Here is a 144,179-nt window from a genome sequence, read left to right on the forward strand (position 1 = left end):
ACCAGGATAGCGAACATATACACCAGGATGGGGAACATATATAACAGGATGGGGAACATGTATAACAGGAAGGAGGACATACCAGGAGGGAGGACATAAATATAAATATATATATATATATATATATATATATATATATATATATATATATATATATAGTATATCCTGCGCCCTGAAATTATTTTTATTATGTTGCTTTAAGGCAAAACCTAGACTGATTCTGATCTATGACAAGTTCTACTGCTTATGTCTATTTCTTTTCATTAATATGTCTGAAATGAATCAGCATATCTATGTCTCACATTTACTTTATGGGGAATTGCCTATGAATGTCGCATATCTCTCAGTATATTAGATTATTATGTGGTCATAAAATATAATGTGTGCATGAGTTACAGAAGCAGTGACCACAAGGTGGCTCCAGCTGCACAGGCTCATTCACTTTATCATATTTAGAACTATGTCGATAACATATAAAATAGTCTAAACTGAATACACCAATAATATTGTAGAAAGAGAGACTGCTGTAGCACTTCTTCCAGGAAAGGAAACATTGTGCCTTCTTACAGAACATCGACCTTTATTTCCTTTACACCATAATTTATGCTAAACTTTAAATATTTTTTCCAAAACTTGGTAAGACTAATCAATTTTGTAAAAATAGATATCCCCGATTCAAGATTACTGCGCTGAGTCCTGACGGAATATTGTAATATACGTATTTTTCAGGTTATAAGACGCACTTTTTTTCCCAAACGTTTTTGGGGAAAATGGGGCTGCGTCTTATAATGCGGATATACCTTACCAGTACCGTTGCTGCAGGCTCCAGACTGGGATGAGGGGGTGCCCGGCGGTGCTGTGGGTGTCCGGTGCTGCAGAGGTGCCCGGCGGTGCTGCGTGGGTGTCCGCTGCTGCTGCCGGTGTTTCCGGTGCTGGGGGTGGCTCTGTCGACATTTTGTGAAAGGCCAGAGCCCCCGCAGTTCCATGGTTTCCTGTGCGGTGGACTCGCATGCGCAGATGGAGATCTCGGCACCAAAATCTCAGGAGCACCCTCGCAGCAGCGGACACCTGCAGAAGCATCGGACACCCGCAGCCTGTAGCATCACCCCACTCCTGCCTCCTCCAGCAGCAACCCTAGGACCCCGCTCCACCCCATTTTTAATCACTTGATTTCATAGACCTAATGGAAAACAGAAGAATTAGCTGTGTAGAAGAGCAAAATGAGCAATTATAAGTACACAGTGCCATATAATGTGATGATGCCAATATATTAACAGGATACAATTTTGATGGGAGGAGGAAGAGTGCTTTTTTGATGACCATGGCAAGGGATAGATGGAGTAGTAGGCCACCCTGAGGCTGCTTTCCATATTCAGAGCACAATGCATGGACCAGCCATCAATCTCCTGATACAAACCAACAGCCCAATATACAGTGGGTACGGAAAGTATTCAGACCCTTTTAAATTTTTCACTCTTTGTTTTATTGCAGTCACTGAAATATCACAGGGTCATAAGTATTCAGACCCTTTGCTCAGACACTCATATTTAAGTCACATGCTGTCCATTTCCTTGTGATCCTCATTGAGATGGTTCTACTCCTTCATTGGAGTCCAGCTGTGTTTAATTAAACTGATAGGACTTGATTTGGAAAGGCACACACCTGTAACACCCCAGGTAACCGGTTGTTACAGTGATGTTGCCTTCCTATCGGGGAGGGTAATGTCATGCTTGGGGTCAAGGGAAGTTTCCTTTACCAGGTAAGGCACCCACACACAACACATTCCAAATCCAGGCCAGAAGGGAGAGCTCTGAACCCGGATTCAGTGGAGCTTCCATCAGATAGCTATATCCTGGTCTGGAGGAGAAGTTAGGCAGTTTGTGAGAGACACTGAGGAGTGAAGAGCAGACGGCGGAGCCGTGCAGCCAGGCTTTGAGCTGCAGCTCTGGGATAGGGGGAGAACCCGAGGGGTTGAAAGTGTGGAGCCAAAGAGGGAAGGAGCACCAGTGGAGAAAGCAAGGGGCTCAGAGGGGAACTGTGACCGGGCACCCTCAGAGCTGAAGTGCAGAAACCGGGCACCAGGAGCCCGAGGCTTTGTTGTACTCTAGGACATATAGCAGAACCGGAGGGCATTAGACTGTAGGTTACTTGCCCACACCAAGTCGGATGAAGCAGTATCTTAAGAGCCCGGGTCGTGATAGAGACCCTGTAAAACGGCTCACACTGCCCACCGTGCAGGCACCTGTCCCAGGCTTACAGAACTCACCTGGGAGAGGGATCTACCATTGCCTCTAGGCCAGCCGGACCACATCACCACCTGTGCCTGGTACGCTGGACTGCGGACTGCTACCACCAGTAAACCAGGTAAAGACTTTACAACTCTGTGTCCTCCACTTATTTTCCGGCATACACCATCCTTGCCATATACCTTGGGAGCTCTGGGGAATCTGCTTCACCTGTGGGAAGCTTCACCATCTTGCTGCAACAACATCACCCCAGAGGACCCCTTTAAGCAGCGTTGGTCCTTCTGACCAAGAGCCACAGGTGGCATCACGAATAGACTTTATTACCAAATTCCCTTTAAAGACTTTTCCCCTTTTAAGTGAGCTCCCAGGGCCACGGACCGGGTCGCAGCCACCGTGACATCCCCTTTAAGAGCAACCGGACCAGGTACCAAGTATCCCCATTGCCCTGGTGGGCGACTCACACCTGTCTATATAAGACCTCACAGCTCACAGTGAATGTCAGACCAAAGGAAAATCATGAGGTCAAAGGAACTGGCCAAGGAGCTCAGAGACAGAATTGTGGCAAGGCACACATCAGGCCAAGGTTACAACACAATTTCTGCAGTACTCAAGGTTCCTAAGAGCACATGCAGCGCCCCAGAGTCCTGGTCATTGCAGTAATGTCGCTCTGCCACTAAGGGGGGCGATGTTAAGTCTGATTGCACTAAAGGAGTTCACCTGACCAGGTATCACAGTCACACATTACACTTCACACTCCGGCCACCAGGGGGAGCAAAGGGTTCTATGTATTAGGCCACTCCTCACAATCTGGTAAAACTGGGGGTTGGATAGGAAGTTAGAGAGAAGCTGACTGGGTTTTGCCCAGGCAACATCTAGTGAGAGGAGAGCGTTACTTGGGACGATTCAGGGGGGTCCCTGTCAGGGGTGGCATCCTGACAGAGGCCTAGCGAAAGGACAGATTGTTACGGAGCCGTGCCTGCACCTCATTGAGGCGGCATCTTAAGAAAGGACACGAAGTGAAGGATATTGTGGAGAAGTGAGAAATGAGATCACAGCACAAAGGCGATAGAACCAGTAGGAGTCGTGCCCCGAGATCGGCAACATCCTACTGAGGCGCGTAGCCGGTGGTCGGAACGCCAAGAAAGTAACAGACTCTACGCATTACTTCAAACCAACGGCAGGACAGTTAACTTTAGGTTGGCTGTCTCACCTTTTTCACCTAATGAAGACAACGGAGGCACTTGTGGGAGAGGGGCGTCTCTAGGGTCACTATAAAATAACTCCAGGCCTATCCCGTCATACGGGTGCGTCCTATCCATATCATCTGGGGGACGGAGAGACAAAGAACAGAAACATACACGACAGTTGTGAGGACTATCCCGTGGTGCTCAGCAGGGAAGTACTACAACACCCAGGCGCTAGTAGGTAGGCTACTGATTTCCACCTGCAAAGGGAACTCTGGATGTGCCTTCGGACCGGCTGGTCTCAGCCAGCCCTGTTAGCAGTGCTCTGGATTGCGGATGCCGAAGCCTTCAGTAAAGAGGTAAAGAGACTGCAACCCTGTGTCCTCGTTATTCCTTGCGACCTGCACCACGCACCATCATCACATCTTTCATTGGACGCCCCTTAGCAGGGTCACCCTGTGTCCTCGTTATTTACTGCGACCTACACCATCACCTACATCTTTAGGGTATGTGCACACGATGCAGATTTAGTGCAGAATTGGTGCAGAACTGCAGCAGATTTTTCTGCTGCAGAAACGCTGCAGAACTGCACTGTGATTTACAGTACAATGTAAATCAATGGGAAAAAAAAAAGCTGTGCACATGGTGCAGAAAAATCTGCGCAGAAACGCTGCAGATTTCAAAGAAGTGCACGTCGCTTCTTTTGTGCAGTTCTGCAGCGTTTCTGCTGCAGATTTTTCTGCACCATGTGCACAGCTTTTTTTTTTCCCCATTGATTTACATTGTACTGCACAGAAACTGCATAGAAACTGCATAGAAACTGCACAGAAACTGCATAGAATCTGCGCAGAAACTGCATAGAATCTGCATAGAATCTGCATAGAAACTGCACAGAAACTGCATAGAATCTGCGCAGAAACTGCACAGAAACTGCATAGAATCTGCGCAGAAACTGCATAGAAACTGCACAGAAACTGCATCAAATCTGCAGATGCAGATTTAGTGCAGAAAATTCTGCACCACATTTCCTACGTGTGCACATAGCCTTAATTGGGCGCCCCTTAGCAGGGCCACGGACCGGGTCAGGCCACCGTGACATCCCCAGAACCGAGCGAGACCCGGTACCGAGTACCCCGCTGCCCTGCGTTTGGAGGCCGCTCCACACAGTGGCCTCGATAATCCTTAAATGGAAGAAGTTTGGGACCACCAGAAGTCTTCCTAGACCTGGCCATCCAGCCAAACTGAGCAATCGTGGGAGAAGAGCTTTGGTGAGAGAGGTAAAGAAGAACCCCAAGATCACTGTGGCTGAGCTCCAGAGATGCAGTAGGGAGATGGGTGAAAGTTTTACAAAGTCAACTATCACTGCAACCCTCCACCAGTCTGGCCTTTATGGCAGAGTGGCCTGACGGAAGCCTCTCCTCAGTGCAAGACATATGAAAGCCCACACAGAGTTTGCTAAAAAAAAAAACACATGAAGGACTCCCAGACTATGAGAAATAAGATTCTCTGGTTTGATGAGACGAAGATAGACCTTTTTGGTGATAATTCTAAGCGGTATGTGTGGAGAAAACCAGGCACTGCTCATAACCTGCCCAATACAATCCCAACAGTGAAACATGGTGGTGGCAGCATCATGCTATTGGGGTGTTTTTCAGCTGCAGGGACAGGAGTACTGGTTGTTATTGAAGGAAACATGAATGTGGCCAAGTAAAGAGATATCCTGGATGAAAAAATCTTCCAGAGTGCTCTGGACCTCAGACTTGGCTGAAGGTTCACCTTCCAACAAGACAATGACCCTAACCACACAGCTAAAATAACAAAGGAGTGGCTTCAGAACAACTCTGTGACCACTCTTGACTGGCCCAGTCAGAGCCCTGATCTAAACCCAATGGAGCATCTCTGGAGAGACCTGAAAATGGCTGTCCACCAATGATCCCCATCGAACCTGACGGAACTGGAGAGGATCTGCAAGGAAGAATGACAGAGGATCTCCAAATCCAGGTGTGAAAAATGTGTTTCATTATTCCTAAGAAGACTCATGGCTGTACTAGCTCAAAAGGGTGCTTCTACGCAATACTGAGCAAAGGGTCTGAATACTTACTGTATGACCATGTGATAGTACAGTTTTTCTTTTTTAATAAATTTTAAAAAATTACTACATTTCTGTTTTTTTCAGTCAAGATGGGGTGCAGAGTGTACATTAATGAGGAAAAAAAAGAACTTTTTTGAAAAAAAATGGCTGCAAAGAGAAACAGAGTGAAAAACTTAAAGAGGTCTGAATACTTTCCGTACCCATTGTATGTCTATGAAGCTGATAGAGTCAGAAGACCCACAACTGGTCCCTGCATTAGGGTCCGCATACAAAGCATGCAGTATGCTCATCTGATCGGCCTAAGACTTGTAGGCATGTCCCTCTCCTGATCGGTTCAGTTCGGTAACTATTCTCTATACCATTATTCCATCATGTTGGTATTATAATCTTATAATATGGCATGTCCATCCTGCTTATTAATATAATATACCAACTTCCAAAAAAACATAGTGAAACCATAGTAAACACCTGACCTTGTGGGCTAAAAAGAAACATTTGTGGGTTTGATTGAACATACCAGCAGAATTACAGGTTACCATACATTCCTGAAAAGTTTATTTTGTTTTGCAATAATGACCCCCACACCAGAAAAAAAATATCTATAAGTAAACACAACATAACAAATAAATTTGGCTTTGGCTCTGATTTTTCATTTACTAATATATGGCCAATATTATATGTACGGTGGAAATCCTGCTGATATGTGCTTTTATACCATTACATTGCCTTTAATGAATATGGACACCTTTGGACAATTTTTTTGTAGGAAATGCATTTATTATTGGGTAAAAAAAATGCAATTATGTTTCAATAAAAATGTTGCAATGTTTGCCTTCTATTGACTGTTGCACTGTCTAATGCTAGAATGAATCATCTGAGAATGCATCAGTGAGCTTGTTCTGATTGGAGAGTTTGTCATGTTCCACGATTTGGGACAATATTGTATTATCATTGTGTTGCTATATTGTGCTGTTTTGCTGCTATGTAATAAGGTTTGCCCTCTTATTACTGAGTGCCGGCCGTAAGGTGAAAGCAGAGCACAGCGGTGACGTCACCGCAGTGCTCTGCTTTTACTTTCCGGCCGGCAGTCAGTCAGTGCGGGAAGCAGACGGCTAAGGACCTGACGGACACCGGAATGTGAGTACGTACGTTTTTTGTTTTTTTTTACATTTACGATGGTAACCAGGGTAAACATCGGGTTACTAAGCGCGGCCCTGCGCTTAGTAACCCGATGTTTACCCTGGTTACAAGCGAACCCATCGCTGGATCGGTGTCACACACACCGATCCAGCGATGACAGCGGGAGATCCAGCGACGAAATAAAGTTCCAAACGATCTGCTATGACGTACGATTCTCAGCAGGGTCCCTGATCGCTGCTGCGTGTCAGACACAGCGATATCGTATGGATATCGCTGGAACGTCACGGATCGTACCGTCGTAGCGACAAAAGTGCCACTGTGAGACGGTACCCTTAGCTCCGGTAAGTGGATTTATCATTACGTAAACGTTGATGTAAACTCAGTGTTTACAAATCTGTAGGGAGGATCTCAGAAGAAAAAAGATAATAGTTAGGATTCATTCAGACATCCGTTATTTTTTCATGTACAAAAAATATGTCTGGGTGTCAGTGTTTCAGTTTTTTTTCCATCAGAGTTTTATCAGTGATTTCCACATATAAAAAAGTACAAATCTTCTCCTATACATTATAATTAGTGTTGAGCATTCCGATACCGCAAGTATCGGGTATCGGCCGATACTTGCGGGTATCGGAATTCCGATACCGAGATCCGATACTTTTGTGGTATCGGGTATCGGTATCGAAACAACATTAATGTGTAAAATAAAGAATTAAAATAAAAAATATTGCTATACTCACCTCTCCGACGCAGCCTGGACCTCACCGAGGGAACCGGCAGCGTTGTTTGCTTAAAATCCGCGCGTTTCCTGCCTCCCGCGACGTCACGGCTTCTGATTGGTCGCGTGCCGCCCATGTGGCCGCAACGCGACCAATCACAGCAAGCCGTGACATAATTTTAAGGTCCTGGATGCCTAATTCTAGGCATTCAGGATTTTAAAATTACGTTCCGGCTTGTGATTGGTCGCGTCACGGTCACATGGGCAACGCGACCAATCACAAGCCGTGACGTCACGGGAGGCAGGACACGCGCGCATTTTAAAATTACGTCACGGCTTGTGATTGGTTGCGTGCCGCCCATGTGGCCGCGACGCGACCAATCACAGCAAGCCGTGACGTAATTTCCGGTCCTGAATGCAGAAATAGGCATTCAGGACCTGAAATTACGTCACGGCTTGCTGTGATTGGTCGCCACATGGGCGGCACGCAACCAATCACAAGCCGTGACGTAATTTTAAAAATGCGCGTGTGTCCTGCCTCCCGTGACGTCACGGCTTGTGATTGGTCGCGTCGCCCATGTGACCGCGACGCGACCAATCACAAGCCGGAACGTAATTTTAAAATCCTGAATGCCTAGAATTAGGCATCGAGGACCTTAAAATTACGTCACGGCTTGCTGTGATTGGTCGCGTCCCGGCCACATGGGCGGCACGCGACCAATCAGAAGCCGTGACGTCGCGGGAAGCAGGAAACGCGCGCATTTTAAGCAAACAACGCTGCCGGTTCCCTCGGTGAGGTCCAGGCTGCGTCGGAGAGGTGAGTATAGCAATATTTTTTATTTTAATTCTTTATTTTACACATTAACCCTAGAATGCGTGACAATAGAAATCTACACTATTACGTACCTGGGGCCTTTGAGGCCTGTTTTCAAATAACATGGAATAACTCAAAAAAAAATTTTTTTCAAAGTTATTTGAAAGTAAGCATGCATTCCCACTAGCTCTGGGGTCCACCTGGATGGGATTTCGTAATGGATCTGACCTCCTGGTGACCCCGGCTAAGGCTGGTAGAACGCGTACCTGGGGCCTCGCAGGCCTGTCAGGTTACTTTTTTATTATTTTCTGTAAAACTACTTTAGTTACAATTTTGAAACTCTAGGTATTCCTCAGCTATATAGTTGTTAGTAATTTCCAGTTGTTCGTATATTTTTATGTTATAGGCATTTCGTATAGCAACGCTTTTTTTGTGACTACCCCATATTCACGTACCTGGGGCCTTTTAGGCCTGTGTGCAAATAACATGGAATAACTCAAATAAAAATACTTTTCAAAGTTTATTTTAAATTTGCAAAGTAAGGATGCATTCCCACTAGCGCTGGGGTCCACCAGGAGGGGATCCGTAATGGATCTGACCTCCTGGTGACCTCAGCTAAGGCTGGTGGAATCCCGGCATTCCATCAGCCTTAGCTGGAGTTACCAGGAGGTCAGATCCATTATGGATCCCATTCTGGTGAACCCCAGCGCTACTTGGAGCATAGCCTAAGATGTGTATAATTCCCCCAAAAAATTATGTACATAAAACAACAAAAATGTAACTAAACGGGCACGCCCAATATATTCACTCAGTACAATTTTTTATGATGGATACATTAGCTGGTGGAATATACTCTTCATCCGACAAAGAAATGTCACTGTCTTCATCACTATTGAAAATAATCGCCTCAATTTCTTGGACAGTCAATCCCCTTGATGTAGACTGTGCCATTGAAATCTTAGATGTGAGTAAACTAAAATGAAAAGTAAAAAATGAAGATTACAATCAGGCTTGTGCACTATACACTGTGTGTGCTAAGACTTTGTTAGTGTTTGTGTGCTTAGGGTAAAGTACAGCCCCCCTACTCTTACCTTCAACAGATCACTTTCTTGTAAGTGCAGTAGAAGCCTCTGGTTTTGGAGCTCAGAAAGGTTCTTTGTTACAGACCAAAGAAAGTTGACTTCTTCCTCCAAAGTCTCTCCAGCAACTAGGATTTAGGACTAAGGGTATGTGCACACGTTGCGGATTTCTTGCAGAAAATTCCTGAAGAAAACCTGAAATTTTCTGCAAGAAATCCGCATTTTTTTTTTGCGTTTTTTTTGCGTTTTTTTCGCGTTTTTTTAGCATTCTGCAAGCGTAATTAGCTTGCAGAATGCTAAAGTTTTCCAAGCGATCTGTAGCATCGCTTGGAAAACTGACTGACAGGTTGGTCACACTTGTCAAACATAGCGTTTGACAAGTGTGACCAACTTTTTACTATAGATGCAGCTTATGCAGCATCTATAGTAAAAGATAGAATGTTAAAAATAATAAAAAAAATAAAAAAATGCCTATACTCACCCAGACATCTCCTCAGCGGCCGTCCGGTTCCTCTTCCTATAGCTGGTCTGTGCGCACAGGACCTCCCGTGACGTCACGGTCACGTGAGCGGTCACATGACCGCTCACGACCAATCACAGGACAGTGACGTCATTCGGCGAGGTCCTTCAGCGCACACCAGCTACAGGAACCGAACGACAGCGTGCGAGGAGGCGGGAATACATCCAGGGTGAGTATAGGACTGTTTATTATTTTATTTCTTATTTTTTGACCACTTATATGGTGCCCAGTGCGTGGAGGAGAGTCTCCTCTCCTCCACCCTGGGTACCAACCGCATATAATCTGCTTACTTCCCGCATGGTGTGCACAGCCCCGTGCGGGAAGCAAGCAGATCAATGGACCCCTAGGTGTGCGGAATCCCTGCAATTCCGCATTTTTAATGAACATGTTGCTTTTTTTTCCGCTATGCGATTTTTTCGCGGAAAAAATCGCAACATTTGCACAAAAAATGCGGAATACCCTGTAAATAATAGGAGGCTTATGTAAGCGTTTTTTTCGCGTTTTTATCACGTTTTTATAGCGAAAAAAACGCGAAAAAAACGCTAACAATCCTGAACGTGTGCACATGGCCTAAAGGACCAGTACTGACATCATAATCACGTTACTTTGTGAGGGGAAACTCCCTTCCAGGATCACATTACCATGTCAGGCAGAATCCACACTCTTCCCAGCAACAGCCATCGACCAATAGTCATAAAGACTGAGTCCTAAGTTCTTCCCCAACAACAGTACAGACAAAAAGACTGAGGAGTACATGTAAACCAAAGCAGGCCTCAAAGGCCCCAGGTACGTGAATCTGGGGTAGTCACAAAAAAAGCGTTGCTATACGAGATGCCTATAACATAAAAATATATGAACAACTGGATATTACTAACAACTATATACCTGAGGATTACCTTGAGTTTCAAAATTCTAACTAATGTAGTTTTACAGATAATAGAAAACAAGTAACCTAGCAGGCCTGCGAGGCCCCAGGTACGCGTTCTAGGGTTAATATGGATCCCAGGGCCTGAAGGAGAGTTTCCTCTCCTTCAGACCCTGGGAACCATCAGGAATACCGTCCGATACTTGAGTCCCATTGACTTGTATTGGTATCGGGTATCGGTATCGGATTAGATCCGATACTTTGCCGGTATCGGCCGATACTTTCCGATACCGATACTTTCAAGTATCGGACGGTATCGCTCAACACTAATTATAATGTTAATCATGGACAGCACATCAACTGCACCCTGACGTCAACCATGTTGTTAGGTGTCGAGTTCCAGCCTCTGCACAGGGGGAACCTTGAACCATCTCCACTGCGGTGTCCCATTCTTCTCCAGCCGCCGTGGAGTCTGCTCGGCGGAGGTCCCAGCGTCTGTCTCAGTCTGATACTGGACCACTGGTTAATACTGCCCTTTCAGGCTCTGTTCTTGTAGCCAGCAATGTTCAGCAGTGAGCAGGTCTTTCTGGGACTAAGTCCTGATTTTCACATACTGAGCATGCCCAGGGTAAGATCTCTCGTTGGAGATCAAGGGTCACATGCTTAGATACTGCAGCAAATCCCATTGGTCCTCTAGGAAGGTCCTGAAGGTGCTCAACTTCTGTGGCAGCCTCCCATTGGTCCTTCTGCGGAGGTCCTGTACTTGCTGCAGCTATAAAAGGTTCGCATGACGGCACGGCCATGCGCTAGTGTATACTTGAAATTGTGTGTGTGTTGATGTGTGAAAGTCACTCATTAATCATCCCCTCCCTTGTGTATGACTGCTCATGTAAGGTGGATGTTTGCTATCTAGCGCCTGACAGAGCCATCAGTACTAAACACACGATACAGTTTCAATTGCTGTGACCGCCATTGCGGCGCCGTGCGCTATTAGAGCGTTTTCCTATCCCAAGTCTGGGTGGTTAGTGGCGTCCGCCAAAGCGGCACAGCACGCAATCTTGTGCATTTAAATTATTATTTTCAGTTACTCTGACACCCCAGTTGCGGTGTCGAGCGCAAGTGGTCTGAAAGTACTCTAATCCAGTGCCTTGGGATAGAGTCCTGAGACTCCTTGCTTGCGCTCTTGGTGCGGTACCGCGGCCCTGTGACGCAACAGGGTTTGCTTCCTTCACACAGGGTGAAGTTAAACCGTGTGTGCATCCACATTGTACCACCATATAGTCCATCATTACTCAGCAGCAGGTTCCATCTCTGCACGGTGGACCCCGGGCTGCGAACGCACCTTATACCATCTCTCTTATAATTTGGTGCGTTCCGCTAGCCCTAACACATGTGCTGTCTGTGATTTTCACTGACCCTTCGACTTGTATGGTTAATTTTGATCTGAGATGTGGATCAAAAAATGGAAATTAATCTGTGTTTTTTACATGGTCTGCAAAAAATATGACCATATGAACAGCCCTATAGGTTAAAGTGGGTACTTTCAAACCACAGATAGAACTCTCACATGAAAAATGGATATCTGAATCAGGCCTAAATGTGTGATAGCTGGGGTGTCACCCATAAATTCCCTCTGTGTGTCGTAAATGTCTAATAAAAGAAAACTTCTGTGAACAGTAATATGTTAATTGGAAGCAGGCATGGACTGGCCCACAGGGGAAGAGGTGAATCACCAGGTGGGCCCCTGTGACAGTATAAGCCAAATACCCCCCAACATAAGCAGTAGTTAGTATAATTCACTTGTTTCACTATTTTCAGATGAAGGAAGCATCTCATCACTAATTCAGCTAACTACCGGCATCTAATATATAAAGCTGAATGTGTGTGTGTATGTGTATGTATGTGTGTGTGTATGTGTGTGTGTGTATGTGTGTGTATGTGTGTGTGTATGTCCGGGATTGGCGTCTTCACCGTCGCAGCTACAGCCACAAAATTTTGCACAGTCACACTTCTGGACCCTGAGAGCGTCATAGGCTATGTTGTGAGGCAAAATTTTAACCCCGCGCGTTCCAATTCACCAAACAATTTTTCCCCTATCTACATAATGGGGAAAAAATGAAAGGAAAAGTGTTGGAGGCAAATTGACAGCTGCCAGATGTAAACAAGGGGGACTTAAAGAATGAGAGCGATGGCGCCAAAGAGTATATACCGTACAGTTGCTAAGGTGGGGCCCAGACATGGGATACTCACCACACACGGGGATATGAACACACACAAAATGCGCAACACACTACCACGTGCTTGAACACATATATCACCCTCAGCACACATTTCAACACACATACACCAACCTCGCCACATAAAAGTCAAAACGCAAAAGTCGCCGCTCAAAACTCGCCACGCGCAAAACTCGCCTCATGCAAAACTAGGCTCACGCAAAACTCGCCACACGTGCAAAACTCACCTCATGGAAAACTCGCCACCCGCAAAACTTGCACACGCGGAAAAATTGCCACATGCACAAAAGTTGCAACACATGCAAAAGTTGCCTCACACAAAACTTGCACATACTTAAAACGCACCACACATAAAACTTGCCATGCGCAAAACTCGCTGCACACAACTTTCTACACTAACCTGTCACATGCAACTCGACACACAAAAAGTTGCTACACGCATGTCGCCACACAAAACTCATCTCACAAAAGTCGCTACATGCATGTCGCCACACGCAACTCAACACACACAACTTGACACATGAAACTCACCCTAAAACACACACAAGTCTGGTATTATCCTTCAAAAATAAAAATCTGATTAATAAGCAAACTACAAGAGCAACAAATGCACCATATAGGAAATCCGGCAGCTGTCAGTCACATGACCTGTCTATTATGTGTATGTGTGAGCTAATATATACTGCCAGGGGGGAGGGCTTCCTGTTGGCTGGGGATTTATCAGGCTGCCAATTTAGCTTACAAATACTGAGGTAAAAATACTGTCATGTCGGCCGCTGTTCACACTAGGGCGTCCGACAGACAGCGGTAATTCCTCATTCGTCCACTATATGCTTTGTGGCGCCGGCTAGATTGATCCAGATTGCCAGGGGTTAATCTGGCTGGTACTCGGGTTGGAGGCTTAGTCATGCCCATTGCCTTTAAATAGTTTTGCTGGGCTTTGGGCGTCGCCGATTATAGCTTGTGTCTTGTGCCTGGTGATCTCGGTCTGGAGTGGTGGTCTAGGAGAGGAAATATCGTATCTGGTGATGTATTATCCTTCGTTATATTTCTCCTTCCTATATTTCTATTGTTTTGCCCTGTGCACATTATAGTGTTTTCCTGTGTGTCTGCGGCGTGGTGCGTTTTTAGTTTTCCCTGTCTGTGCTTTCTGTAGGGGTTGGTGTGAGGTCTTATCACTGGGTGGCGGGTGGAGGTTTCAGCTTAGTACTGAAACAGGACTCAGGGTCAGGCCTGGCGGCCCAGACAAGCACACCTTCAGTGTAAACTCTGGGAGAGGGACAGACAGGATTTTCCCTAGTTTGAGGGATATTGCAGGGGCCCGGGTAATCAGCTGTAGTCTACCCATTACCCCCGTGACAAATACTGAGCAAATAACATGTGAACGAGGTCTAATACAGGAGGAGATGACACACAGATATATACTATATACAGGAGGAGATGACACACACATATATACTATATACAGGTGAGATGACACACAGGTATATACTATATACAGGAGGAGATGACATACAGGTATGTACTATATACAGGAGATAACACACACATATATACTATATACAGGGAAGTTGACACACAGGTATATACTATATACAGGAGGAGATGACACACTGGTATATACTATATACAGGGGAGATGACATACAGGTACATACTATATACAGGGGAGATGACACACAGGTATATACTATATACAGGGGAGATGACACACAGGTATATAGTATATACAGGGGAGATGACACACAGGTATATACTATATACAGGGGAGATGACACAGGTATATACTATATACAGGAGGAGATGACACACAGGTATATACTATATACAGGAGGAGATGACATACAGGTACATACTATATATGGGAGGAGATGACATACAGGTACATACTATATACAGGGGAGATGACACACAGATATATACTATATACAGGAGGAGATGACACACTGGTATATACTATATACAGGTGAGATGACACACAGGTATATTCTATATACAGGGGAGATGACACAGGAATATACTATATACAGGAGAGAAGACACACATATATACTATATACAGGAGGAGATGACACACACATATATACTATATACAGGGGAGATGACACACAGGTATATACTATATACAGGAGGAGATGACACACTGGTATATACTATATACAGGGGAGATGACATACAGGTATATTCTATATACAAGGGAGATGACACACACATATATACTATATACAGGGGAGATGACACACAGGTATATTCTATATACAGGGGAGATGACACACAGGTATATTCTATATACAGGGGAGATGACACACAGGTATATACTATATACAGGGGAGATGACACACAAGTTTATACTATATACAGGGGAGATGACACACAGGTATATACTATATACAGGGGAGATGACACACAGGTATATACTATATACAGGGGAGATGACACACAAGTATATACTATATACAGGAGGAGATGACACACAGGTATATACTATATACAGGAGGAGATGACATACAGGAACATACTATATACAGGAGGAGATGACATACAGGTACATACTATATACAGGGGAGATGACACACAGATATATACTATATACAGGAGGAGATGACACACAGGTATATACTATATACAGGAGGAGATGACACACAGGTATATACTATATACAGGGGAGATGACACACGTTTATACTATAAACAGGAGGAGATGACAGACAGATATATACTATATACAGGAGCAGATGAGCAGGTATATACTATATACAGGAGGAGATGACACACAGGTATATACTATATACAGGAGGAGATGACATACAGGTACATACTATATACAGGAGGAGATGACACACAGGTATATACTATATACAGGAGCAGATGACACACACGTATATGCTATATACAGGAGGAGATAACATACAGGTATATACTATATAAAAGAGGAGATGACACATAGGTATATAGAGGAGATGACATACAGCAGGTACTGTATATACTATATACAGGGGAGATGACATACAGGTATATACTATATACAGGAGATGACATACAGGTATATACAATATGTAGGAGAAGATGACATACAGGTATATAGTATATACAGAAGAAATAACATACAGGTATATACTATATACAGGAGGAGATGACACATAGGTATATACAATATACAGGAGGAGATGACATACAGCAGGTATATACTATTTACAGGGGAGATGACATACAGGTATATACTATATACAGGAGATGACATACAGGTGTATACTATATATAAGGGAGATGACAAACGTCTATACTGAGGGGAAAATGAGAGGTGTGAGGTGAAAATGAGGGGTGTGAGGTGAAAATGAAAAGGTGTGAGTGCAAAATGAGAGGAGTGAGGGAAAATAGTGGAGTGATCGGAAAATGACAGATGTAAGGTCGAAATGACAAGTGTTAGGGGGGAATGAGAGGAGTGAGGGGGAAAATGAGAGGTGTATGGGAGAAAATGAGAGATGTGAGGGGGAAAATGAGAAGCGTGATGGGAAAATAAGATAAGTGAGGTGCTATAACTAACCACAGATATTTACAATGCCCAGGCAACGCCGGGCTCTTCAGCTAGTATTATTATATAGAAGAATTGATATATTTGTGAATGAGGGTAATGTAATATTTTCATGTAGCTGAACAGTGAACCCCCGCAGTCAATGTTACCAGTAGGTCCAGAGGCGTAGCTAGGGTTTCAACTTAGGGGGGGCGAAACATCTGAGTGGGCCCCTAACCAGCTAACCCTGATTACAGCTACGGTTGCGCACTCTAATTGTGAATATAGTGGAACCTCAGAATATGACAGCTCTGTTATTGAAAATAAATCTATATACAAAAACGAACATTGATTTTACCGCCATATTGTGACCATATACAACTTTGATGGTCACTATACTCTGAGTGCCCCTATAACAACGATGCTTAAGTGCCCACTTAACATTTAATAATGTCCACTAAGTTCCCCCATGTACTGCTCCATTATACACATTATGGTGAGCTTAAAGCTTCCCTATACACAGTCTAAGGCCCCCACAGCTCCCCTATACACAGTATGATTATTCTATAACTCCACTATACACCGTATGATGTTCCCACTGCTCCCCTATAGATAGTATGAGCCCAATGCTCCCCTATACACAGTATAATGCTGACAGAACTCCACTATAGAAAGTATAATGCCCCCCAGAGCTCCCCTATATACAGTGTAATGGGCCAACAGCTCCCATATGCACAATATGCCTTCACAGTTCCCTATACACAGTATGATGGGCCTGCAGCTCCTGTCAAACAGTATGATGTCCCCCACAGTTCCCTATACACAGTATGATGGGCCCACAGCTTCCTTATACACAGTATGATGGGCCTGCAGCTCCCTTATACACAGTATGATGGGCCCGCAGCTCCCTTATACACAGTATGATGGGCCCACAGCTCCCTTATACACAGTATGATGGGCCCACAGCTCCTCTATACACAGTATGATGGGCCCACAGCTCCCTTATACACAGTATGATGAGCCCGCAGCTCCCTTATACACAGTATGATGGGCCCGCAGCTCCCGTATACACAGTATGATGAGCCTGCAGCTCCCATATACACAGTATGTGTGCACATCTTCCTTATACACAGTATGATGGACCGGCAGCTCCCTTATACACACTATGATGGGCCCGCAGCTCCCGTATACACAGTATGATGAGCCTGCAGCTCCCATATACACAGTATGATGAGCCTGCAGCTCCCATATACACAGTATGATGAGCCTGCAGCTCCCATATACACAGTATGTGTGCACAGCTCCCTTATACACAGTATGATGGGCCCGCAGCTCCCTTATACACAGTATGATGTGTGCACAGCTCCCTTATACACAGTGTGATGGACCCGCAGCTCCCTTATACACAGTATGTGTGCACAGCTCCCTTATACACAGTGTGATGGACCCGCAGCTCCCTTATACACAGTATGATGGGCCCGCAGGTCCCTTATACACAGTATGATGGGCCCGCAGCTCCCTTATACACAGTATGATGTGTGCACAGCTCCCTTATACACAGTGTGATGGACCCGCAGCTCCCTTATAAACAGTATGATGGGCCCGCAGCTCCCTTATACACAGTATGATTGGCCTGCAGCTCCCTTATACACAGTATGATGGGCCCACAGCTCCCTTATACACAGTATGATGGGCCCGCAGCTCCCTTATACACAGTATGATGGGCCCGCAGCTCCCTTATACACAGTGTGATGGACCCGCAGCTCCCTTATACGCAGTATGATGGGCCCGCAGCTCCCTTATACACAGTATGATGGACCCGCAGCTCCCTTATATATAGTATGATTGGCCCGCAGCTCCCTTATACACACTATGATGTGTGCACAGCTTCCTTATACACAGTATGATGGGCACGCAGCTCCCATATACACAGTGTAATGGACTCACAGCTCCCTGTCATGATTTGGATGGCCCGGTCATTTACTCATGCTCCGGCGTAATCACTATTTTGTGGCACTGCTGCAGTGCCGCTGCTCAAACTTATGAGCGCAGCTTCTGACTGGCCAGAAGTTAGAAGCTATGTCACAAGCGCTCAATGTAAGACTATGAGGCTATGTGCACTTGTTGCGGATTCGTATGCAGGAATAACCGTGGATTTCCTGTGTTTTTTGTGCAGATTTCACATGCATTTTTACACCTGCAGAATCCTATACAGGAGCAGGTGTAAAATGCTGCGGAATCCGCAAAAAGAATTGACATGCTGCGTTGTATTTTCCGTAGCATTTCCACGCGATATTTTCCGCACCATATGCACTGCGGATTTGGTTTTCCGTAGGTTTATATGGCACTGTAAACTAGACGGAAAACTGCTGCGAATCCACAGCAGCCAATCCGCACCGTGTGCACATAGCCTGAGAGTGAGAAGGAGGCCAGAACGAGGCTCCCACAGACTCACACTGATTAGTGACCTCTGCGCTGCTCCATGAAACACTGGAGCCTCGGACAGGTCACAAACCACAGGAGACGGAGCCGAGCGGAGACAAAAACAGATGAAAACGCCAGAAGGTGAGTATCAGACAGGAGGCAGGGGACGTGGATTTTCAGCACCGCTCCAGCAATGAAATAAAAAATACTGCTGGAGTGGTGCAGTAAATGTGATGCAGCTCTTGGTTACTGTATGCGGGCTCCTTATACTAATACTCATAAAAGACCCAGGTGGTACGTATCAAAAGCCCCCTACCCCCCCATCTCCAGCCTCCCCAGACAGCAAATATTACATGTGATGGAGTACATATAATATCATAACAAAACATAATATTCAGTGCCCTGTCCCACTTCAGCCCCAATACCCCCATCATCTCACATCCAACCCTCAGTGCCCTGTCCCACCTCACCCACCTTCTGCCCTCACAACCCCCAAATGGTCTCACATTCACCCCCTCAGTGCCCTGTCCCACCTCACCCACCTTCTGCCCCCACAATACCCCATCGTCTCACATTCACCCCCCAGTACCCTGTCCCCCCTCACCCACTTTCCGCCCCCACAATACCCCAACGGTCTCACACTGACATACCTGAATTTAATAAATCTAGTAAGTTCCATCCCCAGCACTTGCTGATAAAGTTTGCACTGCAGGCAGGACCAGGAAGTAAGTGAAATGCAGGCGGGCACTAGGACCCAGCGTGCCTGAGCCAATCCCAGCGTGCACAGAGTGAAGAAAACTGCAGCCAGGAAAAGCTCCATCATCAGGTCAGAGGGGCGAAACCATTCACTGCAGGGGGGAGACTGCAGTCGGCCACTGTGCTTAGGGTGCTAGCAGCGTGCAGACAAGAAGGGAGCAGACATTATACTGCTCTGCTCCTATGCTGTATTCTGCCTTGTCACAGAAGTGGCCCTGGCTCCCGGTGGGCCCCTTCATGTGACAGGGCCCGGGGCGATGGCCCCCTCTGCCCCCCCAGTAGCTACGCTACTGAGTAGGTCCCTGCAACTCCAGTCCGACACTCATTGGAAGTACCGTGCTAATACCGGTCAGTATTGTTTTATTTTCTCTATCACAAGCACCAGTAATGCACTTATAAAGAAAATCACAATGGCAGAAAAACCAAGTAATAGACACAACTCTACTTTGTTTCTTCCAACTTTGTCCTGACAAGTACCTGGGTGAACTCTGTTTTCCAAAGCCTTATAAAAGAGCAATAGTTACTTGCCTCTTTGCCCTGAGGTATGGGAGTTTTTTTTAACATTCACATTGTTATATCTGATTACAATATTGATTACTCTTTTTACAGATTAGAGATGTATAAATCGAATTTTCGTCGAATTTTTCAAAAATTTGATGAAGCCCGGCAAAATTTGAACAATTTGCAATTTGCTCGAATTGCCTAAAATGTCCACCAGTATTTCACACATTGCAGACAATTCATCAGCCAAAAAACAATCACATGACCTTTGGTGTAACAGGGCAAATTTTCTCATAATGCCTTTCTGCCATCGCATTACATGGTACGCACTTCCAATCAGGAGGCAATATTATAGCCTGTATAAAAGCAGAAGCAGGAAATGCAACAGACATTTTGTCATGATTCTGGATATTGAGCGGAAGTCAAGGTTCAGAGATTAGCCATGAATAAAGGAAGGGAAAGCCCCAAAACACTGAAGAAACTGTTCAATTAGTGTGTGACAACACAGCAGTAAAGAAGATTAGTGTGTGAGGAAAAGAGAATGAAATAGATTTACCCCTTGGGCTGGTCTTTCTGTTGGTCTTTAGCACCAGAATGATTGCACACAATATGAGATGTTTGGACATCTGCACAGGGCTCTATGTTTATGGTCACCCAAACCACTCACTATGTTAATGCCGCACAGTTAAATAACAGGTGGCCTACACCTAAGGCTGGTTTCACATTTGCAGTTGTGTCCGCAGCGTTTGTACCGCATATATCCGCATGCGTTGTGTATTCCTATATTTAACATTAGGGACGCATGCGTTTCTGTTTGGTCGCGTTTTGCCGCATTTGACGACGCATGCGTCGTTTCATCGTTTGCGGCTTGGCGCGGAAATGCAACATGTAGTAATTTTTAGAGGCGTCAATTTGCTGCCTGGAAACGCATGCTGTCGATTGCGCAAGGATTGCGACAAAAAAACGCATTGCTGTCTATGTGAACGCATGCGTTTACAAGCACATGCGTTTGGTTGCGTTCATGAACGCATGCGTTCCACAATAGAAAAACATGTCTAGACTCTGATAAGCCACCACCCAACCTACAAGGTGATAAAGGGAGGGTGTGGACAGTTGCAGGTCACTTCTCAGCAGACAGCCAAGCAGAGCAGACGGACCACAGCGGACAGCCAAGCAGAGCATGCAGACAACAGCACCTTTGAGAAAACAAGCCTCTGAACAATGTGAGTATATCCTATCCAATGCCTTTATTTTCTAATTTCTTTCTCTACATGTCCTAATTTCTTGCATTTGTTTCTTTCTACATGCATCAGAATGCCTTGTTCTTCTTCTGGTGAGGAGTTTCGTCCTGGGCCATCGGAAGTCGAGCATGTCAGTGAGGTGAGTATTTGCCTCGTCAGATTGGTAAGTATTCACTTTCACATCTACACATGTGACAATTTGAATTTTTCTTTTTTTTAGAGCTCTTCTACTGCGGCAGAGACAGGGCAGGAGCAGCGGAGTCAAGGTCCGGTGGAAAGACGGCAGCGGGTTCGTATACAAGGCTGACTGTTTACTGTATCCTCAGTGTAATATTCTTGAATCTTCCTTTCCATTTGTATTCCTTTACTTTTTTCTTCTGGAATCCTTTTGTATGTTGACTTTCCTATTCATGCCATTTCTCAGCATCTTTTTTCTATCTTTTCCTTATGGTAATTGAACAAACTTTAATGACTTTATTTAATTTTTAGGTTTCACAACAGGAGGATGATCTTATTGAGAATGACCTCCTCATCTCCCTGGTCCAGGAGCGAGTCCCGTTGTGGGACACGCGGGATCCACTGCACTCAAACAACATCACGATCCGGTGCTTATGGAATGAGGTGGCCAAAGAGATGTGGGATGGCTGGGACAATGCCCCGACACGGGTCCGAAGTGCATTTGGTAAGTATTGCACTGCAGTGTGAAGCAGCAGAGACCTGGGCCATGCTCACTCGACTGTGTGTGATGAAAGAAACTCTCAGGAGTTTCTGTCATCACACACAGTTGTGTGAGCACGGCCAAAAGTCCTTTTTACCCTTCGCCACGACAGCACCCCACATGAGAGAGAGGGATCCACCCCATAGGAACAGGAAACCTACAGAATAAAAGGAGGCGGTTCCCTCTCCTCCTCAGTTTAGGTTTCCTGTTCCTATAGGGATCCCGGCTTACCTGCAGATGAAGAGGATCCCTGGGCCATGCACCCGCCTGTGCCGGTGTCCGAGGGAACGGCAGGGGCTGCAGTTCCAGAAGCAGTGGCGGGGGAGCCCCTGCTTGCAGCCTCCCCCCTCATCTGGCCAAACATCCATGGTCCGGGTCCGGTCACCATGGGTCCGCCCGGCACCATGAGGACGTGCGCGCTGCGGCAGCCGGCTTAATACTTCTGGCCACCGCATGGTGAGTGAGAGCGGCGCGTCTAACCCGGAAGTCGCTGGAGCACTTCCGGGTCGGTCCGGGGAGGCAGTAGAATTCGGCGGCAGATTTAAAAAAGCAGCGCTGGCGTCGGACCGGTGTGTCTAAGATGGCTTCACCGGCCGACGAAGCGCACCTGCCCGCAGAACAGCATTCTCCCAGCAAGGAGAGAAGCGCTAGGAGCAGCACAAAGAGTGGTGGTCGACCTCCAGAGAAGGGATCTACCACCAAACGAAATCCGCCTCCAGAACCGGTACCTGTCAGCTTTACTGGGTGAGTTTTTAAAAGAATCTCTTCCTATATGCTGATATATGTTCCTCCTGTATCCCTTCCTCTAGACTAAGAAAAGGACACACAAGTCCAAGCACAAGGAATGTGCTTTATGTACGCAGCCCCTCCCAGATGATTATGCTAAAAAATTATGTTCAGAATGTATCATACAAACCTTGCGGCAGGAGAATATAATGACTCCATCAGATGTCAGAGCCATAATCCGGGAAGAAATGCAGGGTTTGGCGCAGACAAGTAGCACCAGTACCCGTCGGCCTAGCAGGTCCCGATCTCTAGTTAGTTCAGAGTCAGAGGATGTACATATATCATCGGACGAATCAGGATCTCAGCCGAGCTCATCCGAAACTGAAGGGGGACTTTGTCTTCCCAATAGCAGTGTGGATCATTTAGTGAAATCTGTCAGGAGCACGATGGGGTGCTCAGACGAGAAGGAGAAAAAATCAGCTCAAGACATAATGTTTGCGGGGTTAGGACAGAAAAAACGTAGATCCTTCCCCGTCATACCAACTATTAAAGAAATTATTTAAAAAGAAAGGGAGAAGCAAAACACAAGAGGTTTCCTACCATCATCCTCTAAAAGACGCTATCCCTTCAGCGACGAGGAGCTGAACTCCTGGCCAAAGGTGCCGAAGGTTGATGCCGCAGTAGCCTCTACAACCAAGCAGTCGGTCTTACTAGTGGAGGATTCCGGGGTCCTGACAGACCCGCTGGACCGTAAAGCAGAAGCTTTACTAAAAAAATCGTGGGAAGCTAACACGGGGGCGTTTAAGCCCACCATATCTAGTACCTGCACTGCAAGGTCGCTACTAGTGTGGATGGAGCAACTGGAGGAACAGATTAGAGGTAGAACTTCGAGAGAGTCAATCCTGCCGAAATTGCCTCTAAAGAAGCAGTAGCATTCCTAGCTGATGCCTCCGTGGATTCGCTACGCCTAGCAGCCAGGTCAGCCGGCCTAGTGAACACAGCCCGGCGAGCACTCTGGTTAAAAAACTGGAAAGGGGACGCACAGGCCAAAGCAAAACTTTGTGCAATCCCCTACCAGGGTGAGTTCCTTTTTGGAAAGACGCTGGATGAACTCCTGAATAAAGCAGGAGAAAGGAAGAAAGGCTTCCCTAACCAATATCTTCCGTCTTACAGGAGAGCTGTTGTGAATTCCGCTCTTGGGCTCCCTCCGGTGGTTGTAAGTGGCATTTTTGCGAGTTCTGCTCTTGTGCTCCCTCCGGTGGTTTTGAGTGGTACTGCTGCTCCTTGGATTTAGTAGTCAGCAGCTGCTTCCACTGATTGTCTTTCTGGCTTGACTATTTAGCCTGGTTCTATCCTTCAGCCTGTGCCAGTTGTCAATGGTTCCTGGTTGATTCACATCTCTGCTTGGATTTCCCTGATATTCTGACCAGTTTAGCAAAGATAAGTCCTTGCTTTGTTCTTTTGCAGTCCACTTGTTGTGGACTTAATATTTCTGCACTTTCTATGTTTTTTCTAGTCCAGCTTGTCAGTATGGATTTATTCAGTTAAGCTGGAAGCTCTGGGAAGCAGATTTACCCTCCACACCTTTAGTCAGGTGTGGAGATTTTTGTATACTCTGTGGTGGATTTTTCTAGTTTTTAATACTGACCGCACAGTATTCTTTCCTGTTCTTTTTATCTAGTTAGACTGGCCTCCTTTGCTACATCCTGGTTTCATTCTGCGTATGTCATTTCCCTCTCCACTCACAGTCAATATTTGTGGGGGCTGTCCTATCCTTTGGGGATTTTCTCTGAGGCAAGATAGCTTTCCTGTTTCTATCTTTAGGGGTAGTTAGCCCTCCGGCTTTGACGAGGTGTCTAGGGAGTGACAGGAACATCCCACGGCTAATTCTAGTGTTGTGTTAAGCTCAGGAACTGCGGTCAGTACAGGTACCACCTCCTCCAGAGCACGTCCCATGTTGCTCCTAAACCACCAGCTCATAACAGTACAACTGGCCAGAAATGAATTAAATGCATCTCAAAAGAAGGAAAAGGAAGTTCTGAGCCATTTTTTTTTCTGCAGTCTGTTTTGTCTTTTTTTTCTCTTAATCTCTGGGTGGTTCAGGATTTTGGCACTGGCATGGATGTTCAGGGTTTGTTTTCTCGTGTGGATCAACTTGCTGCAAGAGTACAGAGTGTTATGACCCCAATGGCAGAGGGTCTCAGAAATACTTTCTAAGTCTGCAAACACAAAAACCAGCTCATAGGGCAGTGGTAACTGATCTGACCATATATCTAATCCTAGCACCACAAATAACAGCAGCCGGGGAACGTGCCTACGTTGATTCTAGACGTCTCGCGCCAGCCGGAGAACTAACTAACCCTAGAAGGGAAAAGAAAGACCTTTCTTGCCTCCAGAGAAAAGACCCCAAAAGTTGGATACAAGCCCCCAACAAATAATAACGGTGAGGTAAGAGGAAAAGACAAACGTAAGGATGAGCTAGGTATTTAGCAAAGAGAGGCCCACTAGCTAATAGCAGAATATAGTAAGATAACTTATATGGTCAGCAAAAACCCTATCAAAAATATCCACGCTGGATATTCAAGAACCCCCGAACCGTCTAACGGCCCGGGGGGAGAACACCAGCCCCCTAGAGCTTCCAGCAAGGTAAGGAATCACATTTAGTACAAGCTGGACAAAAATGAGAGCAAGCAAATAACCCAAAAAACAAAGAAGCAGGACTTAGCTTAATTTTGCACGAACCAGGACCAGCAGATAGGAGCAAACAAAAAGGATCTGATTACAACGATGCCAGGCACTGAACTAAGGATCCAGGAGGTTTATATAGCAACACCCCTGGACTAACGACCCAGGTGGGTGCAAACTGAGGAAAGAGAATCCCAGAGTCATATCACTAATAACCACCAGAGGGAGCCAAGAAGTCTAATTCACAACAACAGAGTATCCAAGATTATGTTTCCAGACTCCGGCTTTAGAGCCTAGAATTCCAACCCCTGATTTGTTTTTTGGGGACAGATCCAAGTTTTTGAACTTTAAAAATAACTGCAAATTGCTTTTTGCCTTGAAACCCCGTTCCTCTGGTGATTCCATTCAGCAGGTTAAAATTGTCATCTCTCTGCTGTGTGGTGACCCTCAAGACTGGGCATTCTCCCTTGAATCAGGGGATCCGGCATTGCTTAATGTAGACGCATTTTTTCAAGCGCTTGGATTATTGTATGACGAACCTAATTCTGTGGATCATGCAGAAAAGACCTTGTTGGCCCTGTGTCAGGGTCAGGAAGCGGCAGAAGTATACTGCCAGAAATTTAGAAAATGGTCTGTGCTCACTAAATGGAATGAGGAGGCTCTGGCAGCAATTTTCAGAAAGGGTCTTTCTGAAGCCCTTAAAGATGTTATGGTGGGGTTCCCCACGCCTGCTGGTTTGAGCGAATCTATGTCTCTAGCCATTCAGATTGATCGGCGCCTGCGCGAGCGCAAAGTTGTGCACCATATGGCAGTGTCCTCTGAGCAGAGTCCTGAGCCTATGCAATATGATAGGATTTTGACTAGAGCAGAACGGCAGGGATTCAGACGCCAGAATAGGCTGTGTTTTTACTGTGGTGATTCTGCTCATGTTATTTCTGATTGCCCTAAGTGTACTAAGAGGGTCGCTAGGTCTGTTACCATCAGTACTGTACAGCCTAAATTTCTCTTATCTGTGACCTTGATTTGCTCATTATCATCCTTTTCTGTCATGGCATTTGTGGATTTAGGCGCTGCCCTGAACTTGATGGACTTGGGAATTCGCCAGGCGCTGTGGTTTTTCCTTGCAGCCTTTGCAGAGCTCTATTCCTTTGAGGGGCATTGATGCTACGCCGTTGGCCAAGGATAAACCTCAGTATTGGACTCAGCTGACCATGTGCATGGCTCCAGCACATCAGGAAGATTGCCGTTTTCTGGTGTTGCATAATTTGCATGATGTTGTTGTACTGGGTTTTCCATGATTACAGGGACATAATCCTGTGCTGGATTGGAAATCTATGTCTGTGACTAGTTGGGGTTGTCAAGGGGTACATAGTGACGTTCCTTTGATGTCAATTTCCTCTTCCCCCTCTTCTGAAGTTCCTGAGTTTTTGTCGGATTTCCAGGATGTATTTGATGAGCCCAAGTCCAGTTCCCTTCCTCCACATAGGGACTGTGATTGTGCTATTAACTTGATTCCTGGCTGTAAGTTCCCTAAGGGCCGACTTTTCAATCTGTCTGTGCCAGAGCATGCCGCTATGCGGAGTTATGTTAAGGAGTCTTTAGAGAAGGGGCATATTCGGCCGTCTTCGTCACCATTGGGAGCGGGATTCTTTTTTGTTGCCAAGAAGGATGGCTCCTTGAGACCCTGTATTGATTATCGCCTTCTTAATAAGATCACGGTCAAATTCCAATACCCTTTACCTTTGCTTTCTGATTTGTTTGCTCGGATCAAGGGGGCTAGTTGGTTTACTAAGATTGACCTTCGAGGGGCATATAATCTTGTTCGTATTAAACAGGGTGACGAATGGAAAACTGCATTTAATACGCCCGAAGGCCATTTTGAATACCTTGTGATGCCTTTCGGGCTCTCTAATGCTCCTTCTGTATTTCAGTCCTTCATGCATGATATTTTCCGCAATTATCTTGATAAATTCATGATTGTGTATTTGGATGATATTTTGATTTTTTCCGATGATTGGGAGTCTCATGTGAAGCAGGTCAGGATGGTATTCCAGATCCTTCGTGATAATGCTTTATTTGTGAAGGGTTCTAAGTGCCTATTTGGCGTTCAGAAGGTCTCTTTTTTGGGTTTTATTTTTTCTCCCTCGTCTATAGAAATGGATCCTGTTAAAGGGAACCTGTCACCACGTTTTTGGAAGATGGGATAAAAATAGCGTTAAATAGGGGCAGAGGTGGGCGTTACATTAGTGTGTGTGTTATGCGTTTATTACCCACCTAAGTTGCCGAAATAACTTTGCAAAGTCTCCGTTTTCGCCTGTCAATCAGGCTGGTCAGGTCACATGGGCGTGGTGTCTTCACCCAGATTTGGCGTAGTTTTCCGTTGGTGGCGTAGTGGTGTGCGCATGCCCAAAGTCCGGAATCCTCTTCCAGGGGATTTAAAATAGCGCGGTGTTCGTTATTGCATTGGTGATCGGTGGGCGCGGCCATCTTCCTTTGGCCGCGCGTGCGCAGAAGCGGCGCTCTGCTGGCCGCGGCTTCAGGAAAATGGCCGCGGGATGCCGCGCGTGCGCAGATGGATATCGCGGCGGCCATTTTCCTGAAGCCGCGGCCAGCAGAGCGCCGCTTCTGCGCACGCGCGGCCAAAGGAAGATGGCCGCGCCCACCGATCACCAATGCAATAACGAACACCGCGCTATTTTAAATCCCCTGGAAGAGGATTCAGGACTTTGGGCATGCGCACACCACTACGCCACCAACGGAAAACTACGCCAAATCTGGGGGAAGACAACGCCCATGCGACCTGACCAGCCTGATTGACAGGCGAAAACGGAGACTTTGCAAAGTTATTTCGGCAACTTAGGTGGGTAATAAACGCATAACACACACACTAATGTAACGCCCACCTCTGCCCCTATTTAACGCTATTTTTATCCCATCTTCCAAAAACGTGGTGACAGGTTCCCTTTAAGGTCCAAGCCATTCATGACTGGATTCAACCCACATCTGTGAAGAGTCTTCAGAAATTTTTATCGCCGTTTCATTGCCAACTTTTCCAGTGTGGTTAAGCCCCTGACCGATTTGACGAAGAAAGGCGCTGATGTGATGAATTGGTCCTCTGCGGCTGTTGAGGCCTTTCAGGAGCTTAAACGCCAATTTACTTCTGCCCCTGTGTTGCGTCAGCCGGATGTTTCTCTTCCTTTTCAGGTTGAGGTTGACGCTTCTGAGATTGGGGCAGGGGCCGTTTTGTCTCAGAGGAGTTCTGATGGTTCTTTGATGAAACCGTGTGCCTTTTTTTCCAGAAAGTTTTCGCCTGCGGAGCGCAATTATGATGTTGGCAATCGGGAGTTGTTGGCCATGAAGTGGGCATTTGAGGAGTGGCGACATTGGCTTGAGGGAGCCAAGCACCGCGTTGTGGTCTTGACCGATCATAAGAATCTGATTTACCTCGAGTCGGCCAAGCGGCTGAACCCTAGACAGGCTCGATGGTCCCTGTTTTTCTCCCGTTTTGATTTTGTGGTCTCGTATCTTCTGGGATCTAAGAATGTTAAGGCTGATGCCCTCTCTAGGAGTTTTTTGCCTGATTCTCCTGGAGTCCTTGAGCCGGTTGGCATTCTTAAGGAAGGGGTGATTCTTTCTGCCATCTCCCCTGATTTACGGCGGGTGCTTCAGGAATTTCAGGCTGATAAACCTGACCGCTGTCCTGTGGGGAAGCTGTTTGTTCCTGATAGATGGACAAGTAAGGTAATTTCTGAGGTTCATTGTTCGGTGTTGGCTGGTCATCCTGGGATTTTTGGTACCAGAGATTTGGTTGCTAGGTCCTTTTGGTGGCCTTCGTTGTCGCGGGATGTGCGTTCTTTTGTGCAGTCCTGTGGGACTTGTGCCTGGGCCAAGCCTTGCTGTTCCTGCGCTAGTGGGTTGCTTTTGCCTTTGCCGGTCCCTGAGAGGCCCTGGACGCATATTTCCATGGATTTTATTTCGGATCTTCCTGTTTCCCAGAAGATGTCTGTTATCTGGGTGGTTTGTGACCGGTTCTCTAAAATGGTCCATTTGGTACCTTTGCCTAAATTGCCTTCCTCCTCTGACTTGGTTCCATTGTTTTTTTCTGCATGTGGTTCGTTTGCATGGCATTCTGGAGAATATTGTGTCTGACAGAGGTTCCCAGTTTGTTTCTAGGTTGTTGGCGGGCCTTTTGTGCTAGGATGGGCATTAATTTGTCTTTTTCTTCGGCATTTCATCCTCAGACAAATGGCCAAACTGAGCGAACTAATTAGACCTTGGAAACCTATTTGAGATGCTTTGTATCTGCTGACCAGGATGATTGGGTGGCTTTCTTGCCGTTGGCTGAGTTTGCCCTTAATAATCGGGCTAGTTCGGCTACTTTAGTTTCGCCTTTCTTTTGTAATTTTGGTTTTCATCCTCGTTTTTCTTCGGGGCAAGTTGAGCCGTCTGATTGTCCTGGTGTGGATTCTGTAATGGACAGGTTACAGCAGATTTGGACTCATGTGGTAGACAATTTGACGTTGTCTCAGGAAAAGGCTCAACGTTTTGCTAACCGCCGTCGGTGTGTTGGTCCTCGGCTTCGGGTGGGGGATTTAGTCTGGTTATCTTCTCGTCATGTTCCTATGAAGGTTTCTTCCCCTAAGTTCAAGCCTCGGTTTATTGGTCCTTATAAGATTTCTGAGATTATCAATCCGGTATCTTTTCGTTTGGCCCTTCCAGCCTCTTTTGCCATCCATAATGTTTTCCATAGATCTTTGTTGCGGAGATATGTGGTGCCCGTTGTTCCCTCTGTTGATCCTCCTGCCCCGGTGTTGGTTGATGGGGAGTTGGAATATGTGGTGGAGAAAATTTTGGATTCTCGTTTTTCGAGGCGGAGGCTTCAGTATCTTGTCAAGTGGAAGGGTTATGGCCAGGAGGATAATTCTTGGGTTGTTGCCTCCGATGTCCATGCCACCGATTTGGTTCGTGCTTTTCACTTGGCTTGTCCTGATCAGCCTGGGGGCTCTGGTGAGGGTTCGGTGACCCCTCCTCAAGGGGGGGGTACTGTTGTGAATTCTGCTCTTGGGCTCCCTCCGGTGGTTGTAAGTGGCATTTTTGCGAGTTCTGCTCTTGGGCTCCCTCCGGTGGTTTTGAGTGGTACTGCTGCTCCTTGGATTTAGTAGTCAGCAGCTGCTTCCACTGATTGTCTTTCTGGCTCGACTATTTAGCCTGGTTCTATCCTTCAGCTTGTGCCAGTTGTCAATGGTTCCTGGTTGGATTCACATCTCTGCTTGGATTTCCCTGATATTCTGACCAGTTCAGCAAAGATAAGTCCTTGCTTTGTTCTTTTGCAGTCCACTTGTTGTGGACTTAATCTTTCTGCACTTTCTATGTTTTTTCAAGTCCAGCTTGTCAGTATGGATTTATTCAGTTAAGCTGGAAGCTCTGGGAAGCAGATTTACCCTCCACACCTTTAGTCAGGTGTGGAGATTTTTGTATACTCTGTGGTGGATTTTTCTAGTTTTTAATACTGACCGCACAGTATTCTTTCCTGTTCTTTTTATCTAGTTAGACTGGCCTCCTTTGCTACATCCTGGTTTCATTCTGCGTATGTCATTTCCCCATCCACTCACAGTCAATATTTGTGGGGGGCTGTCCTATCCTTTGGGGATTTTCTCTGAGGCAAGATAGCTTTCCTGTTTCTATCTTTAGGGGTAGTTAGCCCTCCGGCTGTGACGAGGTGTCTAGGGAGTGACAGGAACATCCCACGGCTACTTCTAGTGTTGTGTTAAGCTCAGGAACTGCGGTCAGTACAGGTACCACCTCCTCCAGAGCACGTCCCATGTTGCTCCTAAACCACCAGCTCATAACAGAGAGCCTTTAGAAGACGCCCCTTTACCAGGAACAAACCGTTCAAGCAAAGGGAGCAATGGGAGACGAAAGACCCAAAGCAAAAAGGTCCTTTTTTTAGCGGATCCCATAATCCAAAACGCAAATACCGCTAACCAGAAAGTGGGCGGCAGATTAAAATTCTTCCTTCCCAAATGGGAACAAATAACATCTAGCCAATGGATTCTGGACATTGTGCAATACGGCCTAAAATTGGAGTTTGATCGAATCCCTTGGGATTCTTTTATAGTAACATCACCAAAAGGACGAGATCAACAAAGGGCTCTGGAATCAGAGATCCTATCTCTTCTATCTAAAAAAGTCCTGATAGAAGTTCCCCAGGATCAAGAAGGGAAAGGGTTCTATTCCCCTTTATTCTTGATCAATAAGCCAGATGGTTCGTTCAGAACCATCATAAATCTCAAAAAATTAAATTCCTTCCTACGTAATCATACCTTCAAAATGGAATCCATTAGTTCTACCATAAAACTCTTATTCCCTAGGTGTGTCATGGCCGGAATAGACTTAAAAGATGCCTATTATCATCTTCCTATACATGCCGAGCATCAGCAGTACCTAAGGGTAGCAGTCATCCTGGAGGGACAGGTTCGTCACTTTCAGTATGTAGCAATGCCTTTTGGGCTTTCTATGGCTCCCCGCATCTTCACTAAGGTGATATTAGAAGTGATGGCTCACCTACGCCAACGGGACACCTTGATAATACCCTACCTAGATGATTTTTTAGTAGTAATAAACTCTATACTTCAGTGTAAAGCTCGTTTATCTAATACGATCTCGTCCCTACAGGAGTTAGGTTGGATCGTCAACTTCGAAAAGTCCCGGCTGAATCCAGAAACCGTTCAAACATTTCTAGGAATCCAGCTAGACTCCGTAAGTCAGAAATGCTTCCTTCCTCAGTCAAAAAGACTGACTATACAATCGAGGGTATCAGAAGCAATAAACAACCCCTACATGGCACTAAGAAAAGCCATGTCCTTACTGGGAGCATTATCCTCATGTATCCCAGCTGTACCATGGGCACAATTTCATACCCGTCAATTACAGTATGAAGTATTGTCAGCTCAGGGAAAAGATGGAAAGTAAAATAACTCTTTCCAAAGATGTCTTAGAATCTCTATCCTGGTGGCTAGATATGGAACACCTTTCAGGGGGTGTACCATGGATAATAGACCCGTCTAAGATAATTACCATCGACGCCAGCCCGATTGGATGGGGTGCGCATATGGAAGATAGTCTGGCCCAAGATACTTGGGACCAGGCAGAATTGGCGTGTTCCTCCAATTGGAAAGAGTTAAAAGCAGTAGAATATGCCTTAAATCATTTTCTTCCGCAGATTCAAGGAGCAAATGTAAGAAATTACTCAGACAATTCCACCACAGTGGCATATGTGAACCGTCAGGGTGGTACAAGGTCAGGAAGTCTAATGACCATAGCAGCAGACATCTTCCAGCTGGCAGAGACTCATCTCGCATCCCTAACAGCCCTGCACATCAGAGGTGTAGAGAACATCAGGGCAGACTACCTCAGCCGGAACGAGTTACGTCAAGGGGAATGGACCTTCACCCCTTCCCGACATCGGACGTACTATACCGTCCGATGTCGGGTCCCCTGCTTTGATGTGCGCTCCGGCGGTGAGCGCACATCAAAGTCGCGACATGTCAGCTGTTTTTTACAGCTGACATGTGCGCGCAATAGCGGCGGGTGAAATCGCGATCACCCGCCGCTATTAACTAGTTAAATGCCGCTGTCAAACGCAGACAGCGGCATTTAACTACCGCATCCGGCCAGGCGGCCGGAAATGAGCGCATCGCCGACCCCCGTCACATGATCGGGGGTCGGCGATGCTTGTATATTGTAACCATAGAGGTCCTTGAGACCTCTATGGTTACTGATCGCCGGTGGCTGTGAGCGCCACCCTGTGGTCGGCGCTCACAGCACACCTGCATTTTAGCTACATAACAGCGATCTGATGATCGCTGTTATGTAGCAGAACCGATCGGGCTGTGCCTGCTTCTAGCCTCCCATGGAGGCTATAGAAGCATGGTAAAAGTTAAAAAAAAAAGTAAAAAAAAATGTGAAAAAAATAAAAAAAATATAAAAGTTTAAATCACCCCCCTTTCGCCCCAATCAAAATAAATCAATAAAAAAATAATCAAACCTACACATATTTGGTATCGCCGCGTTCCGAATCGCCCGATCTATCAATAAAAAAAAAGCATTAACCTGATCGCAAAACGGCGTAACGAGAAAAAAAATCGAAACGCCAGAATTAAGTTTTTTTGGTCGCCGCGATTTGCATTAAAATGCAATAACGGGCGATCAAAAGAACGCATCTGCACTGAATTGGTATCATTAAAAACGCCGTCTCGGCACGCAAAAAATAAGCCCTCAACCGACCCCAGATCATGAAAAATGGAGACGCTACGAGTATCGGAAAATGGCACAATTTTTTTTTTTTTTTTTGCAAAGTTTGGAATTTTTTTTCAACACTTGAAAAATAACCTAGTCATGTTAGGTGTCTATGAACTCGTACTGACCTGGAGAATCATAATGGCAGGTCAGTTTTAGCATTTAGTGAACCTAGCAAAAAAACCAAACAAAAAACAAGTGTGGGATTGCACTTTTTTTGCAATTTCACTGTACTTGGAATTTTTTTCCCGTTTTCTAGTACATGCCATGGTAAAACCAATGGTGTCATTCAAAAGTACAACTCGTCCCGCAAAAAATAAGCCCTCACATGGCCAAATTGACGGAAAAATAAAAAAGTTATGGCTCTGGGAAGGAGGGGAGTGAAAAACGAAAACGGAAAAACGAACAATCCCACGGTCATGAAGGGGTTAAACAAATCCATATTCAGAATGATAACAGAATCATGGGGGATACCACAAATAGACCTATTTGCCACAAGAGACAATCGGCAAGTAAAAAGGTTCGCTTCCCTGAACTTCATGGATCACCCAGATATATTGGACTCTCTCCACCATCCTTGGAGGTTCAAACTGGCATACGCTTTTCCTCCGATGTCTCTGATTCCACTAGTGATCAGAAAAATCAGGAGGGAACAAGCAAGAGTGATCTTCATTGCACCGTTCTGGCCGAAAAGACCATGGTTCTCTTGTCTCCAGACCATGTGCCTATGCGACCCATGGATTCTCCCATCAGTCAAGGAGCTGCTGTCCCAGGGCCCCTTTTTCCACCCGCAAGTGAAAGGTCTTCACTTGACGGCGTGGAATTTGAGAGGCAACTATTAAGTTCAAGAGGGTTCTCAGTAGAACTAGTAAACACCCTCTTACTGAGCAGAAAAAGATCTACCACCCTAATATATAGTAGGGTATAGAATAAATTTTTAGATTTTTACACAGTACCGTTCACTAAGCAAGTTCCGATCACACCTATTCTAGAGTTCTTGCAAAAAGGCCGAGAATTAGGCCTATCTGTAAATACCTTAAGAGTTCAGGTCTCGGCATTAGGAGCCCTATATGGAGGCAATATAGCAGCTAATAGGTGGATCTCCAGATTCATAAAATCTTGTGAACGTAGTAAACTGGTCCATATTCCCCGTCTACCTCCGTGGGATTTAAATCTAGTACTAGAGGCCTTAACCAGCTCCCCATTTGAGCCACTAGATTCCATACCTTTAAATGTCCTGACATATAAAGTAGCCCTATTGGTAGCTCTAACCTCAGCTAGAAGGGTTAGGCTAGGGTCACATTGCGTTATGTGACCGCGTTTAACGGACTACGTTACACCGCGGCATAACGCGGTGTTAACGTAGTCCGTTAACGCCGCCATAGCCTGTAATGGTGAGCGCGTCGCTAGCGCCCGCCCACATTGGGCGGGCGCTAGCGATGTCGCGTCATTTGAGTGACGGACCTCGGACGCTGCTTGCAGCGTCCCCGGCGCGCCCGAGGTCCGTTCCTCGCTAGTGCAGATCGGGGATCTGCGCTAGCGGGGACACCGAACGCGGACCCTAGGGAAGCATTGCGTTAGCGCAACCCGCTAGCGCTATGCGCTTAACGGATTGCCCTAACGCAATGTGACCCTAGCCTTAGCGACATCCAGGCCCTATCAGTAGACCCACCCTTCTTACTGATATTTCATGATCGGATAGTCCTAAAACCAGACCCCTCATACCTCCCTAAGGTAGCATCCACCTACCACAGATCGCAAGAGATATTTCTCCCTTCCTTTTTTGATTCACCTATAACTCCAGAACAACATAAATTCCACACTTTAGATGTCAGAAGAGCCATCCTGACTTATATAGAAAGGTCTCAGACATGGAGGGAGAGTAGGGCTCTGTTTATCTCCTTTCAGGGCAACAAGAAAGGACATGGGGTCACAAGAGCTACCATATCTCGATGGATCAGAGTTGATATCTGCTTGGCCTATACGTCAAAAGGCGAGATTCCTCAAGTTGGTATAAAAGCGCACTCAACACGAGCCATGGCTTCCTCCTGGGCGGAACAAGCAGATGTACCGATCCATTTAATATGTAAGGCCGCAACTTGGTCTACACCTTCTACCTTTTACAACCATTATAGACTCGATCTATCTACATCTTCTGATCTGACCTTTGGTAGAGCTGTCCTTAGTACAGTAATCCCACCCAAATAAATGACTCTCTGAAAATCTCTCATGTGGGGTGCTGTCGTGGCGAAGGGTAAAAAGCCGGATTACTTACCGGTAATGCTCTGTTAATGAGTCCACGACAGCACCCATTTACTACCCTCCCTAAGTTATGCACAGCTCTTTCTTTTAAATTCACAAATAATGGTTGTATAGAGTTTAAGATATTTTATGTGGCTGAATAAGAATACTAAAACTTTTGCGGTTCCCTTTTTGTACTCTGTAAACTAAACTGAGGAGGAGAGGGGACCGCCTCCTTTTATTCTGTAGGTTTCCTGTTCCTATGGGGCGGATCCCTCTCTCTCATGTGGGGTGCTGTCGTGGACTCATTAAAAGAGCATTACCGGTAAGTAATCCGGCTTTTTCTGACCACAATTTGTTTGTTTTTTAACAGTGGCCAAAGTCAAAACACGTTGGCGTTCGATGAAGGACCGCTTCAACAAGGACCTGCGTCAAGAGAGCCGTTTTCCCAGTGGTTCAGGAGCAAGGATCAGAAAGTACAAATACCATCCAGTTCTGGCATTTTTAAGACTGGTCCTTGCCCAGAGAATGTAAGTATTTATCACGTGCATTAGATTGTATTGTATTGCCATAATCTGTATTTCTATATTCCACAGGACTTTGCGTCTGGTTAATATTTCGTATTAATTTTCTTTTTCCTTTTTTCACAGCACATACAGCACTACTGTTGGCCCAGGTTCTGGAGCGGTCCTTCATCCGACAGCCACGGACCCGTCCCAGCCATCCAGCAGCGCAGCAGCAAGTGGGCCTTCCACACTAACTGGAGACCAGGGAGCTGGTCCATCAGGTCTTCCCCTTTCGCAGTCCTCTTCCACTGCCCCTTTTTTTTGGGGCTCCTCCCGGCAGCGGCAGAGGGCTTCGGACAGGTCACTCATGCCCGAGTTTTTGCACTTGAGCTCGGTTTTACACGAAGCAATCAAGGCTTTGGGTGACCGAATGGATGTTTCACATAGCCTCTTGAATGCACGTATCCATGAGGTCAGCAAAAGCCTTGATCAAGTGAAAGCCAACCTCCAGAGGCCAGCACATCATTTTTTTAACCAAATTGAGCAGGGCATGTCGGAACACCTTACTCCTGATCTCCAGCTGAGTGTCATGCAGGCCTGCAATGCTGCTTACATGCAGGCTATGCAGCAGAGTCGGTATTTCCAGCAGACAGTGGCGGCATATCCACCTGTGCCTTCACTGTCACGATTGACCTCAATGCCGACCTCTGCTGCATCCCACTGCACGGCCACCTCAATTCCTTCCACAGCCAGACACCAATACAGCACCACCACCATGCGAATGCAGTTGGACATCCCACCGCCACCACCATGACAACCGCTGCTCCTGCTTGGACCTCCTCCGCCACCACCACGATGCAGCAGGACCCTGGCATGGCCTTCCGTACTGCCACCACCACGATGCAGCAGGACCCTGGCATGGCATTCCGTACCGCCACCACCACGATGCAGCAGGACCCTGGCATGGCATTCCGTACCGCCACCACCACGATGCAGCAGGACCCTGGCATGGCATTCCGTACCGCCACCACCACGATGCAGCAGGACCCTGGCATGGCCTTCCGTACCGCCACGACCACGATGCAGCAGGGCCCTGGCATGGCCTTCCGCTCTACAAGCTTTATGGACTCTGGCATGGCTGCACGCTCTACGAGCACTATGGACTCTGGCATGGCTGCACGCTCTACGAGCACTATGAACTCTGGCATGGCTGCACGATCTACGAGCACTATGGACTCTGGTATGGCTGCACGCTCTACGAGCACTATGGACTCTGGCATGGCTGCACGATCTACGAGCACTATGGACTCTGGCATGGCTGCACGCTCTACGAGCACTATGGACTCTGACACAGTGCAGCCCGACCCTGACAGGTCAACCACCACCACGCCACGCCATATGAGCCCACCAAGACCTCCCACAACCAGGCAAACAAAAAAAACCACAAAAAAAACAAAACAGAGGACTCTTAGCATTCCTCCCCCTTCACCTCCCAATGTGTCTGTAATGTTAGGTTTGTCTCACCCTTCCAGTGCGTCTCAAGCCTCTCATGTGTCAAGCCCCATCCCCGAACTTCCAGACCCTACTAGTTTCATTGCCCCTTCTCCTGCCACCTCTGCGTTGTCCACGGTTAGCCAGGCCTCAGTGCTTCACACCCCCCGTTTACATCACTCTACCCCAATCCGGCGCAGTTAAATACATTTTTTGGTTGTTAAAAAATAAAAAACCTCTGATTTGCCCCAATTATGTTTGGTTTATTGTGTCTTCCGCCGCCTGCAACACACACCGTGCGCCAAATAAGAAACTTCGCCACACACTTTATTTTTTGGCCACATCATATCTCCAGTAGTTATACAAAAAAAAAAAGACTGCAGTTTTGTGTGTCTTTAGTATAGAGATATGAGGTGGGCCAAAAAATGTATACAGAGATTATCTCCATAATCTCTTCTTTCTGCTTTGTCTATGACTAGTGTTGCAGTCATAAGAGAAGATGGCGGACATACAGTGCAGAACTCAACTGAACAGATCAGGTGTAAAAAAAAAAAAAAGTTAGGACACCTGACCTGGTGAGTAGAGAACTGCCTTGTATAACCTCCATTTTCTCTTCTGTGTACATAATCTATTACACACAAATTGAGGGGACGATGGTGATCACACACGGCATATCTATGTTCACCTGCACAGGTGTCAGAAATAGTGAATTCATGAAGCTGCTATATGTGCATCATGAATTCATTATTTCTGACACCTGACTTGATGAGTATCGATAGTTTGACAGTCATTGTCTCTTCAGTCTGTGTCCAATGGATACAGCAGAACATAATCAGGACGCAATGACTTCAACAAGCTTACCAATAAAGCAACATGGCTGCCATAACACTAGCAGTATGTGGCCAGTGTTTTATATCAGTATTTGTAAGCCAAAACAAGGAGTGGAACAATTAGAGGTAAACTATGATATTAACATAATAACTAGCACCTCTGCCTTTATCACCCACTCCTGGTTTTGGATACAAATACTGATATTAAATACAAACCAAATAATGCTAGTTTTAGGACAGCCTTGGTTTGTAGAGGAAAAACATAGGAGACACGGTCAACACAACCAAAACTAAAGTTTATTAATGAGAAATATTATTATCATTGCAGCAAATTAAAGGGAAAAGATCGAATTACAACAGGACATTTACACAACGTTGTCCTGCCATGACACACGTCCAATATCTGAATCAAAAAAGGCAGCAAATTGGTCCCGCATGTGACCAACTGCCGCTGTTGACCGCAGCGGGTGATGCTGGAAATCGGGCAGTGGGTGTGCAACTGGTTCATCCAGTTCAATGTTGGGTTGCTCCTTAGCCATTATATAATTGTGCAGAACCACACAGGCTTTGACCACCTCGTCGACTGTTTCCACTTTTAGATTTATGACTGTTGCAAGAATGCGCCATTTAACGACCAGAATGCCAAAGGTACACTCTACTGTTCTTCGGGCCCTGGTCAGTCTGTAGTTAAAGATCCTTCTAGTGTGGTTCAAGTCCCGACTGGAATAGGGCTTCAGTAGGTTTTCACACATCTGAAAGGCCTCATCCCCAACCATAACAAATGGCATCGGTGAACCTTGAGTGTTGGGGAGAGGTTGTGGCGGGGGAAAATTGAAATTTTTGCCATACACACGGCGGCCCATATCAGAGTTCTTAAAAGTCTGGGAATCGTTGCCACGGCCAAAAGCTCCAATGTCCACGGCGATGAAGCGACAGTTCGCATCAGCTATTGCCATGAGCACAACAGAAAAATATTTTTTATAGTTAAAGTACTCGGATCCTGTTCTGGCAGGTTTGATTATGTGGATGTGCTTTCCATCCACCGCTCCCAAACAGTTGGGGAAATCACACACACACTCCAAAATTGTTCCGCAATTTCAAGCCACATGTCCAAGGTGGGTAGGGGTATAAACTCATCCCGGAGTACATTCCACAAAGCCCGACAGGTGTCCGCAACTATTCCAGACAGGGTGGATATTCCAAGCCGGTATTGGAAGTGGAGGGATGATAAACTCTCTCCGGTTGCCAGAAATCTGTAAGAAAAACAAACCCCCCAAAAATTACAATCTATTCTATTTATGGTGTGGTTAAGCTAAAGAAAGAAAGGAAAATAACCAAAACATACATGTCAGAAAACACAAAATTTGGACTGTCATTGGTTAAAAACGCCTACGTTGTCTCCTTCTCCATCTTTCGCGATTTCTGTCTTGCTCCCAAGCAAAAGCACAGGCAAGAAATAGCTTGATGCTTAAATCCAGGTTGAAATAAAAGCTCTCCATGCGAAGATCCATCATGACACAGGATACAGGAGCAAAATCTGAAGATTACAGCTGTTCAGGGGTCTATATAAAGAAATACCATAATACACGCCCTCTGTAGTCCCATTGGCGGTGTCTGTTTGTCTAGATTTTTCTCTTGTGAAATTTCACATCATGCGCACCAAAAACGCAAACGCAGGAAAAACCGCATATAAACGCGTACAAACGCAGCATTTTTTAAACCGCATGCGTTACCGCATGCGTCTAAAAAACACCGCGTTTGTTCGCGTTTACATGCGTTTTTTCAACCACTTGCGGATGCATTTTAAACGCTGCAGATTTAAACGCAAATGTGAAACTAGCCTAAGACCACCAAGCTGTGGAAAGCTGCATTCACTGTAAACAGATTTCAAGGATGGGACTCAGGAGTCCCGTCATATTGCTTTCAAGAAGCAGCAATTCACTGGAAATAGAACTACTAGATTTTAGGGACGGGCCACTACTTGTGGGCCACTTTGTATACTTGTGCTTTTATGACATCCTAATCTAAATTCATAGGCATTAACATAAAAGTGTCAGCAATTGCAGAAAAATGGCTGCTCTAGACTAATGAGTCCTAATTTTAAATATTTGGCTGTAACATAAGGCAGTTTGCCACGGTTGGGCTGGGAGATCGGCACTACCCAAATACAGCTCACTTATAGTTTAACCCAGAAAAAATCTTGCCCGACGCGTTTCTTTCTCAATAGTGAGATGTCATCAGATGAGTGAACTCGCAAAGGGGAAAAAAGACAAGTAAGGTGAGGCATTTAATAGCTCACAAATCCATACAGCATAAAGTGCCTCAGTTTCTATAAAGTGCAAAGTGTCAAAAGTAAATATATAAAAGGATAAGCATCCCACAGTGGTGGGTGTTCTTTGAGGTACAGAGTGCTGGCACCTCACGTGTCTTCCAGGCGTAACAAGAGCAGAACTTCCATCTTACACTCGAACAGAACAGTTTACAAATATAATTGCTCAAAATCTCTTGGTATACCGAAGTATTAAGATTTCACTAACAAACGTGAACATAGCACTACAATTGGACCCAATTCACATGAAAGATGTCCAATTTGCCTTTTTCTCCATTTTTTGTGTTCCAATACATACAAAGGAAATAAACATGTGTATAACAAAACATGCGTAATTGCAATAATTTTCTTGGAGAAATACTTCTTTTTCTAGAATAATTTCAAGAGTGTCAACACTTTCGGCCATGACTGTATGGGCCTTTAATTTAAATCTATTGGCTCTTTTATGTCTACTATCAGTTGCTGCATTCCCAAGAAATTAGCATATTTATTCATATGCAAAATAAATATTAAAGTCTTCACCTTTAGAGCTTGTTTCTGGCCCATAAAAAAAAATTGGTTTGAGTACCAGAACAGTGCCCAAACTAGGACCCAATTCATATGAATGGGGGCCCGATCATCCAGTGTTCGCCATGCTGTCATGTGCATGACTTACAGCAAACACTGCCTCTGATCGGCAGTAAGATCATTACCACTGATCAGAGCATTGTGGCTCCCTCAATGTCAGATGACAGCATGAGCCCGTAGCTGTGACCATAGGTAAAAAGTTTACCTCCGGTCCCAGGCGTCAGATAATTAGACTACTACTTCCATCAGCCTGTCACTAACTATAGCAAGAGCAGGTGCCGCTGAGAAGAGTATTCATCAGAAAGCGCCTGCACAATAATTATTAAATTATGACGTGATTTCCCCTGTATTTTGATAACCAGCCAGGCAAAACTGACAGCTGCGGGCTACAACCCTCAAGAATAGAGGTGTCCCCATACCATTTTTTAAAATTATTTAAATAAATAATTTTAAAAACGGCTTGGGGTCCCCCCCCATTTTTGAGAACCAGCCAAGATAAAGCAGACAGCTGGAGGCTGGTATTTTCAGGCTGGTAAGGGGCCATGGATATTGGCCTCCCTAGCCTAAAATTAGCAGCCGCAGCCACACCAGAAAAGGCACATCTATTAGATGTACCAATTCTGTCGCTTTGCCGGGCTCTTCCCACTTGCCCTGTGGTGGTTAATAGTTGTCGGGTTGATGTCACCTTTGTATAGTCCAGTGACATGAAGCCAATTGGTTAGTAATGGAGAGGCGTCTATAAGTAATCCTATAGTTATATTGTAAATAAACATACAGCCATAATAAAGTCCTTTATTTGAAATAAAAAAACGTTATTTTTTATTTCAAAATAGCCAACACAGTTATACCCACCTAACGTCCATTCTAGAGCTGAGCGACTTTTACTTTTTTAGGATCGAGTCGGGTTTCGCGAAACCCGACTTTGTCAAAAGTCGGGTCGGGTGAAATCGGACGATTATTGCGAAAAGTCGGGGCCAGCTGAAACACGAAACCCAATGTAAGTCAATGGGGAATCAAAGTCGGCAGTGAGTGGAGGACAGGAAAACACCTACAGTGCCCATTTTCATGCCAAAAACATCAATTCTTGTTACTTAAGCTTGTCAATCTTAATTTACCTTATAATAATAGTCATTGAAAATAGGGGGTCATTTGGCTAAAGTTGTGGGGGGGTAGGGCTGGTTCAAGTTTTTCGTGGGCCCAGGAAACGCGGACTACGTCACGGCAGTGGAGCAGGGAGAGGTAAGTATTTCAACTTTGCAAGTGCTGTGATCCTGAGTAAGCGGGGGGCCCACTCATTCGCATTGGTACTTGCACAGGGCCCCTCAAAGTACGGCATTGTGTTTGATGGAGGGGGCACCTCCCACCGGCGGAGACACTTTTGCATACTATGAGGGGCCCTGTGCCAGTGACGTTGCCAACGGGTATCCCCCCTCACCTGATGAAGGAACCTGCACTTTCATCTGCACCTTCCTCTTTGTCCCCGTGTAAGGTGGTATAGTATGCGGGAAGGGGAACCTGACTTTCAGCAGGGTCAGATTCTGGCTGTGTAGAGTGCAAGGGGAATGTAGTGTTCTGGGTCAATGTACCAGCAGACTCATCTAGCAGTGGCTGGGCAATGGGCAGGATGAGGAGTAAACACAGATATAGGCCCAAATAATTAAGTGGGCTAAATGCAGTTCAAAATTGGTAACATGACTAAACAGACGGCATTACTTTGTTCAGTGGAGGACAACTGTAATGAGTGGCAGACATACTTAGTAGGCCCAAATAATAAAGTAGCCTAAATGCAGTTTAAAATTGGTAACAGGAGTACACTGGCAACATAGCTTTGTTCAGCTGAGAACAATTGTAAGGAGTGGCAGACACAGTTAGTAGGCCCAAAAAAGTAAGTAGGCTAAATGCAGTTCAAAATTGGTAACAGGACTAACCAGGCGGCATTGCTTTGTTCAGCGGAGGACAACTGTAAGGAGTGGCAGACACAGTTAGTAGGACCAAGTAATAAAGTGGGCCAAATACAGTTCAAAATTGGTAACAGGAGTAAACAGGCGGCTCAGCTTTGTTCAGTGGAGGAGAAAAGCAAGGAGCGGCAGACACCGTTAGTAGGCCCAACCAAACAAGTAGGCCAAATGCAGTTTAATATATGATATAGGCTGAAAATTGAAGCTCAGCTTTGTTCAATGGAGAACAACAAGCAGCGGCAGACACCGTTAGTAGGCCCAACCAAACAAGTAGGCCAAATGCAGTTTAGTATGTGATATAGGCTGAAAATTGAAGCTCAGCTTTGTTCAGTGAAGGAGAAAAGCAAGGAGCGGCAGACACCATTAGTAGGCCCAACCAAACAAGTAGGCCAAATGCAGTTTAATATGTGATATAGGCTGAAAATTGAAGCTCAGCTTTGTTCAGTGGAGGAGAAAAGCAAGGAGCGGCAGACACCGTTAGTAGGCCCAACCAAACTAGTAGGCCAAATGTAGTTTAATATGTGATATAGGCTGAAAATTGAAGCTCAGCTTTGTGCAGTGGAGGAGAAAAGCAAGGAGTGGCAGACACCGTTAGTAGGCCCAACCAAACAAGTAGGCCAAATGCAGTTTAATATGTGATATAGGCTGAAAATTGAAGCTCAGCTTTGTACAGTGGAGGAGAAAAGCAAGGAGCGACAGACACCGTTAGTATGCCCAACCAAACAAGTAGGCCAAATGCAGTTTAATATGTGATATAGGCTGAAAATGGAAGCTCAGCTTTGTTCAGTGGAGGAGAACAACAAGCAGCGGCAGACAACGTTAGTAGGCCCAACCAAACAAGTAGGCCAAATGCAGTTTAATATGTGATATAGGCTGAAAATTGAAGCTCAGCTTTGTACAGTGGAGGAGAAAAGCAAGGAACGGCAGACACCATTAGTAGGTCCAACCAGACTAGTAGGCCAAATGCAGTTTAATATGTGATATAGGCTGAAAATTGAAGCTCAGCTTTGTTCAGTGGAGGAGAACAACAAGCAGCAGCAGACACCATTAGTAGACCCAACCAAACAAGTAGGCCAAATGCAGTTTAAAATTGGTTACAGGGGTACACAGGTGGCATAGCGTTGTTCGGAGGAGGACTATTGTAAGGAGTGGTGCAGACAGACACAAGTAGTAGGCCTAAAATATAAAAGTAGGCTCAATGCAGTTTAAAATTGGTTACAGGGGTACACAGGCAGCATAGCGTTGTTCAGCGGAGGACGATTGTAATGAGTGGCGCAGACAGACTTAGTATGCCTTAAATAAAAAAGAAGGCTCAATGCAGTTTAAAATTGGTTACAGGGGTACACAGGCGGCATAGCGTTGTTCGGCGGAGGACTATTGTAAGGAGTGGCGCAGACAGACACAGGTAGTAGGCCTAAAATAAAAAAGTAGGCTCAATCCAGTTTAAAATTGGTTACAGGGGTACACAGGCGGAATAGCGTTGTTCAGCGGAGGATGATTGTAATGAGTGGTGCAGACAGATGTAGTAGGCCTAAAATAAAAAAGTAGGCTCAATGCAGTTCAAAACGGGTTACAGGAGTGAATTGGCGGCATAGCGTTGTTCAGCGGAGGACAATTGTAAGGAGTGGCAGACACAGTTAGTAGGCCCAAAAAAGTAAGTAGGCTAAATGCAGTTGAAAATTGGTAACAGCAGTAAACTGGCGGCATAGCTTTGCTCAGTGGAGGACAACTGTAAGGAGTGGCTGACACAGTTAGTAGGCCAAAATAATAAAGTGAGGTAAATGTCTGCCCAAAAATTTTTCAAAAATAAACAGGTGGCATAGCTACGTACAGGGGTGGGCTCCTCTGCTGAGTATCAGACAGTGGTAGTTGGCGCAAAGTATTAAATGGTCTAAATGGAGGCCAGGGCCCCTGTATATTTTAACTATCATCTATCATTTCAACAAATTTGTATTGGCAGTGCCATTGAAGGATTTATCGGCACAGACTACACTGTGGTGGAGCAGGGAGAGGTAAGTATTGCAAGTGGTAGAGCACTGTTCGACCAGGGGGGAACACTCTCTCGTGGGCGGCGGTACTGGCACAGGGCCCCTCATATTACAACGGTGTGTCTGACGTTGGTTGTGCACCACCACCGTCAGAGACACTTCATTGTACTATGTGGGACCCTGTTCCAGCGCCGTTGCCCAAGAGTGGGCACACCCACGTGTCCAGGCAAACGGCACTCGCACAGGTGCTTGTGCTAGGTGGTGACCACGACCCTGTGGGGGGAGTCAGCCCATTTAGGGAGGTAAAAAAATGGCCTGTGGTGGACATTCAGCAGCTGTAAATGGAGGAATTGGAGCAGTCATTAACAGGAGGCCAAAAGCAAGACATTTTTCAGGCAAGCTACGTGTTAGCAGGGGAAGGTGGGGCAAAATAATTAGAAATCCATGATTGGTTCATTTTAATGAAGGTTAGATCATCAATATTTTGGGTAGCCAGACGAGTCCTTTTTTCGGTCAGTATTGAACCAGCAGCACTGAAGACTCTTTCTGATAGCATACTAGCAGCTGGGCAAGCGAGCTCCTGTAATGCATATGGAGCGCCCCCACTGCCGCAGGGCCGAGGGGCACCCGGTACCGGGCCTTTGCGTCTCGGTTCTGGGGTTGTCACGGTGGCTAGGCCCGGTCCGTGACCCTGCTGAGGGGCGTCCAGTGAAAGTTGAGAATGTGATGATGTTGTGGTGCGGTGCAGGTCACGGTGAATAACGAGGACACCAGGTTGCAGTCTCTTTACCTCTTTACTGAAGGTCTCGAGGTGTCCAATTCAGGGCACTGTTAACCGGGCTGTCTGAGACCGGCCGGTCCAAAGGCACATCAGGAGTCCCCTTAACAGGTGGGAATCAGCGTCTACCTTCTAGCGCCTGTGTGTTGTAGTCCTTCCCTGCTGAGCACCCCGGGATAGTCCTCACAACTGATTCTGTCTGTCTCTTATGCTCGTTCTCTCCGTCCCCCAGATGATATGGTTAGGACGCACCCATATGACGGGGTAGGCCTGGAGTTCTTCCGGGACCCTAGAGTCGCCCCTCTCCCACAGCTGCCTCCGTTGTCTGCTTAGGTGTTTTGGGTGAGACAGCCAGCCTGTAATTGGCTATCCTGCCGTGGTTTGCAGTAATGCTTAGAGTCTCTTACTTGCTCGGTGTTCCAGCCACCGACTGTTTGCGCCTCAGAAGGATGTTGCCTCAATCTTACAGCACGACTCCTTCTGGTCCTATCGCCTCTTTGCTGTATTCCCGTTTTCTCACTTTTTGTCCTTTCTTAGGAATCTGTCAGGATCCCATCCCTGACAGGTCCTCTCTCTAGCTCTTACCAGCTACTTCTCCCTGTCTTCCTGTCCAACCCCCAGTTTTTACCAGAGTGTGAGGAGTGGCCTACTAGATAGAACCACTCCCCCTGGTGGCCGGAGTGTGAAGTGTAGTGTGTGTGTTACCTGGTCAGGTGAACTCCTTTAGTGCAATCAGACGTAACATCACTCCCCTTAGTGGCAGAGCGACGTTACTGCAACGACCAGGACTCTGGGGCGCTGCACATATTCTGCCAATTCAGGCCAGGTGTCTATTTTAGATGCCCAGTAATCAAAGGTGAATGACGTGTGAGGGAGAACATCGATAAGGGAGGAAAAATAGTTCGTAACCATACTGGACAAATGTTGTCTCCTGTCACTTTGAAATGATGTAGCAGTACCTGTCGTGTCTGCGGTCATTGCGAAATCACTCCACAACCTGGTCATAAAACCCCTCTGTCCAACGCCACTTCTGATTTGTGCACCTCTAACACCTCTGCCATGTTGCCCCCTGCAGCTTGTCTGGGAACTATAACCGCCGCTGTGTGCTGGGAATGCCTGGACCAAACGGTCTACAAGAGTTGCTTGTTTGGTAGCCAATATTTGCTCAAGGTTCTCATGTGGCATGATATTTTGTAATTTCCCTTTGTAGCATGGATCCAGGAGGCAGGCCAACCAGTAATCATCATCAGTCATCATTTTTATAATGCGGGGGTCCCTTTTTAGGATACGCAAGGCATAATCAGCCATGTGGGCCAATGTTCCAGGTGTCAATTCACTGCTTGTGCTGGGTTGAGGAGTACTTTCTTGCAAATCAACATCACTTGTCTCCTGCAAAAACCCTGTACCTGACCTTGCAACGCCACCAGTTTCTATTGCCCCCTGAGAAGCATCCTCCTCCCATAAATATTCATCCCCATCATCCTCCTCCTCCTCCTCTTCGTCCGCCACCTCGTCCAGGAGAGTTCCCTGAGCAGACAATGGCTGACTGTCATCAAAACTTCCCTCATCCTCGGCTGCAGACGCCTGCTCTTTAATGTGCGTCAAACTTTGCATCAGCAGACGCATTAGTGGGATGCTCATGCTTATGATGGCGTCGTCTGCACTTACCAGCCGTGTGCATTCTTTAAAACACTGAAGGACTTGACAGAGGTCTTGTAGCTTCGACCACTGCACACCTGACAACTCCATGTCTGCCATCCAACTGCCTGCCCGTGTATGTGTATCCTCCCACAAATACATTACAGCATGCCTCTGTTCACACAGCCTCTGAAGCATGTGCAGTGTGAGTGCAGCGCCCCAGAGTCCTGGTTGTTGCAGTACTGATGCTCCGCCGCTAAGGGGAGTGATGGTACTTCTGATGGCACTGAAGGAGTTCACCTGACCAGGTATCACAGACACCAATACACTTCATAGTCTGGCCTCCAGGGGGAGCTAAGGGTGCTATGTATTAGGCCACTCCTCACAATCTGGTAAAACTGGGGGTTAGATAGAAAGTTAGGGAGAAGCTGACTGGGTTGGAACCAGGCAACATCCTGTGGCAGAGGGTGTTGCAGGGGAAGATTCAGGGGGGTCCCTGTCAGGGGTGGGATCCTAACAGAGGCCTAGCGAACAGGAAAGAGCGTTAAGGAACCGCACTACATCGCGGCGGTATCTCAAGAAAGGACAAGAAGCGAGGTTTATTGTGAAGAGTGAAAAACGAGATCAAAGCAGAAAGGAGATAACACCAATAGGAGTCGTGCTGTAAGATCAAGGCAACATCCTATTGAGGCGCGTAGCCGGTGGCCGGAACGCCGAGGAAGTATTGGGCTCCAAGCATTACTTCAAACCAATGGCAGGACAGTTAATTATAGGTTGGCTGTCTCACCTAAATCACCTACGCAGACATAGGGGGCAACTGTGGGAGAGGGGCGTCACTAGGGGCCCGGAAGAACTCCAGGCCTACCCGTCATATGGGTGCGTCCTATCCATATCATCTGGGGGACGGAGAAGAACATCAGAACAGACATAACTTGTGGGAAAGAACATCAGAAACAGACACAACAGTTGTGAGGACTATCACGTGGTGCTCAGCAGGGAAGTACTACAACACACAGGCGCTAGAAGGTAGGCACAGATTTCCACCTGCAAAGGGAACTCTGGAGGTGCCATTGGACCGGCCGGTCTCAGACAGCCCTGTTAACCGTACTCTGGATTGAGGACCTTGAAGCCTTCAGTAAAGAGGTAACGAGACTGCAACCCTGTATCCTTGTTATTCATCGCGACCTGCACCACGCACCACCACTTACAACTTTCATTGGACGCCCATTAGTAGGGTCACGGACCGGGTCTAGCCACCGTGACAACCCCAGAACTGAGACAGAGAAGCCCGGTTCCGAGTTCCCCGTGGCCCTGCATCTGGGGGCGCTCCATGGAGTTCCACCTTGTTGCAACATTGATTATTAGGCGGTGCTGGGGAAGCTTCGGCGATCGCTGATGGTTCTGCATACGGCTGGAGTGTACGGGCGACCGGCGGATGTGCGAGCAAAGTCTTCGCACCTTCAGGAGCAGGGCTGGTAACCCTGGATAACTTTTCAGGAAGCACTGCACCACCAGGTTCAAGGTGTGAGCCAGGCAAGGTATGTGTTTCAGTTCTGAAAGGGCTATGGCAGCCTTAAAATTCCTTCAGTTATCAGTGACTACCTTGCCTGCCTCAAGATGTACACTGCCCAGCCATGACTGAGTTTCTTGCTGCAAGTACTCTGCCAGTACTTCCGCGGTGTGTCTGTTGTCGCCCAAACACTTCATTTCCAACACAGCCTGCTGACGCTTACCACTAGCTGTTCTATAATGGGACACCTCGTGTGCAACACTGGCAGCTGCGGATGGAGTGGTAGGGTGACTGTGCTCTGTGGATGAGCTTTCGCTTCTGGAGGAGGAGGAGGTGGGGTGTCGAACGCCTACTGCCAACTGTTTCCTAGACCGTGAACTGTCCCACTATGGCTGTCCCCTGTGGACCCTGCATCCACCACATTAACCCAGTGCACCGTGATGGACACGTAACGTCCCTGGCCATGCCTACTGGTCCATGCATCTGTTGTGAGGTGCACCTTTCTACTGACTGATTGCCTGAGTGCATTTACAGTGTGGTCTTTGACATGCTGGTGGAGGGCTGGGATGGCTTTTCTCGCAAAGAAGTGTCGACTGGGTAGGTATTAGCATGGAAACAAAAACCTATATAGAAAGAAATGCCAGAAATGACAATATATATAAACTGAGGAAAACAACTATAGAAATGTAACCCTTAAAAAATTCCATCAGACCAGAAATTATTGCATAAAATGCCTGATGAAGCAGTGAGCGAAACGGCGTTGGAGTGGTGTTTGCGGGGCGGTGGCATTCCTAACTGGTCAGTATTAATAAACTTTTGTATACATTAGGTTTGGCACATTGGCAGCACTGTGATAGAGTAATATATAATTAATTGGTTGTTTGGATTCCTTATTCACTACTATTGTGATTATATTTGTGTTTTGTATGCAATTTGTTTCATTGCACTTTTGCACTTTATTATGAATTGAATATTTAATTGCTGCACATAAGGGGCATATGTGTGTATATATGGATATACATACATATTATTCACAAATTTATTTGATTTACTTTTATCACATATTATATTATTAAAATATTATTTGCTGCATTATATTTATTTAATTTTTATACTGATCAGTTTGGAATTGCTTTGTCCTGCACATATGGGATTTATATTTCATCAATCCCTAGAAAAACCTCGATTGGAGGAGTTATATAATATTAATATATATTTCTTATACATTTTATGTTCTGAATAATGAAATATTTGTTGGATATTGTTTTTAAATAATCTTAATAAAATTTCCATATATTTTAGTGATGTTTTTTTGTGATTGCAATTAATTTTTTAAAATAAAAATATATTTTATGCAATAATTTCTGGTCTGATGGAATTTTTTAAGGGTTAAAAAAGGTATTAGCATGGTACTGCATAGGCTATCAGGGCTTTGAAAGCTTCGCTTTCAACCAACCGGTAGGGCATCATCTCTAACGAGATTAGTCTAGCAATGTGGGCGTTCAAACCCTGTGTACGCAGATGAGAGGATGAGTACTTCCTTTTCCTAACGAGAGTCTCTTGTAGGGTGAGCTGGACTGGAGAGCTGCATATGGTGGAACTAGCGGGGGTGGTGGTGGACATGGCAGATTGAGAGAGGGTTGGTGATGGTATTCTTGATGTTGGCCTACATACAATGTTTCCTACCAAGAGCCTGGTTATTCCCTGACTGCCTTGGCCTTGCGACGATACCTCCACATTTGCTGCAGGTGGTGTCCTAAACGGTGGGCTTACAGTGAGGGAAGCAATGTAGCGTTGCTGACTACCTTCATTCTGAGCGGGTGCACCAACGTTACGGGACGTTTGGTAGTTAGTCCAGGCTTGCAAGTGCATGCTGGTTAAATGTCTACGCATGCACGTTGTATTTAAATTTAGGGGATTCTTCCCTCTGCTAAAGGTCTTTGAGTATTTCTTACAGATAACTTTGCACTGATCATTCGGATCTTGGTTAAAAAATTGCCACACTGCACTCTTCCTACTATCGAATACCTTTTCAGGCATTGCGCGCTGTGCTACTTTCACCAGATGGCCACGCTGTCCTTAAACTGTTTTTGTTTTAGACACATGTTTTTGGCTTGATATGGGCCTGCCAGATGAAAGCTGTTGCGATGTTGATGCCTGCTGCGGATCATCCTCCTCCGCTTCAGAGCTACTGCCAGCGGCTCCCTGTTCCCCCAATGGCTGCCAATCTTGGTCAACAACTGGGTCATCTATCACCTCCTCTTCAATGTCATGTGCACCTTCCTCTGTGTCACCGTGTAATGTGCTATAGCGTTCGTGACAGGGCACCATAGTCTCATCAGGGTCAGATTCTGGCTCAGTACACTGCGAGGGCAATGTAGTGATCTGAGTCAATGGAAAAGCATAATAATCTAGCTGTGGCTGTGCATCTGTGCACTCCATGTCCGATTCATCTTGTAATGCGCTGTTAACTATTTCCTTTTCTAACCCTGGCACGGTATGTGTAAAGAGCTCAATGGAGTAAACTGTAGTGTCGCCTGCCGCATCCTTCACTTTTGCTTTGGGTGAAGGACACAAGGAAGCGACTTGTTCCTGACGGGAGCATCCACTGACGACTCGCTGCTTTTATATTTTGAACTTTCTGAAGAGGAGGCGAAAGAGCTTGACATTGGTATGGTCGATCCCCGGAGGGTGCTTGACCTTTTCCCAGCCCCCAGAACCCGGCGATCCCCCTTTTAACCCATAAACGACACTAAAACCATTGTTGGATAAATTTGGCCACAGCAGCCTTTATTAAACAAACAAAATTAACATTACATAAACAATAAATAAATCGGGGATGGGTCCTTGAAGCTTGAAATCTGGTGATTAAACAAACCGAAACAAAAACAGTGGACGAACCAACTGTAACTTACTCCCAGCCGTTACCCCCTGGCTTGGGAGGTCCAAATGAAATGACACCGGGTTAAGGATTTCCAAAATCTTATAAGGACCGATGAAGCGAGGCTTGAATTTAGGAGAGGAAACCTTCATAGGAACATACCGAGAAGACAGCCATACCAAATCCCCAACAAGAAGTCGGGGACCCACACCACGACGGCGGTTGGCAAAGCACTGAGCCTTCTCCTGTGACAACTTCAAATTGTCCACCACATGGTTCCAAATCTGCTGCAACCTATCCACCACAGAATCCACCCCAGGACAGTCAGAAGGCTCAACCTGACCTGAGGAAAAACGAGGATGAAAACCAGAATTGCAATAAAAAGGCGAAACCAAAGTAGCAGAACTAGCCCGATTATTGAGGGCGAACTCAGCCAATGGCAAAAAAGTCACCCAATCATCCTGATCAGCAGAAACAAAACATCTTAAATAAGTTTCCAAGGTCTGATTAGTTCGCTCGGTTTGACCATTCGTCTGAGGATGGAAGGCCGACGAAAAAGACAAATCAATGCCCATCTTAGCACAAAAGATCCGCCAAAATCTGGACACAAACTGGGATCCTCTGTCAGACACAATATTTTCAGGGATGCTGTGCAAGCGAACCACATTCTGAAAAAATAGAGGAACCAAATCGGAGGAGGAAGGCAACTTAGGCAAGGGCACCAAATGGACCATTTTGGAAAAACGATCACACACCACCCAGATGACAGACATTCTCTGAGAGACTGGAAGATCCGAAATAAAATCCATGGAAATGTGCGTCCAAGGCCTCTTCGGGACAGGCAAAGGCAAAAGCAAACCGCTGGCATGAGAACAGCAAGGCTTAGCCCGAGCACAAATCCCACAGGACTGCACAAAGGAACGCACATCCCGCGACAAGGCCACCAGAAGGACCTAGCCACCAAATCTCTGGTACCAAAAATCCCAGGATGTCCTGCCAACACCGAAGAATGAACCTCGGAAATAACGCTGCTGGTCCATCTATCTGGGACAAACAATCTCTCTGGTGGGCAACGGTCCGGTCTATCCGCCTGAAATTTCTGCAGCACTCGTCGCAAATCTGGGGAAATGGCAGACAAAATCACTCCCTCTCTGAGGATGCCAGTCGGCTCTGAAACTCCCGGAGAGTCAGGCACAAAACTCCTAGAAAGAGCATCAGCTTTCACGTTCTTCGAACCAGGCAGGTACGAGACCACGAAATCGAAACGGGAGAAAAACAACGACCAACGAGCCTGTCTAGGATTCAGCCGCTTGGCAGACTCGAGATAAATCAGATTTTTGTGATCAGTTAAGACCACTACACGATGCTTAGCTCCCTCAAGCCAATGTCGCCACTCCTCAAATGCCCACTTCATAGCCAACAACTCTCGATTACCAACATCATAATTTCGCTCGGCAGGCGAAAACTTTCTTGAAAAGAAAGCACAAGGCTTCATCACAGAGCAATCAGAGCTTCTCTGCGACAAAACAGCCCCTGCTCCAATCTCAGAAGCATCAACCTCGACCTGAAAAGGAAGAGAGACATCAGGCTGACACAAAACTGGAGCCGAAGAAAACCGGCGCTTCAGCTCCCGAAAGGCTTCCACGGCCGCAGGAGACCAATTAGTCACATCAGAACCCTTCTTGGTCAAATCCGTCAAGGGTTTAACCACGCCAGAAAAATTAGCAATGAAGCGACGGTAAAAATTAGCAAAACCCAAGAACTTCTGAAGACTCTTAACAGATGTAGGCTGAGTCCAGTCATGAATAGCCTGGACCTTGACTGGGTCCATCTCAATAGTAGGAGAAAAAATAAAACCCAAAAAGGAAACCTTCTGTACTCCGAAGAGACATTTAGAGCCCTTCACAAATAAGGCATTAGCACGCAGGACCTGAAATACCATCCTGACCTGCTTCACATGGGACTCCCAGTCCTCAGAAAAGACCAAAATGTCATCCAGATACACAATCATAAATTTATCCAGATATTCTCGGAAGATGTCATGCATGAAGGACTGGAACACAGAAGGAGCATTAGAGAGTCCAAAAGGCATCACCAAGTACTCAAAATGGCCTTCGGGCGTATTAAATGCTGTTTTCCATTCATCCCCCTGCTTGACACAGACATAGCTTTCCAATCCAGAACTGGATTATGGGCCTGCAGCCATGGCAGACCCAACACGACAACATCATGCAAATTATGCAGCACAAGAAAGCGAATCACCTCCTGATGTACAGGAGTCATGCACATGGTCACTTGAGTCCAATATTGAGGCTTATTCTCAGCCAATGGTGTAGCATCAATTCCCCTCAGTGGAATAGGGAATTCCAAAGGCTCCAGGACAAAACCACAGCGCCTGGCAAACGACAAATCCATCAGATTCAGGGCAGCACCTGAATCCACAAAAGCCATAACCGAGTAGGATGACAAAGAACAAATTAAAGTAACAGACAAAATGAATTTAGGCTGTATAGTACCAATGGTGACAGGTTTAGCGATTTTTTTAACGCGCTTAGAGCATGCTGAGATAACATGAGTTGAATCACCACAGTAAAAGCACAACCCATTTTGACGTCTATGATTTTGCCGCTCAATTCTGGTCAGAACTCGGTCACATTGCATAGACTCAGGTCTCTGTTCAGAAAACACCGCCAGATGGTGCGCAGATTTGCGCTCCCGCAAACGCCGATCAATCTGAATGGCCAAAGCCATTGAGTCATTCAGACTTGCAGGAGTGGGGAACCCCACCATAACATTCTTAATGGCTTCAGAAAGACCTTCTCTGAAATTTGCAGCCAGGGCACACTCATTCCATTGAGTAAGCACCGACCATTTCCGAAATTTTTGACAATACACCTCAGCTTCATCCTGGCCCTGAGAAAGAGCCAGCAAGGCCTTTTCTGCCTGGTTCTCAAGATTAGGTTCCTCATGAAGCAGTCCAAGCGCCAGAAAAAACGCATCCACATTCAGCAATGCAGGATCTCCTGGCACCAGAGAGAAGGCCCAATCTTGAGGGTCGCCACGTAACAAGGAGATAACAATTTTAACTTGCTGAGCAGAATCACCAGAGGAACGAGGTCTCAAAGATAGAAATAATTTACAATTATTCTTAAAATTCAGAAACCTAGATCTATCTCAAACAACTCAGGAATAGGTATTTTTGGCCCTGACATAGGGCTATGAACAACAAAATCCTGAATGCTTTGCACCCTTGCAGCAAGATGATCCACACTAGAAGTCAGACTCTGAATATCCATGTCTGCAGCTGAACACAAAACCACCCAGAGATTAAGGGGATGAGAGAAGCTGGACAGACTGCAGCAAAGATAGAGAGAGAAAAAAAAAAATTGTACTCAGGGCTTCTCTTATCCCACTTCTGCGATGCATTAAACACTTTTATGGCCTGCTGTACTGTTATGATCCTAGTGGCTGAGGATCACAAAACGGACTAGCTAAGTTTATGAACATAGACACGAGCTCTAGGGAGGTGGTAACTGGACTGACCGCAAACCTGATCCTAACCAACACACTAAAGGAAGCCGGTGAACGTGCCTAAAATCTTGGACGTCTCGACACAGCCTGAGAAACTATCTACTCCTGGAGGGAAAGTAAGACCTCACTTGCCTCAAGAGAAATCACCCCAAAGATATAGGAAGCCCCCAACAAATAATAACGGTGAGGTAAGGGGAAAACACAAACATAGAAATGAAAACAGATTAAGCAAATGAGGCCCGCTAATACTAGATAGCAGAAGACAGATAGGGAACTGTGCGGTCAGTAAAAAACCCTATGCAAAATATCCACGCTGAGAATACAAGAACCCCCACACCAACTAACGGTGTGAGGGGAGAAACTCAGCCCCCTAGAGCTACCAGCAAGCAAGGAAATCACATATTAGCAAGCTGGACAAAAATAAACCAAGAAACATGTGACCACTGATGGTCAAAAAATGAACCAAGCAAAACTTAGCTTCTCTTGAAGAGACTGATAACGAAGGACTGCAGGAGAGCTCCAAAATAGCACTGAAGACATTGACAGCAGGCAACAACTGAGAGTCCAGGTGAACTAAATAGGAAACCAGCTAAGAGATAACGAGACAGCTGATCCTGCCTCAGACCTGCAGAATGACACAAAGAACCATCAGAGGGAGCCCAAAAACAGCACTCACACAGTACCAGTTGTGACCACAAGAGGGAGCCCAAAAACAGAGTTCACAACAGAATCCATATACCGACGGACCCCCAACGCAATTTAGCACCAACTTCAGGGACCCCTCCCAACCACTAGACACTATGACCCGAAATAAACTAGAAACCCATGAAGAAACTAACAAAAACAGGGCGGGCGGGAGGCACTACTCGCTGCGCTCAGAGCGGAAAAGTGCCCCGCTCCACCCCCACTAGCCCTATAAACCTCCCCTTCATTACAATAGACCCACCTCCCTAAAGTGACTACTCCACCCCCCTTTCTCCCCACCCCTGTCATGTCGGCCTCCACTTAGCGCTGCATGGGGGATGGGCGCCTGCTCCAGCCTGTACTAGAGGCTGAGTCAGCAATGAAAGCCAAAACTTGTTCCTGCTGCTCCGGCTTTAAAAGCGGTTTTCCTTCTCCCAGATAAGGGAGCCTTCGAGGCCTTGTGTAGCCAGACGATGACGCTGTCTAAATAACTCGAGCCTTAGGTGCTATTTTGCTTTTCCCACTACCACCAGATGCTCCACCACCACCACCATCTTTACCAGCCTGCAATGACCGCCCATGGTCTCTTCCACCAGACTTCCTCATTTTGGGGAAAATGTAACCAAACTAACAACCGTTATATGGTACTGTAAAACAAGGTAGAAGGTGTATCTAAACTTGTTGGCAGTTTAAATCTCCCTTTTTTGTGTGGGAGACTGCTGCAAAAATCAGGCCCACTGTATTACACTACACAATGTAAGTGGCAGAACGTGGCTGGCAGATATACGACAAACAGAACTGACGCAGATCCACTTAGTGGCAATTTAATTCTCCCTTTTTTGTGTGGGAGACTGCTGCAAAAACCAGGCCCTGTGTATTACACTACACAATGTAAGTGGCAGAACGTGGCTGGCAGATATATGACAAACAGAACTGACGCAGATCCACTTAGTGGCAATTTAAATCTCCCCTTTTTGTGTGGGAGACTGCTGCAAAAACCAGGCCCTGTGTATTACACTACACAATGTAAGTGGCAGAACGTGGCTGGCAGATATATGACAAACAGAACTGACGCAGATCCACTTAGTGGCAATTTAAATCTCCCCTTTTTGTGTGGGAGACTGCTGCAAAAATCAGGCCCACTGTATTACACTACACAATGTAAGTGGCAGAACGTGGCTGGAAGATATATTTAAAAAAAAGGGACCATACTACAATAACAATCTCCCTACAATGATCTCAGGACAAGTATGGCAACAATAAAAAGGACTGCTGCACACAAAAGTGTGGACAAATAAACAATAGAACTGTGCAGAAAAGAGTAACAGGATTTTTGCTTTGAAAAAAGCAGTTGGTTTGCACAGCGGCATACAAACAGCAATGCAGCTATCAGGGAGCCTTATAAGCTACAGAGCTGATGCACAAAAATCTAGCCTCCACTGTCCCTGCAAAGAAAAGGTGGTGTTGGACAGTGGAAATCGCTACAGCACAAGCGGTTTGGGGGTTAATCTTTCCTCCCTAACAATATCCCTGCTTCTGATGAAGCTACAGCAACCTCTCCCTATGCTCAGATCGGCAGAAGTAAGATGGCGGTCGGCGTGCACGCCCCTTTATAGCCCTTGTGATGCCGCAGAAAGCAAGCCAATCACTGTCATTGAGGAGTGAGGGGTGGGATTGATCTTGCGGACATATTCCCTTTAAATATTTCCTGTATCAATGCTGGAACTCAATTTATTGTTTCCTTTTCTACATGTAGACAAAAAGACAATCTCCATGTAAAGATATTGTCTCATGCTCATTACTTGGCGAAAACTGCCTCTATACCACAGCGAAGTGCTTTCAGCTTAGTAAATTCAAACTGTATGATATATGAGTTACATGTTACATATATTTGCTGTTTATCTAGCACCTTGCAAGTCAAATTTTGAAATTGTGGTTTGTACGGACTTGTCTAGTTAACAACTTTGTATCCATGTAATTAAATGAATTATAATTAACTTTCCCTGGTACATGAGAATCATTGACTAACAACAGAGACTGATAATTATGTGAACCCTACTTACATGCCCTTCCTTCTTCCAATGTCTCATAGAGCAGGTAACATGTTTAGGTGGTGTCAGTTTACAAGATTATTTTGACTGGGATAAATGACATACATTATAATGTAAAATAATGCAAAACACCACCCATCAGTCATTACCAGATGTCTATTTCATCTGCTTATGTACACAAGGAGCAGCTCAATGAAAATTATATAGTGGTAACTTGTTAGCCAGAAAAATCTATGCAAAACTTTTATGCCCCCGAAAAAAACACTAAAGTATTATAGAAGTGATACATTAATTAGCTAACCAGAAAAAAATTATGTACAGCTTTCTGAGCCCAAAGGCTCCTTCATCACACGTCATTCATTTGTAAACAAGCATGATGAAGGAGCCACTGTGCTCTAAAAGCTGAAAATATAATTTTTCTATTTAGCCAATAAAGATATCACTTTCGAGAATATTTATATAGCATAATGTCCTAATGGTTCAATGAACCCATTTCAATGGATAAAAAACTTCCCAAAGGTAAACCATATTAACCAACAACCCAGGCATGTGTTAGCCATGGGTAGAAAAGGAGTGTTACAAATGTGTATTTAAAAAAATATATTTTTATTAAAAATTCTATAAAAAAGAGATGTTTTAAAATAAGAAAAGTGCAGAATAAGAAGGAGGGACTGAGACTTAAAAGTGACGTTTGCAAGATATGGTAATTAGTATAGACTTCAATAATTATACAAGTGGCATATTTTTAAGACATAACAGCATAGTATCTCATTAACAATATATATTATTATAAAAAAGGTCACAAGTTTAAAGTGCATAGATAGTGCAAAAAACGTATAATGCAAAAAAAGTATAATGCAAATTAAAGTAATTATTTATAATCAATTGTATCTGTTACACAAGACATTATTGAAATAAATAAATATATCGCTATAAAGTGATTATATGCATTCAGTAAACAATATTTCTATCATCCAGAAAGAAAATCTGACCTATTAAGGTATATAGCTGAATGTATAGAGTGCTGTTAGAGTGCATATGGTAGTGACAGGGGGAATTTTAGTATCTGATGTTGCTGTAGGTGCAGATCATACCTGACCTACTCACAAACCCACTGTAAAGATAGTAGTCCAGTCTCTCTGCCCCAACACGCACGTTTCACCCAGCTTCTTCACGCCCCCCCAAAGGTACATTCCGTTTATATATATAACCCTCAAAAAACCTTTTCAAAATGTTATTGTTATTATATTGATCACCCATGGCTATTTTGTGGTCTGGAGTAGATTTCATTGTTATGTAAGCCTCAAAAAAATTGTTCAAAATGTTAGTTATTATATTGCTCACCCATGGGGTATTCCATGGAATGGATTACATTTTGTTGGTATACAACCATCAAAAATCTTGTTCAAACTTTCTCTGTATTATATTGCTCATCCATAGAATATTCAGTGGTCTGGAATACATTTTGTTGCCATATAAATCTCAAAACAATTGTTCAATGTTATTATTATATTGCTCACCCATACAGTATTCCTTGGTATGGATTACATTTTATTGGTATATAACCCTCAAAAACTTGCAAAAAATGTCTCAATATTATATTGTTCACCCATAGACTATTCTATATAATACTCAAAAAACATGTTCAAAATTTATTGGTGTTATATTGCTCACCTATAGGGTATTACATCTTCTGGGGTACATTTCGTTGCTATATACAGTGGGTGCGGAAAGTATTCAGACTCCTTTAAATTTTTTACTTTTTGTTTCATTGCAGCCATTTGATAAATTCAAAAAAGTTCATTTTTTTTCTCATTAATGTACACTCTGCACCCCCATCTTGACTGGAAAAAAACAGAAATGTAATTTTTGCTAATTTATTAAAAAAGAAAAACTGAAATATCACATGGTCATAAGTATTCAGACTCTTTGCTTAGTATTGAGTAGAAGCACCCTTTTGAGCTAGTACAGCCATGAGTCTTCTTGGGAATGATGCAACAAGCTTTTCACACCTGGATTTGGGGATCCTCTGCCATTCTTCCTTGCAGATCCTCTCCAGTTCTGTCAGGTTGGATGGTGAACGTTGGTGGACAGACGTTTTCAGGTCTCTCCAGAGATGCTCAATTGGGTTTAGTTCAGGGTTCTGGCTGGGCCAGTCAAGAATGGTCTCAGAGTTGTTCTGAAGCCACTCCTTTGTTATTTTAGCTGTGTGCTTAGAGGCATCATCTTGTTGGAAGGTGAACCTTCAGCCAAGTGTCAGGTCCAGAGCACTCTGGAAGAGATTTACATCCAGGATATCTCTGTACTTGGCCGCATTCATGTTTCCTTCAATGCCAACGAGTCATCCTGTCCCTGCAGCTTAAAAACACTCCCATAGCATGATTCTGCCACCACCATGTTTCACTGTTGGGATTATATTGGGCAGGTGATGAGCAGTGCCTGGTTTTCTCCACACATACCGCTTAGAATTAACACCAAAGTGGTCTATCTTCATCTCATCAGACCAGAGAATCTTATTTCTCATAGTCTGGGAGTCCTTCATGTGTTTTTTAGCAAACTCTATGCGGGGTTTCATAAGTCTTGCACTGAGGAGAGTCTTCCTTTGGGCCACTCTGCCATAAAGGCCAGACTGGAGGAGGGCTGCAGTGATAGTTGACGTTGTGGAACTGTCACGATCAGCTGCAGCCGCAGATGCGGCCCAGCCCGTAGACGCCCCCAAGCCGACCAACCTCAGAAGGTGTGGGACGCGTGTCCCCCAGGGATGAAATACGGACCCTTAAAACCGCAGAGGGGGACCCGGGCCTACCCGAACTAGGGGAGGGCAGAGACCGGGGTTCTGTGGCAGCTGAGCATGTGGACAAGGAAAGAGACACGTAGGACTTGATTACACCGCACAACTTCAGGCATAGAGAAAGTAAAGTTTACTAAAGTAAAGTCACACAGTACATAAACATGATGATGTCAGGCTCCCGATTCCACACCTCCAGAAGGGTACCACCCAGTGGACCCCAAGGCCCCAATGGATCACCGAGGCACACATAGGCAGGACATCAGGTCCCAGGCAGGACATCAGGGTACATGAGGACATCAGGGCGCAGGCAAGACATCAGGATACAGACAGGACATTAGGACATCTGGACTCAGGAAAGACCTCAGGACATCAGGACACAGGCAGGGCATCAGGACACAGGAATACTGGACATCTGGGACACTGGTGTGGCAGCCCAGGTCATCAGCTGGGACACTGGCGTGGCAGCTCAGGCCATCAGTTACATCAGGACATCGAACACAGGAAGAACATCAGGACATCAGGGAACATGAGGTCATCAGGATGCAGGTAAGACATCAGGACACACGAGAACATCAGGGTCCATGAGGTCATCAGGACACAGGCAGGACATAAGGGTACAGACAGGACATCAGGACATCTGGACCCAGGGTCACCGGCAGACATCAGACAGGAGTCCTTCGGTTCCGGACATCCGACACGACCTACAGGCACCACCAGTCATCAGGCTCCAAGCTCCAGGCAGCGGTCATCAGGTTCCAGACTGCAGTCGTCAGGCTCCAGGCATCGTACCTAGGAAGGAACTCAAGTGTGATGGTGCAAGCACCGCCATACTGGACGTGAGCCAGACGGAGTTAACACCGCATGGTAGTCAGAGCACAGAGTAGTAGATGCTCAGCAGAAACAATGGTTTCAAGAGACTCAAAGTCACTGGGAGTGAGGCTCCAGATGTAGAGGGATTCCAGGAACATAATCACAGCAGACACAGTTCAGACAGGTTCAGGTACAGGACAGGTACAGGATCAAGGATTTGGGCCTGGATATACCGCCTCCAGGACAGGCGCCAGAACAGGACAAAACAGGAATCAAGGCAAGGACTTTGGTACCAAAACAGACAGGAGAGGTGCAGGAACACAAACACACATAGCAAAGTTCAGGAGCTTTGTGAGTAGCTCAGGCCCCGCCCATAGGGCAGGGGAACTTTATATAGGAGCTGCCCCTCAGCAATTGGCTGGGGACAGCATTTCAAGTACACACCCTAACCCTGATAAAAGCAGGGGAGGTATGGCCGTGCATGCCCTTCGCACATACAGAAACCATTACAGCACAATCAGTGCAGGAACTGTGGCTTAGGGAACCAGGCTGTGACTGCATGCACTGACACAGGTGGAAAGTCATGCACCAGCTGCAAATGACCTCACAACCCGTGGACAGCTTCAAAGCGGCAACCAGGGACCGCACATGAGGAAAGTCATGCAATAGAAAAGACTTAACCACCCATGTATGGCTGTGTAGCAGAGCGGGGAACTGACAAGGCTCCATCCAAGTAACAGCCAACAGTATCCCAGCTCAAATTAGGGGGAAAAGAGTAAAAGGTTAAAGCAAACATATGCATTGTCACGCCGAAAACCAGAAACAGACAGAACGGCGTGACAGGAACTTTCTCCCATCTCCCTATTGCATCTCTGGAGCTCAGCCACAGTGATCTTGGGGTTCTTCTTTACCTCTCTCACCAAGGCTCTTCTCCCACGATTGCTCAGTTTGGCTGGACGGCCAGGTCTAGGAAGACTTCTGGTAGTCCAAACTTCTTCCATGTAAGGATTATGGAGGCCATTGTGCTCTTAGGAACCTTGAATACTGCAGAAATTCTGCTGTAACCTTGGCCAGATCTGTGCCTTGCCACAATTCTGTCTATGAGCTCCTTGTCCAGGGGGCATTTGGAGTGGGGATGAGGGAATTTGGAGTGGGGATGGGGGATTTAATGTGTGGGGGGAGATTTGGAGTGGGGATGGGGGCATTTGGAGTGGGGATCGGGGGATTTGGAGTGGGGATAAGGGGGGATTTAATGTGTGTGAGGGATTTGGAGTGGGGATGGGGGATTTACTGTGTGGGGGAATTTGCAGTGGGGATGGGGGATTTGGAGTGGGAATGGGGGAGATTTAATGTGTGGAGGGATTTGGAGTGGGGATGGTGGAATTTGGAGTAGGGATGGGGAGATTTGGAGTGGGGATGGGGAGATTTAATGTGTGTGGAGGGATTTGGAGTGGGAATGGAGTGATTTGGAGTGGGGATGGGGATAGTTAATGTGTGGGGGGATTTGGAGTGCGGATGGGGGATTTAATGTGTGGGGGGATTTGGAGTGGGAATGTGGGGATTTGTAGTGGGGATGGGGGATTTTAAGTGGGGATTAGGGAGATTTAATGCATGTGGGGGGATGTGTAGTGGGGATGGGGGATTTGGAGTGGGGATGGGGGGATTTAATGTGTGTGGGGGATTTAAAGTGTGAATGGGGTGATTTGGAGTGGGGATGGGGAGATTTGGAGTGGGGGTACGGGATTTAAGTTGTGGTGGCAGATTTGGAGTCGGGATTTAATGTGTGGGGGGAGACTTGGAGTGGTGATCGGGGGATTTAATGTGTGTGGGGAGATTTGCAGTGGTGATGGGGATTTAATGTGTGTGAGGAGATTTGCAGTGGTGATGGGGATTTAATGTGTGGGGACATTTAGACTGGGGATGGGGGGATTTAATGTGTGTGGGGAGATTTGGACTTGGGATGGGTAGACTTAATGTGTGGGGGGAGATTTGGACTGGGGATGGAGGGATTTAAGGTGGGGGGGAGATTTGGACTGGAGATGGGGGGATTTAGGGCATGTATGAGGAAACAGTATGGGGGCATGTTTCAGGAAATAGTATGGGGGAAATGTGTAGACACAGTATGGTGAGTGTGGTGATGGGTGCAGACAAAATGGGGGCAAACGGGGGAATGTATACAGATACAGTATGAGCAGTGATGGGAAAATTGTATGTGGACAAAAGTATGGGGAGTGAGGGTGATGGGATGTGTGCAGACACAGTATGTGGAGTCGGGGGTATGTGTGAGCAGGCAGTATAGAGAGTGAGGGGGTAAATATATGAGGAGACAGTATGGTAAACAGGGGAGATGTGAGAGGAGACAGTATGAGGAGGGAGGGAAATAGTGTGATGAGACAGTATGGGGGGAGAAAATTGAGTGGGCACAGAATAGACTCTGAGCACTGGGAGCATAGCATGGGGGGACAGTGCAAGGGTACAGCCAGGAGGGAACAGTATACAAAGGAGGGGGAGTGTGATGAGAGTGAACGATATAGAGACTGGGACCCATAGGGAGGACACAGTGTGAGAGGAAAGTGTGAAGAGGGGTTCCAGTATGGAAAGGAGAGGGCAGAGTGAAGAGCATGTACCATAAGAGGGACAGTGTGGAGGGTCATATTTTGTGCAGACAATATAGTGAGGGGCAATTATTTATTCAGGGGCTCAGCGTAGAGCAGATATTTTTTATTCAGGAGCATTATAATAACACTGCTATCTTTCAGGGCATCATATGGAGATTTGCAGCAGAAGACTGGAGAAGATGGAAGTCCTCAGAGACGGCTGTGGAAGAGAAAACTCATCATGGGGTCTGGACAAGATGAAGAGAAGAAGAACGACTCCAGAGACAACGTCATCTATAAGGTAGCTGGATGTAAATATTATTTGTGATACTGACTAATTCTAATGTTTTTATTTATGTTAGGAGCATTAAAGGGGTTGTCCAGGTTTGTGCTGAGCCTGCATTCATTTCTATGTGACTTGTTGCATCATTTCCAAGAAGACTCATGGCTGTACTAGCTCAAAAGGGTGCTTCTACTCAATACTGAGCAAAGGGTCTGAATACTAATGACCATGTGATATTTCGCTTTTTCATTTTTAATTCATTTGCAAAAATTACTACATTTCTGTTTTTTTCAGTCAAGATGGGCTGCAGAGTGTACATTAATGAGAAAAAAATGAACTTTTTTGAATTTACCAAATGGCTGCAATGAAACAAAGAGTGAAAAATTTAAAGGGTTCGGAATACTTTCTGTACCCACTGTATTTCCAGATAAATTACAAGGAAAAGAACTATGCAAATTGCCTCTGCTGAAAAAAAGAGGACTTAACTCTATAGCGCCACCTATTGGAAGTAGCGATCCTACAAGTCACAATTAACCCTTTAACGAGTCGTGCAATATGACTTAGGATAAAAGCCAAATCAGTATCTCAATTCGCAGACACGGTGTTTCGGGCTATTGGCCCTCGTCAGTGCGAAGCATGAGAACTGATTTGGCTAGGTGAGAGGCTCTGGACTGGGGTCTAAGGGGTAACGTTTCTCCTTATGGAGAGTGACATACCAGCTGGCTTGTCAAGGTAAGGAGGCTTATTCGCCGTGCAATGCTCCTCTGGGAATTTAAATATGCAAATTGCCTCTGCTGAAAAAAAGGAAAAGAACTATAAGAAATGTATGTTATGAGGACTGCAGACATGAAACTAAAACTGTCATGTTGGGAAAGCTGACAGCTCTTCTGCAGGTAATGACCTCAGCAATGCTATTTAGGGGTTTTATTTGCTTTCCTTACAGGTGGAGCCATTTTTCTCATTTGACTATTTTGCAATATGCTTTGTATGTGGGGTGTGACTCATGATGCAACTTGATTTTGCCACCATAGCATTTATTCAATTAGATTGCATGTAATTACTTTTTCTTTGTCTTAGCTCAAGGAATATTCAGAGTTGAAAAATTAGGGCTCCTTTCCACTTGCGAGATAAACGTCCGTGTCTCGCATGTGAAAACCAAGCTCTGGCGCCGGCACTCCAGAGCGGAGAGTGCGGCTGCATAGCAACACATGCAGCCGCACGCTCCGCTCCCAAGTGCCGGTGCCAGAGCTTGGTTTTCAAGTGCCCATGTTGCAGATTCGTGTGCGGATTTTTAAAAAAATGGTGAGGAAAAAGCCGCACACGAATCTGCAACATGGGCACATAGCCTAATTGTCACGGGTTTACAAAGAGGAGCTAGAAGACAGCAGCATCTGATTTCTCTTACTCCTGCACTGATTAGAAGCACTTCACCTTCATATTAAACAGTGAAGGTTTCTTTTAGCAGTGCAGGGGTTAATCTGCTCAGTTGAGAGCTCTTGGAAGATTTCCTGCAACAAGGCTCTCACCTGTTCAATGTTAGCCTCTCCCATCTACTATATATTCTGGGCCCTGGCTAGCATTCATTGCAAGAGCTAGCTTATACTTCATGGTTAGAGATGGTGGTTTGTGGTTGTTGTTTCAGAAGGTGTTTGGTGGATTTATTTGAGACTTTTGCTAGATTTTAGTTGTGTGTTAATCCCCCTCCTTCTTCTACTTTGGTTTTACCCCGTCCTCCACTCCCCGGTGTTTACTTCTGTTGTTTGAGTGAATATATTTGTATGATTGGTATTTTCCCTTTTCCCTGTTTGGATTACCTTATTAATTTTGTTGGTGTATTATGGTACACTACTACTCCCCCTATTCCCTGGGTGGGGGAGGAGTACAGACTGAGGGTGGATTCAGGAACTAAGGCAAGGTACGTGGCCCCGGCATTTTCACCATCAGAAGTAAACTGGGGAACAGGGCAAGCTAAGGTTCCCCTAGCGTTATGGTCAGGGAAGGAACCCCTGGTCCCGGGATGCCCAACAACAGAGTCGTGACTAGTGTTGAGCATTCCGATACCGCAAGTATCGGGTATCGGCCGATACTTGCGGTATCGGAATTCCGATACCGAGATCCGATACTTTTGTGGTATCGGGAATCGGAATCGGAAGTTCCCAGTGTATGGTTCCCAGGGTCTGAAGGAGAGGAAACTCTCCTTCAGGCCCCGGGATCCATATCTATGTAAAAAATAAAGAATTAAAATAAAAAATAGGGATATACTCACCCTCTGATGCGCCCTGGTAGTAACCGGCAGCCTGCTTTGCTTAAAATGAGCGCGTTCAGCACCTTCCATGACGTCACGGCTTCTGATTGGTCACGTGCCGCTCATGTGACCGCCACGCGACCAATCACAAGCCGCGACGTCATCCCTCAGGTCCTAAATTCCCTTCTAGGAATTTAGGACCTGAGGGATGACGTCACGGCTTCTGATTGGTCGCGTGGCGGTCACATGAGCGGCACGCGACCAATCAGAAGCCGTGACGTCATGGAAGGTACTGAACGCGCTCATTTTAAGCAAAGAAGGCTGCCGGTTCACAGCGGTAAGGTCCAGGCTGCGTCGGAGAGGTGAGTATATCAATATTTTTTATTTTAATTCTTTATTTTACACATTCATATGGATCCCAGGGCCTGAAGGAGAGTTTCCTCTCCTTCAGACCCTGGGAACCATCAGGGATACCTTCCGATACTTGAGTCCCATTGACTTGTATTGGTATCGGGTATCGGTATCGGCGAGATCCGATACTTTGCCGGTATCGGCCGATACTTTCCGATACCGATACTTTCAAGTATCGGACGGTATCGCTCAACACTAGTCGTGACACTAATTTTATATTATAGCATTACATTTACAGAGCAAGTGTCACTTAGAAAATTGAGATAAATATCTTGTAAACATTTTTGAGCTCCCCTGATTCTGTTTTTTTCTGTTTTGAACTGTGTTTCTCTATTGCAGAGATATTCTCATTTGTTGCTTCTGGAGCTCAGTATGTAGCTTTTCTACTTGTTCATTTCTTCAGTTTTTTTCCGGGGGCATGCATTTTCACCCCTTCCTCCGAAACACAGCCAATCACAGTTCAGTAGCGTCTGAGACTGACTGCTAGATCAACTGCTGAGCTGTGACTTACAGCATCTGAGAAGGAACAGTGAAGGCAAAGGCACATTGCTCAGACTAGACTATGAAGAAACGCCCAGTTGGACTACAAGCAGAGATTTCACATACTGTGCTCTAAAACTAAAAGTGAATATCTCTGCAATGAAGCGACACAGCACAAAATGGAAAAAAGAGGCAGGATGAGGGAAGCTCAGGGATCTTTTTTTACAAAGTATTTAAATCCATTTTATTTGGGCAACAGACAGATCCTCTATTACTGTTATTCAACACTTCAACAAAGCAGCTCTTAAATACAGTATTTGTGATGGTCATTTTTTTTAACAACATGGCATTTATGGTGTGTCTGTGAAGGCTGTCGTTTTGAATAACAAAATGACAAATCACCAATCGATGTCCTGAGATCTGTAACCTGTTTTAAGCTTTTACTGATGGGATGCGGAGATTACATTTGGCATGGATGACTTAGTTTCCAACAACAGCACTTGCCAAGACAATGAACGTGGCTGAACAACTTTTCCACAGACTTGAAGCTTCCTTTAGTTGCTATCTGTCAAATTCGTTCATGGCTTGGAAAGGCGCCAACAAGAAGAATATAATCTACAATATTTAGTGTACAGCCAGAGTAAGCAATGACAATCATCCATTTACTTTTTCTAAATTAAACCTTATAAACCAGACATTTCTTTTTCTTCTATTCTATTTATGGAGGATGAGTTAGATACTTCCACATAAGTGCACACTCAGCACGCTAACAATTCAGCAAAGTGGATGACCTAGAACAAAATTAGTTTTACATGTTAAGCAGGTTCAAGGGTGCGGTGCATTTTACATAAAATAGCCATGCAACCAGGGAATATAAAATGGAATGTCGTAACATTTAGTGCTGTATTTCCACTTTGGTTGGTGTTTATCCCACTTGGTAAGTATTTGCTGATAAATTATTTTATCTTTCTTCACAATATGTTACTTATGACATGACTTTTAGGGAACATGCACCTGACCCCATTGTCACCCCATACAGTCTCCTTAACAGAACCTGGGCAGGACCCCATAGATTTTTATATAGTCCTACTGAACCTTTCATAATGAAAGGACTGGGTCTGCGGGAGATGATAATTGCATTACATGGGCGATCGGTGATTGTTATTAGTGATGAGCGAGTGTACTCATTGCTTGGGTTTTCCCGAGCATGCTCGGGTGGTCTCCGAGTATTTATGACTGCTCGGAGACTACGTTTTCATCGCCTCAGCAGCATGATTTACATCTATTAGCCAGCTTGTGGGGATTACCTAGCAACCAGGCAACCCCCACATGTACTCAGCCTGGCTAGTAGCTGTAAATCATTCAGCTGCCGCGATGAAAATGAAATCTCCGACCACTAACAAATACTCGGAGATCACCCGAGCGTGCTCAGGAAAACCCGAGCTATGAGTATACTCGCTCATCACTAATTGTTATTAGTGAGTTTATTTGTGGCTGTAAGAACAAAAATGTATTGGTAGAATATTTATATTGAATATAGTATTTACATTGCATTTTCTTGGGGTATATCTTTATTTATATACCATGTACAAAAACTGTAGTGACTTACAATTAGAAATATAATAATATTATTTTTTATTTCTACAGCACCAACATATTTCACAGCACTTATATATTTTAAATATAAATTATGCACATAAACTTATTATAAAGTTATTTTATAACTAATTGGGGTCTAAACTCTGGTGCCCTTGATCCTGAGGATGTAGGGGATGTAGGAGATGTAGTAATAGTGTCACACTGCGTTCCCTTTTTAGACTTGCACAGTGGGCAGCTAGGACATGGTTGTTCTGAGAAAACCAGTGATGGGGATACAGTGCTACATCAGGGATGCAGCCCCTTCATTCTCAGGATGGGCGGGTGTTCGTTCTTCTAGCAATATGACTTCGCTTTGAGTTTAGGTGCTGACGAGCGTATATTCTGTCATACAAACAAATCAGATCAATTATGCTAATGACACTCTGATTAGAGTGTGATCAGAGTGGTATTATAGTGTGACCTGATTCTCTCAGATGAGAAGATGAAAAAAAAATGTCTCCATCTTCTCCATTGTGTCAGTGCACGGAAATCGGACTGCACTCAGATGTCAGCCTCGGACAAACACCGTCTCAGAAAAAAAATGCATGACCTCATAGCGTAACATTGGTCCGAGCGCGATTGGACAAAATATGTTGCACTATGAGGTCGTGCATAATAATATATTTATATATTAAATATTATGATAATACGGCTTTTATGATAATGGAATGTTCCTAAACAAAGTCCTCCCTGCAACAATTTATCGAAATGTTTAATAGAACATCAGTGATACCATTGTTACATTGTATACTGCAGGTGTAGCAAATGTAGGAATAAATTGTTTAAGCAAAAATTATTACTGCTTAGTATGAACAAGCTGAACTACAATGCAGCCGTGTAAACTAAATACATATTTATATTAGTATTTTATCTGACTGGTGAGTAGAGACAAGCGTACAAGCCAGAGCAATGACGTTTATCAATAAAGTCGCCCCTTTTTTTCTATTTTTGAACAGCATTTAATGACTTCCAATGCAATTAAGGGGCATTAGTCTTCAGTGCCTCTCTTACTTAACTTTTGCTATATTACTAACAGGGTCTTGGGGTGCTGGGAATTTCTTTGATGATTTTGTGATTCTTCTTATTTTTGCTGCACAAAAAAACTACAGTTACAGCAAAATGGGTGGGATTTATAGAAATCTTAAGCCCACCGTGCTTCTATTTTTTTAGTCGGCGTAAACTCATGTTTCAAGTCCGGAACGTGTCACTTTCTCTTGTGGTTACGCTGAGTTTTATGTGTGGATTTTCCCCATAGACTTTGTATTAGATGCTGAAAATTCAAATAAAAAACACATGTAATCCACATGACTGTGTCAATAATATTTTGTCAAAGCCAAACACCACAAAGTATGAAATATAAGTTAACTTTATATAAAGGAGACTTATCAATCGAAAACGTAACAAAAACACAGATGAAAAACGCAACTAAGGTGCGGAAATCTGCAATATCAGGAACCCACCAAATACTCGACGAGTTACAATTGGGGATCTATAAAGGACCCTAGGACTGTGTAATTATAACACAATCTTAATGTATTAAAATCGAGAAAAGTGCTAATATATTTATAGACAAATAAGTAAGAAAGAAATTGGATTGAAAAAAAAAAGTGAAGTGTATAGAAAAGTTTTTTCTCTACCATTTCTAACTTATGTGACTATTATGTGTCTTTCACCCCGCCCTGTATGTTGTGCTCCCGTACAATGTGTACTGCATAAATAAGGAAGCAATCTACTTCACGGCTGTTTTCACATCACATTTAATCATGGCTTTGGCATGGATTTTTGATTTATGGTTCACAAAGCAATGCCAATAAATGATCTGTTTTTCTTCTTTTAGACCATGTTCCCAGGTAATGTAAATGTTGCCTTATTTCCAATATGTTTTTTTTGTTCTGTTACTTTTCACATTTCAGACAAAGTGGATGTGATTTCATGAAAACTCTTGGTCACTTTGTATTTAAAGCTGCTGTTGCACTGTGAGTTTTTCTGTGTTTTTTGTTTGTAAGGCAAATTCAAACAGAATCTGCTCCAAAAAAATCACATCAATAACTGCTTAAAATGCTCTTTGAAAAAGCTTCCCATTGATTTCAATGATGGGATGCCAGTACACTGCACATGGTGCTGCTTTTTTCCACATGTAAATGGCAGCAACATGTTAATTTTTGGCACTTTAAAAAATGCTCGAAACTGGAGTACTGAAAAAAAAAAAGAAAAAACAATCTCCCCATACTCACAAACTCCTTAAAATCCAATTTGTGATGTTTCATTTTTATGTTGATTTTTCAGCCTAAAAATCCACTTTAAAATGACTCCTTGTGAACATACCCATATGCCTGAAATAAAATTGTATAAAAATAAGCATTAAAAACCACTGTGTAAGATCTGCCTTAACAACACATCACAAAAAAAGAGAAAACTCATTAAAAATGCTAGAAAGGTGTAATAATCAGAGCAGATTGTTACTGAATTTCTTGGCACCGACACCTTACAGTAAAAACACAGTTGGAAAAAGGGGGGACTTCTGCACATGGAAATATGGCATTAGTTCTAAAAAAAAGTATAAAAATATTCAATTAATGCAATTATTTATCATAAAATAAAGTATACAAGAGATATTTGGGAAAACCCTTGACTGATGCAGATTGGGGACTTGTCAGGTTGAGAGCAGCTATATCAGCATCTTGTGTCACATATAAAGAAAACTAGTACAAGATCCTTCATTTCTGGTATCACACACCTGATATCTTACATAGTATATTTAAACTCACAGAGAAAAACATGGGTCCCATATAATGTAAAATACCTGTCAGATTGACTTTAATGTATATACCCATATATTAAAGGACTACTAAGTGTATACTCCCAAGATACATTTTAACACAGAAAAAATTGGAGTTACATACACCAAGAAATTTGGTAAAAAGTTGAAATACTTTATTAGAAATACACAAATTGCATAGAAATAACACACAATAAATTAAAAAGGACGAAGCACCTAGTAAGAGAACAAGTAAGTCCTCAGCACCACCAATAAATTATTGTAGTCTCACACCAAGGTGTAGGTATACACTGCTTTATAATAATTTATATTGCACCCAGTTCGTATATCAGCAATATATGTCAAAACCCACTGAGTGCCTACAAATACATGTGTGCCCTAATGCCTGTCATAGTGACCTGCACACACATAAAAAATATAGCAGTGATAATATGTCTAATGAGAAATTATCTTAGGGCAGTCTCACACGTCCAGATAATTCCGGTACCGGAAACAATCGGTACCGGAATTATCCGTGTCCGTGTGCCCCTACGTTTCTGGTGTACATCAGTGTGGCACACGTGCGGCACACGTGTGCCGCCCGTGTGCCCACTGGGTACCACACGCACCGTGCTGGGTACCACACGTACCAGCATCTGGTGCTGAATCTGCGATTCATATCTTCCCTGCAGCAGCGTTTGCTGCATAGAAGATATGAATAATAGTGTTTAAAAGAAAGATCTATCTGTCCCCCGCCCTCCCACCCCCTGTGCGCCCCCCCCCCACCCCCTGTGCGCCCCCCCGCTGTTCTGAAAATACTCACCCTCGTTGGCTGTCGCTGCTTCCTGTCCTGGCCGCGTCTTCTACTGTATGCGGTCACGTGGGGCCGCTCATTTACAGTCATGAATAGGCAGCTCCACCCCTATGGGAGGTGGAGCCACATATTCATGACTCTAATCGGCGGCCCCACGTGACTGCATACAGTAGAGGTGCGGCCAGGACAGGAAGCAGCGACAGCCAACGAGGGAAGCGGGTGAGTATTTTCAGAACAGCGGGGGGGCGCACAGGGGGTGGGAGGGCGGCGGACAGATAGATCTTTCTTTTAAACACTATTATTCATATCTTCTATGCAGCAAACGCTGCTGCACAGAAGATATGAATGGCGGCTTCAGCACCATGTGGGGGGGACAGCGCTTACTGTAGCGCTGTCTCCTGCATGCCACACGGAGAAGGTCCGTGTGTGGTCCGTGTTTTACACGGACCCATTGACTTTAATGGGTCCGTGTAATACGTGCGCTCCCACGAACACTGACATGTCTCCGTGTTTGGCACACGGAGACACGGTCCGCAAAAAATCAATGACATCTGCACAGATGCATTGATTTTAATGTGTCTACGTGTGTCAGTGGCTCCGGTACGTGAGGAAACTGTCACCTCACGTACCGGAGCCACTGACATGTGAAACCGGCCTTACCCATGGTGGAGATAAGTCAGATGCCGAGATACAGAATCGACCCCCCCTAAGGGTTCGATTCGGTTTTGACATATATTGCTGATATACGAACTGGGTGCGATATAAATTATTATAAAGCAGTGTATACCTACACCTTGGTGTGAGACTACAATAATTTATTGGTGGTGCTGAGGACTCACTTGTTCTCTTACTAGGTGCTTCGTCCTTTTTAATTTATTGTGTGTTATTTCTATGCAATTTTTGTATTTCTAATAAAGTATTTCAACTTTTTACCAAATTTCTTGGTGTATGTAACTCCAATTTTTTCTGTGTTAAAATGATATCTTACATAGGCTGGACCCATCTATCTCTCCCCTCTGCTGGAGGTACAACCTTTCGGGAGGATCGATCTTTGGCCGGTGTCACACTAGCGTATTGCATCCGATGCTCCTCTTACACATCTTGACGGCTGTCAGATGTTTGGTGGCGTCCCATTGGAAACAAACTTCTCCCCCATCTACACTTGACTTATATGCCAGAATTAATGATATTAGAAATTTTGAATACCACGCAGCCCTGCATAATGACACGATTGAAAGATTTGATTCTATCTGGTTTCCTTGGGACTTTTTTTGTGGCCTCAATAGATACATGAACCCGATTCTCTAGGCTATATAGCCACTCCCGGTCTCCCCTTTATGATTTTCAGATACCCCCCTTGTTAATGTCCTGACTTGTGTCTGTTTGGATGGTCCCCCACTTTTGAGTATACCGATTTATGTATACAATGGTAGAACATTCTGCTGGTATATCATTCGTTATAATGCCACCTAATATAATGTCGGTAACATCCTACCGGATCATTGATTTGACAATTTATTGTTTGACATTGTGCTCTATAAGAGAATGTCGATGTTCATGTTATATGTTAATCACTTTGGAAATGTTTATTTTCAATAAAAATTGACAATTATATAAAAAATAAAGCTTACAACCATAATAACATAAGAAATTAACATCAAGAATTAAAGAAGCATTAGTAGAGGCACATTTCCAATTAAAATATCTGGGACCGTTGTAAATATGCATGTATTTAAAGGGGGTTAACCAGGACTTTGCTTTTTTTTCGCTATGGTGATAAGACCTTACATGCAGATAGTTGCTAGCTACCTGCCTGTTATGCCCGACACCGATCTCTCCAGACTTGGAGTAGTCACAGACCGTACCTGCTGGTGATACTCCTGCTTCATTTGACCTCATGTCAACAGAGCAGCTCTTCTTCGGGTCTGGCGACGTCATACTGATTGACAGCCAGCTCCTTTCAGTTAGGCAGCGGGGAGCTGTCTATTAGAGATGGGCGGACACCTGGATGTTTGGGTCTGACGCGTTTGGCCGAACAGTTACAAAAAGTTTGGGTTAGGGTATCTGAACAGTACCCGGACCCGAACCCCATTCACTTGTAAGGGGGGCCCGAACATCCAGTGTTTGCCACGCTGTCATGTGCATGACAGCGCGGCAAACACCACTTCTGATCGGTGGTGAAGTCACTCCTGTAGGTCAGAGACCCGTGGTTCCCACGCTCTCAAAAGACAGCGTGAGCGCTCAGCTGTAATCGGAGGTATAAACTTTACCTCAGGTCACAGGTGTCAGCGGATGGGACTACAACTCCCATTATCAAACACCTGCTGCCACTAATAACAGTGAGAGCAGGAGCAGCTGATGAGTGTATTCATTACTGGCTCCTGCGCTGTAAATAAATAATTTTTAAAAAATGGCATAGGTTCCCCTGTATTTTTGATAACCAGCCAGGAAAAACTCACAGCTGGGGGCTGCAACCCTCAGCTGTCAACTTCAACAAGGCTGGTTATCAAGAATAGAGGGGTCCCCAAGCTGTTTTTTAAATTATTTTAATAAATAACTTTAAAAAATGGCGTGGGGTCTCCCCCATTTTTTGACAACCAGCCATGCTAAAGCAGACAGCTGGGGGCTGGTATTCTCAGGCTGGTAAGGGGCCATGGATATTGGCCCCCCAGCCTAAAAATAGCAGCCTGCAGCTGCCCAGAAAAGGCACATCTGTTAGATGCGCCAATTCTGACGCTTTCCCCGGCTTTTCTCACTTGCCTTGTAGCTGTGGCATGTGGGGTTCATATTTGTGGGGTTGATGTCACCTTTGTATTGTCAGGTGACATCAAGCCCATGGCTTAGTAATGGATAAGGCAAGTTACTAATCCTTTAGTTACATGGTAAATAAACACACAGCCAGAGTAAAGTCCTTTATTAGAAATAAAACAAAACACACTTTTACCTTTTTATTTAAAACTAACAAACACAATTATACACACATAGCACCTACTACCACTGAATTCCTTGTCTTCTGTAAGAAAACAAAAATAAACAACAATTTCCCTCACCTCTCCGTCGTTCTATCCAACGCCGTTATCTGTGTCTTGGGAAAAAACAGTTTTCAACCTGGATGGTGCCAAAATGTGACCATCCAGGCTAAGAACCACTGGTGACTGAACTGGTGCGAGAGCAGACTCAGTAACCGGCGGTGATGTCATCGAGGTTACCTCCGGACACTGAGGCTCCATTCCCAGCCGGGCTGAACTGCCATGACCTCTGTGAGATCCCCGTTAGCTACCTCTGATGACTGGCCAATGATAGCTACATGCCTATCTTTGTCAGAATATGAACCACAATCACCGACAGGGTACCTGGATAGAATAAAGTAGGGATTGGTAAGGTGAGTTAGGGTTTGTGCAGACGTTCAGGAATTGGCAAACGCTTTGGACGCAGCATATGCGCCCAAAGCGCTGCTGGCTATTGAATGCAGGTGAATCCACGTGTTCACTGAACCATGCAGATTCACTGCATCCAATACATTGTATGGGTAAAATTTATCATGTGGAGACTTGCGTCTCCGCAAGAGAAATTGACATCTGGAGAGACGCGCCGCATGTCCATCTCCGCAGGTGATCTGCAGGCGTTGGTGCATGCATAGTGGACATGGGATTTCTTGAAATCCCATCCACTATGCTGGAACATCTGGACTTTGCGGGTTGGACGCTGCACAAGTATGCAGCATCCAACCCAAAGTGTTTACTGATTGTGTGCACATACCAGAAGCCTTTTTATTTTTTTTAAGAGAAGGTTGTGCAGCGCCCCAGAGTCCTGGTCGTTGCAGTACTGACGCTCCGCCACTAAGGGGAGTGATGGTACGTCTGATGGCACTTAAGGAGTTCACCTGACCAGGTATCACAGTCACACATTACACTTCACACTCTGGCCACCAGGGGGAGCAAAGGGTTTTATGTATTAGGCCACTCCTCACAATCTGGTAAAACTGGGGGCTGGATAGGAAGTTAGAGAGAAGCTGACTGGGTTTTGCCCAGGCAACACCTAGTGAGAGGAGATGTTGCTTGGGAAGATTCAGGGGGGGTCCCTGTCAGGGGTGGGATCCTGACAGAGGCCTAGCGAAAAGGACAGATCGTTACGGAGCCGCGCCTGCACTTCATTGCGGCGGCATCTTAAGAAAGGACAAGAAGCGAGGTTTATTGTGGAGAAGTGAGAAACGAGATCACAGCACAAAGGCGATAGAACCAGTAGGAGTTGTGCCCCGAGATCGGCAACATCCTACTGAGGCGCGTAGCCGGCGGCCGGAACGCCGAGGAAGTATTAAGCTCCAAGCATTACTTCAAACCAACGGCAGGGCAGTTAATTATAGGTTGGCTGCCTCACCTAAATCACCTAATGAAGACAACGGAGGCACTTGTGGGAGGGGGGCGTCTCTAGGGTCCCTATAAAATAATTCCAGGCCTACCCCGTCATACGGGTGCATCCTATCCATATCATCTGGGGGACGGAGAGAAAGAACAGAAACATACACGACAGTTGTGAGGACTATCCCGTGGTGCTCAGCAGGGAAGTACTACAACACCCAGGCGCTAGTAGGTAGGCTACTGATTTCCACCTGCAAAGGGAACTCTGGATGTGCCTTCGGACCGGCCGGTCTCTGGCAGCCCTGTTAACAGTGCTCTGGATTGCGGATGCCAAAGCCTTCAGTAAAGAGTTAAAGAGACTGCAACCCTGTGTCCTCGTTATTTACTGCGATCTACACCACCACCTACACCTTTTATTGGGTGCCCCTTAGCAGGACCATGGACTGGGTCAGGCCACCGTGACATCCTCAGAACCGAGAGACCCGGTACCGAGTAACCCGCCGTCCTGCGTCTGGGGGCCGCTCCAACTGCATGTTTAAAATAATAAGAAAAAACAAGGATGCAAAACTGTTTTAGAAGAAAAAGTGGCTGCGCTATTAAGGGGTTAGTGATAAATCTATTCAAATGCACTTTACTAGCTCTTTTGTATGACTGTTGGAATTCTCTCACTGTATCACTGTATTTCTCTTTATCCTTTCTAATAAAGTTAAAATTCTAAAAATGTGTTATACCAGTTAAAACCATCTATAATATGTAATTATCTCAAAATTAGTGACCTTCATAGTGTTGTATTAAAAGAGAGCGCACAAAATCAGATGCTGAAAAAAACATTTACGGTAATAACCATATTCAAACAAAAAGTACCAAATTTCTCTACTACCGCCAAATAGCATCCAGTTTTCATGACATACAGTGGGGAAAATAAGTATGTGATACAATGCTGATTACTGCTGTGACTACAAAGAATGGAGAGGTCTTTAATTTTTACCGTAGGTACACTTCAACTGTGAGAGACAGAATCTAAACATAAAATAACAGAAAATCCCATTGTATGACTTTTACATAATTAATTTGCATTTTATTGCATGAAATAAGTATTTGATACAATAAAAAAATAGGACTTAATATTTGGTACAGAAACCTTTGTTTACAATTACAGAGGTCAGAGGTTTCCTGTAGTTCTCAACCAAGTTTTCACACATTGCAGCAGGGATTGTGGCCCCCTCCTCCATACAGATCTTCTGCAGATCTTTCAGGTTTCGTGACTGTCATTGGGCAACATTGAGTTTCAGCTCCTTCCAAAGATTTTCTATTGGGTTCATGTCTGGAGACTGGCTAGGCCACTCCAGGATTTTTCTCGATCATCTTTGGGATAAAATCTTTTCAGCCGGACTTGCAGGCTAAAGGGGATTCCACTAGTCTTCAGACTTTTTTGGCATAGCTCTCTACCAGTTCATTAGCCTATGTTTTCAGGTAAATTCTTCTATGCAGTGGTTCCAGTTGATTCCCGAGGTAAATCACTTGTGGATTGATACCACCCACATTGAATATCACGAAGAAGGTGACTATTGGCCAGCACTTGGTGTTTTGGGTAATGCTGTAAGCGGCTTCTTGCTCCGCTTGGTCTTTTAATAGTAATTTTATTTATATTTTTATAGCGCCAACATATTCCGTCTTTTTATCTTTGTCCCCAGAGGTGTATCTAGCGTTTCTGGCACCCGGGGCAAGAATTCATTTTGGCGCCCCCCCCCCCCCCCCCAAGGACATATGCCCCCCCCCGTCAGCCCGATCATTGCCCTCCCCTCCCCCCACACACACCATTCACTTCTCTGCACATTCCCCTGCAGCGCGATACACACACACACCCAATACTGAGCCACACACACACATTCACACACACACATACATATACACACACACTCACATACACACACACATACACACATTCACACACACACACACACACACACACACACACATATACACACACACTCACATACACACACACATACACATACACACATTCACACACACACATTCACACACACACACATTCACACACACACATTCACACACACATATACACACACATACACACACATACACACATTCACATACACACACACACATACACACATTCACATACACACACATTCACACACACACATACTCACATACACACACATTCACACACACCTCTCACCTCTCCTCGCGCTCTGCCGCAGCAGCTCCATCGCCTTCCTCTCACACAGCCGGCCGCTGAATGATGACGTCATCCAGTGGCGCGTCTGTGTGAGAGGAAGCAAGAGGAAGCAGGAAGACAGATCGCTGGGCAGCGGAGCTGCAGGGATTTCTCCCTGCCCGCCACAGCCACTCTGCAGGGGCCCCCCTCCCCCTCTGCACACATTGGGAGCCGGCACTCTGCAGCTTCTCTGTGCCGGCTGTCAGCTTGACAGTCGGCACAGAGAACAGCTGACTCCCAGACCGGGGGTGGCAGAATGCAGCTGCCGGGGGGGGGGCACTACGGACCGCCGAATTAGGCGGCCCGACTGCGCAGCCCTGCCGGCTGCACCCGGGGCACATGCCCCGGCTGCCCCCCCCCCTAGATACGCCACTGTTTGTCCCACTAATAGGTGTTATCTGTATCTTATTCTTCTGTGTCAGTCACCTCATCATCCTGCTCTGTCCCTGAATAACTTATATTCTTCCACCTCATCTTGAGATGAAATGTCACTCTATTCCCCTAAGGGTATGTGCACACGTTGCGGATTTGGCTGCGGATCCACAGCGGATTTGGCCCAGAGGATCCGCTGCAGTTTTCCATGCGGTGTACAGTACCACGTAAACCTATGGAAAACAAAATCCACTGGGCACATGCTGCGGAAAATTCAGCGCTGAAACGTAGCGGTTTAGGCCGGCGTCCCACTAGGCGTATGAAAATACGGTCCGTTTTTTACGGCCGTAATACGCAGTAATTGTCCCAAAACACTGTTCCGTATTCAATGCGAGGATGCAATTTTTACGCACAAATTAATCCGTGTGTCATCCGTATGGCATCCGTATGGCTTCCGTACGGTGTGTTTTTTCTCGCAGGCTTGCAAAATGGACATATCATGGATCCATTGGCTCAAATATTCTAAAAAAAATATATACAGTCTATATAAATACATATATATATATGTCAGTGAGACACACATATATATATATATATATATATATATATATATATATATATGTATATTTATATTTAATTCAGCGCTAGATAGCAGAAAAGCCGGTAATTCAATTGCCGGCTTTTGCTATCTCCTTCACAAACCCGACAGGATATGAGACATGGTTTACATACAGTAACCCATCTCATATCCCTTATTTTATTACATATTCCTCTTTACTAATGTAACAAGTGTCTCTGTGTAAAATTTGGGGTCTCTAGCTATTAAATTAAAGGGTTAAATCCTGGAAAAAATTGTCGTGGGCTCCCGCACAATTTTCTCCGCCAGAGTGGGAAAGCCAGTGACTGAGGGCAGATATTAATAGCCTAGAGAGGGACCATGGTTATAGGACCCCCCCTGGCTAAAAACATCTGCCCCCAGCCACCCCAGAAAATGCACATCTGTAAGATGCGCCTATTCTGGCACTTAGCCTCTCTCTTCCCACTCCTGTGTAGCGGTGGGATATGGGGTAATGAAGGGTTAATGTCATCTTGCCATTGTAAGGTGACATTAAGCCAGGTTAACCCCTTCCCGACATGTGACGGTATAGTACGTCACATGTCGGGACCCCCGCTTTGATGTGCGCTCCGGCGGTGAGCGCACATCAAAGTCGCGACATGTCAGCTGTTTTTTACAGCTGACATGTGCGCGCAATAGCGGCGGGTGAAATCGCGATCACCCGCCGCTATTAACTAGTTAAATGCCGCTGTCAAACTCAGACAGCGGCATTTAACTACCGCATCCGGCCGTGCGGCCGGATATGAGCGCATCGCCGACCCCCGTCACATGATCGGGGGTCGGCGATGCTCCTCCATTGTAACCATAGAGGTCCTTGAGACCTCTATGGTTACTGATTGCCGGTGGCTGTGAGCGCCCCCCTGTGGTCGGCGCTCACAGCACACCTGCAAATCTGCTGTGTAGCAGCGATCTTATGATCACTGCTGCATAGCAGAGCCGATCGGGTTGTGCCTGCTTCTAGCCTCCCATGGAGGCTATAGAAGCATGGCAAAAGTAAAAAAAAAAAGTTTTTAAAAATGTGAAAAAAATAAAAAAAATATAAAAGTTTAAATCACCCCCCTTTCGCCCCAATCAAAATAAATCAATAAAAAAAAAACCCAACCTACACATATTTGGTATCGCCGCGTTCAGAATCGCCCGATCTATCAATAAAAAAAAAGCATTAACCTGATCGCTAAATGGCGTAATGAGAAAAAAAATCGAAACGCCAGATTTACGTTTTTTTGGTCGCCACGACATTGCATTAAAATGCAATAACGGGCGATCAAAAGAACGTATCTACACCAAAATGCTATCATTAAAAACGCCAGCTCGGCACGCAAAAAATAAGCCCTCACCTGACCCCAGATCACGAAAAATGGAGACGCTACGAGTATCGGAAAATGGCGCAATTTTGTTTTGTTTTGTTTTTTGCAAAGTTTGGAATTTTTTTTCACCACTTAGGTGAAAAATAACCTAGTCATGTTAGGTGTCTATAAACTCGTAGTGACCTGGAGAATCATAATGGCAGGTCAGTTTTAGCATTTAGTGAACCTAGCAAAATAGGCAAGCAAAAAACAAGTGTGGGATTGCACTTTTTTTGCAATTTCACTGCACTTGGAATTTTTTTCCCGTTTTCTAGTACACGACATGCTAAAACCAATGATGTCGTTCAAAAGTACAACTCGTCCCGCAAAAAATAAGCCCTCACATGGCCAAATTGACGGAAAAATAAAAAAGTTATGGCTCTGGGAAGGAGGGTAGCGAAAAACGAAAATGGAAAAACGGAAAAAGCTCCGGGGGTGAAGGGGTTAATAATGGAGAGGCGTCAATTATGACACCTATCCATTATTAATCCAATAGAACAAAATGGTTAATAAAACACACACACATTATTAAAAAGTATTTTAATGAAATAAAGACACATGGTGTTTTAATATTTTATTATACTCTTAATCCACCTGAAGACCCTTGTCACCTGAAATAAAGTTAAAAAAACAAACAACAATATTCTATACCTTCTGTCGTTCAGTCTTGTCCCACGCTGTAAATCCATCTGAAGGGGTTAAATCATTTTTCACCCAGGAGCTCTGCTAATGCAGCTGTGCTCCTGCCTGTAAAACTTGGTGAATGAATGGAGTGCAGGGGAATGTACTGTAGTTACCTCGAGTCGCGGTGATGCCCTCTGCTGGATGAACTCATATGAACTCGAGCCTGGGAACTTTTCAGAATATTTTCTTGTGTCTTTATTTCATTAAAATACCTTTTTAATAATGTGTGTGTGTTTTATTAACCATTTCGTACTATTGGATTAATAATGGATAGGTGTCATAATTGACGCCTCTCCATTATTAACCTGGCTTAATGTCACCTTACAATAGCAAGGTGACATTAATCCTTCATTACCCCATATCCCACCGCTACTCAGTGTTCTTCCTGCCAACACATTAGAATATGCAGCAGAATTTTCTCCTGCAAGTCCTGAATGTGTGCACATAGCCTTAGTTCCTGTCCTATGACCCCCTGCCCCCATTAATTATAAGTACTTGATAGCTTCATAATAAATTTGGAGGTGGGAGAAGACATTAAGGCTACTTTCACACTAGCGTTGCGGCGCACCGACGCTAGCTGTGAATGCGCCGCACAACGGGGGCAGCGGATGCAGTTTTCCAACGCATCCGCTGCCCCATTGTGAGGTGCGGGGAGGCGGGGGCGGAGTTCCGGCCGCGCATGCACGGTCGGAAAAAACGGGAACGACGCACCAAAAAATGTTACAAGCAACGTTTTTTGGTGGCGACGGTCTGAAGCAACACGACGCAACCGTCGCACGACGGTTGCGACGTGTGGCAATGCGTCGCACTGCGTCGCTAATGCAAGTCAATGGAGAAAAAACGCATCCTGCAAGCACTTTTGCAGGATGCGTTTTTTTCTCCAAAACGAGGCATAGCAACGTGCAGTGCACATCGCTAGTGTGAAAGTAGCCTAACAGGTACGATTACAAGTCTCGTGGGAAGGCAGGGGGACAGAATGGGCTAGGTAGTCTCTATTGGAGAAAAAAAGAAGAAAGCACAGGCAGGAAGCACAGAACGGATCCCTGCAGCTCCGCTGCCATTCTCTCCTGAAGGCAGTAGAACTGCAGGTATCGATCTCTGCCCTCCACACATGAGGGAAATCTGGCCATGGGTTCCCCGGAGCCTTGGGCCAGAGAAACTGGCCAGATTGCCCTCATTATTAGCCACCCTGCAGGGGCCCGCCTCCACCTCCAGGCTCCGGTGCAGCTGCATCAGTTGCACCGGACGTATTTGTCTACCCCTGATTCCAATAGCATTAACCAAAGAGTGAAGTATCTTATATTTTTATTTATATTAATAAATTGAACAAGATTTTTGTTTTACCACTTAAAATGTGTTGGTGTGAACTAGGTCACTAGTTGGATAGCTTAGGGTAGGTTCACATGAGCATATAAAAAGTCATCCAGATAAGTGGGACAATTTTTTTCTCACTTGTCATCCATGTGCTGTTCCTAAACAATCAGTTTTTTACAGCAGCTATTAATCATTTACAGTTTCTTATGTTACAGAATTACAATGTATTCATAAATATTGGATGCTATACCATTTCTCCATATGGCAAACATTTTTTTTCGCACACCCATAGACTTGAGTCTCATCCGAATTGCAGAAGAAACTAGTGCATGCTGCAATTGTTCAGATTTAATTATTGAAAACAATCGCTCATCTGCACTGCTGTATTGAATAACATTGGCGTGAGTGAGGTCCGTTTTTTTCCAGACAGCACTCAGACCAAAAATATGCTCATTTAAACGAGTCCTCTCACTGCTTTTATAATACGTATATATAGATGGAAATGATTTATATGCTAAAAGAATATTATTTTTTTTCTATAAGGTTTCCATACCATTAGTACATAATGGCAGGGAATACTCCTATTATGGAAAGTCTCAAAGGCGCATTTGATGAGTTTCACAAGTATGCTGGAAGCGATGGAGTTGCAAAAGGCGAAGAAGTTGATAAGTTCATGCAAGCTAATTTTAGTGAAATAATGAAGGTTAGTAGTATATTTACATGTTCTTTTCTGATACCAGATAATAAAGGCAATGTATTTTTATGGTCATTCTTTAGGGAAAAAAATATACTTCAGTGCATTCATTGTTTATTTAATAAATAATCTGTATTTTTAAGTGTAGGAAGCTAATATACAGAAAGGCTATACATAGTGCTGGAAATTTCCATTCCCATGTACCTTACAGAGACAGCAGGGTGCCACATAAAGCATGGCATAGGAGCTGGTCATTAGAGAAGAAAATAAAACTGGACAACATAGTGTGTTAGATATGTAGAGAGCCGCTCCTAAGGGCCAATAATAAGGAATGTGCATTCCTAAGAGCACTTGTTTCCCAATTATCAGCCCTAGCTAAACTAACCTTCAATCATCTCACAGATGTGGAAAATGCTTGTTAATCAAGTGTAACCAAAGGCGTAACTAGAGTCCAATGTGTTCGGGTTCAAAATTTGGACCTTTTCCCCCTCATGTTGGTCAGATGTATGGGTCAATGTAGAGTTCTAAATTTTATATGATGAGTTGCCCACCCTCCACCATTATATAATAATATCTCCCATCTTGGGCTCCTTCCTAATATGCATGTCCCCCATCCTGAGCCCATCCTAGTATATATGTTCCCCATCCTGTTATATATGTCCCTCTTCCTAGCCCTATCCTGGAATATATGTACTCATCCTGTTATATATATGACCTGCATCCAGGTATATAGTTTCCCCATCCTGGTATATACTGTATGTGCAGCGCCCCAGAGTCCTGGTCGTTGCAGTACTGACGCTCCGCGGCTAACGGGAGTGATGGTACGTCTGATGGCACTTAAGGAGTTCACCTGACCAGGCATCACAGACACCAATACACTTCACAGTCTGGCCTCCAGGGGGAGCAAAGGGTACTATGTATTAGGCCACTCCTCACAATCTGGTAAAACTGGGGGTTGGATAGGAAGTTAGTTAGAAGCTGACTGGGTTGGAACCAGGCAACATCCTGTGGCAGAGGGTGTTGCAGGGGAAGATTCAGGGGGGTCCCTGTCAGAAGTGGGATCCTGACAGAGGCCTAGCGAAAAGGACAGAACGTTAAGGAACCGCGCCTGCACTACATCGCGGCGGTATCTCAAGAAAGGACAAGAAGCTAGGTTTATTGTGGAGAGTGAGAAACGAGATCAAAGCAAAAAGGAGATAACACCAGTAGGAGTAAGATCGAGGCAACATCCAACTGAGGTGCGTAGCCGGTGGCCGGAACGCCGAGGAAGTATTGGGCTCCAAGCATTACTTCAAACCAACGGCAGGACAGTTAATTATAAGTTGGCTGTCTCACCTAAATCACCTAAGCAGACATAGGGGGCAACTGTGGGAGAGGGGCGTCACTAGGGTCCCGGAAGAACTCCAGGCCTACCCGTCATACGGGTGCGTCCTATCCATATCATCTGGGGGACGGAGAAGAACATCAGAACAGACATAAGTTGTGGGAAAGAACATCAGAAACAGACACAACAGTTGTGAGGACTATCCCGTGGTGCTCAGCAGGGAAGTACTACAACACACAGGCGCTAGAAGGTAGGCACAGATTTCCACCTGCAAAGGGAACTCTGGAGGTGCCATTGGACTGGCTGGTCTCAGACAGCCCTGTTAACCGTACTCTGGATTGAGGATCTTGAAGCCTTCAGTAAAGAGGTAAAGAGACTGCAACCCTGTGTCCTCGTTATTCATTGCGACCTGCACCACGCACCACCACCTACAACTTTCATTGGACGCCCCTTAGCAGGGTCACGGACCGGGTCTAGCCACTGTGACGACCTAAGAACTGAGATAAAGAGGCCCGGTACTGAGTACCCCGCGGCCCTGCGTCTGGGGGTGCTCCAAACTTGGCATCACAAACAGGATTTACTTAAGCCTGAAGAATCAGGTCATGTGTGCCTTGGAACTGTGATTTATTGTGCTTGGACTGTGACTTATTGCAAAGTCTGTGGATTGCCACTTGCCGCCAAAAGTTCCCACCAAAACCGCCACCATTGCAGCGCCACAGGGAGCGCAGAAGAAGAAGAAGGGTGTGCCATGGGAGGAGACTATCCAAGCGGCGCCAAAAGTGGCGACCGCCCCCTCCGACTACTGCTGCGAGATGACAACCTGCCAAGAAGCAGAGGAGAACTGCCCCCTGATTTGCAATGGCGGGAACGAGAGGAAGAAGAAGCTACGCCCTCAGAAAATGGAGGAGCAGCGTGCATGTGCTGCTGAAGATCCCGGAGCAGGGATGGTGACCAGCGAGTCCCAGAGCGACGGCGAAGTGATCCCGGCCTGTCCTCGTCCACCGGAGACGGACCCGAACCCACCGCAGCTGGAGGATCCAGACCTCTCGGAGCTACAGGCGGCGGAGCCGAGCCAGCCTATCCCGAACATGGAGCCAGCCACTGCGAAGCAATGGAAGTCGGAGCTGTGCCAGAAGGCCACCCTGGAGAAAACGCGGTCCGGGCTGCAGCCGATTCCAGTGTCCTCGTCAACGGAACAGATCGTCATCGGTGGAACCACATCAGACGCAGGTATGGAAAGCGTCCCTGCTCCCCCGACCGATCCTGCTCCCGCGACCGCTCCCCAGCCCGACAATAACCGAGTTTTCACCGCTGAGCTGGTAGTGCTAACCCCAGGTACCATGGAGAAGCTGGTGCCTCCGTTACCAACAACGATGGGGAAGCCGCTAGATGTGAGCTCAGAGGGGGTGATTTTCCAGTGGGACACTCCACGGATTGGGCCGGACGGGGCCAGACAGGAGGGCCTCAGCATTGCTGCGCTCACTTGGGAACAGTATAAGCAATGCTTAATTCTACAATGGCAAAACCAAAAAGAGACAGAACCAAATGACCCACCAAAAGTACAAAGACCAAAGACTGAACACAACAGGAGGAACTCGGTTAGGCAGGGGACTGTACTAGCCTTTCACCCGAAGCGGGGTTGGGGCTCCATACAAGAACCGGGACTGCCGTCGGAAATCTTCTTTACCAGCTACAATGTGAAAACCCCGACCCGCAATCGATATGACAATCAGCTACCATGTAAAGGGGACCAGGTGACCTATACTCGCCACTGGAGTGCGCAGGGATGGTGCGCCCGGGACGTCCAACGATGTGAGCTGGTGGTAGCGCCACCTGCTTTCCAGACTACGACTAACCCAGATTTGACCAATGCCACTACTGTTGCCACGGTGTGTATAATCGCCGCTACTGAACTTGCATCCACAGCTGACATTCGAATCCAGACACCGGGTGATCTGACCGCGTCTGGGAGACCAACCAATGATACTGATTCTGCATCCGCCGAGGACAGAGGACCGCAGCCTTCCCGGCCGGCGAGTGTCCGTCACCAATTGATGCAGTGTAACCTTCTGTGAGGATAAACCTCGGAACCACGAGTATGTAAATAGTTAACTGTTTGTTTCCCTGCTTTTTGCTGCTTTCAACCCGACTAGGGTTATTCTTAAAGGGATCCCTTAGTTTACCCGGGGTCCCTATTGTTTTATTATTGCTTTTGTTTTCCTTTTTGCTTTTTGTTCACCCATGTTGCAAAGACTACTGAATCATGGACGGTGAATGGTTCACAAACTGTAATGTAAATAGTTTGCACCCTATTAAGGGTGCCCCCTACTGGTTTTACAAGAAAAAGAACTCTTTTCGAAGAAACTGTTCCTGGAAACAGTACAGGAGTTCCTGCCGTACACGGACTTGCAACTTGAGGAGTTGCACTACCTCAAAGAGACTTGGTTCCCTCTTAAAGGGAAGGTTCACCAGTTGCACTTAATGTATAATGTTGCCTTAAAAGAAAGTGAATAGTAATAATGTTTTACATAGGAGTATTATGTAGTTATATATATAAGTCCCCCATCCTGGGCACATCCTTGTATATATGTCCCTTATCCTAGACCCCATCTTGGTATATATAGCCCATATCCTGGGCTCCGTCTTGGTATGTATGTCCCTTATCCTAAGCCCCATCCTGCCGCAGGTTTGAAAATCCTGCAAAGGGCAGCACCTTACTAATCAGATCTCTCCCTGTGGTCCCTGGACAGATTCTCCAAGTTATTGACAGTTGTCTCCCTATGTACACACACAGACTTATCTTGTCGCTCCCAGAGTTTCCGTTTTTTTCTGAAAAGCCAGAACATTTCTGACTAACACATACCTTGCTACAGTCATTCAGGCAGGCTCTGATTCATTCTGTGCATGGATTAGGTAGCATGTGATGGGTGACAGGTTCACTTTAAATGGGTTGTCCACTGCTAATTATTTTTTTTTACTATGCACCTAAAATCTAGCAGGCAGTTCGTTGCTAACAGGGGCAACTACCTGCCTGTTCAGAGCGGTGACTGACCACTGATGCGGGTAATTCAGCTGCTCCACGTAAGCAGCGTAGCGACTTCTCTTCCGGGATGCTCTGTTGACAGGTGTGACTGCTGACGTCATGCTGATTGACAGCTCCCTGCAGTTAGGCAGCAAGGTGCTGGCTGTCAATCAGCATGACGTTAGTAGTCATGCCTCATCAACGAAGCAGAGTGGAAGAGAAGAGCCGCGCTGTCGATGCAACATCTGTGGAAACTGCAGAATCACTGGCAAGAGCAGTCTGTGACCTCTTTGTGCCGACAGATCGGCGCAGTTCATAACCAGATAACCAGGTAGGTAGCCCATAGTAAAAAAAATGAAATAGTCCTGGATAACCCCCTTTAAATCTATAGAACAAAGATTATATCTACCCTGTAGTTAAAATTAATAATTAAGGTGCATTTACATTGATAGATTATTGTGAGCGAACGTTCTTAATAAAAGTGTGAACAGGCTGCCGATCCTTGGATGAACGAGCAAAGCGCTTTTTCATCAGGCGAAATGATCTTTGTGTAGCACAGAATATTCCCTGTAAACAGGACTGGCGTTGGCAAGAACAATTTCAGCCTATGCACACTGAACTATTTATTACATGTTATTCACTGTGCATCCTTTACTAAAGACTATCTGTTTTATCAGGCCATTAAATGACTGACAATCACTAAATGTTTTCCAATCGGCAGTGATTTAGTGCCGCCGGTCAGTCCATGTAAACGTACCTTTGCCACAATAGTTCCCCACAGATCACATTTAATCACCGGTGCTCCCAGCAGTGAGACATTCTGTGATCAATTATTCACTTTTTTTAATCCCTTTAAATGAGATGAAAAGTAATTCCAATTACTGGGTCATAGAGTTTTGTAACTGGGTTATCATCACATTCACACAGCAGCGACAGATTTCTCACTCGTCTGATCTTAGTCTGATAACAGCCACTGTAAAAATGTTCTACTCACTTTTGTTATTTTGCAGAATCCAAAGCATCCAGAGACAGTGAAGAAACTTGTTGCCGCTGTCAAAGCTCACAAGGATAAAGGAATTAATAAAGAACAGTTTGCAGAGTTATATTGTAGTCTTGTGAAGGCTTATGCTAAAGATGAAGTTGGGGTTGCAGACAAACCTCACACTGAAGCTCAATGAGTACCCTGGTTTTCAATCTTTTCCTTCTGCATCCTTGAATGACATACACTATAATGGAATAAATTAGTGCAATTTAGTTATTTCATAGCTTCTGCTAGTTGATGATAAATATGCACTGCTTTCTTTGTAGGAAATTAAGCTGCTTTCTATTTCTTGAGTTTCCAATAAAGTAACATTTTAATAAAAAAAAACACAAGTTACTTACGGTATTTTATGTAAAAATGAAACTGCTATATGTAATAACATGGAACATGCAAATTCTGAAATGTTTTGTCACCAGTTTATAGCTGTAATCAATTTTAATTTATGAATGTTGACTTACTTATTATTACATATAGGATGCCTACAGGATAGAAAAATGTAAATTGTTACCATTTTGATATATCGGTATTGTTGGATAGTACAGGTGCTTCTCACAAAATTAGAATATCATCAAAAAGTTCATTTATTTCAGTTCTTCAATACAAAAAGTGAAACTCATATATTATATAGAGTCATTACACACAGAGTGATCTATTTCAAGTTTTTAATTCTGTTAACGTTGATGATTATGGCTTACAGCCACTGAAAACCCAAAAGTCATTATCTCAGTAAAATTAGAATACTTTATAACACCAGCTTGAAAAATGACTTTAAAATGTGAAATGTTGGCCCACTGAAATGTATGTTCAGTAAATGCACTCAGTACTTGGTCGGAGCTCCTTTTGCATCAATTACTGCATCAATACAGCGTGACATGGAGGTGATCAGCCTGTGGGGCTGCTGAGGTGTTATGGAAGCCCAGGTTACCTTGATAGCAGCCTTTAGCTCATCTGCATTATTGGGTCTGGTGTCTCTCATCTTCCTCTTGACAATACAGATAGATTATCTATGGGGTTAAGGTCAGGAGAGTTTGCTGGCTAATCAAGCACAGTGATACTGTTGTTTGTAAACCAGGTATTGGTACTTTTGGCAGTGTGGACAGGTGCCAAGTCCTGCTGGAGAATGAAATTTCTTTCTCCAATAAGCTTGTCGGCAGCGGGAAGCATGAAGTGCTCTAAAATTTCCTGATAGACGGCTGTGCTGACTTTGGCCTTGATAAAACACAGTGAACCTACCCCAGCAGATGACATGGCTCCCCAAACCATCGATTGTGGAAACTTCACACTAGACCTCCAGAAGCTTGGATTGTGGCCTCTCCACTCTTCCTCCAGACTCTGGGACCTTGATTTCCAAATGAAATGCAAAATGTATTTTCATCTGAAAACACCTTGTACGACTGAGCAACAGTCCAGTTCTTTTCCTCCTAGGCCCAGGTAAGACGCTTCTGGCGTTGTCTATTGGTCATGAGTGGCTTGACACAAGGAATGCGACACTTGAAGCCCATGTCCTGGATATGTCTGTGTCTGGTGGCTCTTGAAGTACTGACTCCAGCAGCAGTTCACTCCTTGTAAATTTCCCCAAAAATTTTGAATGGCCTTTTCTTAGCAATCCTTTCAAAGCTGCGGTTATCTTGGTTGCTTGTGCACCTTTTTCTACCACACTTTTTCCTTCCACTTAACTTTCCATTAATATGCTTGGATACAGCACTGTGAGCAGCCAGCTTCTTTAGCAATGACTCCAGCAGCAGTCCACTCCTTGTGAATCTCCCCCAAATTTTTGAATGGCCTTTTCTCAATAATTCTTTCAAGGCTGCGATTATCCCAGTTTCTTGTGCACCTTTTTCTACCACACTTTTTCTTTCCACTCAACTTTCCATTAATATGCTTGAATACAGCACTCTGAACAGCCAGCTTCTCTAGCAATGACGTTTTGTGGCTTACCCTCCTTGTGGAGTGTGTCAATAACTTCCTTCTGGACACCTGTCAAGTCAGCAGTCTTCCCCATGATTGTGGAGCCTACTGAAACAGACTAAGGGACCTTTTTAAACTCTTAGTAAGCCTTTGCAGGTGTTTTTTGCTAATTATTATAACTTACTGAGATAATGAGTTTTGGGTTTTCATTGGCTGTAAGCCATAATCATCAACATTAAGAGAAATTAACACTTTAAATAGATCATTCTGTTTGTAATGACTCTATATAATATATGGGTTTCACTTTTTGTATTGAAGAACTGAAATAAATTAACTTTTTGATGATATTCTAATTTTGTGAGAAGCATCTGTGCTTAGAAATACAAGCAATTTTGCTATTTACTGTTTCTTAAAATTTTCATCTGTTCTTGTGATATCTACATTTTTCTTTTCCTGTGTATACAGCTCATTGTCTTGGAAACCGACCACCACTGCTAGACAGCAGAATATGCAAAATGCTTACAAGCTCTTTTCTTTTGAGCTTGTAAGCACTGCTTTAAAGCTTGTGGGATCGCTGAACTGCACTGTTACATTCTAATGATGGCTAGCTTTAGGGCAGTGCTCTCAAGCAGTGGTGTTCAGACTCCAAGGCAACAAGTTAGAAACAAAAGAAAAGTATCAGTATGTCAGGAACAGCAGTAAAATGCAAAATCCCTAGCACTATCAGAAAATATCCATCTATGAGGATGGGAATACACCTTTAATCATAATCTGTCAACAGGTCTTTGCTACCCCATCTGAAAGCAGGATGATGCAAGCGTAGAAACCCTGATTCTAGCAATAGATCACATACATATTTTGATTAAAACTGTTTTATCTGATGCAAATCTATGAGTTCTCTGAATGCTGAGCTGTGTATAACCCCACCCACACCACTGATTGGCAACTTTCTGTGCATGCTGTGCATAGGCAGAAAGCTGCCAATCAGTGGTGAGGTGGGGTTATGCACAGCTCATGAGTATGGAGGACTACAGCGCACTAGGTTTTAGTCACCTAGTGATAATCACCTGCTGATAAAACTGACTTTATCAAAACAACAGCAAGCAGTCCAGTAACTGACACATCCCTGGTATCAGGGTCTCTGCTTCTACATTATGCTGCTCCCATATTAAGTGGTCAAAACTGGTGACAGATTATTTTAACACAGGCACTGTATATATTCGGCACTCGTTGGGAGCGGATGTATGGATGAGCTGTTCCTGCATCATTCCCAGCAGATGATGGCGGTTTTATTCAGCCATCATCTGCCTCTAACATAAGCTAAGAGAAAATAGCTCTGCCCTCTGCTGGTAACCTGATAAATACTGCTGTCAATCTCTGACAACTGCACTTACAGTATGTGTCCCTGGGGGGGTACTCTGGTCCACACGCCCATTGGCCCCCACATTGCGATTGTGAGATGCCAATCGATTGCCATAACAGCTGTGAATTTGTTGAAGACCTCCGTGATAGCCATGACAGTGCTCCTATGAAGACCAGCCAGTGCTGGTATAAAGATATAAAAGTAATACATATATTTGGTACACAGACAAAAAAATGTAGTACTCGCCTAACAGGACCACCGTCATTCCTGCAATGTTGGTGCTATATCACAAGGACTTCCACTCTGACGTAATACTGAAAATGTCATGATTTCTATCTTCATCATGTCATGAGCACAGTGAGTAATAGCTCAGTCATCCAATCGGGTGTAGTGGTGTGTGGGAAGACCTTTGGATAGCAGCAGATGACATCAAGCGCCAGTGCTTATAAGGTTAATACCCCGCTCCTACATGTCTTCATCCAAGTAAACCGCAAGTGCCTTTCAATCCATTTGTATCGATGTGAATACTTTTCTGCCCAATGATGACAAAAGTATTCTAGGAGTGATACCTTTATTGGCTAACCAGAAAATAATATGTTTGCAAGCTTTCAGAGCACAGTGGCTGGCTAGCTAGTGGTATAACTGGTCTTATACCAGGGTGTCCTTGTTCATTAGCAACAGTACTGATGCGAGGAATCCGTCATAAACCCCCAAAGTAGTCTTGGACGGGCTACAAGGCATATATCCAGATGGTTTTAACTTCAGGTCTGTGGAGAAACAAGGCCCTACCCACACTGGCAATGTGGGCAGAACCAGGGTGCACCTTGATTGTGCCAACTATGTACAATAACAATTTTTGGGCAATTCACTGTCCATTACCCTGTTGTCCATTTTAAACCTGCAACAAGCATAAGCAAACTTTTTAAAAAAAAAAACAGATAACAATTATTGACAGCAGTTCCTGTAACAGGTTGAGATCTGACCTTTGGTACCACCGGTAGATCTGCGTAGTTCCTGGTCTAACATGTCTGCTGTTGTGAACCCACTAGTGTCTGTGCTACTTGTAGGCCTGCATCGTATTGGTAAAGTGGGCGAACGTCTGTGACTTCTTAGATTCACCATGGGTTTGACAGATTCACCGATAGCAGAGGGTGGATTCTTTGGTTCCACTGCTGGTGTGACATCTGTTACTTGAGCCTGCTGGTCTTGAGTCTCATTATGTGTTGGTATTTCCAACTGGAGAAAAGTCAAGACAGGTATCACTATGGCTTGATGTACTTGAGTCCAAGACTGGGGAAAATCTCCAAGAACGGTATGGATTCTCTTTTCCTCTTCTACCGTGGGTTGAGTAGTACTTGGATCTTTTTCTTTGTCTCTACATTTGTCAGGGCATACTTTAAGATGATCTCTAGAAACCGCAGTCGAAGTTTCTCCTCCATCTTTGCTTATGAGACAGACTTTAGTGTTGTCAAAGTTGGATGGCAGGATGGTATATGGTTCTGCTTCCCACTGGTCATCAAGTTTATGCATTCTTCTTTTTCGCTTTAGCACTTGTTCACCTGGTGACAAGGGAATTGCAGGGGCACGTTGATTGTAGTTTCTCTCTTGTTTTTGCCTTGCCTGGGACAAGCTTCTTTCTATACATTCTTGTACTTGATGGTATTTCTGTTGTCGCTCAGTACCGTATATACTCGAGTATAAGCCGAGATTTTCAGCCCAAATTTTTGGGCTGAAAGTGCCCCTCTCGGCTTATACTCGAGTCATGATCGGCGGTGGGGTCAGCGGGTGAGGGGGAGAGAGGGCTGTCGCATACTCACCTAGTCCCGGCGCTCCTGGCGCTCCCCCTGCCAGTCCCACGGTCTTCGGTGCCGCAGCTCGTCCCCTGTTCAACGGTCATGTGGGACCGCTCATTAAAGTTATGAATATGGACTCCACTCCCATAGGGGTGGAGCCGCATATTCATTCCTCTAATGTGCAGTAACGGTGACCGCTGACAGAGGAAGAGGCTGCGGCACCCGGAGACCAGCTGTCCGGGATAAGGAGCCAGGGACGCCGGGAGCAGGTAAGTATGTCATATTTACCTGTCCGCGTTCCACACGCTGGGCGCCGCTCCATCTTCCCGTCCTCTTGCTCTGACTGTTCAGGTCAGAGGGCGCAATGACATACTAGTGTGCGCACTGCCCTCTGCCTGAACAGTGAGTGCGGAGAGACGCCGAGACGGGACGCTGAGGAGCTGCGGGCAGCAAGAGAGGTGAGTATGTCATTTTTTTTTTTATTGCAGCAGCAGCAGCATTATATATTGCACAGATTTCTATGGAGCATCTATGGGGCCATAATGAACGGTGCAGAGCATTATATATGGCACAGCTTTATATGGAGCATCTATGGGGCCATAATGAACGGTGCAGAGCATTATATATGGCACAGATATATATGGAGCATCTATGGGGCCATACTGAACGGTGCAGAGCATTATATATGGCACAGCTTTATATGGAGCATCTATGGGACCATAATGAACGGTGCAGACCATTATATATTGCACAGATTTATATGGAGCATCTATGGGGCCATAATGAACGGTGCAGAGCATTATATATGGCACAGCTTTCTATGGAGCATCTATGGGACCATAATGAACGGTGCAGAGCATTCTATATGGCACAGCTTTATGTGGAGCATCTATGGGACCATAATGAACGGTGCAGAGCATTATATATGGCACAGCTATATATGGATCATCTATGGGGCCATAATGAACGGTATGGAGCATCTATTTTTATTTTTGAAATTCACCGGTAGCTGCTGCATTTTCCACCCTAGGCTTATACTCGAGTCAATAAGTTTTCCCAGTTTTTTGTGGCAAAATTAGGGGGGTCAGATTATACTCGGGTCGGCTTATACTCGAGTATATACGGTATCCCAATCTGCATCTGGTGATGTTGCTTCTGGTGTGAGGACTCCCATATCAAGATCAACAGGTAATTTGCTAGATCTTCCTCTAATCAGGTAGGTTGGAGTGCAGTTGGTGGAATTCACTGGGATGTGATTGTAGAGATCTACCAAGTCTGGCAACTTATTTGGCCATAAGTTTCTTTCTTCCAAAGGCAAGGTTTTCAGTAAGTCGATTACCACTTGATTCATCTTTTCACACATACCATTTGTCTGTGGGTGGTATGGTGTTGTTCTTATCTTCTTACATCCGTACAGGTTGCAGAACTCCTGGAACACTTCCGCTTCAAAGGCTGGGCCTTGGTCGGTTAGTACCTTCTCAGGATATCCGTGTGGTCGACAAAAGTGTTCTTGGAAGGCTTTGGCTGCAGTCTTCGCTGTCTGGTCCTTGACAGGTACGACTACCAGGAATCTGGAGTAATGGTCCACAATGGTCAGAGCATAGACATAGCCTGACCGGCTTGGAGTTAGCTTCACGTGGTCTAAGGCCACCAGTTCAAGTGGCTGTTTGGTTACTATGGGCTGTAAGGGAGCCCTCTGGCTGTCACGGTTCTTTCTGTGCAGGTTGCATGGGCCACACTCTCGGCACCACATTTCAATGGCTTTTCTCATGCCAATCCAGTAGAACCTTCCACGTCGTAGGATCTCTAACTTCTTCCATCCGAAGTGTACTGCTCCATCGTGGTATTCTTCTAAAACCATTGGCGAATCTTGTCTTGGGACCACTATCTGCCAGACCAACTCGTGAGTGCGTGGATCAATATTCCTCCGGCACAGCTTACCATCGTAGATAAACAATTTCCCCTTCTCCTTCCACAGCTGTTGAGTCTCTTGTGGATCATCTGGACCAGGGTGTGAATCTGCTTGCATCAGCAGCTCTTTGAAAGAAATCATATAATACCCCATAAAAAATTACTTCATTTAATTATGTTAAAATGCCACCAACCTGTGGCCAAACCACACACAACAACAAAAACCCCCGTGAAAAAACTGGTGTAAGGGTGAATATTCCCTAAATGTTACCTGTGCTGCAGCGTGCCTTCCTGACTGCGGGGGTTGGCGCCCTAGGGGAAGCGTTGTGGTGCCCCCGCTCAACGATGGCTGACCCTAGGGTCCTTAGATAAACCCTATAATTCCAATTGGGTCCCTCTACCCAAGCAATAATAAACTGAAGGTACTCCTAGTATCTAAACAAAGGTAACACCTATACTGTATATAGGGAATCCTAAACCACACACCATTTTAGAAAAATAATAGAGAACATGTTAATAGGCATTTATCGGCAATAGAATATATTCAGCACAATCGCTATCCATGTTTAACCATATACAAAAAATTATAACTTTCATAGCTTATCATAGATCCCTGTGTCTACAATTATCCTGTACCATCATTTTTATGGATGATAAAGATACACCACCATATAGCTATTTGCTGATGATCCCCTTCCAATAGGTTCTATGGGTGCTGAAATAGACAAGTTGTTGGTACATTTAAAGTAAACATGGTACTCATCCAGAATCTGATGCCGTCCGCCTATAATCTAAATCTCCTCAACGCGTTTTGCCCCTTTGGCTCATCAGGAGGCCCGATTCTATGACCTGTATCCCGATGGTATATGATAGATATGAATCACGATGCACTAACCTCAGTTAAAAAGGCCCGCGAAAGTGCCGCGCTTCCTGTTACCTAACAGGAAGTCAGGACCACTCTATGTCTTATGGGAAGAGAGTGTAAGTATAGTGCGCCTGCTCCCAATGGAGCGCACCTTCCTCTCCTGCGTTCTACGGGCTGCACTCTGCGCAGACTCCTAGTGGTGCGCATACATCACTTCTGCGCTCCAAGACATGTAACAGTTTCTAGGACGCTATCTTACTTTGCGCTTGCGTACAATGGAGCGCACTGTTTCACTAGTCCGCGTTCCACCTTCTTCATATCTCATAGATACACACCCCCTTTAGTGCATGCTCATATTGACAACCGCACAGACAGGTATTCCGGTAATGCTTTATACAAATATTCTTGATATGTAGCTGGTTTGTAATTGAATTGAATTTTTGTTTTTAAATCCTGCTAAAGTGAACATGACCATACCTTGATTGTTTAGATAAAAAATAATAATAATAATAATAGATAAACCGACAAAAGGCCGTTCTACACAGGATTTAGTGTCGGTTTACATATTAAATAGCACACTTTTATCCCAGTTAAATAAATAAATATTACCAGGGGTAAATCACAGCAAGCACTCTTCAAATAATACTCTCGGGCGGCGGATCAGTGTAACCGAGGATTTCTATCCCATTATTATTCACACAAATCTGTGTATATTCCCAACTTCAAGGGGAAATAACTACGGTGGAGCAATAGCTAAATTCCTTTTTAAATAGTCATGGTCCATCCACACTGAATGCAGGAAAAACAGGTCAAAAAGGACAAAGAAAACGTTCTCCATGTAAGGCCTCAAATCTATAAGAAACATGCAAAGGAATGCTCTTCATTTAAACCTCTTGGGGTCATTGTGTCAATTCTAAATGTCCATTAACATTCTCTCTGTAAGATTTTTCTGTCCAAGTTGCCCCCCCCCCCCTAGGGTTGGGTTTCACCACTTCAATTATCAAAAACTCAATGTTCTCAATGTCACTCGGATGTTGAGATCTCATATGCCTAGTCAGGGTGGTGTCTCTGTTATTCCTGATGTCACCCATGTGTTCTCCTACCCTTCTACGGAACTCCCTCTTTGTTTTTCCAATATAGTCCTTTGGACAGGGACAGGTAGCCATATAGACAACTCCTGCAGATTTACAATTTGAAAAGTTCCTCTGATGGAATACCTTCCCTGTAGAAGACCTCACAAATGATCTATTGGGTTTAATCCACCTGCATAACTGGCAATCGCCACACCGATAGAAGCCGCAAGGCTTCCTATCAAGCCACGTGCCCTCAACTGCTGGCCTCATATAGTTACTGAGGACTAATAGATCCTTCAGTGACTTCCCTTTTCTATATGTAATATCAGGGTGTGTACCCAACAAATCCATAAGGTTCGGATCCATTCTCAGGATGTCCCAATGCTTGTTTATAATCTCCCTAACCTTATGATGTTGATGGTCAAAAGTTCCTATAATCCTAATGACATCATTTGTTTTCTCACTTGGGATATCTTGTTTATGTAACAACTGTTGTTTGTCCTTATTCGCCGCAAATTGATACGCTGTTTTTAGGACATGTCCCGGATAATTATTTTCTCTAAATCTATTAAACATTTCTCCTCAGTCTCAGGAACTGGCCCTTAGGGATCCCTCTTTTGAGGGGGACCGGATGGTGGCTGTTCCAATTTAAGAGGCTATTTGTACTGGTTGGTTTGCGGTATATGCTCGTTGTTAGACCTCTATTCGGTTCCTTTTTTATCTTAACATCTAGGAACGCTAATTCTTCCACATGAATTTCTGAGGTAAACCTCAGACCAATCCCATTGATATTCAACTCAGCAATGAATGTTTCAAACTGATCTCTTGTGCCTGTCCAAATCACAAACACATCATCTATGAATCTGAACCAAATGGCTACAAATTCATGCCACCACTTGGTAACTTCTCCAAACACCACTGTTTCTTCCCACCAGCCCAGGAACAAATTTGCATACGATGGGGCACAGGGACACCCCATTGCAGTGCCCCTGAGCTGGATGTAGTGTTTGCCATTAAATTTGAACGTATCATGCGTCAGCAGCTCTTTGACCAGATGGACCGTGGGGTGACTGTCCTGTGTCTCTGCCCATCCATGGTGGGGTAATGGGTTCAGCGTGGTTTCTTGCTTGTCTTTATGCTTGTTCTTCACATAATGGGAGTACTGAGTCGCCCCAGGGCGATGGAAGGCTGGTAACTCAATCTCTTCGAGTGCTTCCGGATCTTCTCCCACTTCTGGTAAATTGGGCATCCTTGACAACGCATCAGAATTTGCATTTTTTGTGCCCTGCACAGGACTTGATGGTGAATTCATAGTTGGACAACCGGGCCATACATCACTGCACCAAGGAACCTAATTTTGCCGTCTCCAGGTGTGTCAGCGGGTTGTTGTCCGTGTAAACTGTGAATCTTGCTGAGGCCAACTAGTGCTTGAACCTCTCTGTTACCGCCCAGACTATGGCGAGGAACTCCAGCTTGAATGAACTGTAGTTTTCAGGGTTCCTTTCCGTGGGACAAAGCTTCCTGCTGGCATAGGCAATTACTCTTTCTTTGCCTTTCTGCACCTGGTACAACACTGCTCCTAATCCCACGTTGCTGACGTCCGTGTACAGCACAAACGGCTGGTCATAGTCAGGGTAGGCCAGTACCTCATCTCCTGTGAGAGCCAACTTCAACCGAGTGAAGGATCCTTCCAGCCTGTTGCTCCACTCGAACAGAGTATTCTTACTCTTGGTGTTCTTGGATTGGCCCACTAACAGGTCTTGCAGTGGTGCGGCTATCTTGATGAAGTCCTTAATGAACCTCCGGTAGTAGCCTACCAACCCGAGGAACTGCCGGACTTCGTTTATGTTGCTGGGTTTCAGCCAGTTCCTGGTAACGGTGACCTTGTCAGGGTCTGGTGCCACTCGCTCAGAGCTCACCACATGGCCCTGGTACTGCACTTTGGGCTTTAACAGATGACACTTAGATGGCTTTACTTTCAGGCCAAAGTTAGACAGGGCTTCAAACACCGCAGCTAGGTGCTTCAGGTGGTCCTCATATGTCTTGGAGAAGACGATGACATCAGCCAGGTACAAAAGAGCGGTTTCAAAATTCTTGTGCCTGGGACAGCACTCCATCATCATCTGGAATGTTCCTGGTATGTCGCACAGTCCGAAAGGCATGTAGTTGAATTCAGAGAGGCCCATCGGTGTTGTGAAGGCAGTCTTTTCCTTATCCGCCTCTGCCACGGGAACCTGCCAATACCCACTAATGAGATCCAAGGTGGAGAAATACTTAGCAGATTTTAAAACAGCTAATGACTCTTCAAATCTGGGTAATGGGTATGCATCCTTATGTGTAATGCTGTTTATCTGCCTGTAATCAACACACATCCTCATTGAACCATCCTTTTTCCTGACGAGAACTAATGGAGCTGCCCAGGGGCTACAACTATCTCTGATTACCCCAACCTCCTTCATCTCTCGTAACATACTCTTGGCACACTGGTAGTGAGCTGGAGGTACAGGCTGGTACCTCTCTTTAATGGGCGGATGATTTCCCGTGGGGATATGATGTTGAACCCCTTTTACCTGCCCAAAATCTAGTGGGTATTTGCTGAATACCCCTCATACTCAACGACCACCCGGTAAGTCCCATGTTTTTGGTGTGATGGGGTAGAGTCAGTGCCCACGTGTAATTTCTGACACCAATCTTCTAATTGTCCTGCAGAGCCATTGTTCTCCGCCTGGTTGGACGGGACCAAGGGTTCTGTTGCCTGTATTGCATTATTATTAACAGTAAACAGATTAGCAAGTGTGGCATATCTGGGTAAGTAGACCTCTTTCTCTCCACAGTTAAGGACACATACTGGTACCCTCCCCTTGTGGACATCAACCACCCCTCTGGCTGTCAGGATTGTGGGCATACTATCTGAATACACAGGTTCTACCAGGGCCTGGTAATCTTTACCTCTGAGGCCTATTGCTCCCCGACACCAGATTAACATTTCACTCCTGGGGGGTATTGCAACGGGGAGCGGATCACTCACTGTGACACGTCCAATTTCTCCACCAGACAATTGTACCTGTTCTCTCTGCACCAGGACTCTGATTTTTTTGCAGGACTCTCTGCTCACTGGAACCAGCAGTTTTGGCCACCTGTTGTGACAAGACAATAACCTTGGCAAGACAATTTTCAATGACATTAGTACCAATGGTCATCATGGGGTTACATTTACGTCGGTCAATATCAATAATAACCATTCCTTGGGCCTTCAATTCTACTCGCCCTACCTTAATGGTTTCCTCTTTGTACCCCACCTGTGGCAAAGACTGACCATTACAGGCTACTATTGTCAAATCACTATCTGGGCCACGGGTAATATCAGAGTCAGCCCAATACCGTTTGTAGAGAATGAAAGGCATAGTTGTCACCTGAGAGCCGGTGTCCAGTAAAGCATTCATCAGGATGCCATCGATCACAATGGGGAGGACCGGTCGTCCTCCAACGTACTTGGCTTGCCAGTGTGGTGGGTATGGTCCTTTTCCTAATGGAGGTTGGCCCTTTGCCCCAGGGGTTGCTCGTTTAAATGGCAGAACCTTGCTATGTGCCCCGCCTGATTGCAGGGGCAGAAGATGGGTCGTCCGTCATGATGATAGCGGTCGTTGTTTCTTCCTCTGATTGGTGGGATCCTCTTCTGTCATCGCCAGGGGACTTCCTCTGGACTGGAAGCCAGCTTGATTTTCTCCTTTGGGGATTTCTGCGGGGACTGCATGGTTTTAGCTAGGGCAGCTACGCTTTTAGTCAGTTCCTGTATCTGGAGGTGCAATTCTTTGGAGGGTTCATCATCCAGGATCTGTGCATCGGCCTCTATGGGGACCTGAGGAAAGGGGGCACTGTGCGGATGGGCTGAGGTTCATGCAGCACCTGGATGGCCCTGTCTTTAAATTGTGCAAAGTCCAGATCAGGGTTTTGCAAGGCCAGGATGCGTAGCGGAGTCCTGTGGGTGTTGTACAGGAGCCCTTCAATAAACTGTTCCTTTAAGAGCCTGTCCCCATCCTGAACGCTGTTAGGGTCAACCTGTTTGATGGACATAGTCCCGTATGCTATCCTGTGCTCTTTGCTTGCACTCGAAAAACCTCATTTTAATTTCTGCAGTGGTCCGGGTGTCAAAAGTGGTTTTTAGTTTGGCAAGTATCTGCTTAACAGTTCCTTTCTCCATATCTGGCCAGGATTTTACTTCTCTTAGGGCTGCGCCAATTAGTTGGCCAATTAGGATGCTGACTTTTTGGTGCTCTGTCAGAGGATATACTTCAAATAGGCTGCAGAGCCTTTCCTTAAAGTCACTTAGTGTATGGGAATCCCCAGAATATTGTGGCAGCCAGGCCATTCCTGGTATATACAGTAAGGCATGGATAGCGGCATTATGGGAGCGGTTACTGCAGTGGGGTCTGGACGGCTGGCAGGAGCTCTCGGCACTGCGGGGCATGGTGGCATTATGGGACCTGCGGCTGCATCCACTGTGGGGCCTGGGGCCATCATTGGGCCTGCGGCTGCGACCGCCGGGTCCCGGATCAGACATGTCCCCTTGCTAACCTTATAGAGGCCCGGCGTTTCTCTTCTGGAGTCTGTAGCGGTCCCTCCGGTGCACAGTCTGCAGCTATTCCTCTGTGTGCTGTTGGCTGATTTTCCTAGTCCTCCTTCCAGGGCTGTGCAGCGTCTTCACTTGCGGTGTTGCTGCTCGGCGTCCTCACTTGCGGCTCTCATTTCAGGCTCCACCCACAATAGCACACCCCTCTTTTTCCTGCGCTCCTTCTGGCGGCTGTTGGCGGTTATTTTTAAAACAAAGTGAGCGCACCGTGTGACGCAGTGATGGCAGCAGTTATGGTGTGACGCAGTTATGGTGATGTTTTGATGGCAATGTTTTAGAAACCCATTAAAGTCTCTGGCATACAACTTAATAAAGTCTCTCTTTTAAGCACAGTCTGCTAGGCACACAAAACCCATTTGCTGGGTCGGTCAATCCTGTTCGTGATGCCAAAATGGAACGTCCACCAGGGCCGTGGGGTACTCGGTGCCGGTTCTGGTACTTAACCCCTTAAGCTCCGAGGGTGGTTTGCACGTTAATGTCCGGGCCAATTTTTACAATTCTGACCACTGTGCCTTTATGAGATTATAACTCTGGAACGCTTCAACGGATCTTGGCGATTCTGACAATGTTTTCTCGTGACATATTGTACTTCATGTTAGTGGTAAAATTTCTTCGATATATCTTGCGTTTATTTGTGAAAAAAAACTGAAAATTGGCGAAAATTTTGAAAATTTCACAATTTTCCAACTTTGAGTTTTTATGCCCTTAAATCACAGAGATATGTCACACAAAATACTTAATAAGTAACATTTCCCACATGTCTACTTTACATCAGCACAATTTTGGAACCAAAATTTTTTTTTGTTAGGGAGTTATAAGAGTTAAAAGTTGACCAACAATTTCTCATTTTTACAACACCATTTTTTTTTAGGGACCACATCTCATTTGAAGTCATTTTGAGGGGTCTATATGATAGAAAATAACCAAGTGTGACACCATTCTAAAAACTGCACCACTCAAGGTGCTCAAAACCACATTCAAGAAGTTTATTAACCCTTCAGGTGTTTCACAGCAATTTTTGGAATGTTTAAATAAAAATGAACATTTTTCACTTTTTTTCACACAAAATTTATTTCAGCTCCAATTTGTTTTATTTTACCAAAGGTAACAGGAGAAAATGGACCACAAAAGTTGTTGTGCAATTTGTCCTGAGTACGCTGATACCCCATATGTGGGGGTAAACCACTGTTTGGGCGCATGGCAGAGCTCGGAAGGGAAGGAGCGCCATTTGGAATGCAGACTTAGATGGATTGGTCTGCAGGCGTCACATTGTATTTGCAGAGCCCCTGATGTACCCAAACAGTAGAAACCCCCATAAGTGACCCCATATTGAAAACTAGACCTCCAAAGGAACTTATCTAGATGTGTTGTGAGAACTTTTAACCCCCAAGTGTTTCACTACAGTTTACAACGCAGAGCCGTGAAAATAAAAAATCCTTTTTTTCCCACAAAAATGAGTTTTAGCCCCCCAAATTTTTATTTTCCCAAGGGTAACAAGAGAACTTGGACCCCAAAAGTTGTTGTCCAATTTGTCCAGAGTACGCTGATACCCCATATGTTGGGGTAAACCCCTGTTTGGGCACACGGGAGAGCTCGGAAGGGAAGGAGCACTGTTTTACTTTTTTAACGCAGAATTGACTGGAATTGAGATCGGACGCCATGTCGCATTTGGAGAGCCCCTGATGTGCCTAAACAGTGGAAACTCCCCAATTCTAACTGAAACCCTAATCCAAACATTCCCCTAACCCTAATCCCAACGGTAACCCTAACCACACCCCTAACCCTGACACACCCCTAACTCTAATCCCAACCCTAATTCCAACCGTAAATGTAATCCAAACCCTAACCCTATCTTTAGCCCCAACCCTAACCCTAACTTTAGCCCCAACCCTAATCCTAACTTTAGCCCCAACCCTAGCCCCAACCCTAACCCTAGCCCTAGCCCTAACCCTAGCTCTAACCCTAGCCCTAACCATAACCCTAGCCCTAACCCTAGCCCTAACCCTAACCCTAACGGGAAGATGGAAATAAATACATTTTTTTAATTTTATTATTTTTCCCTAACTAAGGAGGTGATGAAGAGGGGTTTGATTTACTTTTATAGCGTTTTTTATAGCGGATTTTTATGATTGGCAGCTGTCACACACTAAAAGACGCTTTTTATAGCAAAAAAGTTTTTGCGTCTCCACATTTTGAGACCTACAATTTTTTGATCGCTTTTTATTCCGATTTTTGTGAGGCAGAATGACCAAAAAACAGCTATTCATGAATTTCTTTTGAGGGGGGGCGTTTACACCATTCCACGTTTGGTAAAATTGATAAAGCAGTTTTATTCTTCGGGTCAGTACGATTACAGCGATACCTCATTTATATCATTTTTTAATGTTTTGGCACTTTTATACGATAAAAACTATTTTATTGAAAATATAATTATTTTGGCATAGCTTTATTCTGAGGACTATAACTTTTTTATTTTTTTGCTGATGATGCTGTATGGTGGCTCATTTTTTGCGGGACAAGATGACGTTTTTTCAGCGGTACCATAGTTATTTATATCCGACTTTTTGATCGCGTGTTACTCCACTTTTTGCTCGGCGGTATGATAATAAAGCGTTGTTTTTTGCCTCGTTTTTTTTTTTTTTTTTACGGTGTTCACTGAAGGGGTTAACTAGTGGGACAGTTTTATAGGTCGGGTCATTACGGACACGGCGATGCTAAATATGTGTACTTCTATTGTTTTTTTTATTATTTAGATAAAGAAATATATTTATGGGAATATATTTGTTTTTTTTCTTTATTTTTGGAATTTTTTTTTTTTTTTTTTACACATGTGGAATTTTTTTTTTTTTTTTACTTTTTTACTTTGTCCCGGGGGGACATCACAAATCGCTGATCTGACAGTTTGCACAGCACTCTGTCAGATCAGCGATCTGACTTACAGCGCTGCAGGTTTACCAGCGCCTGCTCCGAGCAGGCGCTTCGTAAGCCACCTCCCTGCAGGACCCGGATGCAGCCCCGCGGCCATCTTGGATCTGGGCACCTGCAGGGAGAGGAGGTAAGAGATGCTCGGAGCAACGTGATCACATCGCGTTGCTCCGAGGGTCTCAGGGAAGCCCTCAGGGAGCCCCCTCCCTGCGTGATGCTTCCCTATACTGCCGGAACACTGCGATCATGTTTGATCGCAGTGTGCCGGGGGTTAATATGCCGGGGGCGGTCCGTGACCGCTCCTGGCACATAGTGCCGGATGTCAGCTGCGATAGTCCCCCTGTGAGCGCTGCCGATCACATATGACGTACTATCCCGTCACTGGGAATTAAGTCCCAGGTCACCTTGACGGGATAGTACGTCATATGGGATTAAGGGGTTAAAGGGATGTGTCACGGCAGCGGAGACCCGGTCCGTGGCCCTTGGCGCCCATGTTAAAGGGACGTTCTTTAAAGGGATTTTTGAAATAAAGGAATATTCGTGACGCCACCTGTGGTATTTGGTCAGGGGTGACCGACACTGCTTAAAGGGGTCCTCTGGGGTGATGTTATGGCAGCCAGATAGTATATCTTCCCACAGGTGAAGTAAGTCCCCAGGGCTCCCGTGTGTAGATGGAGATGGTGTAATAAGAAACAGAGGACACGAGGTTGCAGTCTCTTTACCTCTTTACTGAAGCAATTCAGGCAGCCACAGTCCAGGGTACCGGATCACAGGTGCTGGTGGTGGTCTGGCCGGCTTGGAAGCAAGTTGGGATTTCCCCTTACCAGGTTGGATTAGAAGCCTTCCCTCTAGCACTGTAGTGTAGTTCCCTGCTGCTTATTGCTGTCCAACAAGGTCCTCACGAGGTTTCTGTCCTTTATGTAAGTGGGACACTAACCTGTATGACAGGCAGCTCGAGCCTTTTTACAGGGTCTCTATCAGGACCCAGGCCCTATGCGCCACTGTGTCTTTAGGAGTTAGGGTGGGCAAGTGACCTGTAGTTCAGTTGTCCTGCCAGTTTCTGCTATGAGTCTTAGAGCCCCTCACAACCTCGGTTTTCTGGCCACCGGTGTCTGCTCTCTGTCAAGAGATAGCTAAATTGCAGCTATTCTCCTCTGATCTTAACTTCACCTTTGCCTCTTTTCCCTTTCAGTCTATTTTTCAGTTGCTTTGTTCTGTCTTTCCTTCCCAGGAGCTGCAGAATCACTCGTCTGCCCGGCCTCAGCTTTCCTTCCTCACTCCTCGCGCTCCCCTCACCAACTGACCAACTCTTCCCAACTGCCTAGCAACTGACTCCTCCTCCTGATCAGAGAGAGCAGTTTCCCTGAAGTCAGGTATAGAGCTCCCCCTTCTGGCCTGAAGTCAGAATGGTGTTGTATGTGCTGATTACAAGATAAACGGATCCTTCCCTGCTTCCAAGCGTGACATCACTCTCCCCATGAGGAAAGCAATGCCACTGTAATAACCGGTTACCTGGGGTGGTACACATATCTCTTCAAGGAAACATGATTATCAAAGATAATATTATTCCATTAGGTCTTACCCAAAATTCCCACTTAGGACAGTGTGCTGCCAGACCCAACGCGCATTTTGCATTGGCTTCCTGGGGGGGGGGCATAATTCACTGTGTGCTGAGCTGTCAGTGTGTTGACTGACAGCTCAGTTATCCAATCTGTTGCAGTGGTATGCTGAGCTGTTGGTATCTTGATTGACAGCTCAGCTGTCCAATGAGAGAGGGGAGGTTCTGAAATTTATTTGATATGACTTGCGTTTATTTGTGAAAAAAACAAAAATGTGACAAAAATTTGGCAATTTTAAAACTTTTGATTCCTATGCCTTTAAACCAGAGAGTTATGTCACAGAAAATAGTTAATAAATAACATTGCCCACATGTCTACTTTACATCAGAACAATTTTTGAATCATATTTTTTTGTTAGAAAGTTAGAAGGGTTAAAAGTTGACCAGCGATTTCTCATTTCTACAACGAAATTTACAAAATGATTTTTTAGGGACCTTAAGGACCTCATCGATGCTTCCTATGCTGGCCGACCCTTCTACTGTATGCGGTCACGTGGGGCCGCCGATTACAGTCATGAATATGTGGCTCCACCTCCCATAGGGGTGGAGCCGCCTATTCATGACTGTAAATGAGCGGCCCCAGGGGGTGGGAGGGCGGCGGACAGATAGATTTTTCTTTTAAACACTATTATTCATATCTTCTATGCAGCAAATGCTGCTGCACAGAAGATATGAATCGCGGCTTCAGCACGATGCAGTGTACCACACGCGTGGATACCACACGCTCCGTGTGGTACCCACTCGGCACACGGGCGGCACACGTGTGCCGCACGTATGGCCTACGTGAGCTCACGGGCACACGGACACGGATAACTCCGGTACCGATTTTTTTCCGGTACCGGAATTATCTGGACGTGTGGGACAGCCCTAATATAGTATTGCCAGCAGTTTGCTTGCGATATGTTTTACTTTGAATGATGGTATCAGGGAAGCCCTGAAGACATAAATCCAAAAAATTAATAGTGAGTTTATCAAACATATAAGTGAATTTTAAATTGAATGGATTGTTATTTACATAAAAAATAAATTGCTCCAAGCAGTTCTGATTGCCCTTCCAAACCATTAATAAATCATCAATATATTTTAACCCCTTACTGACATCGGACGGGATAGTACTGTGGAGATCAGACTAAACCAAAGAATCCATCTTGTCTTCCTCCTGAGAAATCTGGTTTACAACAGGAAACTTGAGCAAACTTGACATTTCCTTTTATGGAAGTAATCACGCGCGCATTTCTCCTTGATATTGTAGCCTTTCATCCACATACCAGATGTTGTAACTTTTCACTAATATAGATTTGCTTTGTAAGTGATTGTGAAATATGAGCGCTTGTGCGCATGTCTGTAAATGCCTAACTTTTTACTATATAAAGAAGGGGCAGCGCCCAGTGAGGCAGGCGTGTTTCAGGGCTGCCCCTGTTTATGAACACACAACCTTTGTGCTGCGTGTCATTTACTTGGATCCCTACATCCAGGAAGCCAGGGACGGAGAAGGACTCAACATTTCTTGGCGCCTGAACAGGGACCCGAGGCGAGAGTATTTGCTCGAGATTCACCTGCGGATACGGACAACGGAGATCTGGGATAATGGACGGCAAATGAACTGAAAAACCTGGCCAGGTAAGAGACATTATTAGTTCTCTTTTATCTGCCCTGTATTATCCGAAAGATCTCTACGAGCCGTGTCACGCTGGGTTAGTCTAGTAGTGAGTAGATACCTATAAAACTCGGGTTACCATATTGTATAGATTTATGAGTCTTGTCCCTGGCAGTGTGTGAACAGTGTGAAGGTTGTGGCATGTGGTGAAAGAAGAATAAAAGTACGTAGAAAATAAGCCGAAATAGTTGGGATAAAAGCCTTATACACAAAAGTCAGCCTAACTGGGTCATGTGGTTGCGTCCTTTCGGGGAGACCTCCGCCCATGCTTGACTTTTTCTAAGTGCTAAACCCCTTCATTTCTGGATAAGGTTTGATAGAATGAGCCCAGGACGCGGGTCCATGAGCCTGGGACAAGTATGATAACAGAGACTGAGAGTTTTGTGATCTGTATGGTGTTGCTGGGTCTGTTTGCGTGCATAATAGCACTTAAGTACGTTCTACATGTTAGGAAGAACGGAGCAGACAAGCCTTTCAATATTTTAGCTCCCTAGGAGAGAAGGCAACGAGACATCACCACAGAGTAAGTGATTGTCCAAACGTCACCTGGGGTAGGAATAGCTAATATTGAAAAGAAAAATGGGAAATAAACAGACAAAAACCGTCTTAGGACAAGTGGAAGCAGCAGATATCATACAGGAAAGATGTGGAAAGACAGTCAGAAGGCAGATTAGAAGGGTAAGAGAAAAATTGGGAATTTCAGAAGCACTTATGTTCAGTACAGAATGGGAAAGATTGAGTAAAGAACGAGGTGGAATTATCAAAGACAATGGGTGGGAAGAAATCATACACTGTATGATAAAGGTCTCAAAAACAGCTAAATAGGAGAATTGAAAGTACGATCCAGACACTTCCAAATGGACCATGGGGAAGGGAAAATGTTGTGACATAATCCCGCCACCTTACCTAGATCCGAATGTCCAACCATTTGTACCATCAGGGGGAGCAGAAAAAGGAAATCCAGTTCCAGCCTTGTATCCTAGACTTAATGGGGTAGAAGGATGGATATGTCAGAATTGTGGTCAGCAGAATCCTGATTGGAGAATTAATTGTTTGACATGTGGAGCACCCAGGGAGCACCAACTCTTAGCACCTGTGAGAATAGTGACAAAAGGAGTTAGGGAAACTGACCCTGCAAATCCAGCTGGTCCTAGAGTTACCAGGAACGTTGAATCACAACAGTATTTTCCATGGTCACCCGCTGAGGGAATGTCTCTATTAATGAATGCCCCAGATCCATCTCAATTTCCTGTCAGGTTTGCTGCATATATTGCACAAATAATACAAATGCATAATGGATCATGGACAGATGGGGTAGAATTATGCAGGCTGAAAATGTCATCAGGACTATTCCATGAATTAACAGCTGCAATACATGACCAAAGACCCCAAGGGGATAACATCCGTGCCCCTTACACAATAGCGTCAGGAGAAAATTTTGTGACAGCACTAAATCTTTTTATGCAAAGAAAACAAAGAGAAAGAGGGTCAACAGGCATTGTAATGCAGAAAACCGGACAATCAGTAGATGACTATGCTCGAGATTTAGAAAACAGCTTTAGAGATGAGGGATTAGATATGGCAGATCCAGGTGTCATACGCCTCTTCACTAAACAACTAATAGAAGGATTAGAGCCTGTACTAAAGGGAAAATTCAAAGCTGCTACTCCAGATTGGAGAACATTAGATCAACCAAACGTTGTAAAGCAAAGATGCTTGGGAATAGCGATGGATATGAGAGAAAATCGCAAACCTGTTAGAATAGCTCAAGCAAATACAGGAGGGAGAGCAAGACACAATTTTCCTTGTCATTACTGCAAGAAGCCAGGACATTTTCAGAGAGAATGTAGAAAGAAGCAGGCAGACATAAAATCAGGAAAAATTGTACCAAAGAATAAACCCTCAGACACCCAACAGACATCCATAGTGGATGGTCCCATACCAGATTCAGATTGACTCAATGTGTTACAAACTTCCCTACCAGCTAGAAGACCTATGATACAGGTGAATGTGGGGGGGAGAGAGACTCCATTTTTGATAGATACAGGTGCAACTTCCTCAATTTTGAATCAAGATTTTCTTCCGAACCCGGAAGATATTTCACAACAAACAACTTTTGCTGAGGGTTATGATGGGGTAATTCGAACACTGCCATATACTGTGCCCCTAGAGGTCTCATTAGGACCTAAATGTTTTGCATCCAGATTTTTGTATGCCAGAGGTGCCCCAACATGTTTGTTGGGAACTGATGTCCTAAAGAAATTAGAAGCTAACATCAATTTTAGGGAAGATGGCACAGTTATGCTGACTATCCCTGATGATGCAGAAACATTAGAACAATATGTCAGAATTCAGGCTTTTGAGGATTATACTGAAGAAAAAGAGTACACCACAGATCTAGACCTCTCAATGGTCCCAGAAACACTGTGGGCACAAGGTGACACTGATGTGGGATTATTGCATATCTCTCCTGTAAAATTATCTGTGCAACCAGGAACTGTTCTCCCACAGCTCAGACAATACCCTGTGAGTGCCCAGCAGGAATTAGCAATTACAAAACAGATAGAGGAATATAGAGAGAAAGGAGTTTTGGTAGAGATACAATCACCTGCTAACACTCCTCTGTATCCAGTCAAGAAGAGAACTCTTGATAAGAGTTCTATGCCCAAATATCGTATGGTACATGATCTAAGAGAAATAAACAAAGTTCTAGATCCAATCACCCCAGTTGTACCCAATCCTCATACGTTACTATCACAGATACCAGCCAGTTCTCAAGTGTTTACTGTAATAGATCTTTCAAATGCATTTTTCTCGGTTCCTTTACACCAAGACAGTTGGCATTTGTTTGCATTTACATTTAAGGGCAAACAGTTGGCGTGGACACGCCTTCCACAGGGAATGATACACTCCCCTACTCTTTATTCAAATGCCCTACAAACAGTCCTCCAGAGGTTTGAACCCGAACCACAGGTAGTAATTTTGCAGTATGTGGATGACCTACTACTTTGCTGCCCAGATCTAGAAGCCGCAGAAAGGTCCACTGTGAGTTTACTATGTTTTCTAGAAAAAGAAGGGTGTAAAGTGAATAGACAAAAGCTACAAGTTTGTCAGACCAAAGTGGTCTTTCTAGGTCATTGCATTTCTCAAGGTAAAAAGCATCTTACACCTCAAAGAACTGAAGCAATAAGACAGATGAATGAGCCTAGAAATCATAAACAGCTACGAGCATTTTTAGGAATAGTGTCTCATTGTAGACAATGGATTATACATGCCAGTCAACTAATGCAACCACTGTATGACTGTGTAAAAAGTGAACCTTACTTGTTGACAAAAGAAGGTCAGATTTCGTTCCAACAATTAAAAGATGCCCTTGTTTCAGCTCCAGCGTTAGGGCTACCAGACTACACCAAACCATTTCAGCTTATGGCTGCAGAAGTTGATTCCCATGCTACAGGAGTTCTTACCCAGAAGCATGCAGGGAAACAAAGACCAATTGCATATCTTTCAGCAAGGTTAGATCCCGTAGCTAGAGCAGCGCCAACCTGTGTACGTGTAGTTGTTGCTGTCTCACTATTGTTGGACAAAGCATCAGAAATTGTCCTAGAGCATCCACTCACAGTTCAAACTACACATGATGTTTATGGGATATTAAACCAGGTCCAACCAAAACACATTTCCATGGCCAGACATTTGCGGCTGCAGTGTTCTTTGCTGCTCCCCTCTACTATCACATTTACAAGGCTTCAGACTCTCAATTTAGCTACACTGCTACCTCTCGAGTCTGAAGGGGGGAATAAGGACACTGATCCACACGCAAATTTTTTCCCTACAGACACACATGATTGTACAGAGCTCATTTTACAAGAAACGGTAGGCTTACCCAATGTATCCGAAACACCACTTCAAAATCCAGATTTAGAGCTGTTTATAGATGGTAGTAGGTTTGCAGATGACACAGGTAACTTCCATACAGGGTATGCAGTTGTGTCAGAATCTGAAACTCTCAAAGCAGAACCACTTCCACCGAAACAGTCTGCACAAGAAGCAGAACTAACAGCATTGATTGAAGCGCTAAAAATAGCTGAGAATCAGACAGCTAATATATACACTGATTCTAGGTATGCACATGGTATTGTGTTTGATTTTGGAGTAATCTGGAGAGCTAGAGGTTACATGACAGCGTCAGGACAACCTGTAAAACATGCTTCTCTGATCAAACAGATCTTAGAGGCTGCACAAGAAACAAAAGAAGTAGCAGTAATCAAGGTAACTGCACATGTGAGACTCGACACTAGGGAATCTAGGGGAAATGATAGGGCTGATAAAGCAGCCAAAGCAGCAGCAGTCAAACCCTTACAACAGGTCCATACTGTAAACCCCACGGAAAATACTGAAGATAGACTGAGACAAGCACAGGAAGATGCAGGAGAAGAGGAGAGGGACAGGTGGAAAAAGGAAGGGGCAGAAGAACAAGCGGGAATTTGGAAGAAAGATGGACTAATATGTCTACCTAGAGCCTGGTACCCGATTGTAGTTGGTGGATTGCACCACCCTACTCATGTGTCTGCAAATGCAATGACACTACTGGCAAAGCAAGTCTGGTTGGCTCCAGGTTTTGGCAACTATGCCAGAGACTATTGTGCTGCATGCGCTATATGCCTGGCACATAATCCCGGACAGACAACAAAGACCCCTATGAAGCACCACGTCCGACCTCTCTACCCGTTTCAGCGATTACAGATAGACTTTATCCAGCTGCCAAAAAGTAATGGGTATGAGTATGTGTTGGTGTGTGTGGACATGTTCTCGGGGTGGCCAGAGGCCTATCCAGTTCGGAAGGCTTCAGCTAAAAACACTGCTGTAAAGCTAGTTGCCGAACTGGTGCCCCGTTACGGTCTCCCTGAAGTGATCGAGTCAGATAGGGGTACTCATTTCACTGGAGAAATATTTCAAAATGTACTAAAAATGTTGGGTGTTGAAAGTCAGTTACACACTCCGTATCATCCTCAAAGTTCTGGTAAGGTGGAACGCATGAATGGAACTTTAAAATTAAAAATACAGAAAGCCATGGCTGAAACAGGAAAGCCTTGGACAGAATGCCTTCCACTGGCCCTTTACTCAATACGCAATACCCCAAGGGGTAAGACTAAACTGTCTCCATATGAAATTTTGTTTGGCAGGACTGCCAATTTAGGATGTTATTTTCCACAGCAACTTGTATTAAATATTGAGTCATTGACTTCTTATGTGCAAAATCTTCAGAAACAATTAACTAAGGTGCATGCACAAGTTTTTGCTTCCCTTCCAGATCCTGACAACACTGAAGGAAGTCACAAGTTGGAACCAGGTGATCAAGTCTATGTAAAAAGACACACCAGAAAGGCTCTTGAACCAAGATTTGACGGACCCTTCCAAGTCCTGTTGACAACACCTACATCAGTCAAGCTTGAAGGAAAGGCATCATGGATACATGCAAGCCATTGCAAAAAAGCAGTACAAAACTCATGATATTGATGTTAATAATGTTAACCTCAACGGAGGCATGGGATAGACTGAATTCTCTAGCCCCTTTGAACAATAGATTCGTACATCATAGAAAATTAGTACATGACTTGTTAAATAATACGCAACCCCTGGCAGATTGTTGGATCTGTACCCATTCACCAGTATCAGCCACAAGTATACCTTTTCTAGCAGTTCCCGTGTCAGTTGAAGAAATATTCGCTTGGCCTAATTGTTCAGACAACCTGGCCAACAACCAAACTGGTAACACTAGGCTGTGGAATACTACAATCGCCATACCAATTGTGGGATGGGTAGAATTTCCTTGGTGGCAGGGTAATCTCTCAGGGACTAGTACACATCTACAATATTTGGCCTATAAGGGTGGGGCCTGGGTACCTAGGAATAAGACTGGATTAACTAATTTAGGACAGGTCCCTACAGAAAATCTACAGCTCAGTTTCAGTACAACCGCCCCTCCCTCTGATGCTTTCAAACCTGTAGTATTGGAAAGATACATACATAATAGAAAATGGGAACATTCTGAGTTGTTCCCCCAAGGTAATGCAAGCGATTGTACAAGCAAACCGGGGAACCTGGTTTGTAATGAATCTGATGAGTATGTCAACGGAATGCATGTGTGTGGGAATCCCGCAGCCGGGTACTGTAGCCCCTTGGGACAAAAACCCTCTTGGTGTATGCTTCAGAATGTATCTAGTTTTGTGGATTTGGCTCACAGATTGGTATTGCAGCACTCAGCTCTATGGGATCTGCCTGAAGGTACATTTTGGATATGCGGAGAAGGAGCATATAAATGGCTTCCCGTAGGTATAAAGGGTACTTGTACATTAGGACGCCTAACCCCGGCTACTTTCATAATTTCAAATAAACAAGTGAATATGCAAGCCGTGCCCAAGCACACACTGTATAAAAGAGCTGCAGATAACTCACCACGCCCCTCGGGGAGGCCACATATAGTACAAATGGGAATTCCCAACAAAATTGCTAGTACCATTTTTATTTATCCTATGTTAACACAAATGTGGGATAAATTAGTTAGAGCCACGGATTATCTAGATGATCAGATCTGGGATATATTGGATATACTAAATACTAGTATAGCTGTACAGAATCAGCTTATAATAGTCGTCAATCAACATACCCTGGTATTGGATTACCTAACTGCCTCACAAGGGGGTATGTGTCAAATCATTGGACCCACCTGCTGTCATTATATAGACCCGAATAGTACTATGAGTATGAGATTTAAATTAAAGGACGTACAACGACTCAGAGATCAGTATGACAAAGACAATGACCAGAATAAGGATAGTTGGTGGTCTGATACCTTCTCTTTTCTTAACCCAGCCAACTGGTTCAGAGGGATCGGTGGGTGGGTTGCTGGGATTATGCAGAGCATAATACATATAGTTATGATTATTGTAATCATATATGTATTATTCAAGATTGTGCTCAAGGGTATCTCAGTATGCACCGATAAATTTTGTGTAATAGATGCAAGAGTATAAAGTTTTTTTAATTATTGCCGTACTAATTTTTGTTTTTATATTTTAGTATACTGCCGTATAAAGAAGAGAATGCACAAATTTTTATGCAAGAATTTGTGATAGATTATAAAAGAATATGTCAAAGGGGGGAATTGTGGAGATCAGACTAAACCAAAGAATCCATCTTGTCTTCCTCCTGAGAAATCTTTTTTACAACAGGAAACTTGAGCAAACTTGACATTTCCTTTTATGGAAGTAATCACGCGCGCATTTCTCCTTGATATTGTAGCCTTTCATCCACATACCAGATGTTGTAACTTTTCACTAATATAGATTTGCTTTGTAAGTGATTGTGAAATATGAGCGCTTGTGCGCATGTCTGTAAATGCCTAACTTTTTACTATATAAAGAAGGGGCAGCGCCCAGTGAGGCAGGCGTGTTTCAGGGCTGCCCCTGTTTATGAACACACAACCTTTGTGCTGCGTGTCATTTACTTGGATCCCTACATCCAGGAAGCCAGGGACGGAGAAGGACTCAACAGTACGTCCGATGTCAGCTCCCCTGCTTTGATGCAGGGCTCCGCGGTGAGCCCGCATCAAAGCCGGGACATGTCAGCTGTTTTGAACAGCTGACATGTGCCCGCAATAGCGGCGGGTGAAATCGCGATTCACCCGCCGTTGTTAACTAGTTAAATGCCGCTGTCAAACGCAGACAGCGGCATTTAACTACCGCATCCGGCCAGGCGGCCGGAAATGACGTCATCGCCGACCCCCGTCACATGATCGGAGGTCGGCGATGCTTCAGTATTGTAACCATAGAGGTCCTTGAGACCTCTATGGTTACTGATCGCCGGTAGCTGTGAGCGCCACCCTGTGGTCGGCGCTCACAGCACACCTGCATTTCTGCTGCATAGCAGCGAACAGCAGATCGCTGCTATGTAGCAGAGGCGATCGTGCTGTGCCTGCTTCTAGCCTCCCATGGAGGCTATTGAAGCATGGCGAAAGTTAAAAAATAAAGTTAAAAAAAATGTGAAAAAATAAAAAAAAATATAAAAGTTTAAATCACCCCCCTTTCGCCCCAATCAAAATAAATCAATAAAAAAAAAATCAAATCTACACATATTTGGTATCGCCACGTTCAGAATCGCCCGATCTATCAATAAAAAAAAGCATTAACCTGATCGCTAAACGGCGTAACGAGAAAAAAAATCGAAACGCCAGAATTACGTTTTTTTGGTCGCCGCGACATTGCATTAAAATGCAATAACGGGCGATCAAAAGAACGTATCTGCACCGAATTGGAATCATTAAAAACGCCAGCTCGGCACGCAAAAAATAAGCCCTCAACCGACCCCAGATCATGAAAAATGGAGACGCTACGAGTATCGGAAAATGTCGCAATTTTTTTTTTTTTTTTTTTTAGCAAAGTTTGGAATTTTTTTTCACCACTTAGGTAAAAAATAACCTAGTCATGTTAGGTGTCTATGAACTCGTAATGACCTGGAGAATCATAATGGTAGGTCAGTTGTAGCATTTAGTGAACCTAGCAAAAAAGCCAAGCAAAAAACAAGTGTGGGATTGCACTTTTTTTGCAATGATGTTGTTCAAAAGCACAACTCGTCCCGCAAAAAATAAGCCCTCACATGGCCAAATTGACAGAAAAATAAAAAAGTTATGGCTCTGGGAAGGAGGGGAGTGAAAAACGAACACGAAAAAACAAAAAATCCCACGGTCATGAAGGGGTTAAATACCATTCAATGTCCTGAAAAAAAGGGTTATTATCACTGAAAATGTACATTTCCTCCCACCAAGCCATTACTAGATTTGCTACTGAGGGTGAGAATTTAGCCCCCATGGAAACTCCCTTACTTTGAATGAAAAATTTATTATCAAATAGGAAATAATTATGAGATAATAAAAAAGATAAAACTGTTCCAATGAATATTTGTAAGTCATAGGTTAAATTACTGTACTTATTGATGAAATTGTACAGCCACTAAAGCAATTCTGTGCGGGATGGATGTATAAAGTGCAACTACGGTACGTCGCAGGTGAGCCATGTCTCTGGTGAATTCCAGATTACATTATCTAGCATACTTAGAACATCTCTGGAGTCTTTCAGATATCCTGGGACTCTTTGTGCTAGTGGTTGGAGAATGGCATCCAACCACTCCCCTAAACGCTCACTATAAGAGCCTATACCCGAAATTATGGGGCACATGGGAGGTGGATAAACATCTTTATGCGTTTTTGGTAAAGCATGCATGAATGGTATTTTTGGATTAACGACGTACAAATATTCAGCCTGTCCTTTAGAAAAAAAACCCTGTTGTAAACCATCCTCTATGATACTTTTACATTGTGACAAAAACTCAGCAGTGGGATCAGAATCCAATTGAATATAAGTGTCATTTTCAGAAAGCATTTTGTGAATAGATTCAAAATAGTCAGATCTATTGATAACGACAACAGATCCCCCTTTGTCCGACATTTTTATGACTAGATCATTTTTATTTTTCATCTCTTCCAAAGTGTCTCGTTCTTTTCTAGTTAGGTTGAGTTTAGGGGAACTGGTGGAAGAGTTCAGGAGGAGATTGCGAATATCCCTTTCCACATTATCTTGGAAGCGATCCATAGATTCTGTTCTGGTGTGAACTTGCAAGCAGCTTTTTCCGAATTTTAAATATGTGGAAATAAAATTGATGACTTTTACTCCGGAGCTGGATTTTTTTTTTCTGGCCATCTTTCTTCCCAAGGTCACCATGGAGAACATCGGCACAACACGATGGCAATCGCAATCGTGTTGTGCCAATGGGAGCAGAGAGGGTCTCTGCAATGCCCATCAATGTTGCTGTCACTATTGACAGCATCAGACGGGTTGAACGCCTGCGATCCCAATTGTGGGCATAGCTGCAGGGTGTCAGCTCTCACATAGAGCTGACACTCGCATTTGATTGCAGCGGCACTCCGCGAGCCTACGTGATCGTAAAGCAGTTTATGTATGGCGATTTGCAGGAATGCAGCTCCCGCAGTGCCCTATACATATATATATATATATATATATATATATATATATATATATATATATATATATATATGACACATGTCGGGAAGGGGTTAAAATAGACATTTGCATTGCGATTAATTTTCTCCAAAATTCCGTATTACAGATACAGTAGATGGATATTTGCAGGGAGGAGAGACCCTGGGAAGTTATATTTAGCTTTCCCGCACTATTAGACAATATAGCTCAAAATGTCCATTGTTTTATAGAGGAAAGGGCGCTCAGCTCTATTGAATTAATACAGTTCTAAAAACAGGTCTGATCTGACAAAAAGAATAGGAGAATATATTGGAATAGAAAACTATCACACCCAAGTGAGCTTGGGATAACCTGTATTTAAATCATACATCTGAGTGTGCCACAGCAATAAATTACCAATTTAGATGATAACACGATATCAGGCTGCACTACTGTAAAGAGATGAACATATTGCCCATGTTTGCCCCTTGAAGAACAAGTATATTATTATATTGTGTAATGTGAATTGTGCGATGCAGTAATGGTATTAATCATGTGTGTTGTTTGACAGGGAAAGTAAGAGTTAATTGTTGGGACTAGCCCAGGGTGGGAGGGGCTAAGCTGAAGGGACATAGGTAGTTTTGTGGCGGTATGTTAGAAAGGGCCCAGAGTGTGTAGAAAGAAGACCTGAGGACTGGTTTGAGCAGTGCTGCATGACATGAGTGTCCCTAACAAGTGAAGATACAGAGACAAAAGATAGAAAGATCCTAGTTGACAGCAAGAGAGAGAAGTGACCAAAAGTAAAGAGTGATTGATCGGAATGGGTTCTGAGTCAGGACACCTAGCAGTACCGCTGTAATGCAACTGCAGAGCAGCTGCGCTCAGCCACCACCAGGGGGCGATGTTACGGGAAAACGGGTTGCACTTACTGTGTAGCACTTCGGTGCAGAAGTGCAGGCCACCACCAGGAGGCGGCAGAGTAGTCAGACAGGCCGACGTCAGCAACAAACAGGGTGATGAAGTACCAGAGGTCACAGCAAAACATGAGGTCAGAGACGAGCCAAAAGTGAGAGTCAGACGGGAGCATGGTATCCAAAATGTGAGACGGAAAGAGGAGTCAAGGTACAAGCCAGAGGGTCAAAAGCCAGTCGGGGAACGCAGTACCAGAGACAGAAATGGAGCGCCCGCCAGGGCCTAGGGGTACTTGATACCGGGTCCGGTACTTAAAGGGATGTGTCACTGCGGCGGTCACCTGGTCCATGGCCTTGGGTGCCCAAATATTAGGGATGGTCTTTAAAGGGATTTGTGAAATAATAAAAGTTTGTGACTCCACCTGTGTTACTCGGTCAGGTGTGACCAACGCTGCTTAAAGGGGTCCCCTGAGGTGATGTGATGGCAGCAGGGATGGCATGGCTTCCCACAGGTGAAGCTGGGTCCCCAGGGCTTCCGGTGTGGTTGGCAAGGATGGTGTTTTGCCGGAAAATAAACGGAGGACACAGTGTTACAGTCTCTTTACCTGGTTTACTGATGGTAGACAGCCTCAGTCCAGGGTACCAGCAAGAGGTGTTGATGGAGTCTACTACTCTTGATGGAGTCCAGGCAGCCTGAAAATGAGTGGGATTCCCTTTGCCAGGTCAGAATCCACTATGCGCTAAATAATAGTCCCTTGCTGCCTGTGGCTTCTGTCAAGGTCCTCTCTTACTCCCTGTCCTGAGACAGTTCCTGCATGGTAGGCAACGTGAGCCGTTTCATTGGGGTCTCTATCCATGGTGACTCTTTGTTCTGGATGTTGCTGTACCTCAGGGTGTAATGTGGGCAAGTCACTTTCAATTTCCTGCCCTCCGGTTCTGCCGTGGGACATTTAGTTCCACACAGCCTCGGGCTCCCGGTGCCCGGTTTCTGCACTTCAGCTTAGAGGGAGCTCAATCACAGCTCTCCTCTAGCTCCTGACTTCTCTTGTGCTCCTTCACTGTTCCTTGTCTGCACCTGACTAACTCCTCCTCCAGACCAGAGTGTATATCTATCTAGGGAAGCTTCCCTGAAACCGGGTTCAGAGCTCCCCCTTCTGGCCTGGAATCAGAAAGTTTTGCACGTAAAGATTACTTGTCAAAGGGATCCTCCTAGTTTCCAGGCATGGCATCACCCTCACTGAGAGGAAGGCAGTGCCACTGTGGTACCCGAACTCCTGGGGTGCCACAGAAAAAAATCCGGAGGGGGAGCTCAGAGTTCCATCCGAGTCATACACTGTAGGGAAATCACCAAACGTACACTAAGTCAGGGATAGGGAACAGATAAAGACACACACACGGGATGTCAGAGGCAGAAGGATCACTAGAGTATACGGATCAGCTGCTCTAGCCTGAAAGCATGAGCTATCACTGACAAAGGCAACCTAAAACAGCACTAATAAATAGCCACCCAAGAACCAAATAGAGGCAGGAAAAATGAACCCCTCCATGACCAGGCCGGGGAAAGAGAAGCAAGAAGCAAACCCCGAACTGGATCATGACAACTGCCCAGAGTTTATAATTCACAAAGGTAATGGGCCGAGCTAGGACAGAGTACGTAAGATGAAGATAGTGCCCCGGGTGGGAGTTTCAGAGCATCAGGGATAAAGATAAGTTCCAGCCATACTGGCAATATACTGGAGTTCCCTAGTGAGGAAAGAAAATGGTAGAGAATAGGACTGTAGTACTGAGCTGGACTGTGGTGAAGGAGTATAATAGGATGCAGGTGTTGAGTATGTCACCACGGAACAGACAGACCAACTGTTGAGGGATTTATAAACAGGAATAAGGTTCTCCTCGCAGGGAGAAAACAGTAGGATATAAACTAATAATATAACCATTCAAATATATGGAAAGTAGTATAAGTTCCCAGACAGTCAAACAGTGCAACAGTAGTAAACGGAATTTCTTGAGAAAAACACTTACCAGTCTGATGAGGACTTGCTTGTGGGGTCGTCTTCTCCAATGTAGGCGCCGAGAAACAGCGGCACTTGTCGTCCCTCTGATATCCGTGGGCTGTGTAGTCTCTAGGAACCCGCATCCTGGGGTTTAAGGGGTTAAACCTTTGCAGTCTCTTCTCAGGGTGAAACTGGAAGCAGGAAGTAGAACAGCTGCACGAGTCTCTGTATGTTAAGCTGACAGTCTCTCTCAGTAGCAATGCTACACACACTGGGCAGTTTACTTGTCACACTCAGGGGTCTCGGCATGTCACTGCGGTCACTGGGGCTGCGCGCTCGGGTCACTGTCTCTGCACTGTCAGGGGGAAAGTCTCCTCTGATCATGGAGGCTCCTGAGTCCACACCATCACATCCAGCCTTCACTATGGTTCGTATCTCAGCCTCAGTGCCCTCACGGGTAGCACTCTCTCTTGGGTAGCGCGGCGCTGCAGCCTGCTTTCTCTCTGTCGCACTGTCCCCTCTCTCTGGTGTGCTCTGCTTTAGCGCCCTCTGCCTGTCCGCTCTTTTGGACCACCGCCCCTTCCACTTCCTTTCTGCCCCCAGCAGTCACATGGTCTCCTCCTCCTCTGTCCAGGGCAGAAAGTCCTCCCCCCAACAACCCAGCTGTCCGGCTAAGTGGTTCCAGGTAAGGAGCAGGGAAACCAAAGTCATTGGTTATAAGTCACCCCCAGGGCAGTGGGGTACTCGTTATACCGGGTCTGGTCACAAGGGGGATGTCACGGTGGCTGTGACCCAGTCCGTGGCCCTGGGCCTCAACGATAAAGGGCAAAATTAAAGGTGAGGTCCCCGCTGCCTGAAGCTTCCTACAGGATCCTCCAGATTCCCCCTGTCCTGGGACAGGTACCTGCATGATGGGCAACTTGAGCCATTTTACAGGGACTCTATCATGCCCTGGGCTCCTCAGGTGCTGCTGTGTCTCAAGCGTGGTGCGGGCAGTTAACATGTAGCGTCATGCCCTCCGGTTCTGCTCTGTGTCCTAGAGTCCCACAAAAGCCTCGGGTTCCCGGTTCCCCGCTACTGCGCTTCAGCTCTGAGGATGCCCTGCCACAGTTCCCCTCTGAGCTCTGTTCCTCTCCTGTGCTCCTTCAATTCCGGCTACTCCACATTCAACCCTTCCAGGTTATCTGTCCTTCCAGAGGCTGCAGCTCCCTCGGGGATGCCAGGCCTCTCTGTCTGCACTCAGTTCCAGACTTCTAGTCTTCTACTTTAGTGTCTCTCAGCAACTAACTAGCTCCTCCGCCAGGTCAGGATACATAAATCCTAGGGAAGCTCCCCTGAATCTGGGTCTTGAGCTTCCCCTCCTGGCCTGGATTCAGAAAGTGTTACATGTGTGTGCCTTGCCTGGTGAAGAGAACTCCATTGCCTCAGAATATGACATTACCTTCCCCAAAGGAAAAGCAACATCACTGCAGCAACCGGTCACCTGGGGTGCTGCACTCCCAAGTCCCCCCCCCCTCCCCCCGTTAACACCAGTACTCCCGGACTAGGAAAACAATGACAAGCATTACAGGTTAAAAGACAATTTTTGGATATGCATATCAACAGGTGAAAAACTGAAACATCCCTTTATGGAAGGCACAGTTCTTGAACGCTGCTAAATAACACTAACATAACTTTTATTACAAATGCACACAGCTTAAAGTGCAAACTTTGAAATGAACAAGGCCGCATTGACCAATCCTGGTCTCTGCTGAGCCAGGTAGTTTTGCTCCTGTCCTGAAAAGCAAAACAGGTACACATATATATTCAGTCCTGCTCACGCTACCAGTGCGCGGCTATATCAAATGGAATGGGCACCGAAACAGGTGCCAAACTATTTATATAACAGTTTCCAGGGAACATTTTGTCCATAAGTACTGCAAATGAAAAGCATCATAACAACATATTTACATTTTCACTTTCACGGAGGTGTATGTCTTTTACTTCTGCTTTTTCCAGGGCAGGTCCTGGGGTGTACAGCTTCCTGACTGGGGAAGTTCATTAACACAGGGGTCAGCAGGTAACTCCTTAGGAAAGTGTTCAAGTTCCAAAGTTTGTGTAGCCCAGGATTGCTGTTCACTCACAGTGGCTACCTGGTCACAAGCATGTTGAATTGGGCACCTTTTTACGTGTAGGGCGTAATATCCCCTTTCTCCATGGTGCCGGGTATAAGTGACTTTGTCATCAGGGTATAAGTCACGATAAGGGGGTCCTCTTAATAAGTGTGACTCCACATCCCTGCGGTTAACAAACAGTTCTCTCTGTCCAATTTGCTTTCTTATAAATCCCCAACCTCTGTCCAAGCTAAAGGAAACTAAAGTTCCAGTTCTAATGAGTCCTCTACTGGCAGGTTTAATGGTGCGGGATTGAGCTTTGGCTAACAAGTTCTTTTGCTCCATGGCCTCCCATTTAGTTTGGCGTTGTCTTTCCTCAGCTGCGAGTTTAAGGATCTGCTGTTTACAATAGTCCTCCTTGTCAATTAGTTGTGCACCATTAGCTGCTGATAGGGCCTCCATTGGGAATCCCATAAGGTCTGTGCTGGGATGTTTCCAGTGTACTGTCTCTTTAGGCCTGCATGCTTTTAGGGGTCATTGGCTCAGTCAATGTGTCACATGCTTCAGTTATGCAGTCTCAGGTTATGGCTGTAGTTATTTGTCTAAGCGCTAAAGTTGGTGGGGGTGCTAGTGGTCCCACTAAGGTGTCTTCAGCTACCGGGGCAGTTAACATACCTGTCTCGCTGATGCCACTGTCTTGTTCCGTCTCCACTGGGGTCTGGATCACTTGTTGCTGCTCCTGGTCTGTGGGCTGCAGGGCCTGGTGCTGGGGTGTTGTCGTCTTGGTTGTCAGCGTCTTGCTTTCCGGCTGGGCCTCACTTTCTGGCTCCATCAGGGCAGCGGTCGCGAAGTCCAGATTTTCCATCGGCGGTGTCGTCTCACGTTCCGGCAGGGTCTTACCTTCTGGCTCTGTCTGGGTTGCAGTCGTGAGGTCCGGATCCTCCGTTGGCGGCGTCTCCTTCTCCAGCAGCGCGTCGCCTTCTGGCTCTACCGAGGTTGAAGGTGCAGGCTCCGCCAGGGCTGGGAACATGGCTAGTGAGTACTGACATTGCGGCTGGGCAGTCGTTATTCTCCGGACCAGGGATTCTTTCCAGGCAGCCACCGCTGTCATCTGGGCCTTTAGAAGTCACTGGGCCAGCTCCTCCATCTCTGCGGCGAGGAGCTCCGGGTCCAGGGTAGGTTGCAGGACCAAGGTTTCTTGCCGCTGCGGACCGGGGACATCTTTTGGGGTTTCTCTTAGTTCTGGCAGCGCTTCTCCGCTGTCCACCAGGGTCTCAACCAGGTTGTGTGCAGCCAACCTGCTGCCGCGCTGTCCCACGTGCTTCTTTCTCTTACTGTGCTTCATGCACTTTCCCGCTAGCTCCCTCTGGGGGCGGACCCATCAAGGTGATGGACATCTTTGTTTAGCATTACAGTCTCTGTAGGAGGTGGATCCAGCTTTTGCGCCGGTCCTTGAACTCCACCCATGGCAACACATCTTCTTCCTGCTTTATCCGCATCGTGGTGCAGCAATGGCAGCTTTTGGCGGCAAACTGTCACAGTCACTGGCACACAGTACCTGGCCATGCCAGGGCGCGAAATCCTGTTTGTGACGCCAAAGTTGAGTCGCCCCCAGGGCAGTGGGGTATTCGGTACCGGGTCCAGTCGCAAGGGGGGATGTCATGGTGGCTGCGACCCGGTCCGTGGCCCTGGGCCTCAACGTTAAAGAGGAAAATGTTAAAATTTTGTCGTGACGCCACCTGTGGAGTTCGGTCAGTAGTAGGACCGACACTGCATTGAAGGGGTACCCTGGGGGGTGTTATGGCAGCACAGATGTCACACTTCCCATAGGTGAAGTGGGGGGTCCACAGAGGTCCTATGGTATAAAGTGTGGATGGTATGTGCCGATGAATAAATAGAGGAGACATTACTTTCCCAGAAGGAAAAGCAGCATCATTGCAGCAATCGGTCACCTTGGGTGCTGCAGTTACATGTGGCCTGCAAGAGCGTAGTGCCCCCACTGCACAAGTCCCACACTCTGCCAAGACCTCCACATTCATGTAATGTGCCGGGGCGCAAGAGACAAGTACCTTGCCCACAGCTATCACTCATCGCCACGTTAAATTGCAGTAATGAAGAATCATTAGGACCAAGATGAGTTGAATGGTTTTTATTTCCACAATGTATTTCAACTCTGGACTAGCATCTTTTTCAGTCCAGATTTGAAGCGCATTGTGAAAATAAAAACCATTCAACTATTCTTGGTCTTACTGCTTCCTCATTACTATGATGAGCGAACGTGCTCGCCACTACTCGTTACTTTCCCGAGTATCAGTTTACTCTGTGTACTCGCCGAGCCCCGAGCATTTGCGGGATTACTCGGCGGGAACTGGTGTCTCCACCCAGCATTTTTGGCGGACTTTAGAGACCCAATCACACTGCAGGGATTGTCTGTCAGGCCATGAAATGCCGTATAAGAGACCAGGCGCCGCCCAGCTTGCCGCATTCAGCTTCGGATTCAGTGAGTGTAAGGAGAGCTGCTGCAGAGATAGGGTCAGAATCGTGGTTTTAAGGGCTCGTTTCCATTTGCGAGAAACACGTCCGTGTCTCGCATGTGAAAACCAAGCTCTGGCGCCGGCACTTTGGAGCGGAGAGTGGGGCTGCATGTGTTGTTATGCGGCCGCACGCTCCGCTCCCAAGTGCCGGAGCCAGAGCTTGGTTTTCACATGTGAGAAACGGATGTGTTTCTCGCAAATGGAAACGAGCCCTAATAGTTAATGTAGGTCTGCAACTGTTAAATCCACAACTCCTGAGAAACCAACAGTCCTTTTTAGGGCTAATTCGTGCGTCCCTAGATTTCAGGGCTAGGTAGGCAGGGCACAGCATCCACATCAGTGCAAGCCTGCAGGCACTGTATGTGTGTACATAGCTCCCATTGCATCCCTCCCAAAGCTCCATAACTGTCTGCTGCTGCTCCTTATTCACTATATACCTAGTTGTAGTTTTCATTTTTTTTCTTTTTTCCAAAAATTCACCCCCCCCAAAAAAAAATATACAGTCTGTTCTGTCAGACTGATGCCTGTTTAAAAATCATAGTTTGTCAGGCATACGTAGCATAGTTGCGTGTGCTAGCCTTGTGCCACTGTTTTTGTTTGTTTTTTTTAATTCATCCAAAAGCCAAAACAAAATTAATACAGTCTGTTATGTCAGGCTAAATCCTGGTGTATCTGTTTTTGAAAAAACATATTTCCAAAGGCATACGCAGCATAGTTCTGTGGGTTTACCTTGGTTAAATTTTTTTTGTTTACATTCACCAAAAAGCAAAAAACACATTAATACAGTCTGTAAAGTCAGACTGAGTGCTGATGTATCTGTTTTTTAGAAATCAAATTTCCGCAGTAGCATAGTTCTGTGTGGTAGCCTTTTGCCACTCTTTCTTTTGGTTTTAAATCCACCAAAAAATGAAAAAGGCCTCATGAATCTGCGTGCTCGAAGTTTGTGCATTTTAGGCCGTTTTTCAACTGCTTTTGCTGTCTGTTACTCTACTTATATACAGCACTATTTTTCATTTAAAAAAATACAGGCCACATATTTGGCAGTGTTGTATTTTCGTGACAGGCCTCATATATCTACATGCTCCAAGTTTGGGCATTTTAGGCCATTAATCCATTTTTTCCTGTCTGTGACTCTACTTATATACAGCACTACTTTGCATTTAAAAAAATACAGGCCATATATTTGGCAGTGTGGTATTTCCGTGACAGGCCTCATATATCTGTGTGCTCCAAGTTTGGGCATTTTAGGCCGGTTTTCAACTGTTTTTGCTGTCTGTAAGGCTAAGTGCACACGTTGCAGAATTGCCGCTGAAATTTCCGCGGCAATTCTGCAACTCCTGAGGCGGGTATATCGCATGCGGAATTGGCATGCATATTCCCGCAGAAAACTAGCGTTTTGCAAGCATAATTAGCTTGCAGAATGCTAGCGTTTTCCAAGCGATCTGTAGCATCGCTTGGAAAACCGATTGACAGGTTGGTCACACTTGTCAAACATAGTGTTTGACAAGTGTGACCAACTTTTTACTATTGATGCAGCCTATACCGCATCAATAGTAAAAGATAGAATGCTAAAAATAATAAAAAAAATAAAAAAAATGGTTATACTCACCTTCAGCACACAGCCGATCTCAGCAGCTTCCCTTCCCATAGATGGTGTGTGTGCAGGACCTTCGATGACGTCGCGGTCACGTGATCGTGATGTCATCGCGGTCATGTGACCGCGACATCATCGCAGGTCCTTCACACACAATCTATAGGAACGGAAGCGGCCACGTGCACCGCTGAGAGGCGAGAGGACTCCGGGTGCCATCGAAGGTGAGTATATCATGATTTTTTTATTTTAATAATTTTTTTTTTTTAACAATTATATGGTGCCCAGTCCGTGGAGGAGAGTCTCCTCTCCTCCACCCTTGGTACCAACCGCACATGATCTGCTTACTTCACGCATGGTGGGCATAGCCCCCTGCGGGAAGTAAGCAGATCAATGCATTCCTAGGTGTGCGGAATCCCCACGATTCCGCAAATTTAATGAACATGCTGCATATTTTTCCGGAATGCGAATTCCGCTCAGGAAAAAAATGCAGCATGTGCACAAAAAATGCGGATTGCATCCTATTAAATAGGATGCTTAATGTGAGCATTTTTTTCGCGGTTTTATAGCGTATTTATAGCGAAAAACCCCGAAAAAAACGAGAAAAATCTGCTACGTGTGCACACAGCCTTACTCTACTTATACACAGCACTATTTTGCATTTAAAAAAATACAGGCCACATACAGTGGGGCAAAAAAGTATTTAGTCAGTCAGCAATAGTGCAAGTTCCACCACTTAAAAAGATGAGAGGCGTCTGTAATTTACATCATAGGTAGACCTCAACTATGGGAGACAAACTGAGACAAAAAAATCCAGAAAATCACATTGTCTGTGTTTTTATCATTTTATTTGCATATTATGGTGGAAAATAAGTATTTGGTCAGAAACAAAATTTCATCTCAATACTTTGTAATATATCCTTTGTTGGCAATGACAGAGGTCAAACGTTTTCTGTAAGTCTTCACAAGGTTGCCACACACTGTTGTTGGTATGTTGGCCCATTCCTCCATGCAGATCTCCTCTAGAGCAGTGATGTTTTTGGCTTTTCGCTTGGCAACACGGACTTTCAACTCCCTCCAAAGGTTTTCTATAGGGTTGAGATCTGGAGACTGGCTAGGCCACTCCAGGACCTTGAAATGCTTCTTACGAAGCCACTCCTTCGTTGCCCTGGCGGTGAGCTTTGGATCATTGTCATGTTGAAAGACCCAGCCACGTTTCATCTTCAATGCCCTTGCTGATGGAAGGAGGTTTGCACTCAAAATCTCACGATACATGGCCCCATTCATTCTTTCATGTACCCGGATCAGTCGTCCTGGCCCCTTTGCAGAGAAACAGCCCCAAAGCATGATGTTTCCACCACCATGCTTTACAGTAGGTATGGTGTTTGATGGATGCAACTCAGTATTCTTTTTCCTCCAAACACGACAAGTTGTGTTTCTACCAAACAGTTCCAGTTTGGTTTCATCAGACCATAGGACATTCTCCCAAAACTCCTCTGGATCATTCAAATGCTCTCTAGCAAACTTCAGACGGGCCCGGACATGTACTGGCTTAAGCAGTGGGACACGTCTGGCACTGCAGGATCTGAGTCCATGGTGGCGTAGTGTGTTACTTATGGTAGGCCTTGTTACATTGGTCCCAGCTCTCTGCAGTTCATTCACTAGGTCCCCCCGCGTGGTTCTGGGATTTTTGCTCACCGTTCTTGTGATCATTCTGACCCCACGGGGTGGGATTTTGCGTGGAGCCCCAGATCGAGGGAGATTATCAGTGGTCTTGAATGTCTTCCATTTTCTAATTATTGCTCCCACTGTTGATTTCTTCACTCCAAGCTGGTTGGCTATTGCAGATTCAGTCTTCCCAGCCTGGTGCAGGGCTACAATTTTGTTTCTGGTGTCCTTTGACAGCTCTTTTGTCTTCACCATAGTGGAGTTTGGAGTCAGACTGTTTGAGGGTGTGCACAGGTGTCTTTTTATACTGATAACAAGTTTAAACAGGTGCCATTACTACAGGTAATGAGTGGAGGAAAGAGGAGACTCTTAAAGAAGAAGTTACAGGTCTGTGAGAGCCAGAAATCTTGATTGTTTGTTTCTGACCAAATACTTATTTTCCACCATAATATGCAAATAAAATGATAAAAAAACAGACAATGTGATTTTCTGGATTTTTTTGTCTCAGTTTGTCTCCCATAGTTGAGGTCTACCTATGATGTAAATTACAGACGCCTCTCATCTTTTTAAGTGGTGGAACTTGCACTATTGCTGACTGACTAAATACTTTTTTGCCCCACTGTATTTGGCAGTGCGGTATTTCCGTGACAGGCCTCACCTCATATATCTGCATGCTCAAAGTTTGGGCATTTTAGGCCAGTTCTTCACTGTTTTTGCTGTCTGTGACTACTTATATACAGCAATATTTTGCATTTAAAAAATACAGGCCACATATTGTAACAGATAAGCGCATCCGCCTGTCAACTGAAAATGCTGACAGGCTGACTCTTATAAAAATGAACAAGGGCTGGATTGGGAAAGACTTCTGTACACCACCAAGTGAAAACAGCAAAACATAACCTCAAATACATTCTCTGTTTTGGGGAGGTGTATTCTCATACACCTCTTCACAACCACACATGAGTATACGCTTCCAGATTTGGTCTATTTGTTGTTATCCTCCTCCTTAGGCCGGGGTCACACTAGACCGTAATACGGACGAGTGCTATGCGATAAAAAATCGCATAGCACTCGGCCCAATGTTAATCTATGGTGCAGCTCCCATCATCCGATATTTTCTCCACCGTATTTCGGATCCGAGGGAACTCGCATCAGGCTGCGATTGTCAGCGTATCTCGGCCGAGACTCGCCAATGCAAGTCTATGGGTGCGAGAAAAAATCGGATTACACACGGACCATGCGTGTGCATTGCGAGAAATACGCAGCGGTGTTAGAGAAAAGCCGGTAATTCAATTGCCGGCTTTTCATTTCTCCTTCACAAACCCGACAGGATATGAGACATGGTTTACATACAGTAAACCATCTCATATCCCCCTTTTTTTTGCATATTCCACACTACTAATGTTAGTAGTGTGTATGTGCAAAATTTCAGCGCTGTAGCTGCTAAAATAAAGGGTTAAATGGCGGAAAAAATTGGCGTGGGCTCCCGCGCAATTTTCTCCGCCAGAGTGGTAAAGCCAGTGACTGAGGGCAGATATTAATAGCCAGGAGAGGGTCCATGGTTATTGGCCCCCCCGTGGCTAAAAATATCTGCCCCCAGCCACCCCAGAAAAGGCACATCTGGAAGATGCGCCTATTCTGGCACTTGGCCACTCTCTTCCCACTCCCTGTAGCGGTGGGATATGGGGTAATGAAGGGTTAATGCCACCTTGCTATTGTAAGGTGACATTAAGCCAGATTAATAATGGAGAGGCGTCAATTATGTCACCTATCCATTATTAATCCAATTGTATGAAAGGGTTAAAAAACACACACACACATGATTTAAAAGTATTTTAATGAAATAAACACAGCGGTTGTTTTAATAATTTATTGCTCTCTCAATCCATCCGGAACACCCTCGCTTGGAAAAATAATAAACGCACAAGATACATACCTTCTGATGTCCTATCACGTCCAACGAGGTAATCCATCTGAAGGGGTTAACTAATATTACAGGCACGAGCTGCGATAAACCACTCGCTCGTGCCTGTAATCCCCGGGTGCTGAAAGGAAAGCAGAGTGATCTATACTTACATTGAGTCGCGGTGATGCGCCCCTGCTGGATGTTCTCATGAACTGCAGCCCGGGAACTTTTTCCCACGCTCCAGGTCATATGAGGACATCCACCAGGGGGCGCATCACCGCGACTGTAGGAAATGTACGTCAATGACCTACATTTCATTCATTCGCCGGGGATTACAGGCACGGAGCACAGCTGCATTTGCAGGGCTCCTGCCTGTAAAATAATTAACCCCTTCAGATCATGGATTACCTCGTGGGATGTGACGGTTCAGCTGAGGGTATGTATCTTGTGCGTTTATTATTTTTCCAAGCGAGGGTGTTGCTGATGGATTGAGAGAGGAATAAAATACTGAAACAACCGCTGTGTTTATTTCATTAAAATAATTTTTAATAATGTGTGTGTGTGTTTTTTAACCCTTTTAGACAATTGGATTAATAATGAATAGGTGACATAATTGACGCCTCTCCATTATTAATCTGGCTTAATGTCACCTTACAATAGCAAGGTGACATTAACCCTTCATTACCCCATATCCCACCGCTACAGGGAGTGGGAAGAGAGTGGCCAAGTGCCAGAATAGGCGCATCTTCCAGATGTGCCTTTTCTGGGGTGGCTGGGGGCAGATGTTTTTAGCCACGGGGGGGCCAATAACCATGGACCCTCTCCTGGCTATTAATATCTGCCGTCAGTCACTGGCTTTACCATTCTGGCGGAGAAAATTGCGCGGGAGCCCACGCCAATTTTTTCCGCCATTTAACCCTTTATTTTAGCAGCTACAGCGCTGAAATTTTGCACATACACACTACTAACATTAGTAGTGTGGAATATGCAAAAAAAAAAGGGGATATGAGATGGTTTACTGTATGTAAACCATGTCTCATATCCTGTCGGGTTTTTGCAGGAGAAATGAGAAGCCGGCAATTGAATTACCGACTTTTCACAGATATCGCGCTGAATGAAATATAAATACAGAATATATATATATGTGTCTCAATGACATATATATATATATATATATATACAGTGGGGCAAAAAAGTATTTAGTCAGTCAGCAATAGTGCAAGTTCCACCACTTAAAAAGATGAGAGGCGTCTGTAATTTACATCATAGGTAGACCTCAACTATGGGAGACAAACTGAGAAAAAAAAATCCAGAAAATCACATTGTCTGTTTTTATGTCATTTTATTTGCATATTATGGTGGAAAATAAGTATTTGGTCAGAAACAAAATTTCATCTCAATACTTTGTAATATATCCTTTGTTGGCAATGACAGAGGTCAAACGTTTTCTGTAAGTCTTCACAAGGTTGCCACACACTGTTGTTGGTATGTTGGCCCATTCCTCCATGCAGATCTCCTCTAGAGCAGTGATGTTTTTGGCTTTTCGCTTGGCAACACGGACTTTCAACTCCCTCCAAAGGTTTTCTATAGGGTTGAGATCTGGAGACTGGCTAGGCCACTCCAGGACCTTGAAATGCTTCTTACGAAGCCACTCCTTTGTTGCCCTGGTGGTGTGCTTTGGATCATTGTCATGTTGAAAGACCCAGCCACGTTTCATCTTCAATGCCCTTGCTGATGGAAGGAGGTTTGCACTCAAAATCTCACGATACATGGCCCAATTCATTCTTTCATGTACCCGGATCAGTCGTCCTGGCCCCTTTGCAGAGAAACAGCCCCAAAGCATGATATTTCCACCACCATGCTTTACAGTAGGTATGGTGTTTGATGGATGCAACTCAGTATTCTTTTTCCTCCAAACACGACAAGTTGTGTTTCTACCAAACAGTTCCAGTTTGGTTTCATCAGACCATAGGACATTCTCCCAAAACTCCTCTGGATCATCCAAATGCTCTCTAGCAAACTTCAGACGGGCCCGGACATGTACTGGCTTAAGCAGTGGGACACGTCTGGCACTGCAGGATCTGAGTCCATGGTGGCGTAGTGTGTTACTTATGGTAGGCCTTGTTACATTGGTCCCAGCTCTCTGCAGTTCATTCACTAGGTCCCCCCGCGTGGTTCTGGGATTTTTGCTCACCGTTCTTGTGATCATTCTGACCCCACGGGGTGGCATTTTGCGTGGAGCCCCAGATCGAGGGAGATTATCAGTGGTCTTGAATGTCTTCCATTTTCTAATTATTGCTCCCACTGTTGATTTCTTCACTCCAAGCTGGTTGGCTATTGCAGATTCAGTCTTCCCAGCCTGGTGCAGGGCTACAATTTTGTTTCTGGTGTCCTTTGACAGCTCTTTGGTCTTCACCATAGTGGAGTTTGGAGTCAGACTGTTTGAGGGTGTGCACAGGTGTCTTTTTATACTGATAACAAGTTTAAACAGGTGCCATTACTACAGGTAATGAGTGGAGGAAAGAGGAGACTCTTAAAGAAGAAGTTACCGGTCTGTGAGAGCCAGAAATCTTGATTGTTTGTTTCTGACCAAATACTTATTTTCCACCATAATATGCAAATAAAATGATAAAAAAACAGACAATGTGATTTTCTGGATTTTTTTTTCTCAGTTTGTCTCCCATAGTTGAGGTCTACCTATGATGTAAATTACAGACGCCTCTCATCTTTTTAAGTGGTGGAACTTGCACTATTGCAGACTGACTAAATACTTTTTTGCCCCACTGTATATACTGTATATATGTTTTCCCGAACATTTGAGCACATAAATCCATTAGATGTCGGTTTTGCAAGCTTGCGAGAAAATCTCGGCATACGGATGCCATACGGATGTCACACGGATGTCACACGGATCATTTGATGCAAGGAAATCGCATCCTCGCACTGCACACGGATCACTGTTTTTTAAACATTTGTGCGATTCTCGGCCGTGAAAAACGGACCCTTTTTTTATACGTTAAGTGTGTCCCCGGCCTTATCCTCATCCTCATCATCCACAACCAGTAGAGCACCAGAGTGAACGGATTCCGTGATGCTAACGTCACATTTTTTTTTTTTGCAAGGGTGCCCGTAATTAAGTGGAAACCAAAACAAATGTTACTCCCACAAGGGAAAATATACTAAAAAAGAGATGTACGTCTATTATTATCATTTATTCTTATATTTTCCATTTTCCCTATCTCTGAACAGTCCTCTAATGAGGTAGTGTATACCTCTACAATAGAAAATGATTCAAAGACTTTTATATTATATTTTTATTTGTAGCCCTGTCTCTGAGCTGTTGCTAGGGACAAACATATCTCGTTGGACACATTCAGGCTTCAAATCTATGATCCTGTGTTCGCCCCTCCCTTTTGTTATTTACTTTCATTGGTGGATTCACATTTTTTATTTATTTGTTTTATTTCATTATGATTTAGCTTTATGTCTCCTCATTCTCCACCACTAGATCACCAGGCTTATCGGCTTCTGTGCCGCTACAGGCAGTCAAATTTGTTGCAGGGGTGTCTATGATGCCCATAGTATGGTTTTAATAAATGTATCCCCCTTTGAAGTAATGTTTGTCAGCCTATACACTTAGTGTATGGGCATTACAAGTTTAGGAAACACGCTCCTTTAAATTGGGCCTAGGTTTTAATAAATCACCAGAGTTCATGTGTGCCACGCTGCTACAGACAGTCAAATTTTTGGCAAGGGTGTCTATGATCCCCATGAAATATTTTTTAAAAATCTACCCCCCCATGAGCAAATGCTTGTCAGGCCATGCACTCCATATCAAGTCTCAGAGACCCTCACCCCTACATTTCGAACTGGAGATGGATCTACAACGGTTTTTCTGTCTCCTTAGGTTGAAAGTGCATTTCTCTACAGTTCCCACTCCGAACCCTAGCTCCAGCATAGCCCATAACACTTTATCCATCACCAATTTGGGACTATGAAACAAAAGTTGTTTCTGCCTACCTCATGGGTCACATGCAGTTGAGACCTTTATTGGGTTTATACAAAATTCTTTCCACACTATATGTGAGGACATAGAGAAAGGGAGACTCTTCTTTCCATCAAACCTATCCATAGTTAAACATCAAGCCCTCAGGACTCTTCAGGGGGACATATGCCTTCCATATACCAGTAACTAACATTTCAGTCTGCCTATTGGGCATAGATATTCACCCCACTATCACTCACAGTACGTAACTGACGAAGGTCGTTGTTTGTGACCGAAATCTTTTACTGTTACTGTACTATCACTTGGATTAAAAACCGCTTGCATACATGAAAGTTGAGTGCCAGGTTTTTGCTATATATGTGTCACGGGGAGACTAGGTGAGCGAGAGCTAAATACCCGGGCCCCTGCAGTTTCCCTCAGACTAGGGAAATCCTGACTAACCCTCTACCTGGAGTTTACACTGAAGGTGTGCATGTCCAGGCCTCGAACCTCACCCTGACTCCTGTTTTAACCCTAGGCTGATACCTCCGCCCTCCAACCAGTGAAGAGGTAATATTCCAATACCCACAGTTAGCACAGACAAGGATAAAGGAAAATATACACCACGCCGCAGTCACTCAGGAATACACTATAAATGAGCAGGGCAAAATAAATACAAATATAGGAAGGAGTAAATAAGACAAAGGGAAATACACCACCAGCAATGAATCTCCAACAACCAGCTCTCCACTCCAGACCGAGATAACAACGCACAAGACAGAAGCTATAATCGGCGACGCCCAATGAAAAGGAGAACTATTTAAAGGCCAAGGGAATGGCCCAGCTTCCAATCCGAGGACTAGGCAAATTAACCCCGGAACAGCCAGACAAAATCCAGCAGACGCCAATGAGCAAATAGTGGTCAAAAGCGGAATTACCGCTGTCTGTCGGACGACCTGGTCTGAACAGCGTCCGACACCGACATAACAATATGTGCTCACAATAGGCACATCCACCCCTACCTATTACTAGTTGAATGCTGCATTTAACAAGAGCTTCCGGCCGGAAAAGTGCGAACCAGTGACCCCTGTCACATGATTGGGGGTCATCGGTGCATCGGCATAACAACCAGAGATCTCCAGCAGACCTCTATGGTTGTTGATGCCAGATTGCTATGAGCGCTACCCAGTGGTCAGCGCTGATAGCAATGCAGCAATTCTTCTACATAGGGATGATCTGAGCATCGCCTCTACGTAGCAGAGGCGATCGACTTATGGCAGCTTCTTGCCTCCCATGCAGGCTATTGAAGCATGGCAAAAGTAAAAAAAAAAGTTTTTAAAAATGTTAAAAAAATAACAAAAATCTAAAAGTTTAAATCACCCCCCTTTCGCCCCATTCAAAATAAAACAATAAAATAATACCTACACATATTTGGTATCGCCGAGTTCAGAACTGCCCAATCTATCAATAAAAAAAAAGGATTAACCTGATCTCTAAACGGCAAAGTGAGAAAAAAAGTCAAAACGCCAGAATTACATTTTTTGGTCACCACGACATTGCATTAAAATACAATAACGGACGATCAAAAGAACATATCTGCACCAAAAGTGACCTGGTCTGAACAGCGTCCGACATGACAGTACCCCGCCTTCTACGAGGGACCCCAGGGCCCTCACGGCTTATAGGACCCGGCTTGTCTGGATGGCGACGATGAAAAAACCTGACCAGCCGATCCGCATGAATGTCCGAGGCTGGTACCCAGGACCTCTCCTCAGGCCCATAACCACGCCAGTGTACCAAGTACTGTAAAGTGCGACGCACTACACGAGAGTCAACCACCTTGGAGACTTCAAACTCCAAATTACCATCCACCAAGACTGGAGGTGGCATAGGCGCTGCGTCCACAGAACCCACCACCTTCTTAAGAAGAGACCTGTGGAACACGTTGTGTATCTTATACACCGTAGGGAGCTCCAATCGGTACGCTACTGGGTTAATGACGGCGGTGACCCTAAATGGACCAATAAAGCGTGGACCCAATTTAAGGGACGGTATTTTGAGTCTTATGTTTTTTGTGGATAACCACACCCAGTCATCCACACTCAGGTCCGGACCTGGCACACGCCTACTGTCAGCCACACGTTTGTACCTAACACCAACACTCAACAGGTGCTGCTTAACTCTCCTCCAGACTGATGACAATTGTGTCCCCAACTGGTCCTCCTCCGGAACGCCGGAAGAGCCCCTCTGACTCAAGGTACAAAATTGAGGATGTAGCCCGTAAACACAAAAAAACGGAGACTCCCCAGACGACTCCTGGCGGTGATTATTGATGGCAAACTCAGCCAAAGGAAGAAAGGTAGACCATTCCTCCTGGTTATCAGAGACAAAGCAGCGTAAGTACTGTTCCAAATTTTGGTTCATACGCTCAGTCTGACCATTTGACTGAGGATGAAACGCCGAAGAATGAGATAACTTGATCCCCAGCTGTGAGCAAAATGCTCTCCAAAATTTTGCCACAAACTGAGACCCCCTATCAGACACGATGTCAGACAGAACCCCATGAAGTCTGACCACCTCCTGCACAAATACCTGAGCCAGAGTCTTAGCGTTAGGCAACGAAGGCAAAGACACAAAGTGCGACATTTTTGAAAACCGATCAACTATCACCAATATGACCGTGTTCCCAGCTGATGAGGGCAAATCAGTGATGAAATCCATGGAGATTTCCGTCCAAGGCTTACTAGGTACCTCAAGAGGAAGTAGTGTGCCAACAGGACGGGAGCGAGGCGTCTTAGCCCTAGCGCACGTTGTACAAGCTGACACGTATGAGACCACGTCCTGTCGGATCTTGGGCCACCAAAACCGACGTGACACCAACTCCAAGGTACCTCTAACCCCTGGGTGGCCAGCCACCAAAACCTTTAGGCGGAGATGAAGCAGTACAAAAGATTTGTTGACGGGAAGCTCAGGTGGTGCCTCCTCCTGAGCCTCGGCAAACTCAGCCTCAACCTCGGTAGTGAGAGCCGAAACCACAACACCCTTTTGGAGGATGGGTACTGGATCCTCCCGAGGTTCTCCCCCCGGAAAACACCTGGACAGAGCATCCGCCTTAGTGTTTTTAGACCCTGGTCTGTAAGTGACCACAAAATTGAACCGCATGAAAAACAATGCCCAGCGAGCCTGCCTGGGGGACAGACTCTTGGCTGACTCCAAATATTTCTGCATTCAGGACCTGAAATTACGTCACGGCTTGCTGTGACTGGTCGCGTCGCGGTCACATGGGCGGCACGCAACCAATCACAAGCCGTGACGTAATTTTAAAATGCGCGCGTTTCCTGCCTCCCGTGACGTCACGGCTTGTGATTGGTCGCGTCGCCCATGTGACCGCGACGCGACCAATCACAAGCCAGAACGCAATTTTAAAATCCTGAATGCCTAGAATTAGGCATCCAGGACCTGAAAATTACGTCACGGCTTGCTGTGATTGGTCGCGTCGCGGCCACATGGGCGGCACGCGACCAATCACAAGCCGTTACGTCACGGAAGGAAGTAAAAGCGCACATTTTAAGCACAGAACGCTGCCGGCTCCCTCGGTGAGGTCCAGGCTGCGTCGGAGAGGTGAGTATAGCAATATTTTTTATTTTAATTCTTTATTTTACACATTAATATGGATCCCAGGGCCTGAAGGAGAGTTTCCTCTCCTTCAGACCCTGGGAACCATCAGGAATACCGTCCGATACTTGAGTCCCATTGACTTGTATTGGTATCGGGTATCGGTATCGGATTAGATCCGATACTTTGCCGGTATCGGCCGATACTTTCCGATACCGATACTTTCAAGTATCGGACGGTATCGCTCAACACTAGTAGTTACGTTCGGCGGACGATAGTTTCTTGGAGAAATAGGCGCACGGACGTAAACCACTCAAAGATGAGCCTTGAGATAGTACCGCCCCCACACCAACCTCAGACGCATCGACTTCCACGACAAAGGGTTTAGATACATCTGGCTGCACAAGAATGGGGGCTGAAACAAAACTGTTCTTAAGAAATTCAAATGCACGCACAACAGCCTCAGGCCAAACGGAGAAATTGGTACCCTTTTTAGTAATGTCAGTTAGCGGTTTAGCAATGATGGAAAAATCCTTGATAAATTTCCTATAGTATTAACAGAAAAACGGCTCGCACATCCTAACCAGTGTGAATAGGTGCATACCAGGAGCAGCTACCTCCATACATAAATATACAAAAAGGTTGCACTCTATCGTGCCAAAGCATGTCTAATATGGAATACATGAAATTTGAATAGCAAAATGGCTTTTGAACATTAGAAAAATATTTAAGAGACGCTTTGCACAGAATTTGATATAAATCAAATAGTGTGAGCCCATCAACTTCGTCAAAGTGGTCTCAGACTGATGGGTCCCTGACCTCCCTGTCCAAATGTGAACACTTACCAAAGGCCAATATCTGTATGCCTGGGTGAATGTGGACACCTCTATTCAGCAAAGCCTACATATGAGTTAGCCGGGACCAAGTGTAATGAGATGCAATTATGGTATGCACCTATTCACACTGGTTAGGATGTGCGAGCCGTTTTTCTGTTAATTCCATGTTAGCTTACTGGCTGTGCACTCCTCCCATCACCATGTGGTTTTTAATTGCATCTCATTACACTTGGTCCCGGCTAACTCATATGTAGGCTTTGCTGAATAGAGGTGTCCACATTCACCCAGGCATACAGATATTGGCCTTTGGTAAGTGTTCACATTTGGACAGGGAGGTCAGGGACCCATCAGTCTGAGACCACTTTGACGAAGTTGATGGGCTCACACTATTTGATTTATATCAAATTCTGTGCAAAGCGTCTCTTAAATATTTTTCTAATGTTCAAAAGCCATTTTGCTATTCAAATTTCATGTATTCCATATTAGACATGCTTTGGCACGATAGAGTGCAACCTATTTGTATATTTATGTATGGAGGTAGCTGCTCCTGGTATGCACCTATTCACACTGGTTAGGATGTGCGAGCCGTTTTTCTGTTAATTCCATGTTAGCTTACTGGCTGTGCACTCCTCCCATCACCATGTGGTTTTTAATTGCATCTCATTACACTTGGTCCCGGCTAACTCATATGTAGGCTTTGCTGAATAGAGGTGTCCACATTCACCCAGGCATACAGATATTGGCCTTTGGTAAGTGTTCACATTTGGACAGGGAGGTCAGGGACCCATCAGTCTGAGACCACTTTGACGAAGTTGATGGGCTCACACTATTTGATTTATATCAAATTCTGTGCAAAGCGTCTCTTAAATATTTTTCTAATGTTCAAAAGCCATTTTGCTATTCAAATTTCATGTATTCCATATTAGACATGCTTTGGCACGATAGAGTGCAACCTTTTTGTATATTTATGTATGGAGGTAGCTGCTCCTGGTATGCACCTATTCACACTGGTTAGGATGTGCGAGTCGTTTTTCTGTTAATTCCATGTTAGCTTACTGGCTGTGCACTCCTCCCATCACCATGTGGTTTTTAATTGCATCTCATTACACTTGGTCCCGGCTAACTCATATGTAGGCTTTGCTGAATAGAGGTGTCCACATTCACCCAGGCATACAGATATTTGCCTTTGGTAAGTGTTCACATTTGGACAGGGAGGTCAGGGACCCATCAGTCTGAGACCACTTTGACGAAGTTGATGGGCTCACACTATTTGATTTATATCAAATTCTGTGCAAAGCGTCTCTTAAATATTTTTCTAATGTTCAAAAGCCATTTTGCTATTCAAATTTCATGTATTCCATATTAGACATGCTTTGGCACGATAGAGTGCAACCTTTTTGTATATTTATGTATGGAGGTAGCTGCTCCTGGTATGCACCTATTCACACTGGTTAGGATGTGCGAGCCGTTTTTCTGTTAATTCCATGTTAGCTTACTGGCTGTGCACTCCTCCCATCACCATGTGGTTTTTAATTGCATCTCATTACACTTGGTCCCGGCTAACTCATATGTAGGCTTTGCTGAATAGAGGTGTCCACATTCACCCAGGCATACAGATATTGGCCTTTGGTAAGTGTTCACATTTGGACAGGGAGGTCAGGGACCCATCAGTCTGAGACCACTTTGACGAAGTTGATGGGCTCACACTATTTGATTTATATCAAATTCTGTGCAAAGCGTCTCTTAAATATTTTTCTAATGTTCAAAAGCCATTTTGCTATTCAAATTTCATGTATTCCATATTAGACATGCTTTGGCACGATAGAGTGCAACCTTTTTGTATATTTATGTATGGAGGTAGCTGCTCCTGGTATGCACCTATTCACACTGGTTAGGATGTGCGAGCCGTTTTTCTGTTAATTCCATGTTAGCTTACTGGCTGTGCACTCCTCCCATCACCATATGGTTTTTAATTGCATCTCATTACACTTGGTCCCGGCTAACTCATATGTAGGCTTTGCTGAATAGAGGTGTCCACATTCACCCAGGCATACAGATATTGGCCTTTGGTAAGTGTTCACATTTGGACAGGGAGGTCAGGGACCCATCAGTCTGAGACCACTTTGACGAAGTTGATGGGCTCACACTATTTGATTTATATCAAATTCTGTGCAAAATTTCCTATAGTAGTTAGAAAACCCAAGGAACCACTGAAGTGCTTTCAGGTTATCAGGACGTTCCCAATGCAGCACCGCCTGCACCTTAGCGGCGTCCATTTTAAACCCAGAAGCAGACACAATATAACCCAAGAAAGGCAACTCTTGAACAGAAAATACACATTTCTCAAGTTTAGCATACAGCTTATTCTCTCTGAGAAGCTGTAACACCTGCCTGACATGATCTAAATGAGCATCACGGTCGCAAGAATATATGAGAATGTCATCTAGATACACGATAACGAATTTCCCCAAAACATGCGAGAACACATCATTGATGAAATGTTGGAACACTGCAGGTGCGTTAGTCAACCCAAACGGCATCACCAAATTTTCAAAATGACCCTCAGGGGTATTAAAAGCCGTCTTCCACTCATCACCTTGACGGACTCTTATGAGGTTGTACGCCCCCCTGAGATCAAGCTTGGTAAACCACTTAGCACCTGCCACCTGGTTGAACAAATCTGGTATCAGAGGCAA

The 144,179-nt window shown here is 45.1% G+C and overlaps 1 protein-coding gene across 1 annotated transcript; it reads left to right on the forward strand.

Moving 5' to 3' along the window:
- The first annotated feature begins 69,180 nt into the window (after positions 1 to 69,180).
- On the forward strand, positions 69,181 to 91,013 carry LOC143788418 (uncharacterized). Its single transcript, XM_077278085.1, has 3 exons — positions 69,181 to 69,286; positions 85,035 to 85,194; positions 90,542 to 91,013. Exons 2-3 carry the CDS (start codon positions 85,057 to 85,059, stop codon positions 90,707 to 90,709), a joined length of 306 nt encoding a protein of 101 aa, XP_077134200.1. The 5' UTR covers positions 69,181 to 69,286; positions 85,035 to 85,056; the 3' UTR covers positions 90,710 to 91,013.
- The last annotated feature ends 53,166 nt before the right edge of the window (positions 91,014 to 144,179 follow it).

This window comes from Ranitomeya variabilis, chromosome 8 (assembly GCF_051348905.1).
Source record: "Ranitomeya variabilis isolate aRanVar5 chromosome 8, aRanVar5.hap1, whole genome shotgun sequence".
Lineage (NCBI taxonomy): Eukaryota > Metazoa > Chordata > Amphibia > Anura > Dendrobatidae > Ranitomeya > Ranitomeya variabilis.

Bases quoted from the DNA above. Each gene is read 5' to 3' on its own strand.
- LOC143788418 (XM_077278085.1), top strand. From the start codon at position 85,057: ATGGCAGGGAATACTCCTATTATGGAAAGTCTCAAAGGCGCATTTGAT. The intron at 85,195-90,541 runs GTTAGTAGTATA...GTTATTTTGCAG, and splicing joins ATTTTAGTGAAATAATGAAG to AATCCAAAGCATCCAGAGAC.